Source organism: Mangifera indica, chromosome 9 (assembly GCF_011075055.1).
Source record: "Mangifera indica cultivar Alphonso chromosome 9, CATAS_Mindica_2.1, whole genome shotgun sequence".
Lineage (NCBI taxonomy): Eukaryota > Viridiplantae > Streptophyta > Magnoliopsida > Sapindales > Anacardiaceae > Mangifera > Mangifera indica.
The window spans coordinates 8,932,199-9,076,377 of NC_058145.1; the positions used below are offsets into that span (position 1 = coordinate 8,932,199).

General features: G+C 32.1%; 11 protein-coding genes, 1 long non-coding RNA gene and 2 other non-coding genes across 20 annotated transcripts; 8 read left to right on the forward strand and 6 right to left on the reverse strand.

The window, feature by feature from the left end:
- Positions 1 to 8,566: 8,566 nt before the first annotated feature.
- On the reverse strand, positions 8,567 to 10,598 carry LOC123226505. Its single transcript, XR_006504336.1, has 2 exons — positions 10,174 to 10,598; positions 8,567 to 8,961 (listed from the first exon to the last, which is right to left on the reverse strand). It is a non-coding gene; the product is annotated as an uncharacterized LOC123226505 (long non-coding RNA).
- Positions 10,599 to 13,353: 2,755 nt separating this feature from the next.
- Positions 13,354 to 16,594, reverse strand: LOC123224966. The gene is made up of 9 exons (XM_044648772.1): positions 16,373 to 16,594; positions 16,136 to 16,258; positions 15,923 to 16,016; positions 15,777 to 15,836; positions 15,520 to 15,582; positions 15,229 to 15,429; positions 14,996 to 15,107; positions 14,701 to 14,918; positions 13,354 to 13,648 (listed from the first exon to the last, which is right to left on the reverse strand). Exons 2-9 carry the CDS (start codon positions 16,249 to 16,251, stop codon positions 13,556 to 13,558), a joined length of 957 nt encoding a protein of 318 aa, XP_044504707.1. The 5' UTR covers positions 16,252 to 16,258; positions 16,373 to 16,594; the 3' UTR covers positions 13,354 to 13,555.
- A 5,597-nt stretch (positions 16,595 to 22,191) lies between these two features.
- Positions 22,192 to 36,439, forward strand: LOC123225010 (nuclear pore complex protein NUP214). Of its 3 annotated transcripts, XM_044648837.1 has the most exons (18): positions 22,192 to 22,477; positions 22,560 to 22,777; positions 23,366 to 23,534; positions 23,810 to 23,956; positions 24,193 to 24,317; positions 24,690 to 24,802; positions 28,623 to 28,762; positions 29,330 to 29,495; positions 29,663 to 30,336; positions 30,457 to 30,662; positions 31,300 to 31,452; positions 31,975 to 32,032; positions 32,207 to 32,340; positions 32,420 to 32,544; positions 32,991 to 33,333; positions 33,750 to 33,942; positions 34,045 to 36,012; positions 36,111 to 36,439. In XM_044648837.1, the coding sequence occupies exons 1-18, from the start codon at positions 22,273 to 22,275 to the stop codon at positions 36,215 to 36,217; spliced, it is 5,244 nt and encodes a 1,747-aa protein (XP_044504772.1). In that variant the 5' UTR covers positions 22,192 to 22,272; the 3' UTR covers positions 36,218 to 36,439. The 3 variants fall into 3 exon arrangements, with proteins under 3 accessions (XP_044504772.1, XP_044504771.1, XP_044504773.1); XM_044648836.1 differs by having other exon boundaries at positions 29,663 to 30,662; XM_044648838.1 differs by lacking the exons at positions 22,192 to 22,477; positions 22,560 to 22,777; positions 23,366 to 23,534 and adding an exon at positions 24,504 to 24,549 and having other exon boundaries at positions 23,815 to 23,956; positions 29,663 to 30,662.
- A 174-nt stretch (positions 36,440 to 36,613) lies between these two features.
- LOC123225011 (RGS1-HXK1-interacting protein 1) lies at positions 36,614 to 39,499 on the reverse strand. Its single transcript, XM_044648839.1, has 8 exons — positions 39,239 to 39,499; positions 39,083 to 39,149; positions 38,609 to 38,686; positions 38,085 to 38,137; positions 37,623 to 37,759; positions 37,475 to 37,539; positions 36,995 to 37,053; positions 36,614 to 36,878 (listed from the first exon to the last, which is right to left on the reverse strand). Exons 1-8 carry the CDS (start codon positions 39,395 to 39,397, stop codon positions 36,789 to 36,791), a joined length of 708 nt encoding a protein of 235 aa, XP_044504774.1. The 5' UTR covers positions 39,398 to 39,499; the 3' UTR covers positions 36,614 to 36,788.
- Positions 39,500 to 47,556: 8,057 nt separating this feature from the next.
- On the forward strand, positions 47,557 to 55,608 carry LOC123225505. Of its 4 annotated transcripts, none has more exons than XM_044649476.1 (4): positions 47,557 to 47,871; positions 47,971 to 48,501; positions 49,605 to 49,700; positions 52,673 to 55,134. In XM_044649476.1, exons 1-4 carry the CDS (start codon positions 47,731 to 47,733, stop codon positions 53,084 to 53,086), a joined length of 1,182 nt encoding a protein of 393 aa, XP_044505411.1. In that variant the 5' UTR covers positions 47,557 to 47,730; the 3' UTR covers positions 53,087 to 55,134. The 4 variants fall into 4 exon arrangements, with proteins under 4 accessions (XP_044505411.1, XP_044505412.1, XP_044505414.1 ...); XM_044649477.1 differs by having other exon boundaries at positions 47,560 to 47,871; positions 52,686 to 52,908; XM_044649479.1 differs by lacking the exon at positions 52,673 to 55,134 and adding an exon at positions 55,161 to 55,608 and having other exon boundaries at positions 47,563 to 47,871.
- A 1,132-nt stretch (positions 55,609 to 56,740) lies between these two features.
- Positions 56,741 to 58,433, forward strand: LOC123225506 (E3 ubiquitin-protein ligase SIRP1-like). The gene is made up of 2 exons (XM_044649480.1): positions 56,741 to 56,914; positions 57,106 to 58,433. Exon 2 carries the CDS (start codon positions 57,127 to 57,129, stop codon positions 58,234 to 58,236), a length of 1,110 nt encoding a protein of 369 aa, XP_044505415.1. The 5' UTR covers positions 56,741 to 56,914; positions 57,106 to 57,126; the 3' UTR covers positions 58,237 to 58,433.
- A 1,467-nt stretch (positions 58,434 to 59,900) lies between these two features.
- Positions 59,901 to 63,431, reverse strand: LOC123225921 (pyruvate kinase, cytosolic isozyme). The gene is made up of 3 exons (XM_044650279.1): positions 63,110 to 63,431; positions 61,319 to 61,780; positions 59,901 to 60,908 (listed from the first exon to the last, which is right to left on the reverse strand). Exons 1-3 carry the CDS (start codon positions 63,344 to 63,346, stop codon positions 60,096 to 60,098), a joined length of 1,512 nt encoding a protein of 503 aa, XP_044506214.1. The 5' UTR covers positions 63,347 to 63,431; the 3' UTR covers positions 59,901 to 60,095.
- A 4,371-nt stretch (positions 63,432 to 67,802) lies between these two features.
- On the reverse strand, positions 67,803 to 76,071 carry LOC123226024 (glucosidase 2 subunit beta-like). Its single transcript, XM_044650461.1, has 16 exons — positions 75,837 to 76,071; positions 75,615 to 75,734; positions 75,129 to 75,224; positions 74,764 to 75,003; positions 73,124 to 73,356; positions 72,571 to 72,669; positions 72,350 to 72,469; positions 71,064 to 71,403; positions 70,855 to 70,950; positions 70,670 to 70,771; positions 70,507 to 70,564; positions 70,328 to 70,396; positions 69,758 to 69,845; positions 68,509 to 68,570; positions 68,365 to 68,416; positions 67,803 to 68,268 (listed from the first exon to the last, which is right to left on the reverse strand). Exons 1-16 carry the CDS (start codon positions 75,958 to 75,960, stop codon positions 68,206 to 68,208), a joined length of 1,962 nt encoding a protein of 653 aa, XP_044506396.1. The 5' UTR covers positions 75,961 to 76,071; the 3' UTR covers positions 67,803 to 68,205.
- A 3,823-nt stretch (positions 76,072 to 79,894) lies between these two features.
- LOC123224990 lies at positions 79,895 to 83,035 on the forward strand. The gene is made up of 7 exons (XM_044648805.1): positions 79,895 to 80,243; positions 80,816 to 80,892; positions 81,051 to 81,185; positions 81,545 to 81,599; positions 81,733 to 81,820; positions 82,341 to 82,439; positions 82,520 to 83,035. The coding sequence occupies exons 1-7, from the start codon at positions 79,963 to 79,965 to the stop codon at positions 82,661 to 82,663; spliced, it is 879 nt and encodes a 292-aa protein (XP_044504740.1). The 5' UTR covers positions 79,895 to 79,962; the 3' UTR covers positions 82,664 to 83,035.
- Positions 83,036 to 83,924: 889 nt separating this feature from the next.
- Positions 83,925 to 84,001, forward strand: LOC123226615. Its single transcript, XR_006504364.1, has one exon. It is a non-coding gene; the product is annotated as a small nucleolar RNA R12 (small nucleolar RNA).
- Positions 84,002 to 84,044: 43 nt separating this feature from the next.
- LOC123226624 lies at positions 84,045 to 84,142 on the forward strand. The gene has a single exon (XR_006504373.1). It is a non-coding gene; the product is annotated as a small nucleolar RNA SNORD24 (small nucleolar RNA).
- Positions 84,143 to 85,304: 1,162 nt separating this feature from the next.
- Positions 85,305 to 89,708, reverse strand: LOC123225736 (YTH domain-containing protein ECT4-like). Its single transcript, XM_044649872.1, has 9 exons — positions 89,466 to 89,708; positions 88,870 to 88,946; positions 88,602 to 88,755; positions 88,370 to 88,440; positions 87,670 to 88,263; positions 86,806 to 87,390; positions 86,511 to 86,723; positions 86,256 to 86,402; positions 85,305 to 86,114 (listed from the first exon to the last, which is right to left on the reverse strand). Exons 1-9 carry the CDS (start codon positions 89,494 to 89,496, stop codon positions 85,872 to 85,874), a joined length of 2,115 nt encoding a protein of 704 aa, XP_044505807.1. The 5' UTR covers positions 89,497 to 89,708; the 3' UTR covers positions 85,305 to 85,871.
- An 18,513-nt stretch (positions 89,709 to 108,221) lies between these two features.
- LOC123225379 (probable serine/threonine-protein kinase PBL16) lies at positions 108,222 to 110,797 on the forward strand. The gene is made up of 6 exons (XM_044649317.1): positions 108,222 to 108,555; positions 109,174 to 109,463; positions 109,556 to 109,691; positions 109,795 to 109,931; positions 110,035 to 110,158; positions 110,228 to 110,797. Exons 1-6 carry the CDS (start codon positions 108,492 to 108,494, stop codon positions 110,629 to 110,631), a joined length of 1,155 nt encoding a protein of 384 aa, XP_044505252.1. The 5' UTR covers positions 108,222 to 108,491; the 3' UTR covers positions 110,632 to 110,797.
- Positions 110,798 to 122,185: 11,388 nt separating this feature from the next.
- LOC123226598 (probable WRKY transcription factor 58) lies at positions 122,186 to 123,741 on the forward strand. Of its 2 annotated transcripts, none has more exons than XM_044651148.1 (3): positions 122,186 to 122,531; positions 122,963 to 123,073; positions 123,341 to 123,741. In XM_044651148.1, exons 1-3 carry the CDS (start codon positions 122,497 to 122,499, stop codon positions 123,579 to 123,581), a joined length of 387 nt encoding a protein of 128 aa, XP_044507083.1. In that variant the 5' UTR covers positions 122,186 to 122,496; the 3' UTR covers positions 123,582 to 123,741. The 2 variants fall into 2 exon arrangements, with proteins under 2 accessions (XP_044507083.1, XP_044507084.1); XM_044651149.1 differs by having other exon boundaries at positions 122,966 to 123,073.
- The last annotated feature ends 20,438 nt before the right edge of the window (positions 123,742 to 144,179 follow it).

A 144,179-nucleotide genomic window follows, 5' to 3' on the forward strand; every position in this document is an offset into this window, starting at 1 on the left:
CTGGTGGTATTTATTGATGATATCTTGATATACTCCAGATCAGAAGAAGAACATGTCGAACACTTGAGATTTGTGCTACAAAGATTGAGAGAAAAGAAATTGTATGCCAAATTCTCTAAGTGTGAATTCTGGTTGGATCGAGTAGTATTTTTGGGACACGTGGTTACTAAGGAAGGTATAGCTGTAGACCCCAGTAAAGTGGAAACAATACTTGAATGGGTGAGGCCAAAGACTGTGAAAGAGATCAGAAGCTTTTTAGGGCTAGCCGGCTATTACAGAAGATTTGTTCAAGGTTTTGCTCGGTTGGCCAAACCACTTACAGCTCTTACCAGACAAGGAACTCCTTTTCTATGGACTGAAGCTTGTGAGAAGAGTTTCCAAGAGCTAAAAAGACGGTTGACTACAGCTCCTATTTTAGTATTACCAGAGGAAGGTGTAGATTATGATATTTATTGTGATGCCTCGCACAATGGCTTGGGAGCCGTGCTGATGCAAAAGGGTAAGGTGATAGCGTATGCCTCTCGGCAGTTAAAAGATTATGAAACACGCTACCCTACCCATGATTTAGAGTTAGCAGCAGTGGTTTTTGCTTTAAAAATTTGGAGGCATTATTTATATGGAGTTAAATGTAATATCTACACCGATCATAAAAGTCTAAAATATTTCTTCACTCAGAAAGACTTGAATATGAGACAAAGAAGATGGTTGGAGCTAGTCAAAGATTATGAATGTGATATTAAATATCAGCCGGGTAAAGCAAATGTGGTAGCCGATGCCTTGAGTAGAAAGATTGCCATAGCTCACCTCACCATTCAGGTAGAGTTACAGAAAGAGTTTCAGAGGGAACAAATTGAGGTGATAAGAAGTCAAGTGGCCAGATTGAAAATTCAATCTAATCTCCTCAATGAAATAAAAGAGAAGCAAATAGAAGATTTATGGTGCCAGAAAATAAGTCAACAGATATGTGAAGGGAAAGTAACTGAGTTTCAAATGATAGATGAAGTGCTCAAGTTTAGAAACAGGGTATGCATTCCCCAAGATCTGGAATTGAGAAAGAAAATCCTAAGTGAAGCACATGATACACTTTACACTGCTCATCCTGGGGGAGTAAAGATGTATCAGGATTTAAAGAAAACTTATTGGTGGATAGGTATGAAGAAAGATATTGGTGACTATGTAGCTAAATGCTTGGTATGTCAACAGGTCAAGGCCGAGCATCAGAGACCTTCAGGTTTGCTTCACCCACTTAGTATTCCTGAATGGAAATGGGAAGATATTTCAATGGATTTCATCATTGGCCTACCTCGAGTACAAAAAGGCTATAATGCATTATGGGTGATTGTAGATAGATTGACTAAATCTGCCCATTTTATTCCAGTGAAAGATAGTTTTACTTCAGATCAATTGGCCCAAATTTATATACGGGAGATTGTGAGATTACATGGCGTACCCAAAACTATTGTGTCAGATAGAGACCCCAAATTTGTTTCAGCTTTTTGGGGTAGTTTACAAAGAGCATTGGGTACGAGGTTGGCATTTAGCACAGCATATCATCCTCAAACAGATGGCCAAACAGAGAGGGTGAATCAAATACTAGAGGATATGTTGAGGGCCTGTTGTTTAGATTATAAAATGACCTGGCATGAAATGATTCCATTGATCGAATTTGCATATAATAATAGTTACCAGTCCACCATTAAAATGGCCCCATATGAGGCTCTTTATGGAAGAAAGTGTAGATCCCCATTACATTGGGATGATATTGGAGAGCGAGATGATTTGAGTCAAGTTCTTGGGCCTGAATTAACCCAGAGGATGGTTGACGATATAAAGATTATCAAGACTAGATTGAAGCAAGCTCAAGACAGACAAAAGAGCTATGCAGACTTGAAAAGGAAAAAAGTAGAGTTTCAACCGGGTGATAAAGTTTTTGTGAAAGTAGCCCCTTACAAGCACGTGATGAGATTTGGAAGAAAAGGGAAACTTGCTCCAAGATTTATTGGCCCATTTGAAATTTTAGAAAGAGTGGGCAAGGTGGCTTATAGACTTGCACTTCCACCTAGTATGGAGCGAGTTCATAATGTATTTCATATTTCTTTATTGAGAAAGTACATTAGCGATCTTTCACATGTCTTGAAATCAGATGATGTGGAATTAAAAGAAGATTTAGCTTATGAGGAGCAACCAGTGCAGATACTGGACAGAAAAATAAAAGAGCTCCGAAATAAGACAATTCCATTAGTGAAAGTATTATGGAAGAATCATAAGGCGGAAGAAGCCACATGGGAGGTTGAGCAACAAATGAGAGAGAGATTTCCCAACTTATTTGTTTAAATTTCGAGGACGAAATTCTTTTGAGGGGGGAAGAAATGTAACATCCGAATTCAGGTGTGTCAGTAAACTCCACTTCCAAAATTACCCCTAGAGTTGATTTTATAACTTGTTGTGTAAAGAAATTGCAAAAGAATCATAGAAAACTACTAAATGAGCAATATCTTTCAAAGGGGGTAAAATGGTCATTTTATAAAGATTCAAGGGACAAAGTGGGAATTAAAATTGAAGGGCACACTTGAAATTATATGGTGGTGCTAAGGGTTTTTGGTAATTGACTAAGGATAAAATAGTAATTTATGGAAAAGGTTAAGGGCAAAATGGTCCAAAAGGCTTATAAATTATATAATCTATTCATTCTCTTCAACAATTGCCGAGAGCTCCATTATTTTTTTAGCTAAAACTTCCCTTAACCAAAATTCGTCCAAAAATCTAGCTAAACCACCTAATTTCCAGAGGCCCCAGTTATAAAAAGTGTAGATCTGTCAATTCTGGTCAGTTCTAAGGTAAGAAATTTAATTTTTAAGATATGTGAAATTTGGGAGTTTGATGGATGATCATATTTTTGGTTGATTAAGGTTGCCAGAAAGAAGAAAAGAAGGTGAATAAGCTTAAATCACCAAATCAGCAAAGAAAAGGTAAGAATTTCATACTTTACATACATGAAGTAAATTTGAGTTAGGTTATTTAAATAACCTTTACTTATATCAGTATGTAAGGTATTAGAATTAAGGTGATTTATGCTTAAAAGGATAAAGAAATTCATTATGATTCAGGATGTAATTTTTGGCCATAAGGGTAAAAAGGTAATTTTGGCCATAAGGGCAAAAATGTCATTTTATGCGATATAGGTTAATGTTGTTTAATTATGTGCATGTTATGTGAAATAACCCTTATATTAAGCCTATATTGTATAATTGAAATTAATTTGAGGCATGATATATATATATATATATATATATATAAATGCATGAGAAAATAACATGATGTTTGAGAAGGAATGAAAAGAATAAGGGAAAATAACAAATGCGCATATTTCATAATATGGATATATATGCATACATGAGGAATCATAACATATGCATGATTTAGAAAAAAATAAAGAAAGAGGAAAAATATTTTCTAAGTCATGCATGCTTTCATAATGACTCATATGATACAGGAAAGCAGAAAACATACTTAAAATCCTTACACGCCAGCTGTACTGTGTGGACAGCAAATAAAATAATCGGTTGTACTGTGTGGACAACCAGCTGTACTGTGTGGACAGCAAATAAAATAATCGGTTGTACTGTGTGGACAACCAGCTGTACTGTGTGGACAGCAAATAAAATAATCGGTTGTACTGTGTGGACAACCAGCTGTACTGTGTGGACAGCAAAAGGAAAATATCAGCTGTACTGTGTGGACAGCAAAGAAAAAATATTAGCTGTACTGTGTGGACAGCAAAGAAAAATATTAGCTGTACTGTGTGGACAGCAAAGAAAAAAAAAATGCGTGTAAGAGAGAATTATACTTTGTATGGTGACTGCAAGTACTATCATATGTAGTCTAGATCGATCAATGAGAAAGAGAGAGAAACAAATTAGTAAATATTTTATGAAAGTCATTTGCATTAGAATTATGCATACAAGCCTGTGTGGCTGATAAAGAGTTAAGAAAGATGTACGAACAGAAAATAGAAATGTCATGACACTCATACATGCATAAATCATAATGAGTGATTCATATCTGTATAATAAGGAAATAAATGAATGTGTGAAAGAAAAGAATTATGATATGTGTTAAATGCGGGTTCTGTGTCAATTATTTTGTTGTAAATAGTTCAGACACGCTGAGTATGGAAAAAATTATAAAAGATTAATACTGGTATGAAATACTTTAAGTGTTTAGTATGATTTTCTTACTGAGCCATAGTCGCTCACTCCGTTTAATTTAATATTTTACAGGTAAAGAAATGCAGCAAAGGTTCCCGGGGAGCACTAATGAGACATGAGGCTAAGGCAGGAAGGCACCATAATTTTGTTGACTTAAATGTTATGATGTATATGTAATATATATATATATATATATGACTAGTTTGGAAAATTAGTTATAAAGTTTCTGTGGTGATAATTTTTTTTATGATAGTTATTATTATGTACTTATTTTATTTATTATGATTATGTGATGAAAATCCAGTCGATTGGTAGGACTGGTTTGTGTGAATTACAAATTGGGAGTGTTACAGGGCATAATGAAAAAGAGAAAAATATTCCCCGGGCCCTCTAAAATAGGGGAACTCATGCCGTTTTTCTGTAACACACCCAATGGTTAGGAGAGATTACAACCTATTTCACCTTGTGCATCATCAATAATATCATTAGTGTCGTATGATAATATTCAGATAGATTGAATTTATTTGACATTGGATCTATTTGTAATATTTTGTAATTATAAAATTAAAATGAAAACGAAATTATAAATACAGAAAATTATTATTTATAAATTCAAATAGTTTTTAAAAGAGAGTTGATGAGAGAAAATAAGATTGAGAATATAATGAAAGAATTGAGATTAAGAGATTTGTAAATAAAATTGGAAAATGGAGAAGATTTAGGTTATTATATTGAATAAAAAAATAAAAGGCTAGTAGCTATTAAACGACTTCTGCCACAATTAGAAGGCTTCTCCTCTAGCAGTCTACCAAAGTAGTACCTATTGGCTTTTGCTTGTGGCAGACTATCGAAATTTTTTTTTTATTTCAATAGTAATGGGCCTAACACTTGAGCCCATAGCCCAGCCCAAAAGGCCCATGGATTGGACCCAACATGCTACAATGTTAGGACCAGGCCATTTTAGGCTGGGTCTTATTGTTGGGCTTTAGGTCAGGCCTCCATTTAGCCTGACCTAATTAACATATGTAATCCCATTTGATAATTTTTCAATAAACTCTCTATCTAATTCTTTGATTAGTGAATTTGTTATATCATCTTTTAACTCCACATAATCAACATAGAGTTAGGAATAATCGTCAAATACTATGTTAACAACTAATGTCTAGACTTACCGTTATACATATCGCTATATGTTATTTCAATAAATTGTATATTGATTATCATAATGGATGCAAATTGTTGGTATAGGCTTTGACCACTTTGCAATAGTGTCTAAAAATTAGTAAGGGTCACACGCAATCTCACTTAAAATACAACCTCCTTAGACAAAAATTTCTCTAGATTATATTATTCAAATTTCATTACCACAATTTAATAGTAGCAGATGGACAACACCCTTTGTGAATGGTAAAAATCATTCCACAACAAAATCAATAGTAAATTTATATCGATATAAAATATGATAACTAATAAAATCTAATTTTTAAATATTGTTAACAAAATTTATGTTAGTAACCATAAAAATATCATATATAAACAATATAAATAAAATATAAACATATTAAAAAAATAATCATAACAACTACAAGATTTAGAATTTAAATATGATAAACGAAAGCTAGTAAAGAAATTTTAGTTAAGTATTGTAACTAAATTATCTCTAACAATATTAATTAAGTATTGTAATAAATCCATATTAAGCAATAATTAAAATAGCTTTAAAATTGTATAAGTCACATTTTATAGGAATTTCTGGTGCACCATCATTAAATCACTTTTGGACAAAAAAATAGTATGCTATTAGGACCCCAGACACAATGTTAAAGTTATATAAGGACATTCAAAATGTATGGTTTTCGAAATAAATATCACATTTTGACAAATAAAACTTCCTAGACCATTATTCCTTCTCTATAAGAAAACATATGTCAATTGAATAAGCCTAACCACTTTTAGGTATATTGAGTTCATCATGACCAATGCATTTCCAAAATTAACCTTATGCATTAAAAAACTAAAGAATGTATCATTATCGAATGGAAAATTTTGTAAACTTTAATAATGTACCACTTTATGATTACCTTCATGAAAACTCAAAAAATTATTTTAATGACACTACATATTATTACCTTAATTAAGATTTCATGAGACATAACATTTTTTTGTCTCTAATAATTTTCCTTAAAATTTTTGCATCTAACTCAATAAACAATAATCTTGATTTAATATAGTAATTTAACCACACACTACAGAGTTGACATTATCCTTTATGCCACAATATTTAATCTAAAAAATACAATTCACCTTCAAATGGAAACTTACAAATACCTCATATGTCTTAAAATACCATCACAACCCAATCACGCGCTTCTATTAGACCTTAATCTAAGAATAGATTGTTGCTTATCTTTCACGAGTTCTAATGTACATCTTTAAACCTTTAATGTGATCTTACTTATCGTCAGATGTCTTTATTGTGTTTCATATACTACTATAAACTTTTACACACTCTAATGTGATTAACTAACCTTTATGCTCTCACGTGCACCCTATAAAACTTTTCACGTACACTTGTATGCCCTTGGAAAACTTTAAACCTTATTTTGTGCAATAAGGTGACCTAGAAGAAAAACTTTACAACTTACTAGGAAGTGATTGCACACAATTATGTGTAGCCACTCAATTCTATTCACCATTTACATGCATTAACACACTTTCAGAATACCCTATATGTTAATATTCTATAACCATTACTAGACTAAGTAGTAATAAACTTATTATGCTGAACAACAATAAATAACTATAATATTTGTGTACAGTAATGGGTCAAACAACATTTAATAATGGTCTATAAACAAAACTAGGTGCGATAATGGATAGACAACAGACCCAAAATATTCACCACAATTTGTACGAGCTCAACTATTTCTTCATTTAATTTAGACCCCAACTAGTTAGCCCATCCCAAAGCAAAACCTAACAATTAACAGTGAAATCATCTCATTACAACAGCCCAGCTTAATGCAATGCCCAACAATTAATAGTAAAACCAACCCATTAAAAAACTTAAGTTTGATCGATTTCTTTATCTACGTAATATACATTAATTTTATGCATGGAAGCAGGTAGGATGGCTGGGGCCAAAGTGGGTTACGTGGGCTATGATTGTGGGTCATAGGATGTCTTTTTTTTAAATAAAAAAAACTTAATGTGCACAATAAATTAATGTAATTAATTTATATATATTTATCCATAATAATCCATGATTGATTACTCTTTATGGATAGTTTTTTAATCAAAACTATATCTGATTAAAAGGAATCTTAATAATCAATAATTACTATTTGACCCTATTGTCTTTCTTCCTTCGTCGTTAACAACCCAACCCTCTGAGAATTTTATTGCAAATATTTCTATTACTCTATACGGCAGCAACAAAAAACAAAAGGAGAAAGCACCATAAAGGCCGACAGTTCCACGGTTCAATTGTTGTCAAAAAAAAAAAATTAATAATAATAAATAGACTGCAGCAGAATAAAAAACTGTTAATTATAAATTAACTTTAATTTCACAAGGCTTAAAATTTGATGAATCAATGAAAAAAACCCTAATATCAAGATTCAATCAAATCCTAGTGTAAGTTCCACAATTTCAAATTCTATAGCCTGACATGTATGTTATGATACCATGTAAGATTTATTTTAAATAAACTGAATAAAATAAATTAATCATAAATCTATAGGATTTACACACAGGTTAAAAAAATATTAAATTAAACTTTTAGAATTTTAGGAATATTTAGATCACCGTACAAATTGAACTCATAAAGTTGTTGAAATTATTTGTCGAAATTACCTCTCGATATGATTTGATTTTCTACTCTAGAAATCTCCTAAATAATAGCTTTGAATGGGTAAGCTATACGGTAGGCATATAATATTAGATTTTAGAGCATAGACCTAACCAATATATAATAGGTTAATTGACCTCCATCAAGGTCCAATAAACCTCAATATCTACACTTATGTTGTTTATCCAGATTATAACCTTTAAGTATATTAAGTTTATCCTTATTGATCACTCAAATTCATCTGTAAACTGGTATTTAAGTATTCAATTACCTAGTTTTATTAAACCAAAATCATAATTAATGTTAATCTATATTAGAAAATTTCTAACATCAGAGTTTCATTATGGACATAGAAGATAATGTAAAAGGGTTTCCTCCTAGCACCAATAAGACATCGGAATCCAAACATGATGTTCAATTCACCAGCATTAACTCTTTAAAATAAACACATTAATTCTTTGAATCTTAGTCTATGATTTGCTTCATAGAAAAGAAGAAACAACAAAACTAAGTTGAAGCCATAATATATTAACACATGAGAGAAAAGAATCAGAAATTCTAAGGAAGTCTTTCATATTTACACCATTACTACTATTATCTACTTGTTCCATATGCTCCCAAACCCTGCCAATTCCTTCCTACCTGATAGAGCTCAATGATTCTTCCTTGAGTTAGACATTTCCAGTCATATTTGTTAATGTAGTTGAGTAGTTAAAAGTTTTTTACTTATAGTGCTAACTCAACATCTCTCAACACCATTACATTAAAATGAATGATAGAGAAACTACAGAAGTCATAACTTAAGTTATAGTATCCTTTAGTACTAACATAGTACATATTGACACATTGCGTGAATTCTTGACTACTACCTCAAGAAGAATGGCCAACTTCAGCCGCAACCACCTGCATTAGAAGCTCAATATATACATATCCCACAGGAAGGTTTTATTTTAAAGCTATTGATGCCGATATTTCAGGTCTATCATGAGCCAGGATAGAGCTGGGTTAGCAATTATAAAATTGGAAGAATATGAGCCATGCAAAACTCAGCCTCAAAAAACTTCACCACCCAACTTATTCACCCGATCAAATTTCTCAAACGTACCAACCAACTTCTGCATGATTCCAAGTTACGACCCAACGGACATGCAAATTCTACAAATAGACTTTGCTTCTTTCATTTTAATTATATGATAATGTTCTTGTTAGTGTATGCCTTTGAAGCCAATATTCTTGTCAATTTCAGGGGTATTAAATCTTGTATGCAAAATATATTATTGAATATATTAATGAAAAATGTTCTTAATTCACATGTAGTTTCATTGATTCAAATTTAAATATTTATATTTTTATATTTCATGTGAATTATTAGTATAATACCAGTCTTAGGAAGATCACATCAATACAGCATTCCCTGCATAAGTAATGTCAATTGCGCAATACTATTGCATAACAAGATTGTCTATCATGTGATGATCTTGGTGTGAGGGATGAGAGTCATATCATTACAACATTAGCATGAATAAATGGCTAATGAGCTGTTTATCATATATGACTAATTATGATTAATCACATATGTGGTCAATGATCATATCATGACCTAATCATATCATGGTTACTATTAATCTATAGAGCTAATCATATCATGGTTAACCTTGGCATGAATCCATATGGTTCATACAACTAATAAACTTGAGACTAATCATGTCTTATGTGACAAGGGTAATATGGTCATTTCATGATAATATATTCTATCAATAAAAAATGAGTGTTTTAATGGGTTAAAATGTAAGTGAAGATTAAAGGACATATATAACATATTTAATTATATGCAATTTAAAGGTCTAAAAATGTAAGTGATTGACTGCACACATAAATCTGTGCACACGTGTTGATTTTATAATTTAGATTGATTTAGAAAGGGATCATGAAATTAGTTAACTCAAAATCAAACAGCAAGCAGCATGCAATGATAAAGATCTGCAACAAAACAGCAAAGTATTTTAATTGTTAACTGATCCCCAAGTGTCAACTGGTATAAATGTTGCAGAAGAAATGAGTATTAATATAGCAAATAATGAACCAAAAACCATTCTTTAAACGCTGAAGCATTACCTTCTCATTTTGTCGCAGAAACTCATTCAAGGAATAAGTGAAGTCGTCAGAGGATTCGCATACGGGGTAGAAAGAAACATGTAGCCAAGAACAACTTGCTAACTTCATCTCTCTCAATCTTTTCAATAGAAAAAAGAGTGCAGTGTCGCTGGCAAGTCATCCTTGGCTGCACAATACTTTCTATACCAGCAGGCGACGCCTTAGACAAAACCAACATACTCTAGGAGCACCACTAGATTAATACAAAAGGGGAGATTCATACTAGAAGCAGTGCTTGTTAATTCATAGAGGGAGAGCTCCATGAGTAGAGCTATATACATATATATAGAATGCAATGGAAGGGATGGAAAACTCCAAGAAGGATATGGACCAAAAGGATATGTACAAAATGATGAAGGGATAAGGGCATAGTTCTTCCCCATCCCATTTCCCTTTCCTCTCCTCCTCAGATAATTAAAACTTTCAAATTAAACAAGTGATTTAAAGAAAACAGCTATGATGTATAGGAAGCCAAATTATGCGGTGACGAAGATATATATGTATAAATGTATGCGTTGAAAGGTAATGTCTAGCTTGCCTCCCACACAACCGCATCTACCTAACTCTATTTTGTCAAAAACAATATGTAATTAATAGAATCCAGCAAACGGAGACAAATAGTGGATTCAATCTTCAATGGTGATATTGTGGTACAAACAAACTTCACGTGCAGTGCCGTGTAGATAGCTAGTATCTCTTCAACAACCCGAAAGGGCATGTCCCCATGGACAAAAGCAAATACAAAACGACATAAAATTTAATCAAATACAGATTGTGATGAATAAGGGAATCTTATATGTATTGACACTTCCATTTTCACATATATATATATATATATATAAAAGAAAAAGAGTCACCTTCTATTCTGTTTATCCATATAATATCCACCCAAAAATTAAAAAATTAAATTCTGAATTTGACTGCAGGGCAGAGTATAAAGCTAGGGAACAGATAGTGAATGTTAAAATCTAGGGAAGTGGGTGGACTCGAACATCAATGCCTGCTATGTTGTTGCGTTACTTCAAAAATGGACGTAGGATTTCTCTTTCAGTATATTCCCCCATTTTTATTTCCATTATTCTGTATCCCGCCCACGTATTTGTGTTAAAAGGTCAACATAGTTATTAATATTTTATAATATATAATACGTATTTTATGATATAATATGATACAGATAAAAAATAATATGCATCATAAAATGTATTTAATTAATACAATACAGTGAACATATCATATAATATGATATAGATATGTTTTCTACAATATGATTCGATACACTTTTTAAAAAAAAGAATGATATAATATAAGTATATATAAAATTTTTTTAAATTTTACGGATGTTTATGAAATTTTTTAAAATGATTACGTATTAATTATAATTTTTTATTTTTATTCATATTTTATTATTTAATTTTTTGAAAGACGTATCATATGATATATAATACGAAAATTAAATTTTTAATATACAATTCAACGATCAGGATGACCAATTGAAAATATAGGCTTCTTTGACTGTATACGTGGTGGAATTATGGTAATGAGATTGACATAAACGAGTTGCCCCTTATCTAAGGGCTCCAATATCAACCACAGACGGCTATGAAAGAAGCAGAAGTTAAAAGCCAAAGAAAGCAACATCACAATAAGGTCATGTACCAAAGATGACAAACCGTATGCGGGAAAAACCACTTTTCAAACCCGTAAAGGGCAAGTTTTGGTGATAAAAAGAGGAAAACCAAGCATAATAGAGCAAGAGTGATTTTTTAATAGCTAGTTTACTGATTGTTTAACCAGTCATTAGACCCAAAGCTTTACTTTTTTAGTACTGTAAAAAGATGGTCCAATTCAAATAAGATAACCTAGTCAAAATTTAAAAAAAAAATCACTTTTTACTGTTCAAGCTTGAACATTAACTTACTGCAGTGGAGAGCATTTTATCTTTCAAGTGTTAACTTCCTTTGCTTTCATTTTTAAGCAAAGTCAGTTAAAACTGAAACCCCATCAAACCTTATAATTAATAACCTTTGAAAAATAGGAAACAATGACCTTTGACCATCCGAGTTATCATGAGGGGCTTAATCTCTAAATCTTGTAAGGAAAATACACTTTAGGTTAGGCAAATTCATTGTATTTTTAATTCCCCATTTCTTTGGTCAATTAATTAGATCAAAACTAAAAACTGAAAAGAAAGTGAATGAAGAAGAATAGTTGTAACTAGTGATACTTCAACATCCGCTATCAAGCAGACAGAAAGAACCTTTCACATTTCAAATAAATATGGAAAATACGAAGCAACATAATAAAGGAAGTACATATAATGCGTATTGGCTAGGGAAAGAACACTTCGAGCCTTTATGAATATATAATGCACATAAGGAAAGTACACATAATCCAAGTTTTCTTAGAAATCACTGTCCAGTCTTATTTTACTAGGAGTTTTTCCATTATTTTAATCTTTTTGACTGACTGTTGATTTTATTATTGATTTAGGTCAACATTTAGCATATAAAAGGGGTTTCAACTTTGTAGTACGTTTTCAATTCAGTTCACTTATTAATAGAGTCAATTCTAAAGAACTGCTTTCCTTTTCATCTTAATGGCTAATATCTCTATAAATCCAATACTTACATGAACAATATCATTGACACATCCGACGTTTTTCTTGCGTTACATAACTAACCCTGAAACCAGGCAAGGAAGCGACTGAAAAATGAACATATACAGTAAGAAAACATGCAAAACTAAGAATCATCACATAGCAGTCCCTACATGATAAGCCCTCAGTGCAAAATTTACAGATCTTGTGCAAAACAAAATTGGGAAGGACATTAACAGAAACATCATTAACGAGTGCACAGCAAACAGATATAATTCTGCAGAGCCCAAAAAACTTATTCAAAACATTCGAAAAACACGGAAACCGTGATGACAGAAATAATATAGCATTTCTGCATCACTGCCGAACTCAGCATTGAGTATTTATTTTCATGAAAGAAGGCAAAAAATATGACCTACAGGCAGCCAGAAACAAGTAGAATATTGGAATGAAATCAATCATAATACCAAGGTCAATCAACACACTGTGCTACAAACCCTACACAATGCAAGATATGAATACCCATTTCAGAAACACAACAAGGATAAAGGGATAATGAATATGCCATGTTGATAAAGAGGGTCTCACCGTTATTTACACAGCCAAATGTGAATCGAAATAGGTGAACAAATATTACAATATTGCATCCCTACCGACTGCAACTATATATAACAAATGATTAATAACTTTCAAAGTCTCTGCAAAAGAAGACCTAATATTAAGCTATTATCTTCCACAAACTACTAATTAAGATTCATGAGCCGCCTCAAATCTTGTTGGAGTGTCAATGCCCATCATACAGCAAAGGCCTGATATTAAAATTAGAAGCAGAACAATTGCCTGAAATTCAAGCAAAGACTAATATCAGCACCCTGTAAATGCAAAATTGTACTATAGCGAGTAGCAAAATTATCAGGGCACAGCAAAATTAATACATCATAAATATTATGTTCACACCCATCAATCCAAAATATTCAACCTCCCCTCAAGATAAGAAACATGAGAAGATATACCTACTCTCAATAGTTTCATTGAAAGTTTGAGGAGCAGACATACTGAAAATATTATAATGCAACCTCAACTAATTGCAAATAATTACAAATGGGCAATATCTTACTAAAAGGTTTCATCAATGGCACCCAAGACACAAACAAAATATACACAGTTTAACTAAAATGATATCATAACCACTGTTGTTCATTCTTAATCTTCATAAGGGATGAATGCAGGGCTAGTGAGTGTATGATCAAGGCTGTTTCTAACTCTTCTGTCACCATGAGGTGAGATCAACTCATAGAAGAATGCAGAAGATGGTTTTGCAAAAACACAGAATGACAAAAAGGGGAGAAGCAGGATAAAATGAAAAATGATAGTTCAAACTAAGAGCAACAGCTACAGAAAATACAACAATATAGGTAATGTTGACACTTCAAGCCTCTAAATTCAGAGCACCATTACTAGCTAAGATGTCTGCATCTTCCAAAGCTGAAACTCTTGTCATCCTTTCCTACAAATATTGCATGACTCCCTAGTCAAACAGGGTCATCATCAGTCATGCAAAGAACATCAAACTAGTTCATGGCTGTTCTGAGCTTTCCAAATGTCAAAATAAGATAAAGAAATGAGACTGGTGTATTGGCCCAAGCCTTCCAGCCTTACTTAGAGACACCAAAAAAGAAAAAAAAAAAAAAAAAGTTGGTTCCAGGAGACTAGATAGGCTGCTCAGGAGAACTCTTTGAAAAAATGAAACAAGATGACTGATTGAGCAAATTTCCTTTCATTAGGTAATTATCAAAAGGAGAGAAAGAAATAAGCTCTCAGTATCTATGTTGAAAAGCCAAACCACAACGATTTAAGTTGCAGACATGAGAATGAAAGAGGCAACAACTTACAACTAAAATTCCCTCCAAAAGTGATGATTTAAACTTGCAAACTTCATCACAGCCAGTGGAATTCACTGATCCATTTCCATCAGCACCATCAGCAAGAAACCTTTCTAGCTCCCGATAAGTAGGATATTGAATAGACCTAACAGGATCAGAAACATAAAGAACTGTGTACTTTGCCCCTGACTGCTCCATGGAATTAATAAGCCCCGAGATAACCTCACCTGCGTATGGATTAATAAATTGAATCAGACAATAAAAGATACATCCTCCAGAAATTATTTAAATGAACTTAACATACTTTCAGAACGTTGTTGGTCAAGTTGATTCACAGACTTAGTGCCATCATAGCAGAAGACAACCAAATGAGCTTGCCTATCTGTTTTCTTCTCCATTCTTGAAAGCAGATGATCCTGATCATTATTCAGGAAAATTTTGTTACATAGCAATAACAAGAATGAAAAATTCATTAGAAATTCTCCATTGATAAAAATTTCCGTTATATGGTACAAAACATTGTAAAAGCCAACTTACTTGAACTGAGTGCCAGTCTGCAAGCTTCTGAAAATTACCACCCTCTACAGCGCATGACTCTGAAAATGCAACATTGTTGATTCTCAGATCACCACCACAATCTTCCATAAACTCTGAAACCAACAAATTCTCCATTGTTTCCTCCCCTAACGCAACAATATAAGGGAATGCCACCGAAAAATTGGAACTCATAAAAGAGACCTATTGCCAAAACTTTGATTGGATTAATCCCAAATGATGTATTTAAACCCATGAAACTCATGAAAGACAATGTGGCAAAACTCTATTTACCTTAAGCAAGTCCACCAAGGCTGAGTCAGCATGCTTATTTCCAGAAACATGAGAAGATTCCAACTAAAGATAACAAAAACAAATATCATGAGTCGCCTAACCTAATGACAGTTGCAAAAAGGGTTGCACTGCAGTAAATGGCAATGATTCAACAACCTAAGTGACTGAGTTCACAATGTTAAAAAGCCTAAACTGTTTATGGCTTTGGCGACAAAACTTAAGGCATAAATTGTTAATATTGGGACCCAAAAGCTTACCTCTCTACCAACAAAAACAAGTGCCACATCAACAGATTGAGGAGATTGCTTCCTTGAGCACTGCAAAAGTAATAAAAGTGAAACTTTTTATTAAATATAAAAATATATTTATTCAGAAAGAATGAAAACGAAAACGAACAAAATACCAATAAATCAGACCAGCCCCCTTGAGAAAGAACAGACTTTGCCAGATCCTTTGGAGATATTGTTTGATAATTTAAAACATTATCAGATTGCAACCTGTGAAAAAATTCATTGATTCATTGATCCATCCGTTAATTCAAAATACAAAAATTCAAAACAATAACAACAATAACAAAGATAAAAAATTAGAAAAAAAAAAAAAAGCAGAAGCTCACTGATTGTGATGAGGAGACCAGAGAAAGGCAGGCACAGTGGAGGGTGAAGCAAAAGCATAAACATTTAGAGATTCAAATAACAACAACAACGCTACCAGAAGGTGACTCTTCTTCATTCTCAACCTTCAATCCATGCAATTAATTGGTTAATGTGCTTAATTAAACAGAGAATCAAAATTGAGAAACAAGCGATACGATTACGAATAAAGATTAGATCGAAATAGAAGAGAAACTAACCAGAAAACAAATCAACTCAACAACAGATCTTCCAAATCCTTCAAGGAGCAACGACACAATTCCTTTTGAGTTCCAATCCGGGCCCACCACTGAGTAAGAGAACTTCTAAAATTACAGCCCAGATTATATGAAAACCAGTTTTTCAGTCGTTTTGGGCAGTAGCATATGAGGCCATCTTTAATCTTGTAGGCCAGAGGACAATTTCCCCGAGCAAACCCCCACAACTAAAGTTTGAGTGTATTCTATAATTCTCACCGATAAACTAACTTAGGTTAAAAAAATAAAAATAAAATTATTATTTTATTAATAATATTTAAAAAATATATAAAATTTATTATGTTTTTTCTCTATTGTTTTAAAAGTTAATTACTTCATCTCTATCTAAAGTTTTTTAAGTTTTAAAAGTAATATTTCTCCTCCCAAAACTTAGGGTTTATTTTCAAGAAGCTTTTCGATCACTAGAGAAAATACTTCATCCCATGAATTGCTGGTCATCCTTCATCTCTCTTAAGCTTCCAAATGACTTCTAGAAAAATCGATAAGACTCGTCTTCTTTGGAATCAATGAAAGTGAGAGTCCTCGTCGATTCCAAAAGAATATACGAAGATACTTGTCTTTGTCAATTCAAACAAATCGACATGTTTTTATCGATTCATATGAAATAGACGAAGACACTTCTTTATCGTTTCTTCCTACACTGGAGATGGTGGGTTGAAGCAATGTCACCAATGGTCGGAGAGCGTCTAGAAAATAATCTCTAAGTTTTAGAGGGGGGCAAGAATGTTACTTTTGAAAGTTAGAAAACTTTAAGCAAGAGTGAAGTTATTAGTTTTTAAAATTGTAAGAGAGAACATAATGAATTTTATATTTTTTAATATTATTAATAAAATAATAATTTTATCCTTACCTATTTTAACAGAAATTACCCTATAGGTGAAACTTTTGGTTTTTTAATACCCCGGGTATGATTTTGAGAATGCACTAAAACTTGACGGAAAATAGTCCTTTGTCCAATTTTATACTAGAGGCCGAAAAAGAATATACCAACCCAAGGTTTGTTGAAATAACAAATCTCTACCCATTAAATTTGAAAAGTCAAATACTTTATAAAGTGTTTCCATTATTGAAATTCGTTAAAGATAGAAACACAATAGTCATTGTACTTAATATTTAAAAATCTAGTTTCGAAAATATTTATAAATACACAAGTATTATTTGATAAATCGTATGGGGTCAAAAATAAATGTTTTCTTGGAGAAAAGGCAAAATAATAAATATGGTTTTGCTATCAACCAATTGTATTAAGACATGTGGCTAAACATTATCATGGTTCATTTGTGTCTCATGCAAAAGGAAAAGTACATGCTTATGCATCCCAAGAGATATGTCCGTGTATAAAAAGCAAATTTAAGAAAGAAAAATGGGAACTATGCTAACACTTTAAAAGTTGTCTCAAGAGACAATATAGATCTAGGTACGTAATAGTACCTAATGTACACAAGAGATAAGATTATATAAGAACACGAGTTATGATTAGAGTGAAATCTAAGATGGGTCTGAGGTAATCTAAGGCTTAAATGCATGCACGTTAGATGTCTTAAGATCATTTCAAGAGGGTACCATGAGTACAAACTTTCTATATTATCCATAGTAGGACATAGTACCTATAATAGGGTACTAGCTCGCAATAGAGCTTAGTTATGTTGTTGTTTGACAATTGTATGTGAGTGAATTGCACAATGAGTGCTCATATGGCCAAAATGTTAAATTCTTATATTCAATCTAGTCCAATCAACCTAATATACAACTATGAGATATAACTTTCAAACGATAGTGCTTTCACTTAGAGATGATATGTTCACATGAGTTAAGTATTTAGAGTGTTCCTTAGCAATCGTGTTAGATATAGTTCAATTTGAGAGTAGTGATATGTAGTCTAGATGTTCCCAAGATTAGTATGAGTTACAGATATGAGATATAAAACTCATTATCACCCTAATAGAAGTTTAGTGACAAACTCTATATGACATAGTTAGTGTAGGTTAAGCCAAAGACATTTCGAGGATTATGTAAAAGTTAGTAGTAGAATCTTTTACTTATTGAATGTATTATCATTTACTCCCTTACTTTCATATGTGCAAGTATAGGTGATCATGACAACTATAGAGGGAGTGGCGGTCAGCAACATAGAATAACTTAGGGCATTTTTAGCATGATGTTTTTATTTAGTTTATGTATTTAAATATTATTTTGATGTATATTGCTACACACTCTATGGTATTATGAATAATGTTTATTTATGATTTGGATATTCTTTGAATTGTTTCCACTTGTTGACAATGCAAGGGTATTTTAGTAATTTTGATGTTACAATAAGATTATGTGTTTGAATAATAAAGTTTTTAAGTGATTGCATACTCAGTTTGTCAAAGTAATGACATCTTTCTCTGGAAAGTAGTGTTTATAGAAGAAGGTGTTACACGTAAACAAACTATTACCTAAAAAAAATGTTTTAATTATATTATCATTGATTTCCCTTATCGTACATTTATACATATGTATTTAAATCAATGATCAAAGTTTTGGAACAACTGTATCAAGATAGAATCCAAGTTTATATGAAACAATCATATATAGGAGATACAAGATTTTATTGTAACTTAAAATAATGTTTACAAACATGAAATAAGGCTTTGGCACTCCATTTTGATACAATTGTTATGTTGTCTACTTTCATGGTAGTGATAGTCTCAAATCACTAATATAGGGATTTTATGTCAGTTTTACTTGTGCATATAAGATGCACTGAACTAGACCAACTAAAGTTTATGATTCCATGTAACCACCATAATAGAAACACAAACTTCACATATTAGCTACTTTGGCATAGGTACCTTAATCTTGATTAAGTAGTGTACCTTTGATTTGTGGAGTGAGATCTTTTATTGAAATAAAATGTAAGACTCTGATAGTTAGCAAATCAATACTTTGGCTAGCTGGTATTGTTGTTTTGTGGATCCAAGAATACTATTCCATAATTATGAAATTCATAACTCCAAAATATTTAAGGGACACAACCTTGTGGGTTTTACAGGGTTTTGAATGATGAGACTTGACCAAACATTTCATGATGAATTCATTTAGCATTATCACTCATTAGATGAAAAATTGAAAAAAAAAAAAAAACAAGATGAAATAGGAAGGGTATATCAACCCAACTTCAATTATTGATGTTCTATGAGGGTATATATGTAACTGTCACCAAATAGATCACTTTAATGAGATAATTTAATTGGATTAAATTGTCAAGAGTTTTAATAAATAGTGTTTGATTTAAGAGCTACCTATCTTACATTTATGAAATAAATAGTACAAAAACCAAACATGTTGAAGCTTGTTATTAAATATTTACGTATGGATCCCTTTAGAAGATTATAAAAGTTATCTTATATTATATTATATGTGTTAAAAAATACATTCTAATTTAATTAGAAATAATTAAAATAGTTAGTGAAATTAAAATCAAACAAGTTACAAAGGGTATTTAGTAAGGTGTACCAAACACATTAAATAGTTTAATTATGAGTGGCTAACTAGGGGTGTTCAAAATTATCCGGTAATTGAATCAAACCGATTTTTAAATTGAAAACCGAACTGAAAAATAGATTATTCAAAAAATTGGTTCGGATACCGGTTCAAAAATATATATAAACCGAATTTTCGATTTGGTTACTGGTTTACTTAATTTTCAAAACCGGTTAACCGAACCGAACTGGTTTTTAAAAAATTGAATAAAAATTGAATAAAATATTAATATAATATTGAATATATTTTCAAAAAATTAGAAAAAAATAAAATATGATAATTTTTTCAAATTCAGTTCAAAAATCGGTTAACCAAAATTTCGGTTCGGTTAATTGATATTTTCTATTCAGTTCAAAATCGATTAATCTTTAAATCGATTCGGTTTTGATTCATAATTTTTTTAAATCGAAAATTTGGTTTGGTTCTAAAAATTGGTAAAACGATTTGATTAACTGGTTTTGAACACCCCTATGGCTAACCATAATGTAATATTGGATAATTGATTTAAAAGTCCATGAGAATTGGGTTGGCCTATGAATATCAACAATTGGTTTGCCTTGCTTGATTGTCATGTCATGATTGTCACAATGTTTACAATTATCCCCCATACACCAAATCAATTTTAATTTTGAGATTTTTTTAGGCCAAAGGACTATTTCCCACCCAAGGTATGCTTTTTCTACAAATTCTCATCCTTTAACTTTGAAAAGTCAATTTACCTACCCATAGACAGTTAAAAAAAAAAACGTCAGGTTGATGGATTCAAGGACAAAATCGTTATTTTATCTGTAATATTAAAAATAAACTTAAATTTAACCCACAAACCCTAACAACTAACAATTTTCCCCCAACCCAAGTTTTCAAAAAAACATTTTCCCCCTTAGGGTTTCCAAACTTTTGGATGGAATTTTTTGGCAACGACCGACGATCTTCGGGCGACGTCTCTTCCTCCCCAGCGTCTCCTCTTTTCAACCGTGTGACGTCTCCCCCTCTTAGGTTTCGTCGTCGACGAAGACGATGTCTTTATTGACAATAATGCCATATAACGTCAAAAGTATACGACCGAAAGGAGGGGTCATCGAAGAGGGAGAGTAGGTGCTTGGAGATCGCCGATTGTCGCTGAAAAAATTGGATATGAAGTTTGGAAACCCTAGGGGGAAAATACAGTTTTTGAAAACTTCGGTTGAGGGAAAGTGTTAGTTTTTAGGGTTTGGGGGGAAAATAATATTACCAATGAACTCAGTTAAGTTTGACGGCCCATGGGTGGGTAAATGGAATTTTCAAAGTTAACGGGAGGAACTTAAGAATTCAGCATAGTTTGGGTGAGAAATAGTCCTTTGGCCATTTTTTAATTCACATATCAATGCACCAAAGTGGCTGGTAAATTCATAAAATCTACTTACCCCAATATTTTTAGATCCTTAAATTAACCTCCCAAATTCACTAAATAAGTTCCATAACAATTTGTCTAAACACTTTGTGTTGAGTGCCTAGTAAAAGCATCTAGCAACAATTTTCAATGAGCCCTCATTACTTTAAATTCTTACACTTACCCCTCCAAAGGTAACTTAGGTCAAGTGACAAAACACATCATTATATCACCTATGTTGCCTAAATTTATTCAATCTCATGGAAACAAGTTACTACTATCTTTAATTGTAATCACATTCTTAAGTCAATCACCAAAACAACAACCATATTCAAACCTATACACAATAATTTCATTCTAAAACTCTGAAATAATGAATAATTACATTAATCAAATCTCTACAATGTAGCCAAGGAACATTACTCTAACCTTTTTTCTCCCCATATTATTGAATGAACATCATGTCAAGTTTGATGGCAAGAACAATAATAATCACGAACAACCTCTATTAAGAGCAATAATTATGGAGATCAATTATCAACGGGAAATAAAATGAAGAAAAAAGTCGAGAATAGTTTATAGTATGATTTCAAAATCGACAAACTTTAAGTATTGTGTTATCAATTATTGGTTAACATTTTGTCAAAAATAAAAAGATGAAATTTGAACCTAACCCATGGAAATGGGAAAGTGTAAAGGAAAATTGAATTAATATGATGGGGTATTTCAATGGAACTTTAATCGGAGGATTATGTGGGTACAAAATTGGGAGATTAATTATTTTCGTATTAACCCCTAAAACATGGCCCAAAATATTTTGAATAATTAAATAATTAACAAATAAATATATAAGAGGGTTTATGCCATCTATATGCAGTAACTATTAAACCCCTCAAGGCTCAAACTCAGACTCATCTTCTTCTTCCCGCCCGGTTAGCCTGCGAAAATGGTGACTCCAATTGAAGTAGAAGAAGAAGAGATTGAAGGAGACCACATCGAAACCACCGATTTCTTCTTCGATAAGATTGGCGATTCAATTCCAATCAAATTATCACAACATGAAAATTCCGAATTTGACCTTCAAAACCCTCCATCTCTTCCTCTCGCCGTCTCCGAGCGTTCCCATCTAATCTTCGTTGCCCACTCCTCTGGTCACTACTTCTCCCTTTTTATCTGAAGCTTTTTGTTCTATTAATGATCAGTTTGTTGATTGTGTTTCGAAATTTTGGTTAGGGTTTTGTGTGGCAAAGACCAAAGACGTGATTGACGCGGCCAAGGAGATTAAGTATAAGGGAAATAAAGGCATTTGTATACAGGAGTTGAGTGTTGTGGATGTTTCATTTAAGAATGTTAACGTTTTGGCTTTGTCTATCAATGAGTCCACGCTTGCTGTTTCTCTTTCGCACTCCCCGGATATTCATTTCTTTTCTGTCCCGTCGCTTCTCAATAAGGTAGGCCAACGTCTTCTATGTTTGTGGGATTATCTTGTTTTGGAACCGCGTAAAATTTATAGCTGGAATTGCGCCAAATTTGAATTAATTATCAGTTTTTGTACCATTGATATGCATTCAAGTTAAAAATTGAAAGCAATCCCAGTTAAAAATTGAAAGTAAGTTTGGGAAGCTTCAGGAGTATGAATAACAGGATTCTATGTGCAAAAGAGCCATAATTTTCAGCTACATCAGTAGGAATGATACAACTCTTAAAAAGCCATATTTCTAGTTTTTCATTTGAGGTGATTTTAGGCTATGGACATTTGAATAGCAGGGTAGTTGAAATGTATAAAGTCTCTTAAACTTAAAAGAATTGAAACTGGAAAGAGTAGTATTGCTTTTTCAGTAACTCACCCTGTCAGAAAAAAATCCCCTGTTAAAATTCAGGGTTCTGTTTGTTTGGGGAGGAACCTAATATGCTGACAACTCTTTTCAAGTACCCAGAGAGACAATGATGGCAGCGTGGAATTATTATTATTCGAAAATATTTATGAACTATTAGACTATTTGAGAAATGTCATTTATGGCTTTGCTCTTATTTTGTAGGAAGTGAAACCATCTTTTTCCTGTTCTCTTGATGGATCAAACTATGTAAAGGACATACATTGGTCTAAAAAAGCAGAAAATTCTTTTCTTGTGCTTTCAAATCTTGGGAAGCTCTATAATGGAGTTGTTGATGACCCTCTTCAGCATGTGATGGACAACATCGATGCTGGTATATTTTAAATTTTATTCTTGTTCTCCATTTGGAAATATAGCTATTGACTGTTAGTTTGTTGAATGCTTGTTGATATGATGCTCTTCTCCATTTGTGTTTTATGGCATTTACTGTGTGACTTTCTTTCCCCTAGGAGGTATTACTAGTGATTATTGACTCTTACTGAATTTTTAAGAGTGCCCATTGAAAAGCCCTTAGCATGTAACAAGATGTCAGGGCACTTATACGATTTGTGTTTAACCCTTGTTTTATTGGCTTTTTTTGGGTAATAGTTGAATGGAGTGTAAAAGGGAAATTTGTTGCTGTGGCAAAGGAGAGTACTCTTAGTATTCTGTCATCTAAGTTCAAGGAAAGATTGTGTGTATCACTATCATTCAAGTCATGGGTTGATGATTCTGATGTACAGTGCAGAGTAAAAGGTAAAACTAATTTTATGTGTTCTATATTTCTATTATGTGTCTGATTTTCAGAAAAAAGACTTCCATATTTGTTTTTTTTTTCACATATTTGTTGGCCAAGGGAAAGGCCAACTGCATCTTGTTGATCCTTGAAGAGACATTTGTCTTGTCGAAATAAAATTTTGGATCTTCTTCTATCAAAAGTTTTCTGCATTATCAACTTCTGAAACTAAAATTTTTTTGGATGGTTGCTTCAGTGGATTCTATCAGGTGGGTTCGTCATGATTGTATAATCATAGGATGCTTTCGGTTAACCGAAGATGGGAAGGAAGAAAATTACCTTGTCCAAGTTATCAAAAGCAAAGATGGCAAGATTACTGAAGTTAGTAACTATCCCCATGCTTATAAATTTTGAATGTATAATTGCAACGCTTATGCTTTAATTAGATGATTTAAGAGTTTTAGCAAATGTTGAGTTGGAGTAGTTGTTAGGACACAATACTTTAGATGATTTACTCCAGACACATAATTAAGCTCTTATAATTACTTTTAAATCTACATTCCACAGATGGCCAAATGTATGGACCAATCGTGTGCAAATACCAATTATTAGGGTAGGGGCAATCTACTCCTTTTATTAGTTTATTGATCACTCCATTGGATGCAACCACATATTTTGTAACGTCAATAATAATGATAATAATTTTTATTGATATATTCTTGCATCACATGTTGATTTTTATATTTCTTTCAGGCTTCTTCCAAGCCAGTTGTCTTGTCCTTCTACAATTTGTTTGCAGGTCTCATTGATGACATTGTGCCCTTTGGCAATGGACCTTATTTATTCTTGAGCTACTTAAAACAATGGTATGTTGATGTTGTTCACATTCCTGAATTTTTCTTTGCTTGTTTTAAAGTTCTTTTAATGTCTGCCATTCGTTATCACTAAATGTATCTGAGTTTCATATCTTACTTCTTTTTTAACATTCAATGTGACAATTGCATATGCTAGCATTTTTAGCAATTAAAATTTTGTAGAATTTATTGACTAGTTTATATTATTTAGATATAAAGTCTAACCTGTATTGTTTTGCTTGGAAAATTCACTTATTTCTCAGGGGAAATAATTTAAGAGAATTTGGACTTGATAATGATCACAAATTTACATTGGAAACATAATTTTTCATGGAGACGAAGAATGCAATTTAGATTGTGAAATAAAACTTATTATCAAAAGATAGTGAAATGAAACTTTGTTCCAAAACCTATGAAATAAATTGAGTTGGTTGCATTCAAACATTGGGAAAATACCTTTATACCGAGAATACTTCTTACTGTTTAGACAATTTTTTACTTTTCATTAAAATTTGTTTTTTTCTAATGAAAATAAGCATGATATTTTAGAGGTGATCTCCTTCAAGGTTTTTAATTATATAGGAACAATAAGTTTTAGTCGAACTCACCCAAAGTCAAATGGAAGTATTGCCCTCATTTCATTTCAATTAAACATATTGTACCTTTTATTTACTTGTATTTGAGTTGATTTATGATAAAGCTTGTTGAAATTGTAACTAGGCCAATCATGATAACTTCACTTTTGGTGGTGCTTGTGGAGTATGAATTTCCCTTTGTATTGCCAAAGTAAACCAACAAGAGTGCTGAGCATCATGAACAATCATGATGCTCAACACTTTTGGTGGTGCTTGTGGAGTATGACCATTGGCATTGCGCCACTTTTTTATCCTCAGGTGGTGCATCTACAAGGTCATAACATACAACCCAATATTTTGATTTAGTTGCGGTGTAAGGGGTAGTAACAAATGTCAACTCATTTTCATCTCAAAGTAACTAATCCAACTCGGGCCACAACATTTCTCACCATGCAGAAAAATCATCTTCAATGCGCTGATCTAGTTTTGCTCCCTGCTTCACAAGGATATGATCCACCACCTTGGCAGCCTTATTAAAATGTTCATTTTGCTTGTTACCAAGACCAAACACTCCATACTTACTTAAGTTTCTATAACTGCTTCCCTTTTTCTTTTCCCCCTTGTAAACCATTTATTGAACTTGACCGCAATATTTGTTGGCTCACCCATCTCTGTATGTAACCAAGAAGAAATGCGCCAAACTTTCCTTCAATTTCTCATGGTATTCATCATCATCAATCACATACCATCTAGATCGATGACTTTAAATTTTTCTTTCTCATATCGCGCTTCGTCGTGACTATGAAGGCTTTAGCACAACCTTTAACAGTAACCGTTTAGGTACCTTACAAGATTTTGACCATCGCCTTTTTGTCATCAACTTCAACTTCAACTTCAACTTCTAACTCTTTAACTGTCAACAATTTCAATGACTCATTGGTATTGACCTTTTGTCCTTTAATAATCATGGCCACTAAATCGAACGCTGACATTGAGCTTGACAAGGAGGATGAGGAGGGCAAAGATTGCTTGACAATTGTACAAACAGGGAATTTGATGAGCTTATTCTTTTTGTTAAATTGATGTAATTGGAGAGAGATCTCTCTAAGGTTGTTGTGTTGTTAAGTTGTGATTTGTTTGTTTCGATAGTGGGTATGGTTAAACATCACGTTGTAATTGGGGTTGCAAAGGACAAGGATGTGGCTAGACAAAAGTGAGAATGTGTTGTGGCTGAGAAATTTCGAATGAATGGCTATGGGACCAATTTTTGCAAAGTTGCAACAAAATTGGGGGCTATTTTGTTGGCGGGTGAAGTTGGGGCTGTTGTTTGATTATGGGTTTGATGGTAAGTTGGATTGTGGGTTTGATTGTGTGGTTGAGTGGAGGTCTGATTTAATGCTTGGTTATAGCTTAGCTATGAAATTGACTGGATGAAATTTGGTGAGGTTGAAATTGATGAGTTGGTAGGGTCGTCTTGGTGAAAGGTGTGGTGGTCATAGGGACTGGATTGTGAATTACTTAGGTTGGAATGATGTGAGGCTTGGCTTGAGAAGGTAGGGACAACTATTGGGTGATCGTTAATGTTGGTGTGCAATGAGTTGGATGATGGCAGTGGAATGTTGAATCAGTGTGGGTAGGGTGGTGATTCCGAATAGGGTGCAGTTTGTTCTTGAGCCAAGTAGTCGTATCATGTTTCCCTCCTATTGTAGCCAACATGTCTTTTATCATCAAAATGTCTAAGAATTTGTCTACCAGTTTTTGGAATTGAAATTCCTATGGTTTCTCCACCTTTTGGAACTGCTCCTTTAACACCTCGATTCCTTTTCCACGGATTTCATTCTATTCTCCATTTTTGTATGCACTATAGTAAATGTGTCAGTGGGCTGGGCTGGGCTGAGCCGGTTTTGGCGTGACCCATTTGGTCGGACTGGCCCGACCTAGCCTAACCTTGCTCGAAAAATATATATGGCCCATGGCCTAGCTCTATGTATATAGTTTCAGGGCTTAAATAGACCAGTCCGTTAATTTTAATAAAAAAATAATTTTTATATTATAATTATTATTTAATTATTTAATTTTTTTATGATTATGTAAACAATAGCGGGTTGGGCTAACTTGTAGGCCCGATGCCCAGACCCAAGGCCTAACCCTGAAAGTCTATAGCCCGCTATAGTATTGAGCTGGGCCATTTTTTCTTATTTTGAGCCAACTGACCCCATTTGTCCCACGACCCTACCCATTTGCCATGTCTACACCATAGGTTTGAAATGAGGTTCTGATACCACTTATTGGAAACCTCAGATTGTATGATTGGAATTCTAAATTTTAATATTGAATGTAATGAATTTTTATTAAAGTGAAAAATAAGAATTACAATCATAAGGATAAAATCTCCGACTCTTTGCCAAGAGACTCTGATGGTGCGCCTTCCCCAGAATACAACACCAAGTTGAAAATAGATTCTCAAAATGTTCTCCCTAATCCTCCCCAAAACCTTGCCGTTTATATAATTAAAAATCTAAACTAATTGGACTCTCAGTTTACTAATTCCTAATAAATTAATATTCCTAATTGATAACATATTTCTAATACTATACCTAATAAATCCTAATATCCTAAATCTCTAAATCACCTACTTAGGGGCCTAACAATGCTTTAACTTGTACCTTTTGTTTGCTCTGAAAGTCATAAATCGTACTTTTTCAGACAATGGTTTTCATTTTAAAGGATTCTTGTTACTTGTTTTCTGGTGTACAGAGGTTTGTTGACCTTTCATATCATTTGGTAATCTGTTTCAAAAAATGTTGACCACCCTTTTTTTGGGAGAAATTAAGAGTTTTTATAAAACAAAAATTATCAAATTTTTGTAATTACCTCCCCTACAAAGGAAGCCCTGTATAAAAAATAAACCACCTAGTGCGGTCTGTAATTGGGCTATATCTCTAAAAAAAATAAATGAAAATTACCTTTCTATGTATTTCCTCGACCTTACAGTAATGTCCTAAAATTGTTAGATTTTCTTCAGTAACTCAAAAGGGTCAGAATTTATTATATTCTGAGAATTCTACGCCTTTTATGTTGTATATTTGATTGATTTGATTGAACTCGAATTATTGACAGTGATAAGTCTTGTTTGTTATCCTTCCTTTTAGGAAATCCTGGAAAGTATTATCTTAACATGTTTTTTAATCTTCTGGTTTGGTTTTGAATTTATTGGTAGCATTTAAGTTAACTTTTATTTCTGTTTGTAATTCCAGTGAGCTTGCAATTATTGCTAATAGAAAGAATACAGATGAGCATATTGTGTTACTTGGTTGGTCAGTGGGTAACGAAGGGAGTGATGTTGCAGTTGTTGATATTGACCGAGATAAGTGGCTCCCAAGGATTGAGCTTCAAGGTGCTTAAACTTCTTTTTTTTTTTTTTTTTTTTTGTGGACTTGATACAAATGGCAAAAGTGTTTTTTTATTTGATCACAACATTCTTTGTGCATAGGGGACTATGAGTAATTACTCTGCAAACTTTTGTTTTGTTAATATGTCTTGTTGGAGATGAAACTACGATGGCGTATCGTGTACTAGATCTCTATGAGGTTGAAAACTTCTTGTTATGTTGACCCAAATTTAAAATGATCCAAGTATTGAACATAGTCATCAAATATTAATAATATAAATGATCTTTACTAATGTTGATCTTTATGATATTTACTGTCTCATCTCTCATGTATATCACTTTAATGGCTTTTGGCAGACATCTATTCATACTTTAGTCAACCAAGTTTGTGTCTAACCTAGTTCAGAATATGGATAGCATGTAAAGCATTTATGCTCACTTTTAGCTCTTTGATCCCTCCTGTTAAAATTTATTTGTTAATATTTTTATATTTGTTGGATTTTAGTTTATGCTTTTGTGTGGATGTTCTTATTCTGATGTGATGCGCTCTTGGTTAAATGGCCTTTGCTACAGATAATGGTGATGATAATTTGATCATGGGACTTTGCATTGATAGAGCTTCCCTCTATGGAAAAGTCAAAGTCAAACTTGGAGTTGAAGAAGAGAATGAACTTTCACCATTCTGTATTCTTATGTGTCTTACTCTTGAAGGAAAGCTTAATATGTTCCATGTTGCAAGGTATTTACACTGTTGTTTTGATCTCTTCTTTTGAAGAACAATATGTTTTTCCACTGCTCTAGCACACATCTCATCCATTTTTCAAGGGGCTAAGCAGCCTTGCTTTATTGTTAGCTTGTGTATGCTATATCTCTCTTTAGTTGAGACTGACTTGATTGTAGCTGTAGTCTTTCAGGAACAACAGCTTCGCCTGGTGTTATGTCCACCCTTTCCGATGAGGAAGAGGATACTCCTGGTGTGGTAACTGGGGAATGTGAATTGCCTAAACTTTCATCTGGATTAGGGGAACCAAATGAAGAAGCAGTACCTATTCGTTCAAAGTCGCAGGACTTGTACTTAAAGGAACTTAACATGGCTAGTGGTAGAGAAAATTCTGCCAAAAACAGCCTGAGGCCGTTTGCCAATTATGAGAGTTCTATATCTACCCCTGTCGATCAGATACCCCATAAAGGTACCACAATTGGAAACCAGGATTTGGAAGGTACAGGAGATCAAAAGGTACAGCTCTCTGTGCAGCAAAGCACAGATTTGGGGCAGCCATCTTCTAAGGTTTCTCACTGCAAGGAACCTTCTTATGCAGTTCAGAATTCAGGCGATCATAACACTACAGGGTTTGGATCGGGATTTTCTGTTTTTGCAGGAAAAGTTCCAACTGATGCCCCTAGCATATCAAACCAGAAGGATTTACCAAAAAGCTTTGAGTTTGGTAAGGAGTTGCTTGGAAAAACTGGATCATTTAGCTTACAGAATGCATCATCTCAATCATGGTCAAGTGGGAAAAACATATTTGTGAACGAATCTAAAGTCAAATCACCAGTTATACCTTCAAGTCACATTCAAGGTAAAAATTCTGAAAATTTTGACACTATTGTAAGTGCTGCAAATGTTTCTGCTTGGAAACCTTTCCCCTGGAAGGATGCCACTGGTACAATATCATCAGTCAATTTTTCTACTAGACCAGCCCAGGGTGATGAGCAGAGAGCTTCAACACAGATAGGGAAAATTGAGTCATTACCTTCCATGCGTAGTGTACAATCTTCAACACAGATAAATTTTGCATCAGGAAAGTCTCACAACAATAAGCTTTTTCCTTCCAAAGATGACTACAAAGCTGCTGTCTCAGGAATGCCGAATTCAGAACCAAACTTATCAAAACAGTCTGGCAATGTATGAACATCTTATGTTCTCTTCTCATCTCTTTTCACATTTCCCTGTATCTGGGTGATGAGCAGCTTTATATATGTTCTTTCTTGTTGTTTATATAGTTATTAAACAACATTCTAATCAATTGATCTGAATGTGGAAAGATTTTCCTTTTACCTTGACAACTTTGTGAAAATTTAAAGCCTGTAGTATAGAATGATATCTCTGGGTTTTTTTAGGTAAATATCTGTGCAGCAGTGACTGAGATTAAATTTTCTATACTGTGCTTTAAATTTTAGCAAGCATCATATACTAGCACACAATTGCTAATTATATTTGTAATGTTTGAAAAAAGTGAAAACCATGCTTTAACTCTATTTGTTTCTTCTGATGATTTTGCTCACTGATTAAAAAATGAAAGTCTACCATTCTCATCTTCCTTTCTCCATGTACATTACATGCCCATGCATTCTGGTGATGCATCTTGTTCAGCATCATTTGTGTTTTTCTTTGCATTTGTTTGTTCATGTTGTGTAGTTATCTTTCTCTTTGTTGTTTTTTTTTTTTCTTTTTTTGGGTTGGGTGACTTTTAATTTTGAAAGTTGATTTCTGTTCTTTTTAGTACCTCTTATCATCCTTTTTCTTTCCTTCCATTTAACAGCTTAAAGATATGACAAAGGAGTTGGATGCACTTCTGCAGTCAATAGAAGAGAGAGGTGGCTTTAGGGATGCCTGCACTGTTTCTCAGAAAAGTAAAGTTGAAGAATTGGAGCAGGGTATCGCGACTCTTTCTGAAAAGTGCCAAATGTGGAGGGTGATCTTTCGCACCAATGACTTGTATCTTATTTCTATCATTTTTACAGACATATATATATATCTTCGAATGTGCAAGAATTTGGGGTAGTAAAGGCGATAGATAACTTGCAAAAGTTCTCTTTGTTCTAATAAAACATAAGCATCATTGAACTCAATCATAAGTTCAACTTGAAGGTAGCTTTTTTCCAAGAAAGACCTTGTCCAACTTGATTATTGAGGAGGCTTTGAATAAAAAAAACTAGAAAAATAGCAATCTACTTGTGCTAATTATTGGAAATAATTATGAAAATCTGAATTTATCTAGATTATCTTGATAAATAAAACTCAGATAACCTAGAAAAATATAGATTAGGAGGGCTCGCCCCTAGCTCATTAGTATCATTGTGCACTATTCCTTGTATTTGTGATGAGGTACTACATTAATGTGTCCTAAACATGTTGATGAGTTCATGCTTTTTCATAAAGTAACTTGTTTAGTGTTTTACCCAGCTCTTATCTTGATTGCCTTGCAAATTTGTAGAGCATAATGGACAAACAGCTTGAAGAGATCCAGAATCTTCTTGATAAAACTGTTCAAGGTACTCTCTAATCTTTAAACATTGACGTGTGCAGAGGAATCAACACCTTGTTAAGCAGATATTAAGAATATTGGAAGGAACTGTAAATTTTGTTAAGAAAGATCTCAAAAAGAAACAGAAATTGAAGTTAACATATCAAATGTTTTACCAAATGGGTGTAAAACTGGTTTTCAGTTTTGGCAAGGAAAATATACGTGGAAGGCATTGTTAAGCAAGCTTCTGATGGCCGATATTGGGACCTCTGGAATCGCCAGAAGTTGAGTCCTGAACTTGAGCTGAAGAGGCGACATATGTTACAATTAAATCAGGTATATCATCAAAAGATTTCACAAGTGGCTGATGTGTCCAACACCAGATTGAATTGTGTTAATGTTTTCTGCCTTACAGGATTTGACCAATGAATTAATTGAGTTGGAGAATCATTTTAACACCCTTGAGCTCAATAAATTTGGTGAAAATGATGGCCTTCATGTGGGTTGGAGAGCTCCACTGAGCAAAGTTGGGCTTTCAAGGTATGGTTATTATTGATCAATCTATGTGCCACATTGGTATAAATGCTTCCAACTGATAATACTTGAATATAAATGTTGGGCTGTAACTAAATAGTTTAAGCTTTTGAGTCAAATGGTAGCACAGTATCAAAACAGAGGGTTTGAGATTCAGTTCTCCATGTATAGATGTACTTACATTTGTATTTCTGTTGGTGTGATCCATCATATGTCCACTATTTATATGAATCAATTATTAATTTTTTGGTCTTGATAACTAGCTTAAGCATTTGATTTAAGTTTTTTTTTTTACACCAGCCAACCTAAAAGGAAAGTGCTTAGCTTTTATGATATTGATTGATAAAATGTTATGATTCTTGTGAACTTGTATGAAGTAGATGGAAGAGCGGATTATTTGAGCTTTATAAATTTATCAATCATGATTCTCTTATTTCTGTGCATCTCTGCAGGTGTATTCAATCACTGCATAGCTTGCATACCACAATGAGTTCACAATTAGCAGCTGCAGAGCTACTCTCTGAACGCCTTTCCAAACAAATGGGTGTTCTGAGTATAGAGTCTCCTGCAAAACAACAAAATGTAAAAAAGGAGTTATTTGAAATAATTGGAATCCCATATGATGCCTCTTTTAGCTCTCCTGATGCAAAAGTTAGTGATCCCTCTTCAATGAAAAGACTTCTACTTTCTTCTGGTTCTGCTGCTACAGAAGATCGTTCCAGGAGACGCCAATCAAGTGCTATGAAAAGCTATGATCCAGAAACTGCTAGGAGGAGGAGAGACTCACTTGACAGGGTATTTTTTTCTTGGATTGTGTTTTTTGGTTTTTTACCTGGTACATTGAAATCCTTTTCCATGTATTTATCTTCATGCTAGTCATAGGTTGATGCTCTGTCCAACACTGCAAATTGTAAGTAAAAGTAGTAATATAACTTTTACAACTTGAACCATCTGAATTTTACAGTTCGTCCTACCAGAGTTTTTCTGTCTAAGTGTGGTTATACTACTTGTTGCACCCAATTTGCTCTTCTTTTGTCCCCCTTCCACGTCTTCTGTTTGGCTGAGAAATGTAGGAAATCTTCACTGAGACAAAAAATCATATACCACCAATCTTTGGCATATATAACATATCTTTGTTTAACAGGAAGCCTGTTTTCTCTCTTTGTGATATTGATGGATTTTGTACATTTATTCGCATGTTCATGTTTCAGAGTTGGGCTAGCTTTGAGCCACCTAAAACAACTGTGAAAAGGATGCTTTTGCAAGAACGTCAGAAAGGTATTCCAAATAAATTATCCTTGACTGACAAGAAAATTAGTCCTCACATGTCAGACGGGGCATCTATTGTACGTCCAAAGGATCGAACAACACCTTCATCATCGTTATTCCAATCTGGAAACAAAGGTTAGACATTCAAAATTTCCGGCCATGTTTGTTACATGTTTACCAATACTTTTTTAGTAACAGTAATTGGGTGTTTTCTCTGTGTATTTTTATCCTTGCCAGGTATTCAGGAAACTTCCCTACAACAGACTTCTGAAAACAAGTCAACATTGTTCAGATGGGCTAATGATCCAGTAGAACCATCACAATCTACTGGGCCAAAGTTTCCTGTGTTCCAAATTAACACTGCTTCTGCAGTATCATCACATACGGCTCCGCAATTGCCCCTTACAGGAGAGCAAAATTATGCTAGAGATGATATCACTGCAGACAAATCAAGCTGTGTTGATAAGTCTGTTTCAGTTTTGATTGGTGAGGCCAGGCCAATTTTGCAATCTGGGACTAGTGTGAATCAAAAGCCATCAACCCCTATGGTGTTGCCTACATTTGCTCCATCGATGTCAAAAAAAACCAGTGAAACAGCAAACTTAAACATTAAAGGGAGTGTGCCAACAAATTCAAAAACTGAAAGTGAGAGACCCCTGCCAACACCTATGAAAACTGGCACTCTTCAATCTAGAAAAAATCGTGATGCTCAATTATCAACATCGGCAGCCACTGCTTCTGCCTTTCCTGGAAAAGTTGCACAGTTTGATGTTGCAACTAAAAGCAATCCTGGTGAAAAAGAATCAAGCTCTTCTGCATTCTCAATGCTACCTGCTTCATCATCTCCAATGTTTAGTTTTTCAACTGCTTCCCCATCCACATTATCCACCTTATCTTCAACTTTCTCATCATCTGTAATGCCATTTGGTGAGTCATTGACTACTTCTAAAGCCTCTATAGATGTTAAGCCAATAGTTTCTTCAACATCCATGACCTTACCTTCTACCTTATCAATTGTTTCCCCATCCTCAGTATCAGCTTCTTCCTCTACGACTTTTTCCTCTTCTAGTTTCTTCCCTGTTCAGGCTCCCAAAACACCAGTGCCCTTATCTGATACCCCCCCTGTGAATTTGACATCAGAGTCTCCTAAACAAGAGTCTCAACTCTCTACAGATAAACTTATTTCAAAAGCAGAAGGGAGTACTACTATGCAAACAAGGCCATTGCAGTCAGGTCCTTGTGTGGTTGTATCTGGTTCAAAGCCTGAAACTTCTGTGTCATCTGCCACTGCAGTTGAAACTCCAACTTCAGTGTCATCTGCCTCTTCAGTTGAAACTCCAACTTCATTGGCATCTGGAAGCAAGCCTAATTTTACAAGTGCAGCTGGTAATGTATTTAGTGTGACGTCAAATGCTCAACGAGAACAGTCACATACTTCAAACACTCTATTTGCATCATCGATCCCAACTTCTGCTAGTACCACTGGTGCCAAGAATGAAAGCTTGGACATTGCAGTTTCACAGGAGGATGAGATGGAGGAGGAAGCTCCTGAGACTAGCCAGATGACTGAGCTTAGCTTGGGAAGCCTTGGTGGTTTTGGAATTGGCTCAAGTCCCAATCCAGATCCTCCCAAATCTAATCCATTTGGTGGTGCTTTTGGTAATGCTGCAACAAGTCCAGTAAGTTCACCTTTCAGTATGACAGTTCCTAGTGGACAGCTGTTTAGGCCTGCATCAATTAGCTTTCAATCTCCACATTCTTCCCAACCATCTCAGCCAACAGCATTCAGTTCTTTCTCTGGAGGCCTTGGGACTGGATCAACTCCTCAAGCTCCTGCCCAAACTGGATTTGGCCAGCCAGCCCAGATTGGGTCTGGCCAGCAAGCATTGGGGTCGGTTCTTGGGTCATTTGGGCAGTCAAGACAAATTGGTGCTGGTCTACCGGGAGTGGGTTTTGCTTCTGCAAGTAGTTTTGGTGGTGGTTTTGCTGCTCCAAGCCCCACTGGTGGCTTTGCTGCTGTTGCTTCAGGTAGTGGTGGATTTGCTAATTTGGCCTCAGGTGGTGGGGGATTTGGTGGTGTGGCATCAGGTGGTGGTGGATTTTCAGGTGTGGCTTCTGGAGGAGGATTTGGTGGCATGGCTGCTGCTAGTGGAGGTGGAGGCTTTGCAGCTGCTGCCTCAGGTCGAGGTGGATTTGCTGCGGCAGGTAACAGTTTTAGTTGATCTTTCCTTTTTTTGGTTTAGATGGTCGTGGATTTGACTTAGTTTTGCTTACCATTTTGATACTGAATCATTTATTTACAGGTGGTGGTGGATTCGGGGGATTTGGTGGGCAACAAGGATCAGCTTTTGGTGGGGGCAGCGCAGGAACTGGAAAACCTCCTGAACTCTTCACACAGATGAGGAAATAGATGTGGCTGTGTTTTGTTGATCAGAAGAGGAAGTCCTTTTTTATTAAGTTTTGAAAAATAACTGATTTTAAGATTGTTTGTAGAAGAAACGGATCTGGGTTCCAGACTCTGATATTAATGAGTATGTTTTAGTTAGCTTCAAATTTGTTAGCTACTGGGCTTTAAACTCGTCCTGAAGGCATATACCAAGAATGATATAAATGGGAATGTTAATTAAATTAACCAAATTTTTTGGGGTTGAACATTCAACCAAATTAGCCAATCTCTGACTTTCTAGCACGCCTTGTGCTTCTTCAATGAATTTGTCTTTAATGTCATGAAAACAATTAAACAACACTTCAATTTATCAAGAATTTAAGACAGCTCAAATTATAATATGAAGTGAAACAAGGGTAATTTATGAAAATATAGTTCAAATTTGTTTAATCTCCCTCCAGTTTTGGTAATTTATTAATATCCCCAAAAGAATTCCAGCATTCCCTCTTATTTCAATCAAAACGGAACAACCATAAAGTTGCTAACACAATTCATAATCAAAATTATGACTACTTGGTAATAATTCTACATGTAATCAAACAGGAACTCCTAACTCAGAGATCTTCATTATCCGTTTATCAAGCACAACCCTCTGCCTCTTCAGAAGTGAAGCCATAGAAGCAACCTAATTCAAACATAAGAGAGATAAAAAGTGCCCTCAAGATTAATCGAGACTCAAAACTCTTGCTTTCGGTATTTATGGATACATCTATGTAAGCATGAAGAAGATGTTGAATTTACCTCAGCTCTAAGTTTCAATGCCTTCCTACCAGGGATTTCTCTCAGGCCTTCCATCAAATCTACACCAAGCATATATTATAAGCGGTCACATTCTTCCATTGTTAACAGAAAATTCATCCCAAGATTTTTTTTGTTCAAAACACCTTTTTTAGTAAAAAGTAGGTGTCTAAGTGAGCCAAACCGTGACAAATATTTGGCTTATCAAGCTCTGCTAAATATTCTAGAAAAAAAAAAAGGTTAAATCAACTGAAGTTACAAGTTTATATTTCAACTTCAGGTTATTTCAAGGGAAGGAGGAAAAAAAGGTAACAGCATTGTGTGTGAAATGCCGTAATTCATATCCTTTTGGAAAGAGAATTCTTTTCTATAATCAAGACAATTTTATGGGAATTTTAAAAATATGAAACCAAGACTCTAACAGTCCTCCCACTGTACCATCATAATAAAGGAAAAGAAAAAGCAAACAAGAATGTGTACTACCTGCAGCTTGGGCTTCAACTTTGTAAGCTTGTTTCGCAAGATGCTGAACTTGACTTCCAGCATTCCTACAAAAATATAACCTGAAGCGATCAGGACGGATAGTTAATGAGAGTTTTGCAACAGAGAATAGTTGTGAAGATCACTTTACATGAGCTCTGTTTCTCCATGCTTCATATCCTTTTCAGCAAGACTTGCCCTTTCAAGCAGTTTTTTGCTCTCCTTCTTCATTAAATCAACAGAAAGGTGTAACTCATTGACATGCTTCTCAGCCTTGACAAACTTTGCCTGCATAACCAATTGTGGCAGAAGAATAAAGAGAATGATGTACTGAATTATATGAAGCCTGGGGGGCCTGAGGCTTAGTTCAAAAGTACTAATCATGTTTGTTTTTTTACTTTCCATTTTCAATTATTTTCAAGCCTACAAATTAAAACAAACCTCTCTTCACCTTACTATGAGCAGAATTCAATCCCAAGATCCAACCAACTGAACTAGCTAGTACCCATACTAAATTACTAACAAATTGTGCAGACAGATACATATACTTAACCTTCCACTCATAGTTTCAATAGGGAGAACGGAGTTTCTATAGAACAAAGAAGATAAATACCTCCTCACTTTGAAGTCGACCCAACGTCTGACGAAACAAAAATCTTCTCGGGCCTGCAGAGAAATCCTTTATAGAGATAAATTCAAATAGGATTGAGAATAAACATATGCACAAAAATATACTGAAAGTAGTCACAAGGTATGAAATGCAAGAAAAGCATATAGCCATACATGCATATACAGGGAGGGTCAATTGAAAGGTCAAAGCCTAAGAATTAAAAAATCCCTCCATTGACATTATTCAAAGGAAAAGTAAATGTAATTTTCTGTAGTATTCAACATTATAAAGCATAAACATACGTTTAGTGAGTCAAGTCATCAAATGAAACTGAAGTCAAGTATAATAAACTGTGTTAGGCAGTAATGCCGGGGGCTCATAAATACGTTCAACTGAATAGCTGTTCATCATGACCACCATAACCAAATTGGCAAAATAAAAAATCATTACATTGAGTATGTAAAAGAACCAAGAATTTTCAATTTCTTTCTTCAGAAAAAGCCAGCGTCAAATTTGCATCTTGATACCTCGCAAAAGAAGGAAAGCAGCAGAAAGACCTATCCCAATAGCAGCACCAGGGTGTTCCCGTGCACTCTTTAACTCCTCTGTAAAAAATACCAAAGAATCAGCTGGTCAAAATATCATCAATTTAAATTAAAACATATTAATATAATGAAGCAACCAAGATAAAAAATAATAATAAATTCCCAAATGAATATCCTGTAAGCCATGTTTCTGAAAAACCCTTTAGCTGGCAAGCAAAAACAAGCAGTGAAAATTAAGCCCACATAGCATGGCCTCCCACATGTAAAGGGCAGGGCATGAATAGCTTAGAGTTGACTAGCGATATACCACGATAAATCACTCTTCCCTTGGTACAGTTCGGGCGGGTCCCCGTTCACAAAAAAAAAAAATTATGCCCACATAGATTTCAACCGAGTGTCGATAAAATTACTAGGAAAACGCAAAATAAACAGACGAAAGCGAAGCAAAGAAGTGACCTTTAACTTTGTTGAGGAAAGCTTGTTCGTAAGCTGTGTACTTTGCTATAGCATGGGGAACAGAATCCTAGAAAAACAAAGCAATGAGTAATAAAGGAAAAATGTATTTAAATTTCAATTAGAAAATTATAAATGGAAGAAGGATAAATTGAAAACCTGCAAGGAACGAAAATGGGTGGAAGAGTTTTGTTGAAGTGAACGAGCAGAGAGAAGAGCAGAGTCTTTAGATTGAATGAAAGAGCGTTGCAGATCCTCCACCCATTCTTTGGCATCTTTAGCTTTAGATGGCGCTGCCGATTCCCCTTCTGAAACCATGTTCTCCTCTTCCTTCTTCTTCGACTTCACTTTGCTCTTATTTTATTTTGCCCACCACAAGAACAGGACCACTTCGTCATGTTTCTTATGATCCCAGGTTTTTAAAGAGTTTTATATTTGTAGGGTGTTTTTCTGAGATATGCCATATTTCCTTAAATTTATTTCCCAAATCACCCCATGAGACGAGTCAGGTTAGGTCAACTTGCTAGGACTGAAGAGCCTGTAGCATGGGTCATGACCCTTTGGTCCTACCTTCGTGAGCTTGTAGTTAGCGGGCCTATTTGTTTTTACGAGTTAACCTATTAAATTATAATATTTTAATATTTTTAAATTTTTAATAATATTTTATAAATTATGTCAGGTCGACTTATGGGTTTACCCCAAGGCTCATGCACGACTCAATTATAATATTATTATTGAATTTGAACTTGCCTTTAAACCATAGCTCAAGCTTGACTTTGAAATGATTCAAAGTGTTATTGAATTTGTTCCAAAGTAAATAGTATTATCGAAAAAATAAATAATATTATTATAAAGGAAACAATATTATTAAAATAAATAAATAAGTTAAATTTAAGTCAAGTTAAAATTTTAATTCGAATTTAATTTTTTGAAACTGAATGTAAATTCAATAAGCTAAGTTTGAATGCATCCTTATGCAAAATGGGGACATATTAAGCTCTAATAAGCACTCAACTATAATAGATAAGGCTAGTACGCATATAGGTGTATCACTTATAATGGGTAGGGTTTGGCAAATAAGTATCATACATAATAATATTGTCGAAACAATAAAATTAGATGTACGTACTAATTTGTAAATTAATAGCAATATATTATTGTATTACTAAGTGATTTGAAATTAAAAATAAAATAAAATTTTTTATATATAGACAACCAAGTAAATTGTTTACGTTAAAATGCAATCCACGGATTGAGTTGATCAGAATTGAGAAATTGCAATTTGGTTTGGTTCTTCAACCAAATTTATTTTCAAGTGAAAAAATCTAATTCAATGCAACTCAATTCTTCCAAAAATCAAATTGAACCAATTTCGCTTGCCACTAGGTGTCAAATGACAAATTGTCATTCTTAAAATAAAAATGACATTTTTTTCATCTTTCATCAAAAATCACATGCTTCTTTTAATGATGGGTACTTTTGTTAGTTCATAATATATTAACACATTTACACCCTTAAATTATGATCCTTTTTCACCCAATTAATAATTTATCACTTAGAGTTCAAATATTCAATTTTAAAAAAAAATCAAAACTTTAACTAACTCCTATCAATCTCAAACTCATAATTGCATCAATTACGGTTGAAATTAGGGTTAAAAATTGTATTATCTTAGCATGAATAAAGAAAGTAGTTAATGGTAAATGTATCGGCAATTGTTTTAAATTTTATTTTATTTTTAAATTTGGAGGAGAAAATGTTTTTAAGAAAGTTTAGGGGTAAAAGTTTTATTTACCCTTAGAAAACAGTAAAAGTAATAAAAGGTATTTTTGTCTTTTAAGCGTGTCTATTTTTAAAATTTACAAATTTCACTAAATACACTTGACAAAAGTTGAGAAAAGTATCATATTTTATCTTAAAGGTGACAATTTGTCCTATTGATATTGTCCGAGTAAGAATTAGTCATTTTTCTTTTGTTTGAGGAACCCTTATTTAAGTTAAGAGTTATTTTTTTGATCTGATCAGGCTAAACCCACTATACTAAATAGGTGAAAACCTCATATATAGTGATTGGTCCATAAACACTATTTGAAGTAAGTCAAATATTTAATTTTTATATGTCTCTCATAAAATTTGAATAGATAATTTTGAAAATCTATCAAATTTGCAAGGACAATATTATTTTATAACTATATAATTGTTAGACTACTTCCTATTTTAAATAATAGATTAGCATTAATTATGGTTAAAAGTAATTTATTAACAAAAAAGTCATTTTTTATATGGCCATAAGATTATTACCCAACCAAGTTTTTCTAATTCCCACCTTTAAGGTCTAAATTCGTACTTATCCCCAAGTATCCAGTTCTATTGATGAAGAGCTTTCACTCATTTTTTCTCTTCTTATGCAACTCATCCATGTCTCCTTTTTCAATTTAACAGTCTAAATATATAAAGCAAAAACGACTCACATTGTAGAATGTTGATGTAAGTAGGTTGAATCCAAATCAAATTAATTCAGTTTCGAAAACTAATCCAACCTTGAAAACCAGTTCAACTTGATTTAGATTGATTCAAATTCATTTAATTCAAATTTAAACTAAATTCAAACTAAAAAATTCAACTCATTTTTTAAAACATGTCAAATTAAAATTATGAGGTGTTCAATTTGAATTCATAACTCAAATAAGTAATTCAAATTTATGGTACAGTTTGAATCAAATTCATAACTTAAACTTATAACTCGAATCAATGGTTCAAATTTATGATTTGTTGGGTTTAAATTCATAGCTCGAATTAGTGGTATGAATTTGTGGCTCAATTCGATTTGAACTCATAACTTAAATAAGTGGTTTTGCCTATTATTTCAGTAAAACGATATCATTTTGTTAGTGAAACTCGAACCACTAATTTAAGTCACAAATTTAAATTATTGATTTAATTGATGAATTCAAGTCAAATCGAGCTACGAATTTAAACCACCAATTCAAGCTTAACAAGAATCGCCAAAGGACTATTTCCTACCCAAAGTATTCTCTTATCTCAAATTTTCATTCCTTAACTTTGAAAATTCCATTTACCCATCTATAAGTTGTTAAAATTAATGAAACTCTAACTCCTTAAAATTTTACTTTTTTTCCCCCTTAAACCGTAAAACCTAACAATTTCCCCTATAGGTCAAGTTTTAAAAAATGACATTTCCCCCCAAGGGTTTAGTTTTCAAATGCTAACGTCATCTCCAGCAGTCGCTCCCTTACTATCTTCGCCTCCGACTGACAGTCCTAATCCCAATAGAAGACTCCATGATGAAAGCGAGATCTCTTGTCTTCCTTGACGAAGACAAAATCTCTCATCTTCATCGGACTCCTTTTCATTTTTCTTGACAAAGATGAGAGTCTCATCTTTGTTGGGGAAGATGAATAGCTTGGTCTTCTCGATGAAGTTGAGGTTTAGTTCTGACATTAATTGATGTCGTACAAGCTTCCAAATGAGAGAAGCTTGGCCGTCAGAGGGGAGGAGACATTGAGAGATATTCATCAACAGAGATGTCGTTGGATTTAAAGTCAGAGATATGAAAACTAAACCTTAAAGAGAAACTATCATTTTTTTAAAACTTGTGTTAAAGGAAAACTTTTAGTTTTTAAGGTTTAGGGGAGGAAAATGAGATTAAAATTTAGTTTATTTTTAATATTACAGATAAAATGATGATTTTATCCTTAAAGCCGTTAATTTTAATCACTTATAAATGGGTGTTTGAGATTTTCAAAGTTAAGAGGTGGAAACTTAAGATTAGAGGATACTTTGGGTGGGAAATAGTCTTTTGGCCCTAACTTGAACCACCATTAATTTTGGCTTGAAAAACTTGATCTAAACTTAAGCAAAACTACTTTTATACAAGTTGAACTTGAACCAAGGGTGTTTAGGCTTAATTCAATTCGTATCCACCTCTAGGCAAGGTCATACCTAAATATATCATGAGCTATGGCTACAAAAAAGGGTTTTCTATTTGTCTCGCTTGAAGTGTAAGGTGTGGGAGTTCTTGCTTTGTTTCCTTTCTTCCTTATATAGTGAGATTGAGCAAATAGTTTGATGCTTCACAAATGGGATTTGATCCATTTCCCTTTACAATCAAGAGGTCTTTTTCTAGTCTAACACAAGATAGTACTTTGTTCTTGTGGTCAAATAAGAAGAATAAGTGAACACATGAGTATAGTTAATCTTAACATCCCAATTTTAAAGAGTTGAAAAGAATAAATTTTGTATAAATTATAATGAGGAATTGTACATTAATATATACATGTCTTAAATCTTATACAAGGAAAGAAAATCAATCTTATTCAATATACAATCAATACATAATAATATATAACAAGAAATTAAATATTTAGAATATATTCTCATATATAAAACCAAATATACAGAATATATTCTAACATCCCCTCTCAAAATCAAGTAGACAAATAATTTGCTATCTTGAGTTTGTGATGTAAACCATGAAAGCGTCCTGGAGGATGGACTTTAGTGAAGACATCAATTATTTGATTAATAGAAGGTATAAAAGTGAGATAAAGGGTCTCTTTTATAAGATGATGACGAATAAATTGACAATCAATCTCAATGTTGATATGCTCATGAAAAACATTATTATGAGCAATATAAATGGCACTATGATAATTATAGTAGATGTTTGTAGCATTTGTTTGAAAGACTCACATATCTTGTAACAACCATCATAACTAAATAAGTTTAGAAGTAGTGTCTACAAGTGTTTTATACTCTGTTTCTGTACTTGAATGAAAAACAACCATTTACTTATTACTATGCCATGAGATGAGAGAATCTCCTAGAAAGAAACAATAACTAGTACTGAAATGTCTATTTGTAGGATCACCCACCCAATCAGTATCAAAATATGCACATAGTAAAACAAAGACTTAACAAAAAAATAATGACCATGGAATAAGGTACATTTGTTATATCAGAGGATATGAAGTATTGTCGCAGAGTAATACGATGAGCATCCATAAATTAATTAACAATATGAATGTCATAGGCTATGTTTGGTCGAGTGGTAGTTAGGTAGATAAGACTTCGAATCAATTGTCTATAGAGAGTGCGATCATTCAACACTATTCCTTTTATAGGAGAAAACTTGACATTGGCTTCAAGTGGAGTCGAGATAGTTATATTATTTGACAAACTAACATGAGATAAAAGATTAGTAGCGTATTTGGCTTACGATTAGTAATAAACAGTGTCATCAAAGAAAACTTCTAACCCAAGATCCTTCATTTCAAATTATATGTTGAGAAATTACTTCAACTCTATTATACCTTGTACATCGTCTCCAGTAATAATCATATCATCGACACATAACAAAAACATAGTACATCCCCTCTTAGTTTTGTAGATGAATAGAACATTATCATAAGAACTAAAGAAGAATCCAAACTAACTAATGGTAGAGTTGAATTAGTCAAACCATGCTCTCAGAGCTTATTTAAGTCTATATAAGTCTTTACGAAGACAACAAACCTTTTTAGGTGAATGAGGATATTTAGGTGGAGGTTTCATATAAACTTCTTCAATAAGATCTCCATTTAAAAAGACATTCTTTACATCCATCCAAAAAAGTTACCATTTTTGAACAATTGTAATAGCTATAAGATTGCAAACAGAAGTGATTCACACCATTGGAGCAAATGTTTTCTCATAATCAATCTCATCCTCTTAAGTAAATCCCTTTGCCACTAATCGAGTATTACAATGCTCCACTAAGCCACTGACACAGGTTTTAATTTTGTAAACTTATTTGCATCCCACAATAGATTTACCAAGTGGTAAGTCAACTAAATCCCAACTATGAGTTTTTGTTAAGGCCTACAATTATTTTTGCATTACTTGCTGCCAAAGAGAATTATCACTAGCTTCTGTGTAAGATAAAGGTTCATGCACAAAGACAATACTAGAGTAACAATGATAATCATGTAAATAAGTAGGTGGTCGACGTACTCTAGTGAGTTTGTTATTTTGAGGTAATGGAGAACTTTGTGGAGACTTAAAATCTACAGATGAGTTGGATGCTTCATGATCGGTTACAATACTTTCATTTGTATGACCTACATTAAAAATATTAGGAGAAGGTGGAGTAGTGCCATTGTGATCAATAGAGGACAAAACCTCAAAAAATAATTCAACAGATGGATTTGTGAGGAAAGGTGAGTTGTGTTCAAACAAATGAAACTCAGACATAGAAGAGAACATTTTATGTTCCCAAAAGGTAACACGACGATAGATACGAAGATGTTTAGAAATAGGATCCCAACAATGATATCCTTTATATTCACAAAAATAGGATATTTTCGCTTAATCCTTATAGTTTTGGGCAATTTTTTTAGCCCCCCTTAGTTTTAGACATTTAATTTAATTTTCCTTAAAAATATAATATTAAAATAAGTTGATTATATTTGTTAATTACTAATTATTTCAATAATCTACTAGACTTAGTTAATACATTATAACCAAGGTGTCCATGTTAATTCAATAGAAATAAAAATGGCCAAATGATTATATCTCACCCAAGATTTGATGAAACAAAATTGTTATCCATTAAGTTTGAAAAAAACAAAATTTCATTATTTATTAAAAAAGTAAAGTATTTAATAAAAAGAGTAATTTATTTGTACTCTAAAGATATAAGTAATATTAATACTCCCATAATATTTACACAAAATGACGTATTAGATTTGTACTATTAAAATCAATATTTTTAAAATCTGATTGATAATTGAATAAGTTATTTCATTAGTTCATGATTTGATATGACAACCAACAGGTTTAATTTATTATTTTTTGAACGTTTATCATATTTTTTAAACATAAAATATATGAAACATATATAACATAATTTCAAATATGTTAATTAAATAATTGTCACTTCATTACATAGACAAATAAAAAAAATTAATTATAAATGTTATCATTAATTCAATTAAGATCTTACAAATTATTACTTTTTTAAGTTTTAATAAGATCAAAATTGTGTCATAATATGTAAGTCCGAATTTGTTGGTTTTAAATAGTTTTTTCTAATTTAATAGGGTTTAACTGATTTTTAAATAAATTAATATTTATATATCGGTTCACAGTATAATCGATCAAACCGATCAATCTGATCTGACCTGATTTTAAAACCACAAATTAAAAATAATAATAATGATAAACCCAAAAAGGTAAAAAATGCTCAACTACCTTCATTGAATCTGAAAATTTATCAATTTATATATATATAATATCAATATAACCTAAAAAAAAATTTCATTTATTAGTTTTATATTTTATTATTTTAATTAATTTTTATGTTATATTTTTATTCAATTTGATCATCTTAAATTTTACAATAAAACTATGTATACCCACTTTGGGTATATAAATATATACACATTTATATGTATCATCATATGATTGGATGATTTTGAATTAAGAATAAAACAATAATCAATCATATGATAACACATATGAGTGTGTATATATTTGTGTATCTAAAATAGGTACACATAGTATTGCTCTAAATTTTATTTTTAGAGTTGTCATTAATTAATGATTAATTTTGATAAACTAATAAAAAAAAAATTTTTTTTTCAAACCCAAAGGGGAATTGTCGTTTCATGAAACCTTGAAAGGGACATAGTCATTTGGCCAAATATAAATGTAAGAACAAAAAATTAAGTTATTTACAGAAAATATAATAAGGGAAATTATATTAAATACCTTTTTTACCCCTTCATTAAGCGAAAATGTCTAATTTTCCTATTCTTAAGCAACGATATCTAATTTTTCTATTCCTAAGTAAAAATATTCTAAATTTTTTTTAAATTACTAAAATTATCCTTCATCACATCAAAACCTATGAAAATAAGATAAAATTTCTTCGTTTATATATAGGAATTTTGCAAGCGATTTACGCGGTGTAAACAGTGTTTGCGTGATGTGAACAGTGTTTACGCGGTGTAAACAGTGTTTGTGCGATTTGCGTAATTTGTGCGGCACTGTACATTTACGCAGTTTGTACGACACTGTAAATTTGTGCACTTTTATCTCTAAACAGATACACTTCCAGACATCTATTAATATCAAAACTACATCATTTTAAGCGTTCGAAACATTCAAAAACATTCATATACATAATTCGACATATTTAGAATTTCATTGTAAAATCCCTAACCACCATCGTAACCACCATAAACTGACGCACATTCTTAGAAAAAATATTTTTACTTGGTTTTTCAACATAAAGGTAAAAAAGGTAAAAAAAATACGATTTGCTTATTTTGGTAAAACTTTTCTAGAGTGACATAAAAACGTATAAACGCTTAAAATTTTGTTTATTTTAATTAATTACCCTAAGATATATCATTATTATTAAAAATTAGAATTTAAAGAGAAGTGAAGTATACTCTTAGTTTGATCCAGCTCCAAAGAATTACCTTACAGTCAAGTCAAGAATTCACACGTGACTCTCTCTCCGTACATCACAGCAGACTGTTGTTTCCCTTGTAAACCAGTTTTTAATTTTCTTTTTTTTCTTCTTCTTCTTGAAATCAATCTCAACATTCAAACAAACAATCAACAAATGAATCGAATCCAATCATATGATGGTCTGTAATTGGTGTAGTTGTTGCTGCTCCTGTTCCTGCTCCTCCTTCACTCTCCTCCTCCGGAATGAATTCCGCTTCTTCCTCCGTGACTATGATCGCCTCCAATACATCGCCGTCATTCTCATCTACATTCAGGTACTCTCTCAATCTTTATCTCTTGCCTTTTACATCATTTCATATTTTAATTCTTTTTATTTCTTGTTTGATTTTATTTTTTATTTGTTAATTAATTAGATAGGTTGTGCGTTGATCGGATCCCTGGCCGCATCATACAATGGAGTTCTGTTAATAAATTTAGGGATAGCGTTGTTCGCGCTTGTGGCAATTGAGAGTAGCAGTCAGAGTCTTGGAAGGACTTACGCCGTGCTTTTATTTTGCGCCATTTTGCTTGATATTTTTTGGTTCATTCTTTTTTCGCATGAAGTTTGGAATATGTCGTCCAAGGATTATGGAGTTTATTTTATATTTTCGGTCAAATTAGCGCTGGCAATGCAAATTGTTGGGTTTACGGTGAGGTTATCGTCGTCTTTCTTGTGGATTCAGATGTACAGATTGGGAGTTTCGTATGTGGATCGTGGTGGTGGTGCCAGAGAGCCTGATTTTGATTTGAGGAATAGTTTTTTGAGTCCTGTTACTCCAGCTGGTGTTGCTGCTGTGAATAGACAGCATTCTGTGAGTGATGATGTTTTGGGAGGATCAATTTATGACCCTGCTTATTATTCTTCGCTCTTTGAAGATTCTCAACAGAGCAAAAACCTATTTGCGGTAAGATATAGAGCCCTTCTTCAACATATTATGATTGTCTTATCAACAAATGTTTTAATTAACGTGTTTTTTCGATAGGAAGTTGATTGGTGTTTGAAGTTTGGATTATAGAGTTGCTTGACAACCCATTTAGTGGGTGATTGTCATATGATTCAGTATACTTGTAAAGGAAGATGAGCATGAACATGAAAACTGGGGTAGAATGATTTTAAAAGCTTGACAAAGATGAGGAACATGTCTTATTGAATTATATATGTATCTGATTAACTGAATTGATAATGCAATCTTCCACTTACTGCTTACAAGTATTTCATTAATTTCTAAAATGATAAACATACTGCTCAATAAATTGATGTTGTTACTATACTCATGTTGGTAATTGTACACAAATTAATTGGACGCTCTAAATAAATCAGAATAATAATGCTGCAATATGCAAGTATTTCAAGTACACTGTTGCACAAAATTATATAACTGCTATCTAGGGCCCTATTGTTGTCCATCACTATTTAAATAACGGCTTAAATTTGTTTGATTAATTGCTGGCCATTCCTTTTTGGATTTGCTAATTATACTAATTCTAGGTTGATCTCTATGAAGCCATGTAACTGCTTCTTATGGCTTTAATATTCTCCATTGCCCTTAAATTTCTAGTCTTGAAGTTGTTTGATTACTTCAGGATGGAGATGGATACATTTTTTTTTTACACCGATGACTGAAAGAAATTTTCTGAAATTAATACACTTCAGATTTTTCAAGTTAAGCAGATCTTCCAAGTCATTTCCATTTTACAGTCTAAATTTTTTGTTTTGGAATTAAAGTCGGAAGATAAATTAATGAATATCTATTAGAAAGGCATGGATTGTGTTTGTGTTTGGGCTTGTTTGTTGCTGCCTTAGAAAAAGTGTTGCCATCAATCAGATGTTTAGAGCTAACATTAATTTCATTATTGACTTCTTTGTGAGAGTATGTCCTCCCATAGTATCTGACCTCTACTCATTCCTAAAGCTTGTTCTTTATGTTCAGTTCATTTTTTTTTTTTTGTGTTATATAAAATCAATGATGGTTATCGATTTTTTTCCACTCTTCATACCTTTTTGTAGGGCAACAATGATGGTACTGGTGACCAAGAGTCTACGTCTAGTACTGATGCCTCTCAAACTAAGGGATCCATGGGAAGATCTTTTCAGACTATAGATGTAAGTACACATGTAACCATGTTGTTCCTCGTTTATTAATGATTTATTAGCAACTTCAGTTTGTTGAGTGCATTTTGATCTGTCTCCATCCATTTAAATCTTGCTGTCAAAACCTATGGATTAGGACAACCTTGAATTTTATTTTTAGGGTTATCCATCTATTGAGATATTGACTGTTTGGAAGATTGGAATTGTGAATCTCTTCATTCCTGAAGTTTCACTGTTTATAGAAAAGAAATTGATTCTTCTTTCTTTGTTTGCTTCATCTCACTTCATGTCTGTATAATAAGATGGCCAGTTCTATAAATTATTTCCTCCACAAATTTAAGTTTTATCTTAAGAAGCAAAATTATACGGTTTTTGTTATTTGATGCCAATTTAATTGATCTTCCTTCACCACAAGCCCATGAATGAATCCTTTTGATTTTATTTTTATGAATGCCATCAACTTTAAGGCACAGTTTCTTTGTCATATTGTTGATGTTCCTCACATAGTTTGTTGTGGCCAATAGATTGTCACTATGATAACTTTTGCATTTCTTGCCATTGGTCATTTCCCTTAATAATTTTCTCTAATAATCTCATAAAATCTTCTCATCTTCTCCTATCTCATAGTCTTCTCATAGTCAAAATTTCTTCCATCATATTGAAGTTGACATTTTCATTGGATGTATTAATACAAATTAGGAATTTGGGTCTGATATTGATAGTGGGTTAACAATATAAAGGTTATCACTTGAGTATAGATAGTGCACTTAAATGAGGGTATTGAGTTTGTCAAATTAGAATATCAATATGGAATCTAATGTAATTAAAGCCAGCGTGCAATCGTAGATAGTACCGATAATGATGAGGATAGAGAGTGAGAAAGGTATGAAACATGTTGAGTTGTACATATTAGGTTAGGATTTCTCTAAAATAGGATTAGGTAATTGTATCATATACAATAGAAATGTATTGATAGTCCTTCCTAAATTAAGTTTTTAATCCCTTATATAATGATTGTAATTCCTTCTTATGAAATATTGAGAATTACACAATTATTCTTGTGTTTTACATGGTATTAGAGCTAATATTAGGCTTCTAAAAATTTTCCAATGATCCTGATTCATTCTCTGGTGAAGGCCATGTCATTTTTTGGCTGTCTTCTCTGACCACCGCGTTTTTGTCCTTTTTCGATGGTCATGCCTACGCCATTTTGATCAGAACGACTTCGCTGACAAACCCCTGGAAAGAGAGTCACCATTCAGCACCGCACGCGCCTCCATGTGTCATTAGTATTCTTGGTAGCCTCTGTTGCCAATCTGCTTCTCCGATGAGCGTGCGATGACACCATCTCTCCCAATCAACACAGAAGACACTGGCGAGTTGATCTATGGTGACCCCACCGTCATCGATCATCGGTCATTGAAATCGTTTGCACGCCTCGGTTGTTTCCTTCTCGGATTGTTTTTTTCGATCTACTTTTCCGATGCTTGTGAGCCTACATTGTCGGCACCATCATTTTCAGCCAGCATTAGCACATCTTCTTCGATCATCCACTCTCCTGTTCATCATCGGCCGTCTTCGTCATTGTCAAAAAAACAATTTTTGTCAGATTTTTCCTTCTCTCCTAGTTGTGTTCCCTCTTCCAACCTTGTCTTTAGGTGCTCTTCACCAACGTTCCTCAATTTCTGATTGATTTCTCCATCTTGTATGGTTAATATGGCTATCGAGAGTTCCGAATCCAAATCCTTCTCATTTCTCTCTCTTCCCGTTATTACAATTGAAAAATTAATAAGAAGTGCCAACTATACCTTCTGGGCTGCCTTAGTTGAATTATGGTGCATAGGGTAAGGTCTCGAGGATCATTTAACTACCTAGACTGACAATATCGAAGCGGATAAGTCGACATGGAAGAAAACAAATGCTTTGATGTGTAGTTTGCACCAAAATACGATCGATCCTCAATTCTATCCTATCTATAAGGCTTACAGAACCTGTTTTAAGATTTGGACTTAGGCCAAACGCCTTTACACTAATGACATCCAGAGACTTTATTGGGTGGTGTCCTCCCTTGTTAATCTAAAACAACAAGAAATGGGCATGTCTAAGTTTCTCAATCGAATAGCCTCCCTGAAGGTAGAATTCAATTCATTGATACCTACTGGCAAAACTGTCACCGAAGAGCTAGCTTAACGAGATAAATTTTTATGGTATTCACCCTTATTGCTATTAATCTGGATCTTGCCTCAATTTGTGATCAGATTCTATCCAGTGCTATTTTTCCACTCTGGATTATATGTTTGCTCGGTTGCTTCAAGTCTATTCCAATAGCACAGGATCTAGGTCCATAGCTCCCGATTCCTCTGTTTTGACTTCTAATTCTCAACATAGTCCAGGTGCTCGAGGAAACAAAGGGGGTCAGCCTAGATGTAGTTATTGTGACCGGTAAGGGCGTACTAAGAAGAAGTGTTATAAATTATATGGGCGACTCACTTAGAATGCAAATATTGCATAGACCTAGTTAAGTCATCCTGCAAGTTAATTCGAAATGTCTACAGACCAATCTTCTTAGCCCTCCTTGACTCTTACAAGTGTTAATTATCAAAAATATCTACAATTTCTAACTATCAAACAGTCATCTCAATCTTTGGTTGCCTTTTCGCTCATTTTGGTAATTTAGTTGCCTATCTCCCTCAGTTTTTTAACTTGGGACCCTAGGTCCTAGATTCTGGTGCTTCTGATCACATATCTAGTAACTCTAAATTATTTTCTCATTTATCTCATTCTACATCTTTACCCTCTATTACTCTAGCTGATGGTACACAAGTCTTGGCTAAAGTTGTGGGCTCTGCCCAACCACTACGTTCTTTACCTTTAAGATTTGTTCTTTATCTTCTTCACCATCCTTTTAATCGTGTGTCTATTGGCAAACTTACATGCACCTTAAATTGTTCAGTTACTTTTACTAAAACTTTGTTGTTATACAGGACCGCGATTCAAGACAAACGATTGGCACAGAACTTGAGTCACGGGGACTTTATCACCTCTATTTGCCTTCTTCTATTGCCTATACTGCCACTGAGTCTCCAACCATGCTTCACAACTGTTTGGGACATCTAAGTTTACCCAAGCTTCAGAAAATGGTTCCTGGTCTATCGAGTTTATTGTGTTTTCAATGTAAATCCTATCAACTTGGGAAGCAGTCTCGTTCTTCATTCCCAAAGCGTGTCAATAATAGAGTTAAGTCTCAATTTGAGTTAGTTCTTTCTGATATGTGGGAACCTAGCCGAGTCAAGTCTGTTTTAGGTTTTTGTTATTTTGTGACTTTCATTGATGATTTTTCAAGGTGCACTTGGTTATATTTAATGAAAGACCGGTCTGAGTTATTTTTTATATTTTAATCATTTTGTGTTGAAATTAAAACTCAGTTTAATACATCTATTCATAGTTTGCATAGTGATAATGCTCGTGAATATTTGTCTACTTCTTTTGCCAACTTTATGTCTTCACATGGTATTATCCACCAAACATCATGTGTCTACACTCCCTAACAAAACGAGGTTGTTAAGTGCAAGAATAGACATCTTCTTAAGACTGCCCGCACTATGATTCTACATGCCCATGTTCTTTTACACTTTGGGCAGATGTAGTTCTCACAACTTGTTTCCTTATCAATCGAATGTCTTCCTCAGTTTTACAAAATTAGGTTCCTCACTTTATCCTTTTTCCTAATTTCATGTTGTTTCCTCTTTCTCTACAAGTCTTCGGTTGCACCTATTTCGTTCATAATCTATCTCCTAGCCATGATAAATTATCTGCTCGGTCTATTAAATGTATCTTCTTAGATTACTCTTGGCTTCAGAAGGATTACAAATGTTGTTGTCCCTTTACACGTCATTACCTTGTTTCTGCCGATGTTACATTTTTTTGAGTCGTCTCTTTACTTCTCTTCTCCATTTGAACCGTCTTCTGTCACAGACATCTTACCCATACCTACTTTGATCCCTTCTCTTGAGCCAAGACCAGATATCTCCTTCTCAATTAGCGTTGTCAATTAGTTCTTGCAATCTCCGTGTGACTCTCATTGGGATGTAACTATTCAAATTCTAAAGTATATTAAGAGGGCACCAGGCAAAGGGTTGTTGTATGAAGATAGAGGTCGTACAAATATTGTCGGATATTCCAATGCAGATTGGGCAGGTTCTCCATCTGATAGGTGTTCAACTTTAGGATACTATATCCTTATTAATGGCAATTTAGTCTCATGGAAAAGTAAAAAGCAAAAAACAAAATGTTGTTACTAGATCGAGTGTAAAAGCAGAATATCGTGTTGACATTGACTATCTTTGAGCTTATTTGGTTAAAACAATTTATTCAAGAGTTAAAATTTATAGAGATATCTCAGATGAAGCTTCTTTGTGACAATCAGACAACGTTTCATATTTTTTCAAATCCAGTTTTTCATGAAATGATTAAACATATAGAAATTGATTGCCACTTCATTTGGGAAAAGATCTTGTCTAGATGTATCACTACCAATCATGTCAACTCCAACGATCAACTTGTAGATATTCTCACTAAGTCTCTTCAGGGTACCCCGTATTGAGTTCATTTGTAACAAGCTTGGTGTATATGATTTATATGCTCTAACTTGAGCGAAAGTGTTGAGTTGTACATATTAGGTTAGGATTTCTCTAGAATAGGATTAGGTAATTGTATCATGTAAAAATAGGAATGTATTGATAGTCCTTCTAAATTAGGTTTTTAATCCCCCTATATAATGATTGTAATTCCTTATGAAATATTGAAAATTGCATAATTATTCTTGTGTTTTACAAAACTGTAGAACATTTATTGTGAATTATTTTGGCCAGAATTTTTAGCAGAAGGCCTACTTATATTATAGTCATAAACTCCCATTCTATTAAGGAAACGAAAGATTTTCTTTTTGCATCAAACTGTCCATAAGGGACTTTTAAATAGGTATATATTAACATGCAATCCTCTAGCGGTATTAATACGCACACACACACACATTGTGGAGAGATCCTGTGCATTGGGGCTGGATTTGTGAACTTTAAGTACTTTTATATCTACTGCACTGAAAAGATTGCAAAAAGAGAAGAGAGAGAAATGAAGCACAGTATTTTGTTATAAATTGTGATCTTTCTTCACATAGTAATACATTTTTTGCATGAAAACAGCTGAGTGCTTCTATATATTAGTTTTTGCAGCCACAATGTGCACATTTTCTCCCCCCTTTCAACATGGTGTTGCCATTGTTTTTTAATTCTCCGCTTTGTATTTTACCAGTGCTACATGCTAAAAGTTGAGGAGAGTCAGCTGGGTGTATATACTATTTTGTTTTTTATATAGCTTTCATAATTTAGCTCTTCCCTTGTTTCAGTTCTTATTAAATTCCTTCTCATGTGCTTCATCATATAGTTGTGTCTGACCAGATTTGAGTTCTTGCAGGAGGAGAATGCTTTAGACAAGTAGCTCAGAATTTGATTAGATCATCTATGAACAGATTAGCGTGGATTACAATCCATATATTGGTTTGAGGATTATTTCATTGACTTGATCAAGTTCTGCATAGAGGTAGCATTTGTACAGTCACCTACTGTTAGCAATTTTTTCATTAGACGATCATTGAAACAAAGAATTAGAAGAACCCCATTTTTTTTTTTTTATTGTGAATAGTGAAATCAAAAGATTTTGCTGTCTGAAAACTGGGCCATTATGTGATATTAACACAGGATGCCATCTTTGGTGCGATCTATGCCATATACAAAGGTTAGCCACACATATATGCATTGGTTGCAGTAGAATTGCAAATGCATTGGCACTTTGGATGTAGGTAAAGATTGGAATTTGGCATGCAATGCAATGCAATGGGTTTTTTAATTCCATTTTCATTTAAGATCCCTGGGTGCAATGTTCCAAAAGCGGATTAATTAGAGTTTTCTTTCTTTCTTTCCTGAGTTGATATTCTATTTTATTATTATTTCATTTATAGTTGTTATTAGAATGAGAATATATGCTCTCATTTTGTTATGGGTTATTCATCTGTGGCATGTGAAGGAGGACAATATAATTTTGATTTCCATTTTTGCCTGCTTCCCTACGAATTAAAGGTCTCCATTAATCATATTATTACACGACACTTGAGAGATAGTGAAATGTGTTGTACACTCTATTAGGGTGGTTTTTGTACCTTTCAAGGGTAAAAATGACATTTTTGGGATGCCTCAAAACAAGCTTTATCATACTTTGAATGAAAAAGTTTTTAAGTTGATAAACTGAAATTGAAATTGCAGTTGCATCAATAATCTGATAGTCATCGATAACGTTAGTGAAGTGAAGCGTTTTAACGTGAAAGGCAAGGCAAGGCAAGGCAAGGCAAGCATCTTCCTTTTTAAAAGCTCAAATTGAATTATTTCTTTCTTTATTTCCGGCTGTCACTTTTCTTGCTTTCCTGTCAACATTATTTGTTATTATTTTATAATTTCGCCCGTAGACTGATTCATTTCATGACATGATAGTGACCAATCACAGACTCCCACCTCATCTCCCACCGCGGACGTCCTAAAATTAATAACCATTTGTTTATTTATATTCTCGAAAGTAATTAAACCAGACCAGATAGACCAAGACTTATTATTCCCAGCCAAGGCACAGTAAAAATCTTAACTTTTACTCATTATCTTTTTAAAATTTAAATTTCTATTCAAAAGTGGTAAAAGTAAAATTATTATTTATTAAAAAATTTTAAAAAATTAAAATTTTATTATATTTTTTTCAAGGTGGGAACAAGTCTTTTGGCCAACCAAAAGAAGAAGCCCAGGCTAGTTGGCGTTTAGTTTTCTTTTTATCGAGAATATTTGATTTGCCGTAATTGACGAAATTCAAAAGAAGGGTACTGGCTGGCGCTCGACTTAATTAGATATTTTACTTTATTATGATTTAATGCGTGTCAATTTTTTTTTGTGATATTTCCAGATCTTTCTGTTGTGTTAATTTCTATTCTTTTACTGATTTAAATCACTCACCTACTCTTCTTTTCTCCCAATTATTTAAAAAAAAAAAAAAAACTCTCATCAAGAGTGCCCATATATACAATTAAAGGTGTTTTGATTAGATTTGTGGTTGTGCTCTCTGGATCTTTGAAGAGGAGGTTAAAAAAGAAGATCAAACTCGAAGCTGTTGTTTCTCTTTCTGGGTTTCTGGTAAGATTTTTTTTGGGTTAATTTTCTGTTTTTTCATACGGGTTTTGTTTCTTATTTGGAATCTTTTAATGGCTATTCTTTTTCATTGGTTAGATCTATTTTATTCTGCTTTTTTTTTTTTAAATTGTTGATGGTGTTGATTATGATTTTGATGATTTGTTTTGACTGTGTTCTGTTTAAATTTGTGGTAGAAGTAGAGTCAGAAAGAGAAAATGGATGAAGGAATTGGGGAATCGGGGTATTGGTGTCATCTGTGTTTACAAAGGGTCAATCCCATCATGGAAGTTGAGATCAAATGCCCATTTTGTCAAAGTGGGTTTGTTGAAGAAATGGGGACTACAACTAATACCAACAATCAAGATCACAACATCCCAGATACTGACTTTGGATCTCACCGTGCCCTCTCGCTTTGGGCACCGATCTTGTTTGGTATGATCGGGCATTCACGTCCACACCATAGGCGATTCAGGAGATCTGAACTTGAAGAGGATGATAATGATGGTGTTAATAATTATAATGATCATGATGAGTTGGATAGCGAACCTGATTCCATTTTGACTAGGAGAGGAATGAGAAGAAATTCTGCTAGATTTATGCAGTTTTTTCCAGGAATTCGAGCTGAATTCGAGTCTGAAAGTAATGTATATGATAGGGATAGAGTTAGGGATAGGGACAGGGATAGGAATAGGGGAAGGGAAAGAGAGCGCTTGATTATGATTAATCCGTTTGATCAGACCATCATCGTTCAGGGTTCTTATGATGGTCATAACCAGAATCATAATCATGCCACCATTGGATCTCTGGGTGATTACTTCATTGGTCCTGGCTTGGATTTGTTGTTGCAGCATTTGGCCGAAAATGATCCAAATAGATATGGGACACCACCAGCACAAAAGGAGGCTGTCCAAGCAATGCCTAGTGTGAAAATTATAGAGACATTGCAGTGTTCAGTGTGTTTGGATGACTTTGAGATTGGTACTAAAGCCAAGGAAATGCCTTGTAAGCATAAGTTTCATAGTGAGTGTATATTGCCATGGTTGGAGCTTCATAGTTCTTGTCCAGTTTGTCGGTATCAAATGCCTGCCGATGAATCCAAGCTTGATTCTGAAAGGTCAAGGGTTAGCAGTAACCAAAGGGAAACCGAGCGTAGCAGTAATAGTGGTCATGGTACCAGTGAAGAGGCAGATGGGGAAGGGAGAAATGAGAGTGGCCGAAGGTTTTCTATCCCATGGCCTTTTAATGGTATGTTCTCTTCCTCAAGTTCACGTTCTGAGGGGAACAATTCAACCTCAAGCTCAGGTTCTGAAACAAATGAGAATTGAGTAAGTTTCACAAAGTTGTTGTATAAGCTGGTTGTTGTGTATGTTGCTTGAACGTTGTTATGCCTGTGTCTATGTACACATACGTGCCAAATTCGAAATTTGGAAGAAGATATGTTGTTGTTGTTGTCATCTGCTTATGCCTTTGTACATATTTGTTGGCTTAGAGAGGAAATTATGATGCCACTATTTCATTTCCATTTCCATTTTCGTGCAATTAATTATGTTTTGTAGGTATATTCTTTTCAATATGCTTGGAAAGATTTAACAATATTTTGTGGCTGATGAATGGTGCGGTTTGTGCTTATTTGATTTGATATTAATAATATTTGGACTCTTAATATAAAGAGTTGGGAAATAATGTCAGCCTATTGATGTTAACGAAATAAACAATGGTTTGTTTCTTTTTCATGTGGTTTGGTGTGTGATATGGAAAATGTCTAATATATTGTATATCTTTCCTTTTGCATACCTAATTTATTTAGCAAGTAAAATAAAGGGAGATTGAAATTATCTTTGCTGATATAACTACTACTCTCAGGTATGTCTAGCGCGTAGAATTTTCAATACGATCTGTTAATTTGATATGATATGATATAAAAAATTAGATTAGAGTTAAATTTCTTAGATACAAAATTTATTTTGGATCAATTTGAGACGATTTAAAATTAAATTGGATAATATTAGGATTACATAAAAATAACTTGATACGATCTGAATTGATTCGAATATTTTATAGAAATATTACTTTAATATAATTTGTTAAAGATAAATTATAGAAATGTGGAAAGACAATGTCGATAACATTAAAATCTTTACAAATTACATATAGTTATATTTTTATATAATTATAATTACTCATAATGTTTTTTATTTTTGTTTAAATATTTTATATTATTATTAAATAGTAAAAATGTGTTTTGATTAGTCGGATTATTAATGTGTTTTAAAGGTTTTAATATATAATTTTTAAACTATTTGTAAATAAGAGAAAATATTATATTGTTTTTTATTAATAGTAGGTTAGAGTAATTTGACGAAGAAATTGAAACAGTAAAAACATTTAAGAAAATGAAAACAATAACAATTTTAAGCCAATTTAGATAGATCAAGTCAATTCTAATATTTGAACGTTAGAATAAGGTTAAAAAATTTTATTACAATTTCAATTTAAATCAAATTAAAATTGAAGGTTTTTTATATAAAACTTAAATTGATACCATATGAACATGATCTTTGATAGTGGATCATACGTTTTCCTTACAATAAAATTATAGTACTTACTTTAAATACATAAATAAATATACATTTGATATATATTATCATATGATTAGATTATTTTTAAATTAATTATACATTTGATATATATCATCATATGATTAGATAATTTTAAATTAAGAATAAAATAATATTTAATAATATAATAACACACGTAAATATCTTAAAATAAGTGCACATTATATTGTTTTTTATCTTAGTGTTCAATAATATATATACATATTTTTTTTATATAACTTGATATACAAATGATATATCATCATGTAATTAAATATTAATTTATTTTTAATTAAAAATCACTCAATCATATGATGATATATTCTCTGTATTCTCAGTTATATACATATAGTTCTATGGATAAACATAACTCTATTTGGACAAAATTGCACTTCAAAAATGGATGTTTCTGTAACATTTTTATCATATCTGAGTTTCTCTCAGACAAAAAGTAATAACCGAAACAAGCTGCAGCCGAAATCGGGAAGCGGCATTACCAATGCAATGAGATCATCTCCCACCAAAAAGAAAAAGGGATAAAAACAGATGAGCTGACAAAAAATGAAAAACAAAAGCTGTGAAAATCATCAATTCGCAGTCAAAATCTTGATTATGGATGCAGTTCCAATGCGGTGAAGAGCCACAACTGAATCTCCTTTCTTGCACAATCCCTTTGCCTTGGCATGGTCAATGGCAAACTCAATTGCTTCCTCTGTTGTTTCTGCGTGAGAGGCCCTAGCAGATCCTGCGTATAAAACTGGAACCAACCCTCGGACGATTAGGCTGTGTCTTGCTGGAGATTCATCGCTACATGACCAATCAAAGGAATCGGTCTTAATCTCAGGGACAACCACAGACAAAATAGGCATGCCAGGCCTATACTTAGCCACCAGCTTTGCGGTACTCCCTCCTCTGGTTAGGACCAATATAAGGGCTGCTTTTGCGGAATTAGCTGTTTTAACAGCAGAAGAAGCCAGACTCTCCAATGGGCTCATGGGCACAGGTGAGTGTTCCATAATCCTTTTGAAAACATCTCCATAATCAAGGGTGCTTTCTGCTTCTACGCATATTTTGGCCATGGTAGACACAGCAAGATCTGGATAAGCTCCAGCAGCGGTCTCACCACTAAGCATCACACAGTCCGTGCCATCAAGAACTGCATTGGCAACATCAGTGGCCTCAGCTCTAGTTGGCCGGGGAGACTTGATCATGGACTCCAACATTTGGGTTGCTGTGACAACAGGTTTTCCTTGAATGTTGCACTTGTAGATCATCACTTTCTGAGCAAGAAATATCTTTTCAATAGGAATCTCCATTCCAAGGTCACCTCGAGCAACCATGAATGCATCTGAATTTGCAAGGATGTCATCAAAATTTGCCACCCCTTCCTGATTTTCAACCTATCAAATAAATTCAAAGGAGACACCAGCACACATAAATGAGTTATTGTTTTTAATTAATAATAATGATAATGACCATAAACATAGTTGACAGATACATTACATTTTGCATAAAGTTTCAATATTGTAAGTGCATATCAGAACTCTTTCAAAAAAAAAAAAAAATCATCAGTACTAATTTTTCCTTGTCAACAAGAACGTGAGTCTCTAGAAATGATTGTCTTAAAATGTCAACAATTGTCATAAGTGTTTCTTTTCATATTACCTCCATTAACGAGTTTGTGGCTATGAACCATTGACTGTGTCAAGCTTTAGATTAAGATTTCTCAAAACAAGCAAAAACATCCATAAAAACCAGATTTACAGAGTTTCATACCTTTGATAAGTACATTTTAACAACAATAACATACCTTTGACATGAGCATGATATTCTTAGCATGCTCTCCTAGTACCTTCCGGACCTCCACAAGATCTGACCCTTTACGCACAAAAGACAGAGCAATCATGTCAATTTGATTGGGAACTCCCCATTTCAAGATATCTTCCTTGTCTTTCTCTGTCAAGGTCGGGAGATCCACTATAACCCCTGGCAGATTAACATTCTTCCTCTCACCAAGCATGGCAGAGTTCTCACAACGGCATTTAACCAACCCTGCTTCCACGTCACAAGATAAAACAGTGAATGAGATTGTGCCGTCAGCACAAAGTATAACCATCCCTGGCTTGACATCCTGAACCAACTTTTTGTAGCTCATGCAAATCATTTTGTCATCACCCTTAATGCTGTAGTCAGTGGATATAGTGATTTCTTGACCTTGTTTCAATTGGATAGGTTTTCCATCTTTCAAGAATCCAGTTCGAATCTCTGGACCCTGTAACATTGTGTGCGAAATGAAGAATTAGTTAGCTTCTAAAATCTACCATAGATCCAACCACAACAAATGTATTGATACTTAGCTATTTTGCAGGTAACCAAAAATAGTTGCTCTTTACAAAGAAAATGAAAACAAAAAAAATACCCGACCAAATCTCCATTCCGAAAGTACAAAGAAAAACTGAAAACTAACATAAGCAATGCCTAGAAAGCGGGGACAAAAAGAGCAACAAACAGCCATTTTGTGTTTTCTGAGTGACTTAGAGGTATGGTCTTTGAACAAGCTATTACTTGTAACAACTGCCAAAGTAATTATTGACATCATCATGGACTCCAAAACAAGTTAGAAGCTTGAAACAGAAAAATTATTGAGAAGGCATTCAGTAAATAAATCAATACTGGGAATGGAAACAGTTTATGGTAAGGCTTTCAACAACTAACTAAGTGGAAACCGAACAATATAGATTCTATTCGCAAAGCGATAATTCAAGTCATATGTTACAGTGCTTCATTCTTAAAACAGCAATTCTCACTGATTCAGCACCAATAATAAAATAATAGATATGTACGGATGTGAAATGAATTTTGGCCGATTGTCTAGAGAAATTAGGGAGGAGATTATAGTCCAAGGAAGCCTGTGCAGCTGGTTTAAGGATATTATTCCAAAAAAATGTTTGAAAAAGAACAGAATATTTCATGCTTTGTTGTTTTATACATGAGTCTAAGCTGTGAATATTTATTCATGAATTGGGATGTCAAACGAGAGAAAGAACATAATTTTTAAGTCTTTCCAATATGAAATAACATCCACAGGAGAAACAGATCTTTTATCAAAGCAACATATGTTTGTTCCAAGCTGCATGTGTTTAAACATAAATCTTGGTCAAAGAAACACAAGCTAACATTTTTTTTTCTGATTAATTAAATTCTACTAGCATATCAGCGTTTAGTAAAGCATCAAAGTGTATTTACTTAGAAAAATCAGCTCAAATAAAATGAAGAATAAAATCAAAAAACCATCAACAAATAGCAAAGCAATAAAAAAGCTAACACCTTTATCATGAGGATTTTCTTTCAAAAATCAAAAACAACCGATGTAAAAACTTGGGAAACAGAAGACAAAAAAAACAAAAGACAAAAACCTCATCAGAAAATGAAAAATCACATGACAAAATGGTCCTAGATAGTCACAACAGACCAGCAAAACACACAAGATAGCCTCTAAAAAGTCGGATCAACGATCATTAAAGACCAAATCAATCAAAGACAAGCCAGTCCCAGATGCAAATATCACCGTAAAAAGCCATCTTGAAGAAAGGAATTATACCTTGGTGTCAAGCATGACAGCACAAATAATACCAGTGTTGACCATGGCGGTTCTGAGATTATCAAGGGTTTCTTGATGGTACTCATGAGATCCATGAGAGAAGTTGAAACGAGCAACGTTCATGCCAGCTTTCAACAGCTTCTCCACCATGGGAACCGATCTTGAAGCCGGTCCCAAGGTGCAAACGATCTTAGTCTTGGGCTTCTTGAAAAGTGGGTTGACTCCACCGTTGTCCATTTTTCAGAGAAAAAGAGAAGGACCCAGATGAGAGTTTTGACAGGGTTTCAAAAGGAATATAGGAAGAGAGATGGCAAAAGCAAGCGTAAACGGGCGTGGGTGGCTTTCGCTATCAAGGTTTGCATACTTGTTCAAACCGTAAAATTGAATTTGAATAATTTAAAAATTAAAAAATACAGTTTAATTAATTTATGGTAGATTAAAAATTTTTTAAATCTTTTTCTTTTAAGTTTAAATTATGAGTTAGATAATTTTTAAATTAAATCAAATTATAAATTATATGTTTTTAATATATATATATTTTTTAATTTTTTAATAAATAATTAACTATACAATTTATTTTTATTATTTTATTTAAAAGTATATAAATGTATATATATATTTTATATATTTATATTATATTTTAGAAATTTATAATTCAATTAATTATTTACATATATATATATATATATATATATATATATATATATATATATAATTTTAAAATATTTAAACTATGATAGTAATATCGTATATTAAAAATCTAATTTTTTATATTATATAATATGTATCGTATCATATGATAAACTTTTAAAAAAATGAAATAATAAAAATAATAATTGATACATCATCATTTTAAAAAATATTACAAATACCATTAACATTTGAACATTTTTCATAAATACCTATTTTGCATTATTATTTTTCTATAAAAGTCTATTGATTCGTATCAATAATATATATCGTATTGTAAAATACATTTACTATATTGTATTAATTCAATACATCTTATGATACGTATAATTTTTTGCCTATATTATATCATATCATAAGATACATATCATGTATTATGTAATATTAATAACTATGATTTAAACTGTAATCCAAACTAAATTAAACCGTACTTTTTTTGTTTGATTTGTTTGATTTAAAATCTAAAATAATTTGATTTTGCTTGAAAAGTTTTCAAACAATTTTTTCTAGATTGGATTGAAAAACTCTTAGATCTCATTAAATCAGACTGTACACACCCTTATTGGTTGTGATAGAGTAATGAAATGAAAAAGGTTCATTTATCGGACAGCAAGGTTTATACTAGAATATGCAAAAAAGTTATGTCTTGTTTTGGAAGAGTTACATTACAATACATACATGTGCAAGGTGTCTTCTTTCCAAGGATCCCCCCTAAATTGGTCACATCTTGTAAATCTTATTTGGTATGTTTGCTTTTGGTCAAATCCTTGATATTAGTTTTGTTAGGATTATTCTTAGATATTATTGAATTTAATCTAAATATAACATAACATGAATTCAAAGATATCCCTAACTAATCCTTTCCTTAGGCCAAAAGCATTGAAAAGTCCTTGGTTCAATTTTTTGAAATTTGTGTGGTGTGGTAATAGCATGCATTAGAAGACATTATTTAATGTAACAAGTTAATTGAAACTTATATACATAATTTGACTAGTCATATAATATTTTTCATTGATTATCCTTTTCAAAATATATCCTTTCCTTAACATGACTTGACAATGGAGTAGAGGAAAACTTTATATTTATATAAGAAAACAAATTCATATCTTTTTTTATTATAAAAAAGGGTGTGATGATAAGGGGTTAGCTAAGAAGAGTGTACAAATAAAGTAGATGTACATGTATGGCCTTTTAGAAGAAGTAGGTATAGAACAGGCTGAAAAGCCTGAATCCAACACCTTTATAGCTTTCTTTCTGTAATTTGAAGAAACAGTCAAATTAGTATTTGTAAACAAACAAATCCATGGGCTTTTCTTTTGAAATCGCAGTGGGTCAAAGCAGAAGGCAAATGCAAGTTCTGCTTGTCACAAGTGCCTACATTTTTGAGGTGGGAAAATGATTTTTCTTACAATTGGCTGTACGAAGAATTTGACCGCAGAAGCTTCCCTGTTATGGCTCAGGCAGGTCATGAACTTCTTGGAATTCTTCTCTATATCTGACATTTTTGAAGTAGAAGGATTTGAACGCAGAATTTGACCGCATATCACTTACATTTCACAATAAAATCACATCATACGTATTTAATTTTTCTACAACAACTCTCATCTTTTGAGGCGATACAAACCCAAGGGAACATCAACTTTCCTTAATTTAGGTTTTGTTTGAATGAAAAATAAGATCGTTTAAATATGACCCAAGTTTGTCAAGTTAAATTTAAAAATAGTTTAAATTTATTTTAATTCTTAAGTTTGAAATTCAAAATTTGATTCGAATTTATAACTCGAACTCACAGTTCATTAACAAAATAATATTATTTTATCTAATAAAAAATAAAATAATATTATTTTGACAATTATTTAAAATAATTCAAATCAAACTCAAACTAGATTGAGTCATTACTTAATTTGAGAATTAAACTGAGTTAACTCAACTTATTTTAGGTCTAACCCTTCCATAAATTTACATACACAAATATATTTGTATATTTATTTCATTCATAGGTATCAATTATAATAAACTCTTATTATAATTACAAATAGGCCAAAAGATATATTTTTTTTTAAAACCTAAAGTCTCACTTATAAGTTAAAATCAGTTAAAACTTTTAATTATATATAAGGGTATAATTGTCATTTCAACAATAGTATTAAAAATAATAATTATTATTTTTTCTTTTTAAATTTTAAAAACTAACTACTTTATCCCTACCTGGAGTTTCTAAATTTTACAAACTCACATTTTTCTTCCCTCCCAATGTTAGATTTTCTTTTCTTCCTTGTCCAGCACCATCTTTGGCAATGACACCTGTCAAATCCACCCTAAACCATCGTCGTCAAAGTCTTTTGGTCAAGATCTTCGTTTGAATTTGACTATCTCATCTCACTATCGATAGAGTCAAACTGTCTTTGTCGCATCTCTATCGCTCTAGTTTTCAGATTTCTCTGTCTCTCATACTCTTCTATCTCTTTTACTCGAATCTTCGTCTCCTCATTGACAAAGAGAGACAATGACAATTCGTCTCTTCGTCAGTAGACAAAGAGGTAGACTTCGTCTCATTTGTTCGTTAACGTCTCTTTGTTAGTCGATGGAGAGAGAGAGCCGACTAAGGGTGAGGATGGGAAAAGGAGGTCATCATTGTTAAAAATAGTGGTTGAAGAGGAAAGAAAAAAAAAACCCTAAGTTTGGGGGTGGGGGCAATGTAAGATTTTAAAATTTTAAAACTTTAAGTAAAAATGGAGTTATTAGCTTTTAAAACCTAAGAAAAAATATAATAAATCATATATATTTTTTAATAATATTATTAAAATAACGATTTTACTTTTTATATTTAATCAAGAATTTTAATAAAAATTAGCTTATAAGTGAAATTTTATACTTTTAAAATTGACAGATGAAAGTTTGAAATTAAATCAAATCTTAGGAGGAGAGAACAAGTCTTTTGGCCTTACAAATGAAATGATCTTTAAACACATCAAACGAATCAGCATATACTTGGGTTCCAACTCATTAGTTGATGAACAAATAATGACAGAAATAAATAAACAATCAATGAAATAGATACAAGATTAGGAATAAAATAACCTTTTGATTAACTTTATTGTAATTAACAAAGTCAGTAATCAAAGTTTAGATATTTTTCTAAGCTAAACAATCATTTAAATAAAATTATAAACAAATAATATGTTAATATTAATTAATTTCCTACACTTCATTGATTCACACACTAATACTCGATTAAATTTTGTAGTATTCAAATCACAAAATAATATATTAATAGTTATAATATTAAAATTAAGTTTCGTTTCAATCTTCTTCATTATAGTCATCTTCGTCCTTAGATTCATTTATTTATTATCCTTTTCATTATAACCTATAAGCCTAACATGCAATCTTATTATTCTAATGTTACATTGCATAGACTTTTACACTAGAAAACAATAGAGGTCTAGAAGTGTATAATATCCTTCACTAAATAAGAAAGTAGATGATTTACTAGTTATTTTCTAGACTAAGAACGAGAGTCATAATAGAGAGTGAGGATTTTCTAGTCAGTGATTGGCCAAATAGAAAATTTGAGATGAATTTTTGTAATCATGTGTTTAATGGGTCAAAATTCAATTTATACAAGAGTAATCTCATCAAACTTTAATCTTTGGACAACAATTTTATAGCCCTTAAGCAGTTAACTAAGTTTATAGACACCCCTTAAAATGGTTCATTACCCATCAAACAAACCTTTTATATATTGATTAAAAAGTCATCATCACACAAAGTCCATCACTACTATTTTTAGGGTTAATAATCAGAGCCTTCACAGAAGGTATAATATAGCAATTGGGTGAATTTTGATTACACTAAGATGACAAGAAGAAGAATGAGAAATGGAATGGAAGAAAGCCAAGCCAAGCCAATATGCTATTCAGACTCTTTTAAACTTTCTTTTTTATATCCCTCCATCTGTCTTCCTGGTGAGACTGGAAATTCAAGCCCAGCAAAGGAAAAATTTTCCAAGAAAGAAAATATATAATAACATGGCAATATGGAAGTTCTGTTTGCAGTCTGTTCAAAGATTACTCTTTTAAGGTCTAAGCTCATTTCAAAAGTGTCGCATGAAGAATGATATCAAAGTCAGTTTAAGCTAAGCCGAATTTGTGAAATTTGTGCCCTCAAATCCACATATTGCAAACGACTACAATTTCAATATGAAGTGCACTCAAGTTGTTAAAGTTTCGGGAGCCTGCTTCACATATTGCCTGAGATTTCTGTAAACTACTTGTGGCCTTAGAGGCTGCAGTACACCACCTCTTCATCTTTGAAGATTGAACATATGTTTGTTTGATAGCATGATTATTAGTTCAAGAGTCAGCAGCCTCTAGAGCATGTTGGGTAAATTCTTTTGGAATAATTTATAGTTCATCGTGCTGCTGAGGTTGATCTTTGTTCATCAAGTCTAGTTTATGTTGTAGTTCCTATCATATTTCACCATAGAGCCAAGTTTATTATTAAAATCAATGCTTGAAGAAGAGCTTAACCCTGCAATCTTTGAGAAATAACTAACACATTACCTGAAGCTTTTCTTCAAAGCATACTGCCGGAGTAGACAGCAATGCTACATATCTGCAATAGTGAACAGAAAGTTAGAGAGCAAAACAACTTGCAGACAGGGTGAGAAAGAGAGAGAGAGAGAGAGAGAGATGCAAAATTCTTACTCGCAGCGGCTTGGTTCATCAACATCTGTAATCTCCTCCGATAGTCCACATCTCAGCTTAACCTGTAAAACATTATACATAGAATTGAAGATATAAAATATTTTTTCCGTCCAAACTCATTTTCATGAGTCTTACTTTTTTTCACTCATTTCCTTTCAGGGCCTAAATGAAGACTGAACACTGGACCTACTCCCCATTATAATGGGATGCAAAAATTTAAAAAAAAAAAAAACAGTTCAAACTGTAAAACTGGGTCAAAATGTTTAAAGGAAAAATTTTTGAAAAATGGCTTGAATACTGGAAATACAAAAAAATAATAATAATAAAAAGGAAGCCACTGGCATAGAAGAATACATGGATGGATTAGGATGAATGAGTTTTAGTTCAGATCTAAAAAGCCAAAAACAAGCATATGATATGAATTAGAATTAGATATAAAATGATGTATATGACAATACTATAATGTTTACAAACTTGATGTAATATTATTCCAAATATATATTTAGAAAATAAAAAATCTATATGTCCTAAATTAGACAAATTTAAAGATCAATTAATAAAACTAAATTTCAAACATAATTCTCTTATATAAACACTACATTAACCTCATATGCAGCAAGTCTTTTATTTGTGAATGTGACTGAAGATATTAATACGACTATGGACACTTAATAAGTACCTTAACTGTATTATGCTTTCTGCACAGCAAATTCTTAAATATTAGAATTGCACGAGAAATATCAAGCTAAAAGATTTTGACAAAGTGTTAGATAATTAGTCTATACAAAATTCAGTTGACAAGTTTTGTCCTCGGATTGATAAAAGTGAAATGATTGAATGTTACACGATCTATATCTAAATCTCTTTATAATTTAAACTATAATACAAATCGAAGCAAACTGCAATTTTTAAATTCAGTTTGGTTTGGCTGAAACACAAAATGTTATGATTTGGTTTGGGATTTTGCTAAACTTTTTTTTTTTTTTTTCAGTTTGGTTAGAAAAAAATTTTTCAAACCAGACCAAGCACACCCCTACCCTTTTATACAGTAACATTTGTAAATCATGCACTCATCAGATGCCAAATCCAGAATATGCTTTATGTGTATCCATTGAATAAGAATGATTTATTTGCCATTATTTAATCCAACAATTTTAACCATTTCACTAAAAACATAGAAGAAAAGGAGTTCCTCCATTATGACAAATTAAAACATTATTTAAAATAAAAAAAGCATGATAATAGTTACCTTCAAAGTTCTATCAGGTCCATTCCAGCACTTATCACCATTTGAAAATAGCATGATGCGGAAAGAGTCCTCAAATTTGTCCCAGCTCCTATTATGAAAAAAAGTTGGACGGGAAAAAAATACCACATAAGCCAAACCACCAAACTGAGAATGGATTGTGGCAACAGAGGATAACAACAACAATATTAACAGTTAACTATAAAAAAGGGCATATGTACTGCAACTAAAATTGGATCATAGATGTTGAAGCCTAAACTAGTTGATCTATCTGGCTGATAGCATCTTTTTGCCCGTGTCATTCTCTCATCTTTATGCTTAGCTATGTGATGATGCATTTAGATGGAGATGCAAAAAACAGCAATATGGTAAAACAAAAAATGGAAAGGCCAAAATCACAACGTTTCTTTATGACATAGCTCTTGAGTGAAAGAAGAAAAAATATATGAATGGAGAAAACAGATAGCTCCAACATAACTTCCTATTAGTTTGCTAAATGTTAGCTTGGTTCTCCTTGATGTATAATAATAATCTTGGAATCAGATATGCAAGGAAAAATGTGGCAATACACACCCCAATCTAGTCGAAGAGTGGCCTTCTTCTTGGGTAGCTTGTTTGTATGGGCAGACTTTGTACAGATACCTGAAGAACATTCACCAAAAGTAAGATAACTGAAATTTAAGGCAATTCCCTGAGAGGACTACAATAAAAACTGCCTGACAAGAAAAGCAGGAGAAGACAAAGATAGTAACTTGTTCTGCTTGCTCTCGAAACAACGACCATAGAATGAGTAGAACTCTTTTTCAGGCCCTGCAGCATTAAAGTTCAAGTTCAGTTTAGGGAAGCCAAATTTACCTCAAAAAAATAAATAAATAAACAAAGCTTTAATATAATACAAATTCTTCTTATACCAACCAAAATCATGTTTTAGCTTTTTTGTCAAACTCGATATCCTCGACTGTAATTTAGACAACTTAGCACTGGATTCTTCATAATCCTTGCGGACACGATCAGCATCTAAAGAAGCAAAACACCACAGATGAGAACATTACCAAACATAAATTTTCACTTTGATTATAAAATAACATAAAGCTTAGTACCAGATTTGTCCACTGGAGTTTGGAACAAATTAACAGCCTTCAGAAGATTCTGTACAGTTTGTTGTATCTTTTCCAACCAAGATGGGCTTGTCGTCTCTAATAGCAAGTGGTAAGATAACAGAAACTATGGACATCAGCCTAACTTAAAAACAGCAGCAGTACCAAAAAAATTGACAAAAATAAAATTAATGGAGACAAAAACTTCAAACCTGCCAAGTCCAAATCATCATCAGTGTCGGATTTGTCTGAACTACTAGTATCATCATGATCCGTATCTTCATAACTTTCATCTAAATCAGTATCTGCATGGTCATCATATTTTCCAGCATCATCATATCTTTCAGTGTCATCATCACTATCAGGAGCATAGCCATCATCCTCGTCATCATGTGTACTGTCCGGCAGCTCTTCATGGACTTCATAAGCTTTTTCTTTTGCATCATCTTCCTTAGATACCTTCTCAGAGTTTTCTCCTGTCCAACGAGAAGCAACAAGACGACCCAACTCTTCTCTTGACAACTCCCCAGTCTGTTCAGACGCATCATTCCCCTGCACAAATTACATGCTTTGCAATCACTAAAAACAAACCAGAAATGACTGAGCTTTGCCAGGATATAGGCATGCAACAGGTTCCAACCAAAAAATCCCAGAAATGTTGCAAACGCTTAAAATATATCTCTAGCAGACACCAATACCTACACAAAGAAAGTGATTAAAAAAAAATAAAAATTTTGGATCTATATTATACAACCAATATATTCTTTGCTTGGTCAAAGTTCCATGTCATATCACCTTCTCCTAGAAAAAGAAACAAAATATGTTTCAAAGCTTTCATCAACAAATGTTTAAACGTTTACAAAAAATTAAGATCAATGTGTTGTTGATTAGATAATAAGTTATAAGTAACATAAAAAATTCTTCATATTAAGATTCTAAAGATTAAGAGATATCAAAATGATCGTAAAAAAACACCACAAAGTTACTCTTTCACTCTTCCCTGCCAGTCTTCTTCTCTAAATATCAAAGAATACATATGATTCAACCAGGAATTTATAAAAAACTGTTCCAACTTCACCAATATACTGTTTAGTAGTGAAAACCTACAAACTTCAAGTATTGCAATAAGAGCTTGCCAAAGTACCAACTTCACAGGCATAAACCTTTGTTGATACTTAAAAGAAACATAATTAAAGTACTCAATAAAAGGGGTGAGAAATTATTTAGTTTCTAAAAGAATATATCTTATGCATATAGCTTGCTAAATAACTTTTGAAAGCTCAATGCAGTTTTTTCTTGGCTCATTATTGACCATATAATAAAGTAATGGTGAGAACCAAATATATATCATATCTGCATGTCATCAGATATTCTACGGTTTTGTCTCTATATGAATGTATCACTATCCTGAACTGGAACTTTAAATGCAATTTTAAAATTCAATAAGGTCAATATTTCTCTCCCCAAAAGACGTCAAAGTTGTATTGAGAAAATTTACCACTTCTTTGGCTTCCTCATGAGATAGCTCACTTCCAGCAACATGACCAGTGTCAGGTACAACTGCAGATCTGTCTTCGCTTTTTGGTGAGACAAATTGTTCACTCTTTTCATCTGCATTCTATATTGAGATGCAAGACTATTCAACAGTTTTTGCTAAGATGGCAAGACTCAAGTGGAACTCTGTAAAAAAATATATAAAAGTCAAATGGTTGCAAGTACCTGCTCTGCTTCATTTGATGGTTTTTCCACATTATAGGAAGTGACAACATGTTCAGCTTCAGCTGCTTTATCATCTTCACCCTTGCCCTTGGAAAAATCCTTTAACAAAACTAGGCATGTGAGAACTTAAAGAAAATAATTTTTATTATGCAAGGACAGGGCAGAGTCACCAAGATATTAAATTAGTTAGGGCAGAAAAACATCCATAAATAAGCTTATACATATAAACATGATCCAAAGTGTGCCCATAAATAGGAACCAGTAGGTGACAATTAAACATTACTTAAAAGCATTAACAACATTGTCATAAACAAAACACAACATCCATTACAATGCAACAATGACTGTAAATAAATCATGTCAAATCAGTTGTTATATAGAGAAAAAAGGCAAGTTGCAATCACCAGAGCATTGGTAAGCTATTGCAAAACTCAAAATTCAAAAGCTACTGCAAAACTCAAAATTCAAATGAGAGAGTGACAAAATTGCATGCAGTCACATTCATTCTTACAGAATGATGACATTTAAGCATAAAACTAAAGAGCAGTCTAACCTGATCTTTAGAAGCATGCTCCAAAACTCTAACTTTATCATCATGTGCACTATCATCAGGCTTCTTCTCAGAGCTAGTATGTTCCTGGACATCATTATTTTCCTGCTTAGGTTCATCACTAGATTCACTTTTCACTCTTAGAGCCTTTTCCTCAGCTTCTTTCTTCTCCCTCTCTTCCTTTTCTCTTTGTAAACGCTCTTTCTCCTCAGCCTTTTCTATTTGTTCTTTTTGCTCTGCATGGGAATTAAAGAAAAAGACTTATATGACAGTGAACTCTATTCACCCAATGGAAAAGATACAATTTCATTGACAACGACGCAAAAAGTATAAGGATATGATCTAGCAGTAGAAGAAATGATCAAACACCACTACAAGCTATATGCAACAAAAGGTAATTTGACAACATGCATACTAACCAAATTTTGAGGGACGAAGCTCTTCTCAGTCCATGAGGGAAAAGGGCATGCAGAGTCAACAATATAAAATGAAGAGCAAAGAGTTTTATAGTTTTTAAAATTAGAAACTTTGAGCAGGATATGGGAAAAAAGGGGCAAAATAATAAATTGGGGTTGCCTCACTTCATTTACAATATGGTAGGTTCAGTAATTACATACTTTTTTTCCACATTAGAAACAGACATTGCCTATAGAATTACAGTAAAAATTATGTAATCAAGGAGTGGTACATAAGTATCATACAACCATAAAATAGCTCTCAAGTTTAAGATTTCCCAATTGATGCTGAAAGGAGCAGAAATACTTTCTCTGTAAAAGTATGATGCTGGAAATAAAGGAATGTAAGTACAAGACAAAAGAAAAAAATCTTATCATAAATGGACTGTTAAGGTAAACATGTATCAACACATTGGCCGAAAAAAAAATGTAACAGTAACCAGGTCAAGGTAAAAATAGATCAAGATAAGATTAGGGAAAATCTTCACACTAGAGTAGGCTACATTTATCCAAGGCCTGGATTATTGCAGCAATGAGGTAAGAGTGATTAAATACAAGATTAAAAGGTCAATTAATTGCAAAAAAGGAAAGGTGAAAAATTATAAATGTACAGACTCAATGAAGTGCATAATAAAAGCATTTATGATACCAACCCCAATTAGAGCTTTGTTAAGTAGAATAAATGGAGAGCCGCCTATAGAAGGATAAATAGCAAAACCAATAATTCTAAAGAATCCTCCTAATGAAATGCTAAGTCACCTTTGACTTTGTACTATCAAACTTAAAGGACTAAAAGAATTTTTTAACCATGGATTATGATGAGACATGCACATCATGTTCTTCCCACTAGATTTTTGTAGTCCATTCATCTAGTTCAGTTAATATATGTCCAACCAGTTCATCTGCAAAGTTAGAAGCTTATTACAAATTAAGGATGCAACCTAACTCATTTAAACTTTTAACCTCTTTTTCTCCTAGGGTGACTTTTGAACAATATCAAATGTTGGCATTCTTCCATAACATAAACTACAACTTAAATGTACATACATTGAGTGAAAATTGAGAGTGTTCTGTGGAAATCAATTATGCATACAACTCTTATAAGTAGGCTACAACCTCGGAATAATCAATGATTGAATATAGTTGAAGACTGGAGAGATTTACAAAGACCAAACTACAATGCCATACCTTTCAGCTGTTGTACGAGCCCTTTCAGTGTCTTTTCTTCAATTTGCAACTTTGATAACTCTTTCTCATCTTTGTCCAGGCTAAATTTTGCTTTTTCAATCTCCTGGTTTCGTATGGTAACACCTTCCTGATATGTAGCTATCTTTTTCTTCAACTTATCTCTAGCCACCTTGCCAGCCTCCCAGCAAGTATTTGGGCACTTTGCGATACCACTATACTCATCACTCCCATCACAGCAATCTGCAGAGTGTTAAACAAACCCCTAAGAGCAATTTCTCAAATCCTTAAAAATGAACAATTTCAACATCAATCTTTCAGAATATTCACAGGATATACACAAGTATTTCAAGTCACAACAAACTTACCACAAATACCATCATTCACTCTGGAAGAAAATATCTTAAGAGGAGCATGTCCTGCATTGTGACAATAGAATTTTCCATTTGGACATGCTGACGTTCCTGTAATTCACAACATATAGCGTAAACATAAACAAAGAGATAACTATAAAACAACAATATATAAACTCTATAGAAGTAAAATTGACTAGTACAATAAGAAACAGTAAGTGGTTTAAGAAAACAAACGAAAACCTAACCACAAAACTACCTCCATCTCCAAGTGAACTAAGACTCACAGTAAAGTCAAATGAGTTTCTGTTTTCTCTTAAAAAGTAAGTGCAATAGAGTTCGTAATTGTAAAAAGATAGGAACTTTATAGACCATCTTTCACATCTAATAAGATCGAACCTTTTTTAGGTAAAACAACAGAAAATCCAATGACATTGCTAATAAATATGCAAATCTGATTAACAATCAGCTTATAAATAATAGGAAAATTGATACAAGAACCTGGCTCATCAGTGCCATCAGGACAGTCACAAAAGTCGTCATTGAGCTGAGTTTTAGTGAATTTGTTGGATCCATCTTTGCATTTGATAGTATCAGACGAAGTCTTGTAATAATTCTCATCTGGGTGGGTATCAAAAAAAACAAAAGCCAAAAAAAATCAAAATCCCACATCTCAAAAACCATAATTTGGAACTAACAGTAAAAAAAAAAAAAGGTACCGACCCTGAGGAGAAATTCCATAATAAGGGTCACTGAGAAGAGAAGAGGAAGCTGTTGATCCGCCCAAAATTGAACCTAAAAAGCCCAAAATTATTCCAATGGCGAATAAATTATCAACAACTCTCATCTTTTCTTCAAAATCAATTTTTTCCTACTGCCCAGTTCGCACACAGGGACAGACAGAGAGACTCAAAGAGTGGTTGGGGTTTTAGGTGTGCCAATAAATGAAAAACACATAAAAAGTGACAAGTTGAAATTTTTCGGGGTACTTAAAAATACTATTTTCTGAGGGTTAATATTAAAATAATTACTATTAATAATAATATAATAATAAAATTATACATAATTTTTTAAATATATAAATAATATTTTATCATATAATTAAATAATTTTAAATTAAAAATAAAATAATATTCAATTACATAATAAAATATCATCTAAATATTTTAATTATATAAAAAAAATACAAATAATATTATTTATAATATAATAGTCAATTTATTTCAATACTAAAATTAAATACTATCTGTATTTTTTTTTAACAATTTCATCTAAAATTCACTTAAAAACCAATAAAATCTAACAACAAATTTATTTTAATACAAGTACTTAAGCATTTGCTTACATTATTTCTTATATTTTTTAAGAATTAAATGTAAAATTTTAATATATTTAGGGTAGACATGAATTGTTTCTAATTTGAATAACTCATTTTAATCACTTTTTTTTAATCAATTCTTCAAAAAAAAATGTGAATTTGAGATAAAAGTATAATTTGTTCAGAAATCAAAGAAATAAGAGGTATGAGCGATTATTTATATCTTTTTTTTAAAAGTAAATTTTCCATTGTTACTATAAATTTAAGTTACAAGTATAATTATTAAGTTAATTAATTTTAGATAAAAGTAAGTTATGAGTAAATGTTTCCGTTGTTTATGAGGTATTAGTAATTTCTAATACCCATTATTTTGAAAATCAGATTGGATTGACTGGTTCAATTTAAGAATTGACTTTAAGTTTGATCTGGTTAATATTCAAAAGCGATTCATTTATTGACTCGGTCAAATTTGATCAAAATCAACAAAACTAGATTTAACCAAATTTTAGGACATTTTTGAAAAATTTAATTGTTTTTGAGTAATTTGATTATTTTATATTAGATTTGATGAATTTTTAAAGGTTTGTAAAGAAAAATAAGGCCAAAAATAAAATGAAAAAGAAAAAAAATCTCATATCTATTGAAATGTCTTCTATAGACAATAACTTATAGAATTATATTTTTTTTTTTATATCATGAGATTAAGATATTTTTTTATTTTAATTGTTTCATTAAAATCAAATGAATAATTATTACTCCTTAAAAATGATATGTTTTAATCATCATAGATATAAATATTCTAATTGATTTTATTTTTTTACAAATTTTAAATAAAATTTATTCATTATAATTTGATAATAAATTGAATTGACTGATTTTCGATCAAACATAAACCAATAAAACAACTAAATTGATTACCAGTTTGATTTTAAAAACATTGCTTATACCTTGTTCTTTTTTTTTTCCCCCTCTGAATTTTGTAGTAAATCTTATTTATAAGTATATGATACTTTACCTTTGATCAATTTCATTTCTAAATTTGTATGAAAAAATTGATGTGAATTTCAGTTAGAATATGTATAAAACTAGATAAACCCGGTAGATGTAATATGGGCAAAGCAGGAGTGGCGACTAGAGTTCAAGTATTAACCTTTCGGGATGATTCAAAATTTTTGAAAATACAGGGTTTCTTTGATAGTTTACAAATTGTGTTGTGATATATAGTTTAGCACTTGAAATTTTATAGGATATATTCATAATTATTTATTAAATATCATTTTATATTCATGTATTCCTTGCCGTTATCAGAACCAATTTTATCCTAGTCATTGCAACTATATTCCTTTCTGATAATATTTAAATTAGTATTTATGGTTAGATACAGAGGACAATAACTATCCGTTCTTATGTGTTTTGATAATTACATAATTAAGTGAAAAATTTTAATTTGTCCAAGACATAAATTAATTTATGACCAAATTGGAAAAAAATTGAAATTATAGGTTATGTATAACCGTGCATCAAAGATGTATGCATGTACATATTTTAGATTGAAATCATACAAGACAAAGAACAGAACCATGCATATACATATACGTACAAGTCACTAGAATTTGATTTCAATAAGTTAGGGCGTATACATCAATACATCTCAAGACTCACGCCTTATACATAGCTGAATCACGAACACCCTCTTCTTGTACACATCAACTCGTGCACTTGCATCCCAAGTCAACACGAGCCTTGGTCAAACTGTAATGTATGCCTGTACACTCCAAATATGAACGAGTATACATAAGCATATTGAAGAGCCATGAGCAAGTTGTCTCATACGTGAAGAAGTTGTACATCATCAAAGTCAAGTCAAGCATCAAAAGTTAATGTATGCTCATGCATTTGCAACATGCACATTTGTGTGTCTTTATAAATATGGAGTTTCTTCTCCTATACACAAGAAATCATGCATCAAAGATCAAGTCAAACCAAGGCAATGCATGATTAAACACTTGTACAAAAGCTATGCAAGCATGTATATAGGCCAAATTTTAGTTGTGCATATTTCCATACATGGAAGGTGTACATGGCTCTAGAATTCTTCTAAAGGTTATTCAATAAAGCCATGTACAACCATATATAATATTTGTACATTTGTACAAACGTGTGGCACGAGGAGAAATTTGACCATTGGGGATTTTTTAACAAGGTTAACCTCACTTGAAAAGTTGATTTTATGGTGAGAAACAGTCGTACATATTTGTATTTTAATATACAGAAGTCATTTTTAAATGTTAACAAATATTTCTTCAAATTCAACGGTCATTTCAATCTTTCTAACGATCCAAACATATATATAAAAGTCATTCTAAATTAGAAAAATTAGAGATTGTATATCTAAATTTATATTCTTCTTCTGCACCGTAGTATTCGTATATATCTCAACTAATTAAATTATGTGTATCTATTTTGAATATATAAGTAAGTATATAAATAAACACACACTTAAGTATGTTATTATATGATTGAGTAAGATAAAATAACACCCAATCACGTGATGATACATATAAATATATACCTAATTATATTATTAATCATTGTACAAGACGTTCTAGTGCCTTTAAATTGAATGATCCCATGTATCTTTGTTTACTAAAAGAATGCATTCCACAAACACTAAAATACCTATCTATATAAAATCCTCTTTGAAGGGCTGTTTAGTAGACACGTCTATAATATACACCTATATGTTATATCAAACTATCAATAAATAATTTTAATACATGAAATTTGTTACCACATTTTGATGAAATTATTTAATATTATGATAGTTCTTATTATATCATATGTGTCTTTAATTAAGATAATATTTGAATTATAGATGTTTTAAGAATGACTACCTTAGATGAACATAGGTTCTCATGAATAGTTAACACGTACTAATTCTTTTATTACGGTTCAACAATTTCAAAGTCATTTATCTATATTATACACAAAATGTAAGATAATAATTGTCAATTTATTAATTTAAAATATAATTACATAAATTATACACTAGTGACGATAAACTTTAGAGTATTACCTTAACATTGGACAAAGGAATCATAAACAAGAGGGTGTTAACAAAATTAATAATAAAAATGTTTTATTTTAAATTTTTTTAATTTGAATTGATATTGTGATTCCGGAAAGGAAAATAATTAAATAAAAGTATTAATTTAAATGATATGTTACTATATATTTACAGTTACCTTATTTGATATTTAAAATATTTCAGAGATATGTCATTATTATTAGGATACAAATTAATAGCTTTTTTATTAATTTTTTATCTATTTATGCTTGTCGTAGGCATTATTATTTGTTACCTTCATCTTAAAGGATTTCTGTTTTTGTATTTTAACAGGGTTGGCGAATTATCGACCAAATATTTAAAACGATGCCGTAGGGAAGATATTTTATTTACATTTTCCCAGAGCATTATCCACAAGTTCGAGAACTAAAACAGAAAACTTTGCAGAGGTAAGAGCCATTCCAATGGAGGCAACATCACTTTTAAGCTCTTCCTCAAAAACTAATTTCAGATTCCAACTCAAAACTTCATCTTCCCTCAAAAAGTACTCCCAATTTGTCAACTTTGGCCCCCCAAACTATCATGGTTCAAGCTCTCTTGTCACTTGCCCAGCATTTGCAGTACATAAAACTTTGGAGAAATCGAGAGACGCTGTCACCACAAGTTCGTCTAAGAACAACATAATGCCAAAGATTGATAAAAGTGGCCGGTTTTGCAGCCCCAGAGCCGCCCGTGAGCTCGCTCTGTATGTCTTTTTTTTTTTGCTCTATGTTATTCCCTTTTGTGTTTAATCACTGTGAAAACAGCTGAAGAGTGTATGGAAACTTCTTTAGTTTAGAATTTTTTTATTACTTTCTAGTGTTGGTTGTGGCATTGTAATGTGAAGTTTGAGAATCGTAGATTATGTTCTATGACTTTGAAGCCAAACTGATATAACCCGAGTTCATTTTGGAGTGCAGGATAAGATTTAGTCACTGTAAAGTAACTGAAAGCTGTACAAAAAACTTCTGTGCTTTTAGACTTTTGTCCTTTTTTAACTATAGTTATGAGGGATTAGTATGAAGTTTGAGAATTCTTAATGCATCAAAGTTCATTCAGTTATTTTATCAAGCAAGTGGAGGATAATATTAGACTATCATAAGCTTCCGGAGAAACTGAAACCATTATCTTCTCTTTCTTGGTTTCTTTTTTCAAATAATTCAACTAAACAATTTGAAGGATTTCTTGTCCATCGCTTAGTAGTAATAGCTATGTTTTCCTTTTTTGGTTTAATCAATACTGATATTATGACATGAATATTTCTTGGTTTATTGGCAGATTAATAGTTTATGCTGCATGTTTAGAAGGGTCAGATCCTATTCGGCTTTTTGAGAAGAGAGTAAATTTTAGAAGAGGTGATGCTCATTCTTATGTTCTTGGCCAGCTTTATACTAGGAATTTGTAGCACAAACAAGTGTGAATTGCTTGAAACAAATTTTGGGTGTTGGTGAATACTTGCTCTTTTTTGATATACTTGGCTATCTAATCAACTTCTTTGAAATTTAAACTTCAGAACCTGGTTATGAATTCGACAAGGCCTTGTTGTTAGAATTTAATCATATGAGCTTTGGAGGCCCCCCTGTGACAACGGAAACAATTGAAGAAGCAGATGAACTTCTACACAATGATGAGAAAGAGTCTGTAATTGGTAATAAAGCATTTGAAAAGAAAATTCTGAGATGTTAATGCTTTTTGTCATGTAAATTGTTATATTGTTATTTGTTAGAAGGTGCAAGGAATTTTGAAAAAAAAAAAATTCTGGTAATCTTAATTTGCATGACAAATTTAGCAGCTTCGTGTTTAATGCTTTACGTGCTACTCTAGCTGTAAATGTTAGCCTACTCATATATGCCAATAAAATGTCATGTTTTGTTTTATACGATATTTCAATTATTTGCATAGCAAATCATTGTGTTGAAATTTTTATGCACAAATTAAGTTTCATTTCCTTTTTATCACTTTATTCTCTTCTATAAGCCTGAATCCATTTGTATTTCTGTATCTCAGAAGAAGAAGTCCTTTCAGCTCCTCCAAAGTTGGTGTACAACAAACTGCTTTTGCGGTAAGCCATCTAATGGAATAAACTACAGGATTCTCACTATATGAATTTCAAGTTCTAGCTTCCTATCATTCTTTGTGAGAGGAAGAGATATGATATTGATCCAGGTGTCTAATTTCTTTATGCATTATTGCAGTTTCACGAGAAAGCTTTTGGTTGCAGTTGTGGATAAATGGGATGGTCATGTTCGTATTATTGACAAAGTTGTCCCACCAAATTGGAAGGTCTGGATTGCATTACCTAATTCAAACCTTTGCTCATGCTTTAAGGTTTTTAGGACAGTGATGGTTATAATCTTGTAAAAATTTTGTACTGTTAAATATGTTCAAATCCAAGTTTATATTTTCTTGACTTTTACCGGCTTAATTTTGTTTGGTCATCCTTTGAGCCAGTTTAATCTTATTTGCTCTCTCTTTCAACTCTTCTATTTCACCTGAGTTTTAGAAATTAGGGGAATATCCTTTAGAAACATTTTCTGCCATCAATTACCCCGAGTGTTTTGTATCTTCTACTTTTGATAACGTTATTAGGTTGTTGGTTTTGCATGCACCTAATGATGATATGTTCTGTCTTCAGAAGTTATCCCGTAGTAGATTATTCTAACAAGTTTGGACCCATTAACAATCTTTTTCACCTTAAGTCTCTTGATTCTCATTACATTTTCATCTGGAGACTTTGTAGTTGTTTTTTTCTAAGCTATGGTACACAGAAGTATTTTACAAATTCTTTGTTGATGTACTTCAGGATCAGCCATCCGGAAGAATTTTGGAGCTTAGCATTCTCCACTTGGCCATGTCTGAGATGGCTGTTCTAGGAACGCGGCACCAAATTGTTATTAATGAAGTAAGTCTCATTGCTTCTGTTTTCTCCATTTCTTCATTGTCTCTTTTTGCTTCTCCTTGACATAATGTCTCTTCTTGAAGGCTGTTGATCTTGCAAAACGGTTCTGTGATGGAGCAGCACCACGCATAATCAATGGATGTCTTAGGACCTTTCTGAAGGATCTTGAAGGAACCAACATGACTGAGGCCAAAGAGGTTAAGCAGGAAATGCCAGTTGAAGTATGAAGTGATACAGTTTTTGGCAATTCTCTGCTCAGATTGTAAGAATACCCCACAACCAAAATGGTAAAAGAACCTCAGTTTTATGACTTTGAAACCTGACGAGCTTAATTTATCTGGGTATGTCATTTTGGTGGGGCAATGTCTAACTAGCAGTAGATGAGTACTGGTGAATAACAATGCTTGAGAGCAGCCAAAAGAGCAGATAATATGTATATGATTATGTTGTGGTTTTAAGTCCAATATTTTTGTATAATGTTAATCATGAATATTTCGCTATTAGGATAAGACATTGAAAGTCCTGTTCTCTATTCTTCTTGTACTTGAATGCTACATTTGAGACATAAACAAGAGAATGAAATTACATTGTTGAGAAAATATGTTTTCATAATTCTGAACTCCATTTGCTAGCCTAGCGTAATTTCAGTGAATAATTTCACTCCATCCAAGTATGGTTATCTTTATCTTTTAATAAATACGAAATGAAAAATAATATATACTATAAGGTGTATTGAATTAATATGATATAATTAATGTATTCTACGATATGATATATATTATAGATCAATACATTTTTTAAAAGAAAATGATAATTTAGTAAGAATATATATGAAAAATTTTAATTTTTAAAGAGTGTTTGTGATATTTTTTAAAATGATGATATATCAATTAAAAATTTTTATTATTTTATTTTTAAAAAATTATATTATATAAATTTTCGATATTCTATGATTTCAACTGGTACCTCTATGTCTTCGTCCATATCAAGATTCATCCTATGAGAAACCAAATGAAATGGCCTGATAAATGGCAATGGCAACCGGGCCTTATTCCTGGGCCTTAGCTGCTGGTTCTAGGGTTTCTCCTTCATTCTCTATATATGCCACGAAACCAATAACTATCATTCATCAATCACTAAACTTCTAACTTCTCCTCAGCCGAGCAGCCAAACGGCCTCTGTGTTATTGTTTTTTGGGTATCAAAATTTCAATGGTAGGCATATGATTAATGGCCTAACATTGCAATTGTTTGATGCAAGTTTAATGCATCAAAGAATCTATCCTTAGGCTATAGTGAAGTCGTGTGTATGTACTTCAACTCGTGTATGTATACTCTACCTTTAGCTCCGTTCTTCTTCTTTAGGAATTTACGGTGACAAGGTAGATACAGAATACATTTTTTCATTGTAGAGTTTCAATTTTCGTTTGGATTTTGGGTTAGAGTTTGAATTTTTGTAATGATTTAAGCACAAAGATTTGTTTTTGGAAGGTGGGTGATGAAAGAAATCAGACGGATTCCCACTGATTATTCCATGATAATGATAACCAGCTACTTCTGACACCTTCTATTCATTATTAAATCTCTTTTTGGTTTTAAAAATTATGAAGGCCTGTGATGTCAGAAAAATATTTGCTACTCTTGATGTGGGGTGTTTTCCTTCATCCTCCATCTGATGATTTTTTATCCACCAAGATCTCTGAGGCCTCTTTTTCTTCTTGTTTTCTTCTGGCAATAGTTTTTAGGTTGCTAGAATTCTGTGTTGACGAAAGTGTTTGAAACATGCCAAAATGACCCTTTCAACAAAATGGGCTTTCTCAGTCATCTGTATTCTTTTTTCACCATTAGATTTAGGTATTCTTCATTGACTGATTTGATGAGTTGGCCTTTGATTAGTAAATTACTATTGAAGAATTGCAAACATATGCCATAATGACCATTCTAATGTATTCAAGTAATAAAAGGCCTATTACATGTGAAAGCAGCCATTGCAGTATAAAGATGGGCAGGCAATTCATCACTTTACAGGGAGGGTGTTGAACCAACATTCCTTTTAGGAAAGCTTTTTTTATTGATAAGAAGTTAAGAAGAAGCAGAAAATTAATTGTGCCCAAATGCTTAGGAAGCTACCATCGAGGATGAAGCAGCAATTTCAGTGTCACCGGAACTTGATGGCTTACCTGCATGGAAAGCAACAAACATGATCATCTGTTATTGCTTTAACCACGTTATTTAATTACAAACTAATAACAGCATGATGTTGAACTTTTTGGACAAACAAAAAACTGAATTTCTTGACTCTTTGTTTCATCTTCTAGTCATGCCTTCTTCCTGTGCTAACACGGACCAAAATGTGGTTCGGAAAAACATCATTGACTTGAATAAACAACTGTGATTTTTTTTTCTTTTTTATGCATAAATTTTCTTGTAATTTATATACACATTTTTTGTCAAAGCATTCTTCTAGAATCGTTAATCATATAATCACAGACATAAACTCTTGAATATTGGATTGAATCTTGTTAAAAAAAACTATTTAAAGTATAGTTCTTTAATTATATTTATCCTACACTGAAGTAGATATTAGGATCCACTCACATATTCTCTATATGGCTATCATAGACTATTTTGTATAAAACTTTTAATTGTGTAAACCATTTGGTCAAAAAAAAAAAAATCTTATTAACACACACACAGATTTTTATATTCGAAAGTAACAATAATGCCCATTACTGAAAAAATACATATAAAAGAAAAAATCTGTAGTTACAATACAATAAATAAAATGTACATGCAGCTGCCTCCAAACCCTACAATAAATGTAGGGAATAACTTTGACACCTCTATAATAATACGATGATAAACCAAATGGTAAAATGTTACTCTATTTCTTTGATTACTTGAAAAAGCTCTGTTTTACATTGCAGTATTTTTCCACCTTGCCTCTCTCTCTCTCTCACAAAAACCACAAAAAAGGCAAGCTGCACCACATCTAGACTTACAAGATCGAAAATTACCAAACACGTAAGGCAGGAGAAATACTAAGAGAAATACAAAATGGAAACATAAACAAACCACTAAAATAGAATTACTAAACCCAAAACCCTAGATGAAAACTTGTTAGAAGATAACCCACTACTTAGAAAAGGAAAAAGAAAATTAAAAATATAAAAATCAGCCCACCATTAAAAGATGGGGCATACTACTTGGATTCTGCCGAGCCTAGCCCTGCCACACCATTCTATAAAAATTCCAAAGTGAAATTCCACCCCTCAATGAAATATTGACTCTTTTAAGCAGCAAGATCAAATATAGCGGCCCCGTGTTATACAGAAAACTGTTGAGAAGTTGGATTCTGTACTATGCTCAAAAATTTGTCAGAACTCCTCCAGTAAAGGCTCCAGTTAACAAGACCGCCTTCCAGCACCAGCTGGGACTAGCAACCATTTGCAACTCCATTTGTCAAAATCACCTTCTCTGTTACAACTGGTTTGCCACCCTTATGGGCATCTCCAGTTTTCACAACTGATCCATTCTCTGAAATCTTCACATTCCCGTTTGCCTGAGCTGTGGAAGTAGGTTCTTTGCTCAAGTCTGTGGCAACACCAAATGATTTCTGCAACTTTGTATCACCATTCCAAGATTCCTTCTTTTCCTCAGTGGGCTTTCCTTCCCACACCTGCGTATTGCAAAGATAAGGAAAATACAAACAAAATTTAGCCTCAATGACAACAGATATTGTCCAAAAAATTCTAAGTAGAAGGCGATATATAGAAAAACTGGATATCAAATTGGTATTCTGGAAAAGGGCATATCTTGCCTGCTTTTGAAATTGCTGTTGTTTCGCCTTCTTTTCCAGAATGGACTTCTGCCGAGCTTCATAAAACCCAAAGTCATCCAGAATACAAGCTTTACTAGAATGATCCTTGAATATTTTGATCATTTTGACTCCCTGCTCTAACTTGACCTGCATAACCCATTAAAGCTGGCAATTAGTATGGAGAAACAAGAAGATGATACAAATAAAGGTTCATTTTTAGTGTTACTGATTAGATATGCATATAACTATAACCACCTCTTGGGTGTCCCTGCTGTTAGTGACAGGCTTGTTCTCATTGTTCTCAAGAGTAATGTGCTTCAACAAACTATTGGGTACATCCTTCACTAGATGCCATGTCACTGGGAAACAGCCAGTCCATTTATCTTGTTGCCAATACTCCACATTCTTGTTAAAATCAACAGGGCCTGCCATCTCAGCAAGGCCAATAAATTGCCCACTTGTGTTGACCTGTCAAAAATTCAAACTGATATCAAAATGCAATGGAAATGGTAATAACAAATAATTTAGATTGGTTTCACCAAATCCTTACCGAGAAGAAAAGAAATACAGGGCAGCTACCAGACTTTTGCTGAGCTTCCTGGTATGCAGTATCAAGTTTCTTGTTTCCATTTGGGGTGCTAGCCCAGACATTATACTTGATGCTCTTGTGGACATCATCCTCACTGTATGACTTAATAACAAAAAATTTAGCATCACTATAATCCTCTGGGAAATCAGCTTTATTGTATTGTTCTCTGCCTGGAATCGCAGTAGTTGCCTTCTCTTCATCAGTAGTCCCATTTGACTGCACATTTTGCTCTTTAAGTGCTAATGCAACAGGTGTTGAGCCCTTTTGGTTCTTAGAACCCTTGGCTCTTGGTCCTCTGTTAAGCTCATTCATACCATCCATGTTCTCATTACCATAACTAAAATAGCCACGTCCCCGGGTTTTATACTTTCCATCAACAGCCAACCATCCACCACGTCCACTTGTTCGTAAATCATAGCCGTCAGAGCCAAAGCCCATACCAGATCTAAAAGTGTTACCATACTGACCATATAACTTGTTTGGATACATCCTATTAACATTCATAAAACCCTGTGCAGTACCCATTGGTCGTGGTTGGTGCAAACCCTGTAAAGTAAATTAAAAATATATTTCAGTCTCATTAAAATGATACTGCAAAAAATTGAAGATTTTATACATACACAAGTAACAAAGAAAATAATTAACAGCATACCGTCAAACTCAAAAATATCCATTTCATCAAATTGAATTTGAATAACAAAAGAATTCAGAGATGTTATCTTCCACAATTTTCCCATAAAATTGGTTCACAGTATTAATTTCCTCTTATGATCCATCGTTATCCAAACCAAAAAAATGAGACAGGTAAAGGTTGATAAAACATACCATGTAATGAGAATTTGGACGGTAATTTTGATTTCTTGAAGAAGTTATGTTGTTGCCATTTGAAATTGTAGTATTGTTTGCATTATTAACTGGCCTATGCTGTGAATCTGAAATCATTGAGCCATCCAACCATCGGTTAGGAGACCGTATCCCATCAAAGCTAAACCTTGGATCTTGATAGCCAGATGTAGGAATACAGCCAGGCAATGAACCCCTTCCATATGTATTATTAGAATTAAATGAAGAGGTTTGATACGATGGTTTGAATGGAGCAGCACCATTACTCCCCTTCCCTCCTCCATTTGCAACAGTACCCGTTTTCCCATTAGCTGCTTCTACAGGCAAAGGCTTCTGGTCCGGAGCTGCAGAGGTGGTGGCATCTGATGGAGGTGGAGCAACAGGATTAGGGGAGTATGGACCACTGGTTGGAGTAAGTGGGTGGAAGTAATGTGGATACTGGTAGTGCTGAGGTCCATATAGCTGACCATCAGTTCCTATGGTTGGAACAGGTGAAGTTGCTGGTGAATATGGCCCATATGGTGCATATCCATAACCATGGTGATACATAAGTGACCCATTATCCCCATACAATCCCTATAATATTATCATATGCAAAAATAAGAATTTGTCAAAAATCTAAATAAACTGTGCAAAAATGATCCCAGACACATCAAATCATTTTGAAATAATGATAACTTACAGATGCCACCTCAACTCCATCTTGACCAACATATCTGCAGTCCTCCCACTCGGTCACATTCCCCTCATACCCTACAAAAATTAATAAGATGGTAAATGCTACATGTAGATATACTCAAATCAACATGATGACATACACTATATAGCACCATACAAGCAATCCAGAATTCTAATACAATTGAAAAACTCAACACAATAAATCCCATTGACCGAGGTTAAAAGCTAGTCCTTACCTCCATAATAGAAAGTAGAAGGATAACCATTAGGGACAAAGTACGCATTGGGATCCACAAAATCATTCAGAAAAGGGGTTCCAGACCGCTCTGTTGGGATCTGACCCAATGCAACATTGCCCGAGTCAACAGACCCAGGTTGATTGGCTGGAGGCTGTGTGGAAAATCAAACCAGGAAGGAACCATTAGTTTTCATTCATCATAAAATATTACCACTAAAATTGCCTCCAAGGAAAACGCAACAATTGCTAAAGCAAGCATATTCTACCTTGTTGGTGGGTTCAGGAATTTCAAGAGTCTTGGCCTGTGAATCTAACGACAACTTCTGAAGCAAATCTGAAGCTTCTAAAGAGAGCATAGTAAAGGATAACATATTCTTTTCGACGAATCATCCAAAAATCAATTACTAGAATTATAATTCATCAAACAAACAACCCATGACCTAGAAAAAACAGCATTCAAATTGTAACAAAACCGCAATCAGTGAACAATAAAATTCAGATCCTTGGCCACAAAAAATCTTACCAGCATACCAAAAACAATAAATATTACAAAAGTACAAAAATTTCAGCAATTGAATCAATACAGACCAAAACTAAACAAACCGACATACTAGCACAAACAATATTTCAACAAATCTAAGCTTATTAAACCTAATAAAAACTCCAACTTTGAAACACTAGCAAAAGAGAAATCACCAAATAAACCTCAATAATTACGCGCAAGTCTCGAAATGAAACCGGATCGACACAACATACAATTAAAATACATTGAAAAACAGAAAATTAACCAGAACCCAGATAGATCCAGACGCAAAACAAGGAAATTAAAACATAGCCAAATGGTTATTTTGAAAAAGGATACGATCTACAGGAGAAGCAACTGTAGTAGCCATGAATAACACAACAACAAAACTACAACGACAACAATGAACGGATCTTGATGCTTTGTAACCTTATAAAACCCTAAAAAAAAAAAAATTGGGGGAAAAAAGGAGTTTTAGAAACCTAAAAGACAAGTAACTGGAAAAGGATAAACTCTTCTCACACAGCCGCCAAGGGTTTGGGTTTAGCGAAGGAAAGAGGGTTTTGACAGTCCAAAAGCGGTGATTCAAATACCACCACGGACGCCTTCTTCTGGATCTCACCTGGGGGTTATTTTATGATCTCATTTCTGTTTTTTTATTGGGTAGATTTATCACGTGGCGAGCTTTGATTGGGTATATTGTCCAACTGTTTTTTATTTATCAGGGGGTGAGATGGGTTTGGGTGCCGTTGCGGGTGATGGAGTTTGAGAAATAAAGGTTTGCAAGTCTTGCTTGGGGTGGTAGTGTTTGAAACCCTAATTGGACAGCATACGTTGAGATCTGCTATTGGTTATCTTTTTGGGCCTTCATGAGCCTTGTTTCGTCTGAACAAGGGTGGGCAATCAAAAGCAATAACTTAACCCTTAAGTACGAGGGCAAGGATTTTTGTGCTTTCTAGACTTTTTTTTTTTTTTTAATGCAATTTTTAAATTTCAGACCGATTTTTTTGTTTTTATCATTATAAATTATTTTAATATTTAGATTTTGAATTTTATGTTTATTTTTCCTGTTTTAAGGTTTTTCAATGTGTAGTTTTCAAATTTTAGGTTTGTTTCTTGATTTATGTGTTTTTTAGATTTGTTTTTAGATGTGATTTTCAAATTTCATATCGATTTTTTGATTTTTACCATTTTAAGCTATTTTAACGTTTAGTTTTCGAAATTCAAGTCCTTTTTGTCATTTTAGGATATTTTGATTTGTATTTTTTGATCAATTTTTTATTTTTTATCATTTTAGGGTATTTCAATGTGTAATTTTCAAATTTTAAGTCTGTTTTTTAATAATTATCATTTTAAGATTTTTGAACGTGTAGTTTTCAAATTTCTATTAAGTTTTTTTGATTTATATTATTCTAAGATATTTTAACATATAATTTTCAAATTTCAGATTGATTTATTGGTTTTTGTCATTCTAGAGTATTTTAAAGTTTAGTTTTTGAAATTTAGGTCTATTTTTTATTTTTGTCATTTTAGGATATTTCGACTTATAATTTTGAAATTTCGGATCGATTTTTTAGTTTTTATCATTTTTGAGTATTTCAACGTATAGTTTTCAAATTTCAGATCTGTTTTTCGTTATTTGTCATTTTAAGGTTTTTAGATGTGTGGTTTTCAAATTTTAGTTAAGTTTTTTTATTTTTGTTACTCTAGGGTATTTTGATATGTAATTTTTGAATTTCAGATCGATTTATTGGGTTTTGCCATTCCAAGGTATTTCAACCTTTAGTTTTCAAAATTCAAGTCCCTTTTTTTATTTTTGTCATTTTAAAATATTTCAACTTGTTATTTTCAAATTTTTGATTGATTTTTCTGTTTTTGTTATTCTAGGGTATTTTAATGTGTAGTTTTCAAATTTTAGATCTGTTTTTTGATATCTGTCATTTTAAAATTTTTAGATGTGTAATTTTTAAACTTTATTTCAGTTTTTCAATTTTTTTGAATTCTAAGGTATTTCAATATGTAATTTTTGGATTTTAGATGGATTTTTTTGTTTTATCATTCTATGATATTTCAACATGTAGTTTTCGAATTTAAGGTTTGTTATTTGATAATTATCATTTTATGGTTTTTAGATATATAGTTTTCAAATTTTAGTTCAATTATTCAATTTTTGTCATTCTAGGGTATTTTAATAAGTAGTTTTTGAATTTTAGATCGATTTATTATTTTTTGTCATTCTAGGATATTTCAACGGTTAGTTTTCGAAATTTAGGTCCCTTTTTTTATTTTTGTCATTTTAGAGTATTTTGAATAGTAATTTTTGAATTTTTAATGGATTTTTTTTATTTTTGTTATTCTAGGATATTTCAATGTGTAGTTTTCGATTTTTATATTCGTTTTTCGATATCTATCATTTTAAGATTTTTGGACATATAGTTTTTAAATTTTAATTCATTTTTTTGAATTCTAGGGTATTTTACCATGTAATTTTTTAATTTTAGATAGATTTTTTTATTTTTTTGATTATAGGGTATTTCAACATGTAGTTTTTAAATTTCATGTACCTTTTTTTATCTCTGATTTTATATCTGTTTTTCATGAAATTCTTATAAACTTTAAATTTTTTTTACATGATATTTCTCATAAAAGAAAATGTGACGATAGTGAATTAAGAATATCGGATGAGGCACGACACTTTCGAACAAAGGTTACATGTCATGTCTAGCAAACCGCAATATCGAAGATTAGATCTATATTGACACTGGAGCAGTTGCGATTGTTTGAGAGGAGATACTTTTAGACATCTCCTTCGATTACTAGTATGGGTGTTCAAAACCAGTTAACCAACTAGTTTGTTTATTTTTTGAATTGAATTAAATTTTTGGTTTAGAAAAGTCATGAATTAAAATCGAACCGATTTTAAATCGAACAAAAAATACCAATTAATTGAATCGAATTTTTAGTTAACCAATTTTTAAAACGAATTTTAAAAAATTATCAAAAATTATTATTTTTTCCATTTTTTGAAAATATTTTCACTATTTTATTAATATTTTATTCAATTTTTTAAAAATTAAACAAACCGATAATTGAATCAAAAACTAATCTTTCTATATTTTTGAACTGGTATCTAAATTAATTTTTTAAATAACCTATTTTTTGGTTTGATTTTCAGTTCAAAAATTAATTTGATTCAGTTATCAAATAATTTTGAACACCTCTAATTACCAGATATCAAGTTCAGTGGACTATTAGTATACTTATTTCTGCTACGATAGTTATATCGGGACTTAGGTAGAAATGAGTTTTCATTCAAGATTAATGGGGTTGATGTGAGATTCAACTCATTCGAGTTTGCTCTCATGACTGGTTAACCATTCAGTCAGATCATTACACTTTCATCATATATTCCACGCAGATCCAAAGATAGGATTCGAGATACTACTTTCAAGGATGTCAAAAGGTATAGTATCATAATTTAGAGCGTGTTTTCCCGACTAGACCATAGGAGGATGACGATATCAATGTCGTCAAAATGGCCTTGTTGTATTGTTTGAATATGATGTTACTAGGGACTGAGCAATGAAAGAAGGTAGTTGTAAAGTATCTATAGTTGGTTGATCACTTGGATAAGTTTAATTCCTACCCGTGAGCTGTTTCGGAATGAAAAATAACAGTCGAATCAATATCCCAAGCGAGTAACAAGATCTGGTCTGGTTAAATGCTTGACAAGCATAAATATGACATCTATGGATTCCCTCTTGCATTCTAGGTAAGTGAATATTTATTGATTATATATATTGATTGACAAGGAAAAAAATTAATTGAATTTAACTATTAATGTTCATATTGCAGTATTGGATATATGAGACGATTAACACCTTGTACAATTAGGTGGATTTGGTTGTTGTCCATACGTCTCCATCGATATTTAGGTGGCATATGTGAGATGCTCTTGGTTAGAGTCATATGGAAACTATATTCATCAGTGATAAGATATGTAATTATTAATTGATTAGTTAATTGATTTTTTAATTAATGCAAATATGTTTAATTATATATCCGAATGAGTAAGATGATGTTACTTTCCCACTCCAACCATCACTAATTGAGGAGACTACACCATGGTATGCTGATATTGTTGCATACATAAGTATGTTGGATCCCTAGTCCTCCTTATTCTTTTTAGGAGATGAAACATCTCTGACAATGTCACCTATTGACATACAGACTGCTAGTCTTAAAACATTTGACAATGTTCAAACCCTATTATAGAACATACTACATGTCCTATCATTAAAACCCCAGTCATCGAGACCACACATCTTCATGGGTTTAAGAACCCTGCTACTGATCACCCCACACATGAGTATCTATTGACTGCATCACCCATTTTATCCCCCTTAGATGTTACATTGGTCTACTGGGGCAATATGATATTACATGAGATTTCCTATTTACGGAACGAGATGTCTATCATGCGAGAATAGATGTCTTCTCGGATGTCTTGATTAGAGGATTGTGTGGCTCGTTTAAAGGATATCGTCACACATACATGACCAACTACAGTCGATCATGTGACAAAGCCACATCTAATTTATTTCTTTTATAAATTGTATTTACCCATTTCTTTAACATGTATATTAACTTTGTGCAAAGTACTCACGACGGTGTTGGGAAGGCGTCACCTGTTGGCCTTTCGATTTCATCACATCCCTCACATGAGGTTTGTAATTAATTGTTGTTACTATATTTTATATGAAATGTTATTACTATATTTTATATGAAATATTATTGATCAATTTGTTATTATTATTAGTACAGGGTATTGGCTATGAGGGGGTATCGATTAGCCCTTCGGTTGCATCACCTCCCCTACCCCAAGTTTGTCATTAATTGTTGTTACTATTTTTTTTGAATTGTTATTGATCAATTTATTTTATATATTTGATTATGGTATTGGCCATGAGAGGGTCTCGTTTGGCCTTTCAATTGCATCATTTCCCCCACCTGAGGTTTGTTATTATTATTTTTTTATAAAATGTCATTGATTATTTTGTTATTAATATTCGTACAGGATACAGGCCATGAGGGTGTATCGATTAAGAGTTTTCTATAGACACCTCCCCCGATTGTGGAAGTATCATAATTTTTATGAAATGCTATTGATCAATTTGTTAACCATTTGTTATTAATATTATTATGTATATTTAAATTGTTTTTCCTTCTTTTCAAGATGAATGATTGTGGTTAATTGTTGAGATCCCCAACTCGAGTAAAAGGGTCATTGAAATTAGTTTACAAGGGGACATGTTACTAGAGGTTATTTCACAAAGAGAGCAAGATGAGGCATCATTTCCAATGGGAAGATCCATTAACCTAATTTGAGGAAGAAACGAACTATTTCTATTTCATTTTTTAGGGCGACATTAGAATTTGTATATTTTCAGATATATTGATCACTTATACTATTAAATTACTTCTTCAATCTATCTTGGGGGTACAAATGGTTGACTTGATAACAATGGAGGATTCCCCTGCCAAACCTCCCCATTTGTATGTCGATAAGGTAACATTAACTAATTTCAACATATTTGTTAATTAAGGTGAAATATTGAATTAACAATTTTATGTTATTTTTCAATTGGTGTGGACTGCTCATGGTAAGATCATCTGAAAGGGTTTGCTCGTTCTCACTCTATATACAAATCCAATCAAACCGAGGGTGAAACGATAGATTTGGACCATTTCATCCTCAACTACATAGTGTGAGGAATCTTTCAAAATACATATACATAAAAAAAATAGATGTACAAATGATGTATCTATTTTGTTATACAAAATGTGTACATATAATTTAATTGTTGTAAAACTCAAGTGGCTACTTCTAGATCAATTCTGATTCTACAAATGAAAAAAATGCAAACTAGAGTATGGATATGTTTACCCTATCTGTCAAATTTTTCTAAAATGTTGCTTGAATTGATTGATTATTTTTTGTAACCATAAGTTCAAAAATAAAAGAATTAGATTATACAAAATACATTTTAAAACCCGTGTTATTAACTAAAAGAACCATCTTTTAAGGTGTTATAAGAAAAAGACTAACTATTTAAAGATCACCAATTTGCATTCTAACATATTTGCCCCTCATAGATAAACCTTTTTCTCTTTTATTTCCCAAAATCTCTCAATCACACTTACCAAAATCCAACCAAAAACCCATCGATCTCAGCCACTCTATTATCCCTTGTCAACATAGAATTCATAATTGTTGTCAAATTGTTGAATAAAGTTGTTATTCAAAGTCGTAGATAGTATAAATCGATTTCACATATATGTCATTGACATCCTTATGAATTCCAATGCATTTCAATTTTCAACCAAATGTCGTCTTTTTATAGTTTGCAAAAACCTTTATGAATTCTGATTTTCAGACCTTTGTGTTGAGGCCTAAAAATTGATTTCACATAAATGTTATAGACATTAAACTTTCAAACCCAAAAGTTTTGTTTACTATTTAGGCCAAATTTTGAAGATTGGGGGAGGAGGGAAGGTAAATGATGAAAATGGAAGCTAAGGGTTTTTCTAGTAATTTTCCTTGATAGTGTTAGAAAGGTAAATTTTGGGCAGTGCATGTCCAAATTTTTAAAATTGGAATCTAGTGCTATTTAAAAAAACTACAATAAAATCTCGTAGGTTATATATTTATCAATTATTTTTATATTTAAACTTTGACAAAAAAGTGTATATGCAAAAGTTACAAGTTGAGGGGTGACTAAAATTTGTCATATTAAGATATATGTCACCCCAATAAAGTGAAATCTTGGGTTTTTTTCAAAAAAGTTTAGCATGAGGGTAAATATAAGAATTTTATGAGTGTGATTGCTAGATTTCAAACTTTTATAAGTTTCTAGATATATTAGCGTTAATTTCTTGATAATAAAGTGCAATTAAGGAAAACTTTTTTATTTTTTACTTTTAATATTTATTTATAAGTGTTTGGATAAGTCAGAAGGTTTTCAACGTAAATCATAAAATTTACCATACTATGTCTTTTGTGTAATTAATTTCATAAAATGCTAAGGATATAATCATGTTTCTTTTGATCATCCATGTAGGAATAGGTAAAAAAATTACATCTAACCACGTTTCTTATTTTGTTGAGCACATAATCGTGTTCAAATTTAGTGTGTACAAGTGCCGATAAATTTCTTTTGAAAACATTATGTGCACAAATCCATCCGCTCATGCATGAGACAATCACCTCGTAAGTCTTTTGATCAATACTAGGTGAGTAGGAGAATTCCACCCTACACACCTAAGATAGTAGCTAGTGTAGTTTTAGCCAGATCAAATCAACTTGGTTAAATAAAAGGGCAATGTCTTATTGCGTGTGAGCTAAGCTTGTGCATCATGTTTCTTTATATCATGTTGAACACTCATATGCTTGTTATTAGAAAACACTCATGATGTATCCCCAACTTATTATGACCTTGATTTACTTGACAAAAAAATTTGTCTCTAAATGTGATCTTTTTGTGATGAAATAGAGTTATTTCGGATGAAATCTACTTTATTTATGAAAAAAATATTTCGTCCACAATGACTAGTTATTAATGACCCGTTTTTTCATAGGTTTTAGCAATTGTTAAAGCATACTTTTGACAATTTCATTTTTCATTTCGAATGACTTTTTAAGACGAATTTTTGATTTTTTGGGACAAAAATTTTTGTCCCTAAATTAAATATTTGTTGTAATGTTGGATTGCCCACTTACTAGTATAGTGAATTTATGATATATTTGAATTTGTTGAAAAACTTTCTATCAACACTGGTTGATTTAACAAAGTAGGGGCGTTAGCTAAACCTTGTAGAAATGGAGCCCCACCCTTAAGTTAAATCTAATATGCATGCAATAAAAAAATTCAGATTAGTCAAAGAAAATGACAAAATCAATAGCTAAACAAATTGCTAAAAAAAATGAAGATCGACATGAAAATGTAATGACTCCCTTAGATATCTCACACAATACTAACTAAAGATTGATCCATCATAATCGACCTTGTCAATTTATATTGAAAACCATTGATTAATTACTTTGCTTATATTTTTCATGACATATAAGTTGATCAATTATTGGTAGTAAAATTGCTCATAACTTGACAATGGGTTAGAGTGGTCGTAGTTCCAATGTAAGGCAATAGTTATGGAAACTTCTCCCTAATAAGGTGGCTTTGAGGGGGCTTCGCTCTAAAGAATACCACTTATCTTGATAGGCTTTGATGAGGTGGAGAGTCTACCGGTTTGCCTGTGGTATTGGTTAAGGTTTCTTCATTGGTAGTGGTGATGATGAAATTGCATGTTTAACTATTCTTAACACAAATCAATTTCAAATACTAGATGGATTAGGTTTAAGTTTCTTTTTTCTTTCTTCTACTATGTTACTATTACTGGGTGAGTTAGGTTGTTTCTGTTAGAAATTCCTGATATGGGTTAATGATAACGCCATTAATTGTTATTATTTTAATTTATAAGTCCTTTATGTTATGTGAAAATTTAATTCAATCTAATGAAATTACTTATCTTTTTGCATTTAGGAAGCTTTGAGCATTTTTGGAGTAAGTTGGGCCAAAAAGATAAAAAACTGGAGTAGATCTATTAATCTGGAAATTCCGTAATGCAGACTAGGCGTGGGCACGTGAAAGATGAGAGCAGAATTCGGAAAACAGATCTGAACGCCTAGATCAACTGCAAGAGTCCACAAAATATTAAAATTTGCTTCTAAGAAAGGGATAATTACCAGCTGGAAAAGAGGATTAATTGAGCTAGATAAGGAAGAATATTTTTGGAGGAAGGATATACATTAAAGATACATATATTTTCCTTTCTTTTTGGGAAGATATGTATTACTTTGCTTGATTGGATTAGGAGAATAAGATTGACTTTCAATTTCCAGATTTTTAGTAGGGAGATAATATAGATACTTTTATTTTTATTAGAGAATCATCAACCATTGTACTTATAAAATTAGAGATAAAAACATGGTCTACAGTGGCTGAATAATTTTTTTTGGTTGAAGGGATCTGAAACCATGGAACTACAATGATTGTGAGATTTATTCTGTTCTTTAATGCATCTTTTTATTTATTCGAGTATTGATTATCTTTCTGAATTATTTGTTTATGATTGTATTGATCGATTTCTAAGGCACACGATTAGTTTATCAATTAATATAATCTATGGTTAGTTTAGGTGCTGAATCCGTAATTGTTCAATCCATCTAATCGAAGTGGCAACTAGGTTTATCGTTTGCTGCGTCAGAAACTATAAATCATAGGAAAATAATCAATTAGATTAAATGCAACGTCGTACGTTTGAGTTGTCTTGCTTCGTTGGTCTTTCTAAATCGTAATGCTATTGTTTAATTAAATTTGAGATTGTATCCCAATTTTTAATCAATAAGGGTTAATTGGAGTACATGTTTTTGGTTAACTAATCGTAAGGAATGAGAGGTAAATTTAATACCACAACGAATATTTGAATAATTAATTTGATATTTTGTTTCGATGATCAATCGTAGTTCCAATGGTGGATGTGACCGAAGACCAAGGTTTGTTAAATTGATTTATTCCTTTTAGATTATTTTACTGAATTTTTATTTATTGTTTTTCATTATAATTTGCATTCACTTCAAAACCCCTCTTTATTTCTTTGTTTTGATTTATTTGTGACGACATACTAATCAAAGCTCTTCGAGGGAACGATCCCTACTTTCCTTTACTACATTTTTGTTGCAGGAATTTAGGATTTTAATTTGGGTGTCAACGACAACACGTACCAGTTAACATTAACTATGGTTTTGGTTTAATAAAATCGGATAATTGAATAGTCCAATACCAGTTTATAGATGAACTTGAGTGATCAGTAAAGATAAACCCAATACACTTTAAAATTATGATTTGGGTGGACAACAGGAGTGTGGGTCTTAAAGTTTATTGGACTTTAATGGGGGGTCAATTAATCTACTATAAATTGGTTAAGTCCCTACTCCAAAACCTAATATAGTATAGTTTACCTATTCAAAGTTATCATTGAGGAAAGTTTCTGAAGTAAAAAATCAAGTCACATTGAGAGGTGATTTTGACAAGGTAATTTTAGGTGATTTTTAAATGTTTTTCGAATTCAAATTGTGTGACAATCTAGATATTTCTAAAACCCTAATATTTAATTCAATATTTTATAATCTATGCATAGATTCTTGCAGATTTAGGATTGCATATTTTATGTTTATTTATGCAAAATTATGTTACATGTGGTATTAGAGTGAACACATTAGGTTATAGAATCTAAATTAAGGAATTGAAATCAGGATAAATTTTATAAAACTAGGGTTTCACTGAAAATCCAAATTAAGGTATATTTCTATTAGGGTTTGGAATTTAATTTCTAATTTAGAATTGAGAAATCAAGTTCTAGAATTAAGAACAAACATATTAAAATTAATTCTGGCAAATTGAATTTTGTAATGGCTATGAAATTTTAGTGAATTATTGAAATTAAAATAAGAATTCCTTCTTTTTGAATTAGGGTTTAAAATTTTAAGAAAATTGAAATTAGGGTTTATTCAATTTGAAATTAGGGATTCAAATCGATTAATTGAACTCTGAAATTAGATTTTGAAAACCCTAAATCTAGTGTTTTAAGGATTGAATTTTAGTTTGAAAAAATTAATTTTGCAATTCAAATCATTTTTTGACTGAAACTGGATGTGAAACACCACTACATGCGACTATCTTCTAGCCATGATTTGAGGCAAAATCTATCTTTTCATTGACGTTTCTAGTGCGATCCATGTGTTCAGGCAGTATCATCATCGATTAGAGATGATTTTAGACTCTATTAAGTTTCGGAAAGTTGTCACCAATGATCTCTATTGCCAGGAATTGTGGCATTGATTTGTCGTGCTTTTTTTTTCACAAAATCCAGCGATTTGATTTGTCAAAAATAAACTAGTGTAAGTCGATGTCATATCTTATATTCCTATAAATTGATTGGATGACGGAGGCTGGCGTTTGAATTGTTAGAGCGGTGAGGAATCTGTGATTTAAGGTTTATTTTTCTTGGGTAAGATATGGGTTAGGAAAACCTAAAAGACCGACTTACAAAGCCAACCAAATCATGTTGACTAGGTCAAGGTCAAATAGTGTCGAATGCAACACAAAATCGCTCGAGTCCAATTAGCTTAACCCATTCACATGTGCTTGCAATACACGTGCTATGGCAAAACCGTGTGAGCAAAGTGACACACATGCATACCAAATTAGATATGTGAACACGCATGGCCCTTTTTCAAAGGTGCATGACCATGCGTGAAGGACATAAGTGGCATATGGAAGCATGTGATGGATCTTAAAGCGATTGATGTTGAGTGGGTTTGATTTTGAGGCCCGTGCAGCGAGTAGACTTCTTCATTTAACGCGTTTATAGTCCTTAGAGATACATGTAAGCTTAAGATAAGTGTGAATAAAATGTAAGATCTTCCAAAAGTGTGCTAATGCTTGTAAATAGTGTAATTAGTTCCTAGCAAGTGTATATACATGCATGAATGATCATTTGGATATATTAGTGTGTGTGATTGTCTTGTGAGAGCATTTAAAAAGGTTTTAAGTTTTCTAGGGCATACAAGTGTATGTGAAAGATTTTATAGGATGCATGTAAAGGGCAACCCATGAAGCATATTGAGGGCTTATGGTAGCAATTATGAGGGGATAAAGGTTAGTTTAAGCATACATTGGTGAGTAAAGACATGTAGGAAGTGCAAATGAGTATATTAGCCTGTTATAATGTTTCAAGATAACATGTGAAGCATAATAAGAACATATGATCATTGCAAGTGAGATCACACTAAAGGTTTAAGGATACACTTTACAACATATGAAAGACAAACAACAATCCATGACATGCATTAAGAACTTATGATTTGTTTGTGAATAACTTGAGGTGGCATATAAAGATATATCAGACACCTTATAAGTCTCCATCTGAAGGTGAATTGAATTTTTGGTTAAATATTATGGCATAAAGTACTCTCCTATTGTTAAGATTAATGAATTCAAATATTAACTTTGTAGTGTGTGGTTAGGTTACCTTATTAGATCAAAATTATTATTTACTGGGTTAGATGCAATAATTTAAGAAAGATTGTTAAAGAAAATAATGTATCGTATCTTATGAAATCTTATTAAAGGTAATAATATTTAGTATCAATGGAATTTTTTTGTGAGTTTTCATGATGTTAATCACCAAAGTGGTATATTATTGAGACTTATAAAATTTTCCCTTTGGTAATGATACACTAGTAAAATTTTAATGTATAAGGTTAATTTTGAAAATACATTAGTCATGAAGAACTCAGTACACTCAAAGGTGGTTGATTTTATTCAATTAACATGTGATTTCATATTAGATAGAGAAGGAAAAATGGTCTAAAAAGTTTTATTTATCCAAAGGTGATATTTCTTTCGAAAACCATATATTCTAAAAGTTCTTATATGGCTTTTAACCTTGTGTCTGGGGTCTTAATAACATGCCATTTTTTCTGCCTAAAGGTAATTAAATGATGATTATTGAGAATTTTTATAAGGTGTGGTTTATATGATTTCAAAGCTACTTCGATTATTGCCTAATACATTTTGTTGTAATACTTAGTTAAGATTGTCAGAGATAATTTGGTGTTATATCTCATGAAATTTTAATTTTGGCAATATTATTTGGTCTTAGTAAAAATTATTGTAAGTTGTTAGAATGTTTAATCGCCAAAGTGATACATTCATTAAAGCTTGTGAAATTTCTACATTAAGTGAGAGAGACATTCTTTAATTTGATACATATAATTTCCTGCCCAAAGGTGGTTATTTGTATGTAAAAAAAATTGATGGTTGCATAAGGTGATTGTGGAATAACATTGGCGGTGAATTCATTGAAACTTGTGAAATTTCTACATTAAGTAAGAGAGACATTCTTCAATTTGATACATATAATTTCCTGCCCAAAAGTGGTTATTATGTGTAAAAAAAAATGATAGTTGCATAAGGTGATTGTGGAATAACATTGGTCGTGAAAGTTTCAATTAACCCAAAGGTGGTTGTGATTTTTCAATTAACATATGTTTTTCCTTATAGTGTGAAATAGAGTAGTAATCTAGTGGGTTTATCTGTCCAAAGGTAATAGACTTTCTAAAAGTTATTTGTTCTTTTTATTTGTAACCTTATACTTGAAGGCCCTAATTATATGTCATATTCTTTGTCCAAAGGTGATTATATGATGATATGCCTGAAACCCTCGTGGATAATAGCTTATAAGGTTTTAAGCTATTTATTGCCAATGATATTGCTTATTGCATCTCATTTCTAATAGAATCCATTATTGTAAACAATAATAATAATTGCATAATGGAGGTCTTGAATAACTTTAACTCTAGAGAGTCAAAGACAAGTTTTGAATTTGCACTGTTAGTTAAGGATAAAGATTTGGCCCACGAGTTGATGAACTACCTAAGCCAAAGATAACAACTTTATGAATAATAGGATTTTTATGGTGAGTGGGAGAAATCCATTAAGTTAAATTGTTTGCTATAAAGGGTCCATTATCGATTATCGCATTAAAGGTTTATCTTAAACCATAAGTCTTAAGAAGTTCGTCATTAAGGTTACTCGAACATCTTACAAATTACAGATAATGGTTTAGTGAGTTATAAGACTTGGATAAGGTATGGTAGTCATAAAGGAGTCAAAGATCAATGAGTATATGTTGGGTTTTCAAAGGCACCATAAGACTTATTTGACTTTAGTCAAATCAAGATTAGTATATGTTTTAGAATCAAATTTGGGGTATATTATTAATCTGACTTTTAAATGCTCTTGAATAAAGGAAGCATAAAGTGAAAGAGTCTTTAACAGTAGGTTTGGTTGTTCAATTGATGCCCAATTATAAAGAAAAAAAGGCAATAATAAAAAATATTGGTTTTTCATTGCCTGAATTAGGTTAAGAGTTTTGGATGTGAAATTGATTAGTAGATAAAAGCTAAGTAAATGAGACCACATATATATGATTGAAAGTTGTGTGGACATTAAAGTTATCAATATAGGCATAATGGATATTTAGCCAAGATTGTAGGACTCTAAAATGACGTTGTCGTAAAACTCAATCATGACCATAAAGTTATGATGATAAGAAATCGTGACTAAGTATCTATAGGGTAAAGTAGTCAAGGTGGCGTAGTATGTTCTCAATAAATTCATTTGTGAATCTACGCTAAAAATTTGTTTTGAGTTTTGAATATGTTGAGAACATAAGCTGAAGTTTTGGTTGAGTTGAAGATAGTTCACTAGAGTAAAAATTTATTATCTTATTAAGAAGAGATTAGATTAAAGATAAATTTGTTGTTACGTCATTGATCATATAATAAATGAGTCAAATCCGATTGATATAGTTATGAGAACTTTGATGAGAAAGTCTACTATAAAAAGATGATTTGCTATCATTAAGAATTTTTTTTTGTGTATCCCAGTAAGAGAGATTTTGTCATTAGTGAAACTATTGTTTAGAAGTCTTTGTGAATTATCAATTTGAAAGGTAGTTTTAAAGTTATGAGAAAAGATAAAGTTTGTGATTGATAATAAAGTATGAGACCCTATGACATTAGAAACTCATTTGGATTAGAGCTATAAAATATAAATGTCAAAGTTGTCTTTTTGAATGAAAGCTTTAGTAAGGGAGTCTATATGGTGCAATAAGTTTTTATCAAAAGTATAAGGGATGAAGCTTTTGGTATGTGGTCTTAAAAAGTCTATCTATGACTGAAATAGACTTCTTGATAGTGTCGTCTTAATTTCAATAAAATCTACTTCTCATGACAATAAATTGGACCAATATAAAAATATGAAGATTAGTGGGCGCGAATTTGTCTTTATGGTATGGTTCAATATATTAGTAATAGTGATATTAACATCAAGTTGGTTTTTTCAAGACCTATGATGTGAAGGATTTTAAAGACACATCATTTGCTCTTGGTATTACGATTCACTATGAAAGGACTTGTGGAGTTAGTGGCTTATCTCAAATGCATACTTGAAGTGTGTGCTTAAAATGCTTAACATGAAGAAATGTAGGGCAAGCAATGTGCCTATTGTGAAATTAGATAAACTCGACATCAAACATTAAGTAAATAATGAGGTTGAAAGGGAATCCATGTGAAATGTCCCTTATGATGATGTTAGTTAAAACTTGATGAATGCACGGATAATTTATGCATTGAAAGTTATCAATTTATACCTCTCAAATCTAAGTTTTGATTATTGAGTTATGGTTTAAGAGGTAATGAAATGCTTGCAAAAGATTAAGATTTTGGTGGTTGTAAAGATAAACTAAAGTTTATTTTTGGATATAGTATTATACTTGTTGGATGGGCAATATTTGGAAAAGTATTAAGTAGTCGTTAGTAATAGCCTCAACCATAGACATCAAAATTATAGTTTGCCATAAAATAACTTCTCTAGCTGTGTGTGCATAAGATCACATAATAGACTATTTGGTGTTGACTTTAATTACTATGATAGCAATGCAATAAGGTAAAAGGCCACCAGTAAATTGAGACATATAAAATAAAATATCTTACAGTCATGAACCTTATAAAAAAAAGAAACATGACGATAAAGTACAAAAATATAAAGTTGATAAAGTTTAAGCCCCTAACCAAAGGAATAAGACTTGTAACTCATAAAGTCATGTTGAAAACATGAAGATGTTTATGTTCTATTGATATCTAGGGTTAATGAGAGTTTTTATTATTATTATGTTGTTGATATATTTATTTATTGATCATAATCATATTGACATACTTGTTTGTTTATGGATGCACACACATATATATATGGTTAGGGTACAATATATATCTCGAGATAAATTTTCTTTTGAGTATGACAGTTGTATGTGTATGTTTCACGAATCTTGAGCAAGGTTGAAAGGCGTCGTTGGAAGCAAAAAGATTTCTCTTGTTCTTTTGAAATATAAGGTTAAAAAGAAATCATAAAGATGAATGACAAAGACATAATATATGTTATAATCACTTTATTGGGAGTTATTTTTGCTACACTCTCAGATTTAATTCGTGTTAATTTGATTATTAGTAATTATGATAAAGGACAGTCTTATATTGATAAAAGACATAAATAATATCTTGATTCGTTATTGATAGTCATATTAATTGAATTGTTTATTAAAATATAATTTATCTTTAGACTATTTTGTTTTCTAAAATAGTAGCTACTTAAAATTAAAAATATTGATTATCTGGAGTTAAAAATTGTTTTTTTAAATAAAATAAAAATAATTAATGTTGCCTAAATGGGAGAATGTTAGAAATTTCCTAATATAGACTAATATTAATTATGGTTTTCATTTAATAAAACCGGATAATTGAATAGTTCAATACTGATTTACAGATGAGTTTGAGTGATCAATAAGGATAAGTTTAATACACTTAAAAGTTATGATCTGGGTGGACAACATAAGTGTGGGCTTTGAAGTTTATTAGATTTTAATGGGGTCAATCAACATACTATAAATAGGCTAAGTCTTTGTTTTAAAACCTAATGTAGTATAGTTTCCCATTTAAAACTATTATTGAGGGAGGTTTCTAAAGTAGAATCAAATCACGTCGAGAGGTGATCTTGACAAGTAATTTCAAGGGATTTTCAAAGGTTTTTCATATTCAAATTGTATGACTATCCACGTATTTCTAAAATCTTAATATTTAATTCAGTATTTTATAAGGGAAAAAGACTATTTCCCACCCAATTTTTAGCCCAATCTCAAAAGTGTACTCACCCTTGATGAAAAACTTAAATACCCATCCAAAGTTTAATCTGTTAGAACCCACCCACATATTTTATGTTAAGGTTAAGGGGCAAATATGTTATTTTATCAATAATATTAAATAATTAAAGTTTTATCTCATTTCCCCCATTTAATTTGAAAAACTAAGATTTGTCCCATGAATTAAGTTTTAAAAAATTCACTCTTTCTCGCTGAAATGCAGCCATTTTCTCCGACAACGATAGAGAAGCTTTCTTTTAAAGGTCGACCTCTAGACGATGATCGTTGTCCAGGAAGGACGACCGTGGTCTAGATCTGGATGACGAGCATCGTCTAGATCTGGACGACAAGCGTCGTCCTTACTAGACGATGAGGGTTATCCAGAATGGACGACGAGCATCCTCCAGAGAATAGACGAGGTTCCGTCATCTAGTGAAGGTCGACGAGCATTGTCCAACCTCCAAAGAATGGACAACGCTTCGTCATCCAGTGAAGGTCGACGAGCGTCATCCAAATTTGGAAAACGCTTGTCACTCTCCCTCCAGTCATGTCATCGTTGGTGGTCAGAGGGAAAGTGAAAAAAAAGTTAGGGATTTGGGGGGTTGAAAGTCACTTTTCAAAGTTTAGGTATGAGGGAAAAGTTAATTTTTAAAATCGGAGGGGAAAATGCGATAAAATTATATAAATTGAATATAAACAGTAAAATAACGGTTTTACCCCTATATTTAACAAAAAACTTAACGACGGTTTAAAAATAGGTGAGTATTTGGGTTTTCATCAGACGTGAGTATACTTTTGAGATTGGGTTAAAACTTGGGTAGAGAATAGTCCTTTTCCCATTTTATAATCTATGCGTATATTCTATGAATTTAGAATTATATATTTTATGTTTATTAATGCAAAATTATCTTACAGTTCCTAAAAGGAGGAGCTCAAGAAGGTGGAATTTTTAGGTGGTGGGAAATTTCCAGTGGGTTAGAAATTATTTTCTACCATCTTCAATTTCACTTTTTAATAAAAGAATTTTTATCTTTTTATTGTTTTTGTCTTAAAATATAGGGATATATTGACACCAGCACAAGGAATAGATTATATCTATATATTATTCAAATTGGTATATATACTTCAACTCTGTTTCTAATAAAATATAACAATAGTTGAAAGGTTTTTCTCTATTTTAATCATTTCATCGCTATCAATCAAATTCCTTGGAAAATTGAAATATGCTCAAAAAAATAAAAGAAAGAAATTCTAATCTGTCTATGTCTATATAAATGTATTCGAAGGTATAATCATACAGATAAGGTAACAATACAAGACAAATAATAGTTTACATGTGTCTTCTTCAATCTTGACTTAAACCTTTCTTAGCCATTGAAATTGTAAAGATGCATCTTCATCATCATTAACCATCACTGTAGTTGCCACAGGTCGAACCGCCATCACCATGCCTACATTCATCACTTCTCCAATTTGAATTGCTCTTTGCCCATCAACCCCACAAGGTTTAAGATTCAACTCATCCATCTATTTTTGTATTGGAATAGTTAAAAACCACTTACTCTTTCAACTTATTAGTGAGGGCATGTCTCTATGCTACATGTGTTGATTTGCATCGATTGTATAAAAGACTTTCTCATCATAGATAAGATCAACTTTAGATAATGGCCATTTTTATTTGTGGAAAAAGAAGGTTGTTAGCCTTCAACGGGTAGTTTGAGTGGTTAAGCATATAAAATCTTCCAATAGAATGGCTTGGGTTTAAGACTAAACGACACAATATTAATAGTAGATTTTTAACTTATTTGATATAATTGTTGTTGTTGTAGTCAATCTTAACTTATTTAGTATAATTGTTATTGTTGTGGCCAGTCATGAATATAGCTCAAGAATATTACTAAAACTATAAAAAGTAAAAAGTTTGGAAAGGTGGTTACAAGCTTCTTGCAATTGGGTTTGAGTTGTAGTGAATAATAGAATATAGAGAGTACTGGTGTGTGAACAAAGAAGAGGCTGCAGCCTAAGGGAATGATAGTGAAAGGAAGAAAGATTTGAGAGCATTAACATGCGCACTAAATATTATGAAAGTAAACTCCACAAAAGCTACAAATTTTTTTCTGGAATCAAAAATAAAAAAAATAAAAACAATTTAAACAAATCCTCTGCCTCCTTGTGGACCCATAATCACCATAGCCAAGCATTAGCCCCCACTTCAACATTCACCCCATTACTTTTTCAACAAGCAACCATTCTCTCTCTCACTTTCTTTCTTTCTCATTACCGTGTTCATGACAGTACATTTCTGTCTTTCTACCAGAAACTAGTTTCTGGAAACAGAGTAGAATTGTGTGTGTTTTGCTTTATAGAAGTGCTTTATTTTGTTTTTAAAATGAGAAAATTTTGGCCTTGGTGATGAGTTTTTATTGAGGGAATTGATTTTTTGTTGGTTTTTCTTTTTTTTTTTTTTAAGTTTTAAGTTTAAACATAATGGGAAATTGTTGTTGTAGATGGGAGCCTTCTGTATATATAGACTCATCTAATGCAAAATCAGGTTTGTTTTCATTTTCTCTAAGTTGATTTATCTAATCAGTTCAAAATTTCATTTTCTTGTACATTTTGAAGTAGGGTTCTTGTCATTATGCCTTTTACCTGCTGAATTCAGTTTGATTTGATGTAAAATTTAATTCAAGAATGCACTCTGTTTTCCTCTGCTTTTGAGTTAATCTTTGTCTAATTTTTTTTTCCTTTTTCTTTTGATTTCTTGAATTCTAACTTACCATTTTCTTTGAATTTTTGTTTGATTATCCTTTAATTTCTTTTCTTTTATTTTAATTTGAATGTTTGGAATATAATTTTTGATGCCATGTTACTTTGCCGTTTACTTAAAAAAAAAAAAATCTTATGTTGTCTCACATGAATCTTTTCAAGTATTTACTTTGTAAGCCAGTTAAATCTGCTGTCCTTTTTCACATTGCGGTCAAAATAGAAAAATCAAAGCATATTCCCAATTTTTGCTTAGTTTTTGCCATTTCAGAATGCTTCCTTTGGTTCTTAAAGCTAAGATTTTCTAACTAAGATGAAGAAGTTGTGGATTTATGCTTCAATTTTAGTATACAAGAAGAATACTAATGAATTCGCTATGCTATGTTTTGTTTTTTTAATTCAAAAGATGAGAGTCTGAAACCAAAGAAGAATGACAGTAAGTTACCGTCAAACCCCAAAGAAGTAGAAGACTTGCGCCGCGATTCTGCTGCAAATCCATTGATTGCTTTCACATATAATGAGCTCAGAATAATCACTGGAAACTTCAGGCAAGATCGCGTTCTGGGTGAAGGAGGCTTTGGAAGCGTTTATAAAGGGTTCATTTCCGAGGACATGAGGGAAGGGCTTCAGTCCATTCCGGTCGCTGTTAAGGTTCATGATAGTGATAACAGTTTTCAAGGCCATAGAGAATGGCTGGTAATTAATCTTCAAGTCCTTTGTTACCATTAAATGAAATGAAGAATAGTTTCTTTTGATTTTAAGAGGTATGATGTGTTGCATTTTTCCAGGCAGAAGTCATATTTTTGGGGCAGCTTTCTCATCCAAATTTGGTTAAATTGATCGGTTATTGTTGCGAAGATGAACAGCGTGTACTAATATACGAGTACATGGCTCGTGGTAGTGTTGAGGACAACCTATTTTCCAGTAAGTATATTACTTTGATTTCTCTATTTCCATATAGAGATGAAAGCTTAAATGAACAGTGGAACATGCTGATCCTTGCTGGTACATCATTTCATTTGTGCAGAAGTATTGCTCCCTCTTCCATGGTCTATCAGAATGAAGATTGCATTTGGATCTGCAAAAGGGCTTGCCTTTCTCCATGAAGCAGCAAAACCTGTAATCTATCGCGACTTCAAGACATCAAATATCCTGTTAGACGCAGTTAATACATTTGAAACCTTCAGTTGTCTCTTAGAAATGAGATCACATGCTTAAGCATTCCTTCTTTATAGTCAAAGTTCATCTTGTGTTACATGCAATGCAGGATTATAATGCAAAGCTTTCTGATTTTGGCCTTGCAAAGGATGGACCGGAGGGAGACAAGTCTCATGTCTCGACTCGCATAATGGGAACATACGGATATGCAGCACCTGAGTATATAATGACAGGTTACATTCTTGACATGTCACATCTCTAGTTGCTAGCTCTTGAAATGTGATACATATTCTTGTGTGCAGGTCATTTGACTCCAAGAAGTGATGTGTATAGCTTTGGAGTAGTTCTTCTCGAGCTTCTTACGGGAAGAAAATCTCTAGACAAGTTGAGGCCAGCGAGAGAGCAAAACCTAGCGGATTGGGCACTTCCTTTGCTGAAAGAAAAGAAAAAATTGCTCAGCATTGTAGATCCAAGATTAGAAGGAGATTATCCAATCAAAGGAGTTCACAAGGCAGCCATGCTAGCTTATCATTGCTTGAACCACAATCCAAAAGCAAGGCCTCTAATGAGAGATATTGTAGATTCCTTGGAGCCTTTGCAACTTCTTGAGGAAGTTCCCACTCAAAATAGAAGTATTGTAACAGTGATTAGCGAGGAACCAAATTCTGAGCTTAAAAGAAAAGAAGATCATTGTTTCACAGTGTAATTAATTGTTAATTAGCATTTAACATATGGGTGGTCCATGTCTTTTATATTTGGTTTTTATGTGTGTATGTGTGTATGCGTATATGCATTTGCTTCTTCTTTAGAGATCAGATGGAGAATATTTGTACCAAATTGATTATTATTGTTATAATATAGTAAATATAGAAATATCAATGTAGTTTTATGTATTTACTATTTAGAAAGTTGGGGTAATATTATTTGTACAAAAAAATTGTATAAATTTATTCGTACAATCTGATATGTTATCCTTTAATTAAAAAATTTTAAAGTGAGAGAAAAAATAAACCATTATATTATTTAATCACAAACTATTATTTTAATTTAAATAATTTTATAAGATTTATTTGTATATATAATTTTATTCACAAAATATTAGCATTTTTAGCCCTAGAAAATTTAAAGATATCAGAAACAGAAATCTATGAAGGACTGCATCAACTGAAGATTTAAAAAAAAAATGTTACTATTTCAGCTACGTCGCCCTTTTTAATAGAAAAGGTTTCGGCTGCTTGCACTAATTTTGGAGAAAGGATGTCTACTTTTAACTTATGCATGTCCGAGAGGAGTATAGAATTCAACAAATTAGTGGGAATTAAGTATAAAATATATAAAAGGCCAAACGACTATTTCGCACCCAAGGTTTGGTGCAGACTCACTTTTTCATATGCTAATTTTCAAAAATCTAAATACTCGTCTTTCTATTAAATTTCATTGTTACTATCTAAGGTGAAATCATCGTTTAATAAAAATGTTCTAAAAACTATAAATTTATCATATTTTACCCCACCTTCCCCCACCAAAGGATTAAAAAATCAACATTTTCTCTTAGGATTTTTGTAGCAATTGTTAGTGATTAGAGATGATGACGATGACGACATTCTCTCTCTCTCTTGACTTCTCTCTTAACCATCATTCATTTTCGACCATCATCGATTGTCATTGACCAATGCACGAAGAGACCCAGATCTGGGTCTCTTTGTCAAGCGACGAAGAGATGTTGATCTCTTCGTCGTGTCATCGTGCGACAAATGTCTTTTCGTGCGTCGACCGATGATGGCTAATGACAGTAAAAAATGGATGGTGGTTGAGAAGTCGAGACGGAGGGAGAATGTCGCTGTCGCCATAGTCTCTAGTCGTCGACGGCTACTGCAAAAACCCTAGGGGAAATTTTGATTTTTTAAACTTGGGTGGGGAAAAATAGGGTTAAATTGTTAGTTTTTAATCCTGGTGAGGTAAAAGTTAGTTTTTAAACCTAGTGGGGTAAAATGTGATGCATTTATAGTTTTTTTAAATATTTTTATTAAATAATAATTTTACCTTTAACAGTAACAGTGAAATTTAACAGAAATGTGAGTATTTAAATTTTCTAAAATTACAGTGTGGGAAATGAGTTTGCACCAAACCTTGGGTGGGAATAGTGATTTGGCCTATATAAAATTAAATAAAGTTTTTGTGGAGTGGTAGCTTGTGTCACTTTGATATGGAAACCATTGGAGGAATTAAACAAATATGTCAATCAAAGCATCTCTAGAATTAAGCTCAAGCAGTTAGTGAAATTGGTACAACATTATAATTTTTAGACTTGAATTTGTATCGCGTTTATAAAATTTTTATTTATTACACAATTAAATATCTAATAAACTCCAATTTTGACAAAAATTTAAAAGATTCCCTAAAATGCATAAATGACACCAAAGCCACAAAATTGGCTAAGAAGAACTGCAAATACATAGAACCGAAATGTTAGGCAAGGGAGCACCTTTACATTGGATAAGACAAGGGAAAAATAAGAGATAAGCAAAAATGAGAGGGAATGGAAGAGAAATCAACCATTGGTTTAACAGTGCAAATCAATCGGGCTTATGAATTCTTTAAAACTAGAAATTCCATTTGAGAACGAGGATTGTCAATACCCCGTATGTTCTAGTAGATTGCTTTCATCGCGGGCACTATGAAGATTGTATTGGAGGAAGAGGAGATTGGAAGAGAAAATTTTTTGTCTGTTTGAGTTTGTGTTTTTGCTTGATTGGGAGATGAGATTGGACCGGAGAAAAGATGTTGTTGAGATTCTGTTCTTGTTACCTAACAAGAAGGCGACCCTAAGAGGAGCAAAGGCAAGATCGAAGTTTGTGAGGAAGACGAAGGTGATTTTGGTCTGGGGGTTACAAGTGGGAGATTTTGGCGGAGATGTAGGGGCGTGCAGGGGTTTGTTGTTAGGTGGCGTTAACATTGGTGTTGTGTAAGAGGGAGAGATCATCCAACAGGCTTTTCATGGAGTGGGATATGAATATGCAACTTAAACAAATAAGATGGCCATAAAAATGACGATTCAATTCAAATGAGATTTCTGTTATAAAAAAAATAGAAGAAAAAATCTTAAACAAACCAATTTATAAAAGTTTTACTCGTATCCTGGAACTGAATGCCATGCACTCTCAAGGTACATATATCCTCAAAATTTTCTAGAAAAACATAATATAAGTTTATAATCTTAGAACCATCCTACCACTGCCTTATCTTTTGAGAGGCATCCTGCTAAACCCAACTAGTCAATCAAGAAAAAAAAACAAAAATAAAGAACATTTGCTCTCAACACATTCTTCTCCCCCTGAGTTACTGCTGCCCTACTCCCTTTCTTTGACAGCAGGTTTGTTGAAGGATCACTTGTTTCTGTTTGATCTTTAGATAGGTGTTGAGTTAATTGAGTGCTTCTTTGAGGAGTACCTCTTTGCAGACAACTTAGGTGTGATTCTAGCTACAAGTTGTGCGAGAACAATTAGAATAGGCTCTGTATTTGAGGAAGAAGAAGAATAAAAATGGGAAATTGTGCAGACTCATCTTCCTACATATGTTCTATGGGTTAGATGTCTTTTGGTGGTTCTTCACTCTTTTCTTTTTCTGTTGGAGAATTTTCTAGACTATCTTATCTGTATTAATGCTAGCGCTAGAAGAGTAAAGAAGAAAATTAGCAACAAAAAGCAAAACAAGGCTACTATGTAAAACGCAAAACCTGAGAAGAAAACCAGAAAATTTTATGAAAAAAAGATGGTAATCAGGTTTGCAAAATGATAACAAAGGGGTAGTTTATACACTAACCAGGACGCATTTGATTATTGACACTTATAATATCATATTATGATCCACTTGTCCTATTTGTAACATAATCTAAAAAAGTGCAAAACAAGCTTGGTGTAAATCATAACTAATTAGACTTCAAAAGTTAGCAAAACTAGTAAAGTATTATGATTTCCATGGTAAAGGTCTAGGTTCGAATCTTTGCCATCCTTATGAAACCTTAACTTATTTGGTGAAGTGATTGTAGATTCGATTATTATGTTTCAGATTTATTTCTCCAATAAATACAGTGGAGTCCTCGGTTATTAAAAACAAAAAAAATCATAACTAATTGTTGCCATGCATATAAGAGACAATATATCAGAAAAATGAACACAAAATTTCTTTTATATGAAACAACATTTATTAGCATAAACCATAAAGTTTGTGATTCACAATTGTTCATAGTTTGCCAAACATTTCTATATCTCCCTTTATGGCAAGCCAATGATTAAAGCCTGTAAGTAACAGCAACATGTAACCAAGAAACAGTATAAATATTAACAAACAAACTTAAGTCTAAAGATATGAAGTCATCCAGATTCAAACAAACAAAATGATTCCTAAAAAGAATAATCCAAAAACGTTCCCTCATCACTTTTAGAGTCAATTTTTTCTAAGTGCTCTATATGATTAAGCACATGGCATTTATAACCAAAGATATGAAAAGAAGATAGATTAGGTTTCTCCGTTTTAAAAGTTCATATGGTGTTGGTTTTATACATGGTCTTTTGTAAACCCTTTTACTGATATGGCATGTTGTATTCATTGTCCGAACCTAAAACTTTTTTGAAGTCCTTGTGCTAAGCATTGCTCTTGCCATCTCTTGAAGAAAACCTGATTTTTCATTCAACCACACTATTCTGTTAAGGCCTTTTTAAGGTTGAAAATTGATGTTTAGTACTTCGTGTAAAAAAATGTTAGAAAAACTTGAATCCTCAAACTCTTTTTCATATCACTTTGGATTCTCAAAATACTTCTTAATTTATTATAATTTTCCTGTACTTATAATCTACCCACAAGATTTGTGAAAGCGCTAAAAGTATCAATTTTTTCTTTAAAGAAATCTATCATGTTAGCGGAAACTAAAATGGTCCAAGATCATAGAAAAACATGCCCGAATTCGATATTTGGAATTCTGATGATGATTGATGATCCAATGCGCTTCAATTAACAACCACAATACACTTTGCTTGATTTGCTTTTTTGTTTTCTGTAAAGATTTTACAGATGAAGAGAAGTAGTATCTTGAGAGAGTTTGTGAGAGTTATGAACGCTAGTATTCAACCTCAATGGAAGTTACGCAATTTTATTAAAATGGGAGTGTGATAGTTCACTTCAATAACTACTAAGGGCAAATGAGTCATTTTCACTTATAAAAGTTGATAATATTATCTTTTAACCCTAATAGATGAAGTTAACCCATTATGGATAGACCATATCTAATATATCATGTGTTTCTTGATGTATTATCAACACATACAAAACATAACTCTGTCCATCAATACTTTGTGTTCAATAAGACTCATGAGGTCCATTTGTAGAAGTTCGGTTAGTAGACCTCTCACAACCATTTTTTTTTATATAATTTTATAAGAACTCTAAAATTCATGTGACCCCAATTATAATGCCAAAATTCAATTGATCTATTTTAGTATTATGATAGACAAACTTATTTGTTAAGGAATAATAATTGTTATTAGTATTAAGGGATTAGTTTTATTGTTGTATTAATCTCTTATCTTTATTTTATCTCCTATCTCTCTCTTATGTCTATCTCTATCTCTTGTATCTCTCTAATCTCTTATCTCTTTGTTATCTTTATTTGTATGTTTGTATAGATAACATTGTATCTCTTTGTATTAATCATTCAATACAGTAAATATTTTTTCCACAAATTATATTATAGTTTGAACAATTAGATCTCAAACCTTTGAGCAACAATTTACCATTCCTATCAAGAACTTTACATAAGGTCTTGGAAAATTGAATTGTATGATTATTGTAACAAATATGACTGATGCTAATGAAATTTAACTTTCAATCCGACTGCAAACAAAACAACATACAAATGAATGCAGTCCAAGAATATTAATTAATCTTTTAACTGATGCTTTTAAAACTAGGCCTAATTGATTAGTTCAATTGTAAATCGATCTACAATTTATCTAGTTTATATATAAATATTGACTAATTTAAAATTAAATCAGATTAAAATTGTTGAACCTAAAAGAAAGGGTAAAACCAAGAAAACCGGGTTTGACAAAATTTATAACTAGTCAATGTTACTTATTAATTATTACACAGTTTTGTGACTTTTGTCTTGTATAGTTATATTAAAATATTATACTATACAGTTTTGTTTTGTCTTATAGCAAAGTTAAAAGTTAAAATTACAATCTAAAATGAATAAAACTTAAAGCCTTAATACATTATCTTCAGTTCTATAGCAGAAGGCAAAACAAACTTTAATCTTTTTCTCATTCTACTGCAAAGCACAACTCACCTTTACATTGATTGAAAATGGCAAAGCTCAACTCAGTATTCTCTTCATTTCTTGCTCAATCCTTCTCTTTCAATTGGTAAGTCTCTTTATCACAGTTTTTTCTTCTTTGTAAGTTCATCAAAAATCTAAAGCAAAATGTTGTTTGATTCATGAACAAATAATAAAACTATGTCCCTTTGATTGTTTGTTTGAAATTTACATGTTTGACTTTTTTTTTAAAAATGTTTTAATTTGTTAACTGTTCTTTGGCTATACTGTTTGTTTTGTGTTTTGTTTGATTGATAGGTTTATGAATTGATCTTAATTGTTAGGTGTTGTTGAAATTGTAAACTATGGTGAAAAGATCGGTTATTTGCATTTGAATTTGTTGACCAAATGGATTTGATAGATGATGTTTGTGAGAGTTAGAATGTGTAATGATGGTCAAAGGATAGAGGGTAAAATTTGACAAATTTTAGGAACTAAAGACCAGTTGAATCCAATTTACTCCATAAAAATCTATGCTTGCATGTCTTTCAAATAATCATATTCTCAAATTGAAATTTCAAGTTTTGTGCTAGATGTAATGTAACAGTGTCTTTGGTTTGGTCACAACTTTTGGAGGTTTTGCATGTATCTAATTACCTGTTACATGGGGTAAGATTTGAATGCTTAAGTGAAAATTGAATAGTTTTTTTATTATTTATTCGTGATCTTGTCCGTGCTATCATTAAGGTGGGTTTGGTCTTGTAATGGATTCCATTCTGGGAATTTATTAAGTTATAAATTGTAATGCTATATATCCTTAATATAAAATCATAGTTTGCCATCAAGAGTTCTAGTTTCTAGTTATCTTCTCCAATCTCCATTGAAGCTTTGGTTCTTATTTCTTGAACCATTTTTTATGTTATCCAAATTCTAATTACAAAATTTGTTTATTTTAGACCAAAAGAACATGATGAATTTGTGATTATACTTAAGCTATATTATAGTTATGCATAATAGTATTTTGGGAATCTCTTTTTAATCTAAATATGCACAATGATTCTAATAAGTAAAAATTTATTAATACTTCTTTTTTTTTAAGTGAAATGGAAAATATATCATCAAGGTCAATACCATCTTTTGAAGCAAAATTTAGAGAGTAAACATCTTCTAAATGCTCAATACAAGAAAAAAAAAGGATGTAGCATGAAAGTATATTAGTGAGAGAACTAATGCTAATGGAAAGAAGGTACTAATAAGTGGATTTTGTCAAAAACAAATAGCAAGTGGAGGTGTTAATAGAAGGAACAACACCTAGGTGGAGCAAGGGGTAATCTTGATCATTTTAAGAAGGTTACTAGAGATGTTCGAATTTAAATAAAAAAGTTATTATAAGAAAATATTAAAAAAGCCAGAGAAAAAAGAGGATCATATAATGATAATGATGAAATTCAAGAAATTCCTCCTTAGTAGTCTACAAGTTCCTTTAAAGGAAAGAGAAAAACAAATTCTGGAATTGAAGCATATTTCAAAATGCCTTGTGATCCTTTTGAACTCAGTAACAAGACTTGCGTGCAAAGTTAAGAAAGATAACATGATATAGACATGACAATTGCCTTATGGTTTTACGATGCAAGTATCCTTATGGATGCAATAAATTCTCCATTTCACCAAATTGCAATATGTAAGACAACAAATATGGGTTATGGATATAAGGGTCATTCTTATCATGTTTTACATGTGAATTTGTTGAAAGATGCTAGCAACATGTAAAGTTGATTCTTGACTCTCATCGTAACACTTGGATTGAAACAAGTTGTTCCATAATGAGTGATAAGTGGACATATACTAGACAAAAGTCTTTAATTAATTTTTTAGTGTATTTTTTTAAAAGGATTACATTTGTCAAATCAGTTAATGTTTTATATTTTTCCACAAATGCATATACTTTGTGAAAATTTTTAGCAAAAATTGTTGAATGGATTGGTCCTCAAAATGTAGTTCATATGGTGACTGATAATAAAGCAAAATAAAAAATTCTAGGAAATGAACTTACCAAAAGATTTCCTCACATTAGTTGGTCACCATGCACATCTCATTGTATTAATTTAACCATGAAGGACATAAGAGAAATATCTCAAGTATAGAGTTTGGTCAATCTTGCTTCGAAAGTAATAGTTTTTTGTTTATAATCATAAATGGGCTTTTAGGTTAACAAAAAGGTCTAATTGAAGAGAAATTATTTGTCTCAAAGCCATTTGCTTTGCCACTAGTTTTGTTTCTTTGAAAAGTTTACATGATCATAAAGATGATTTGCAAGCTCTAGTTATTTATATGTATTATAAATTTCTTGAAAATGCAAAAGGGTAAAGAAGTTGAAAAAAATGTTTATGACAAAAAATTTTGGAATAATTACTTGATCATAATAAGGATTGTGACTCTATAGCTTTGTGCCTTTGTGATTTTGATGAGAAACTTGCTTTAAGTAATGTTTACAAAGTGATGCATAGGACACGTTTGGGTATTAATAAGTTGTTAAAAAATAGGAAGCATTTGTACAAGCCTTACACAAATATTGTAAATGATAAATGGGATAGAATATTGTGTCAAAATCTTTATGCTGCAGCGTATTAGTTGAATCCAACTTTTCAATATAATCAAGACAATTTTTGCAAAAAATCGAAGGTTATGCGTGAGTTGATAGATGTTAGATCATCATACTCTTCTCATAACCTAACATCATCTGAATCAACAAATGCAAAAACATGTTCAACTGACATTAATTCCTCAAATTCATTTGTATCTTTGATAGTCCCACTATCACTAAGAGATACAACCATTATTTTTCTATTGTTTTTTATTTTAAGTTTTGTTATAAATCCTCAAAGTCTTGTTTTCTTAACACTCTCAGTTGCTTTGTTTTTTATTCCACGTTTTTCCTATGCATCATTAACTATATCACAATTAGCTATAACTTTTATTTCGTGAATTAATTAGTATTAGAAATGACATGAATTTCGAATTCCAATTTGAAATTTTGAGTTCAACGTTATTCCATTGTTCTAGAGTTTTGGTTGATTATTCATTTTTCATCAATTTCGGGGTGCTTCCATCCAATAACAACTAAAATCATACCTTTTCATCAACTAAATTTAAGAAAGCTCTCATCCTTGCCTTTAAATATGGATAATCACTTCCATCCAACATAGGTAGTCTAGTGGTTAAACCATCTTCACAAAACATATCCATTATGAGAATAGATAAGTTTGCAACAAAAGAAACCAAATAGACACAAACCAACCCTAAGTGGATACACTGAACATTAGAGATTTAGAATCCTTTTTTATACCACTTGTGACTTCCCATGATATAGGTTGGTTCTGAATACACTTAGTGAGCACGATTAATAAGAAATTAATTCAACCATAATTTCATGTAGACATGCAACGAAAAATAAAATAGGGAACAAAGTAAAGGAGACATAGTCATAGCCATATGCATAGGATCAAGTCCAACATATTCAATTCGATTATAAAACAATCAAATACAGTAAAATATTAGCTCAAATACAACAACTCTCGAGCTTGCTTAGCTGAAACTTAAACCTTAATGATAGAAGTTATACAAATCTAAGTTAGACACAAGCATCCCATTCATTTCTTCCAAGCATCCAGTTTAGACCGAGAATTTCAAGATCTACTTGAACTATTAAGCTAAAATCCTTTCAGCTTTAGAGATCAAAATCTTTTTGACCATATCTTAAGCCATGAACTCTCTGATCTGTATTAAAGCTACCTACCTGAAGAATCTGAAAAGAAAATTAGCGAGGAAAAGTAGAATAAGGCTATAATGGAAAACTTGCAGAACCTGAAAAAGAAAACCAGAAAAAATTTCATGAATAAAAGATAGTAGTTAGGTTTATAAACTAACCCAGATGTATTTGATTGTTCAAACTTGTAAAATTAAATTATGACGTACCTAACCAATTGTAGCAATTAATGTCATTTGTCAAAAAAAAAAAAAAAAACATACCAGGCAAATGATAATAGATTGGCTTTTACGTGCGCACAGCAAGCATAATTAGCATAAACCATAAAGTCTATGATAACAAATATATTGTTCATGGTTAGTCAAATATATCTACATATCCTTTGTTAATATAATGGCAAAAAAGTCATCACTCTCTAATATAAATTTCAGTCCTCAATGATCAAAATTACGAAAATAACCCTATCTAAAATAGAAATTTAATAGACAATTTATCATCCAATAATATTTGATAGACCAAATTATCCTCTAATTATGATTATAATGTAATTTATTAATTTTTTAAAAATAATTTTTCCTTTTTTTAATTCATCCTCCTTTGTCATCTTTAGTTCTTCACCATTAATATCATGGTCGTCATCTTTCTACTCTCTTCATTTTTACCAGCAACATCATTATTCTCCTTCCATCATTTTCACCATCAATATCATATTCGATCTCCTTCACCTTTAGTCATCTTCATCACCAACACCAACAATAATTTTTTTTTTCTGGTTATCCTTACCACTAACACCAATGATAATCCTTCTTTTCTATTCATCTTTATCATTGACCATCCTTGTTCTTTTGTTGTCTTCACAACTATTTTTTTACTTTTCAATTTTCTTGAAAAATCTCACAATAACTTTAGATTTATATATAGGTATAATTAAGTGTTATTTTGTTCCAAAGTTTTACAATATTATAATAATAACCCTATCAAATTGAACTCTGAATAATATTAGAAAAGTGTAAATGTATTTTCTCTTGTTATCTTCACAACCACTTTTCATTTTTCAATTTTCTTGAAAAATCTCACAATACTTTGGATTTATATAGAGGAATAATTAAGTGTGATTTTGTTCCAAAGGTTTAAAATATTATAATAATAGCCTTATCAAGTTGAATTGTGAATTTTTTTAAATTTATTATGGGCAAATAATATATTTCCAATCCTGTTTAAAAAATTATCACAATTGCCTCTATTTATTTTGAAAATATTTCTATAGTCCAAACAATGTATATTACATGTATACTCTTAATTTATTGTGTTGTTTAATTCTTTTAAGGTGTAACTGTCATTTTAAAAATTATTAATAGACATAATGAATTTAAAAATATCAAAAACACCTCAATCTTTGTCAATTTTCAAAAACCCTTTACTTGAATTGAATAGAAATAAGTAAGAGAAAGAGGTAGAAGGGATAAATTAACATTTCTTGAAAAGACACGAGTGCAAGGAGAAAAGGGAAGAGTCAATAATGGGAAAATGAGTGGAAAAGAGATATTGATATTTATTGAAAAGAAATGAGCGGGAGAAGAAGAGGGAAGAAATGATAATGGGAAAATGACTAGGAGAAGAAGAGAAAGAGACAATAATGCAAAAAATGAGAAAATGAAGACGGATAAATGAGTAGATATTGTAGATACTAGAAAATTATACATTTTAAATACATTTTAAATTTCTTAGTTTGTATTAAAATTCCTTTTAACCCTTCCACATAATATAATTCACTAATTAAAAGTGGATAACGGGTGAAAAATTAAAATTTTCAAGCTTCAAGAGTGATAATTTAATTAACCAAACTTTGGGAAGAAGATAGTGAGTTGATCTTATTATTAAAAAAATATTTTTTTTATAAGAAATTAAAAACCGAACCCTAGGTAGGGGCGGTGGGGCAAATTGAAAGATAAGACAAGCGAAGTGATGTCATGAAGACTACGTCAGCTAAAGGAGTCAAGATCTAGTCTTTGTCACTGCACTTCTATCTAGCACACAGCCTTTAACCTTGGTCCCACTCTGGACCATTTTCTTTTTCACACACACTCTCTCTCTCTCATTCACCCGTTTCCCGTCATCCAATTTATATGTTCTTTCTTCAATATTTCATTTCCCTGAGGGAGACTTCCATTTTACTTTTTCCATGGCTTTGCCAATCATCTTCCACCACGTGCTGCCCTTCCCATTCCTTCCTCTTAACCCCACCACATCTTCTTGGAAAAACTAGCCACGTATATGCAGCCTTGACCTTCCTATCTTTCCTTCAACTAATTCTTCTCGATGTTAGTTGTATAAATTAATAACACTCCAAACATTTTTCTTTCTTCCTTGCCGTCTAGGGTTTTCACAAAGAGGGTTAAATTCTTTGTTGTCCTTCTTGCTATTTTCGGGGTTCATATATGCTCATAATATTGTTTAGTTTTAGAAGCCTGCAGCTATAGCTAACTCTTGCCATGAGTAACAATGAAGCTAATTCTCCCTTCGTAGAGTATGCTTTAACTTCTCTATTTATATTCTTTCTTTCTATATTTCAAATAGATCTCTAGCTAGTAATAAGTTTTGCATATATCAAATAGACCTGATCTTTATTTTTTTTGGAACATAACATTTGATCTCGTAGATTCTGTTGGTAGGTAAAAATATATCTTTATATGCAAGATTTTGGAGTTTTATAGTGCATCGAGCTGGATACTTCTGTAAAGCTGTCATCTCTATCATTTAACTTTGCTCATTTATTCATAAATTTAGTCATAGGAGAAGGTTGGAAGATTTTAGGATTTATATATTATATATGCGGGTTGATAGTTAGTAAAATTCCAATACAATTCGATTCCCCTATTTTAACCATTTTCATGTCTCAATTTTAAGGAGGCAACTTTTAGGGTACCAACTAATTCTTTAATTATTTGTATGTCGTAGTAGGGATCAAAATGAGGGGCAAAGAGGCAATATTAGATTGGATTTACCGGAAGATGGGTATGAGTGGAAAAAATATGGCCAAAAGTTCATCAAAGGCATTGGAAAATTCAGGTACATCTCTCTATATATTAATGATGAAGCCTTTAATTTCCGTTCATGTCAATAATCTCAACAGGTGTTTGTGTTGTGTAACTCGCATGTGTTAAGATCATTATATAAAGTTACGATAAGAGATGAAAAATGACCCCATGAATTGATACGAATGTATTTATTGCTTCCAAATATTTCTCAATCATGCATAATGTTAAATTTTAATGGTTTGACAAATGACTGATAATTGTACATTTTGGTATGTTGAATTAATCAATTACTATGGAGGAGCTATTTCAAGTGTCAGAAAGCAAATTGTATGGCCAAGAAGAGAGCTGACTGGTCTCCTTCTGAGCCAGGCAGTGTTAGAATTGCGTACGAGAATGAGCATTCTCATGGCTCAAATAACACAACCGGGGCTGCTGGCTCCTCTCAATCTTCCAACAATGCCAACCAATATAATTTGTTAACTCAATTTCTAGAAGATCAACCAACTAATTCTCAAAGGCCAGAATCACAATCAAATTGATTTGAAGTAAATCTAATTAATTGTCACGGCTCAAGGTTGGAGAGTGTGACATGGCTTATATAGACACAGTAATTGACGTGAAAAACAGTAAGTGCGCACTCGAACAGGTCAGAAAATTTAACTCGTGACATAATGCACTCCAAACTTCTCTCTCTCTCAATTTTACTTCTTTAGAAGCTTTCAATTGAAGGTCCAATAATTTTCAACTGTTAATAATATTTGTATCTTCAAGAGCCAGTCCACTGCGAGACTGGTCAAGTACTAATTTTTATTTAGATGGCTTTATATATTATCTGATTATGTGTGAATAAAATGCAAACTAAAAATCCATATCTTAACTTTTGAAAGTCGAGCTTAAGGTTTTGATTTAAAGAAAACCAGCTTATTTTTATGCATGATAGGCTGATAGTAAAGTCCTAAGATTATTGTAGTTGGTGGTTCATAAGGGAGAAAATATATATTATCTCCACCTTGAATACAATGTTAATCCACGTGATGATATTTGGTGCTTAATAAGAGAATGCAATTCAAGGAAGGAGTATATATTCTACATAAACTATATATATAGGTTGAAATAATAATAGTAAGGTACGATTGATAACTTCCAATTTTTCTTTGAGAACTAAAAGTTCAGTATTTCAATTGATAATCCCAAAGTCAATCATTGAAGTATAATAAGATGTGATGATTAGCGAACAATAACTAAGTAATTTTCTAATTCGAAACTCGTAGCTCAATGGAATACAATCCAAGGCCTAGATATCCCAATAAACAACTATTGACTAGATAAGTTCAACTCTATAGTTCATGAGAAAGAGAGTTCTCTTTTGGTTGTAATTTCATTAAAGAATATGACACAATACATTAACAATACTCATCCATTAAGATGTTAACTTTTTTATAAACAGTATAGTCATTGACATAGTTATAGCTCCCTCCCATTTAAATTTAAATAATGGATTAAAGTGCTAAATTATGAGAACTTCAAATATACTATTCCCTGCAAATAACTGCTGAAAAATTAATATTAGGATATAAAATCTGCCAAAAAAAAAAATTGAGAGAAAATACAACACCAAGAATTTTTAACGTGGAAACCTTATAAAAGGAAAAACCACGAGAGTAAATCCAGTCAAAATAATTCTCCACTATAAAATAATTGGATCACAATTATACTCTCAATTTGTGGCTCACTCCTTCACAAATTGGCTCTCAAAATACACAATTTCTCTCACTCTTTCTTTTCTTCTACAGAGTAGAGAAAAACCCACTAATTTCCTTTTCTCATACACATACAGAGAAGTTCCCCTTACCAAAAATTGCTCTATCTCCATCCGTGCATGAAATGGCTATTTATAACCATTTTTGGAGATGCAAGCTGGCAATTGCATGAGCAATTATAGTGCAAGTTGACTACAGATTATCCATTGTAGTTATAGCACCCGATTTGGTGCTGATCTTTTTTTTTTTTTTTAATTTTAATTATTATAAATCTTGTGGGTCCACTTGAGGCTGGACTTACCTATCAAATCTCCCTCTCACGCCTCAAGTGGGGTATGAAAACAAGTCTGCTTCCTCTCGACAGAATATTAACTTCTCCGTAGGTAAAGCTTTAGTCATCATGTCTGACCCATTTTGGTCAGTGTGGATTTTCTCCAATGAAAACATCTTCATTTTTAGTGCATCCCGAATCCAGTGGTAACGCACGTCAATGTGCTTTGACCTTGAGTGAAATGTTGAGTTCTTACTGAGATGGATTGCACTTTGACTGTCACAATATAGAACAATCTCTTCTTGCTTAAGGTCCAATTCTTTTAGGAATTCCTTCATCCACAAGAGTTCTTTTGCAGCTTCTGTAATGGCAATGTACTCAGCTTTAGTGGAGGATAAAGCAACACATTTTTGCAGTCTTGATTGCCAAGCCATTGCACTGCCTGCAAATGTTATCATATACCCAGAGGTGGACTTTCTAGTGTCGACGTCACCGGCCATGTCTGCATCCGTATATCCATACAATATAGGTTTACCATCACCAAAGCATAGACAAACTTTGGAAGTACCTCTGAGATATTTGAGAATCCATTTGACTGCATGCCAATGCTCTTTTCCAGGGTTAGAGAGAAATCTGCTAACAACTCCAACTGCATGGGCAATATCTGGCCTTGTGCACACTATTAAATACATTAAGCTACCAACGGCTGATGTATAAGGCACTTTCTTCATTTCTTCTTTTTCTTTCTCACTTGTTGGACATTGCTGAGAACTTAGCTTGAAATGTCCTACAAGTGGAGTGCTCACTGGTTTTGAATTGCCCATGTTAAATCTCTCCAGCACCTTTTCAATGTACCTTTCTTGGGACAACCACAGCCTTTTATTCTTTTGGTCACGAAGGATTCTCATGCCAAGGATTTGTTTTGCTGCTCCTAAATCTTTCATGGCAAAAGTTTTGCCCAGCTCCCTTTTAAGATCCTCTATCTTTGTAATATTCTGGCCAATAATTAACATATCATCCACATACAACAAGAGAATGATAAAATTATTATTAGAGAATTTCTAGAAAAAAACACAGTGATCAGAGTTTGTCTTCTTGTAACTGTGATTCACTATAAATGACTCAAACTTTCTGTACCACTGTCTTGGAGCCTGCTTCAGTCTATAAAAACTCTTCTTCAACTTACATATGAGATGCTCCTTGCCTTTGACTTTAAATCCTTTTGGTTGTTCCATGTAATTTTCCTCCTCCAGATCTCCATGAAGGAATGTTGTCTTCACATCAAGTTGTTCAATCTCTAGGTTCATGTTAGCTGCTAACCCAAGTGTAACTCGAATTGAAGACATTTTCATAACTGGTGAAAATATTTCTTTAAAATCAATGCCCTTTTCTGTCTGAAACCTTTCACAACCAGCCTTGCCTTGTACCTTGGCTGTGAGTTGCTTTCTTCGTGCTTTAGTTTGAACACCCATTTATTCTTGAGTGCCCTTTTTCCTTTAGGAAGTGTCACTAGTTCAAAAGTTTTGTTGTCTTGTAAAGATTTTATTTCTTCTTTCATAGCTTCCAACCATTTTTCTTTGTGTCTATCTAACACAGCTTATTCATAGCATTCTGGTTCTCTTCCTTCAGTAAGTGTCACATACTCACTTGAAAGGTATCTTCGACTTTCGACTCGATTTCTAATTGATCTTCTTAAATTAGATTCTTGTATAACAGGAGGTTCATCAACATCTTCCTCACCAACTCCTCTTTTGTCACCTTTTTGTAAGACTCCCCCTTCATTACTGTCTTGTAAAGCTCCTCCTTTATTACAATCAGCAGGTAGAGAAATTGGTTCCAGATTTACTGGATATTCTTCTATTTGCTTGGGTTTCACTTTTTTCTTGATATCTTCAATGGTTTCATCTTTAAAGAAGATAACATCTCTGCTTCTAATAATCTTCTTATTAACTGGATCCCAAAATCTGTAACCAAATTCCTTATGAGCATAACCTAAAAATATACATTCCTTGGATTTTCCATCAAGCTTGGTTTTCTCATCTTGCGAAATATGAACAAAAGTTCTACAACCAAACACTTTCAAATGCCTGTAAGATATATCCTTTCCAGTCCACACCCTTTGTGGTATGTCACCATTAAGTGGAACTGAAGGTGACAAGTTAATTAGATCAACTGCAGTTCTCATTGCCTCCCCTCAAAAGGAGTTTGGCAATTTTGCATTCGAAAGCATACATCTGATTCTTTCACAAATTGTTCTATTCATCTTTTCTGTAACACTATTATGTTGTGGTGTTTTTGGTACTGACTCTTCAAGCCTGATGCCGAATTTTCTATAGTATTCTTTAAACGGACCTCTGTATTCACCCCCATTATCTACACGAACACACTTCAATTGTCTTCCAGTTTCTCTTTCCACCTTTGTGTGAAGTTCCTTGAAAACTTCTAACACTTGGTATTTGGATTTTAGGACAAAAGCCTATAGTTTTCTATAATGATTGTCGATAAACGTCATAAAATATGAAGCACCACTAAGACTTCTAGTTTGCATTGTGCATACATCAATATGTATTAAATCAAGAATATTTGGTTTTCTTGATGCTATGGAACTTTGGAATGTAACTTTGTGTTGTTTTCCGTGGATGCAATAGACACAAGTCTGTAGAGGTACACCTTTGATTCCAGGCAAAAACTCTTTTCTTGCAAGCCTCTAGAGCCCTTTCTCACTCATATGATCGAGTCGTTTGTGCCATAACTCGATTGAGACTTCTTTCTCTATCATATTCATCTAGTTTTTCAACAGCTTTGCTTTAATTGTGTAAAAGGAGTTTATTTTGTTTCCTCTAGCCATCACTAGCGTACCTTTAGTGAGCTTCCACTTCTGTCTGCCAAAATAATTTTCATAGCCTTCGTCGTTGAGCTTTCCAGTGGAGATTAAATTTAACCTGATGTCTGGAACATGTTGTACATCTTTGAGAAGTAATTTGCATCCAGTATTGGTTTCCAAATGAACATCTCCTATGCCTATAATTTTGGAGGCTCTATCATTTCCTATCCACACAAAACCAAAATCTCTAACAATATAGGATGAGAAGACATCCTTCCTTGAAGTGACATAGAAAGAAGTACCTGAGTCAACCACCCAGGTTTGATCTTAACATGTGAGATTGATCATATTATCATCTAGGACAATTTCAACTTCATCTCCAGCTGCTGCAGTGTTTGCTTGTGAGGCTTCTGTAAGTTGATTTTTTGATTGCTCGGCTTTCCATTTCCTACACTCCTTTTTGAAATGTCTAGGCTTACCACAATGATAACAAGTAATGTCCTTTCTCGGTTGAGATTTTGATCGACCCCTTTGTTGATTTTGTTGAAATCTGCTTCTGTTTCTACTACGCCATTCTTGCTTTTCTGAAACAAAAGCTTCAGATGTTTCACCATCTTGCTTTTGTCTGGATTCTTCATTCAGTAATCTGTCCTTCACCATCTCCAAGGTCACCTTTCCATTAGGAGCTGAATTTGTCACAGACACAAAAAGTGTATCCCAACTTTTTGGCAATGAAATCAGTAGAAATTTTACTAATTGATTGTCATCAAATCTACAGTTCATCATTGTGAGTTGATCTGCAACACCTTCAAATTCGTTGATGTGTTCTGACATGCTACTGCCATCTCTATATTTCAAGGTGATAAGACGACGTATTAAATTGGCCACATTTTGTGCACTTGGTTGCGCATATGTCTTTTCCAATTTTTCCCACAGCCTGTAAGCATCAGTTTCTTTAGCAACACTCTGCATAATGCTTCTTTCAATCCATTGTCTAATCTGAGCGGCACACTTTCTGTTGAGCACTTCCCAGTCTTTATCTCTCATATCTGTCGGCTTGCCAACTGCTACACCGTTGACAGACTTGATAGGCTTCCACAGATCTTTCATGTACAAGAGATCCTCCATCATTGACCTCCAAGCTATGTAATTTGTTGAAGTCAATTTGAACATATTACCTGTATTCTCCATTTTTATCTAGATAAACTCTTAACGAACCTGGCGCTCTGATACCACTTTGCTGAAAAATTAATATTAAGATATAAAATCTGCCGAAAAGAAAAATTGAGAGAAAATACAACACCAAGAATTTTTAACGTGGAAACCTTATAAAAGGAAAAACCACGGGATTAAATCCAGTCAAAATAATTCTCCACTATAAAATAATTGGATCACAATTATACTCTCAATTTGTGGCTCACTCCTTCACAAATTGGCTCTCAAAATACACAATTTCTTTCACTCTTTCTTTTTTTCTACAAAGTTGAGAAAAACCTACTAATTTCCTTTTCTCATACACATACAGAAAAGTTACCCTTACCAAAAATTGCTCTATCTCCATCCGTGCATGAAATGGCTATTTATAACCATTTTTGGAGATGCAAGCTGGCAATTGCATGAGCAATTATAGTGCAAGTTGACTACAGATTATCCATTGTAGTTATAGCACCCGATTTGGTGCTGATCTTTTCCTTTTTTTTTTTAATTTTAATTATTATAAATCTTGTGGGTCCACTTGAGGCTGGACTTACCTATCAATAACTTGTATCTAAATAGGGAAAGGGGAAAGGAAAGGAAATGAGGAGACAACACAGAACATAATGCTATAATTTTGTGTTATTCTTGTATTATACTAAGACTAGTGATAACGCCATAAACGTAGGTATTTTGATTATCATACCAAAACACATAAAAAATCCCATCTCTAATATTTTCTTTTACCTATCTCTATATGTCTTCTCACCCATAGCAGACTTACTTGATTCTTCTCAAATTATAATCGTTGCTACCATGATCTATCTTATGCAAAACTTTGAATTGTATATATTAATTGGTGACAAGAAATTACATAACAATTTGGCACTAAAAGAAAGACATAGACACATCTCAAAATTCTAAAGAAGGCTTGTGAAAAATAACACTGAAAAACATGAGACAACTGACCTTCAAATAGTTCAAAGAGTAGTCCAAAACCTTTCTCTCAAAGCCAGTTCATTTTCAAAGTTGGCATTCTAGAGTTCGAGCAAAGTACTACTCCTATACCTCAAATTGATCTCCTTGATACTACTAAAGTATCACAAAATATTATTCATTTGCCACCATGACAAAAAAGCCCAGTTCCAAGAGGGGAAACAGTTGTATACATATTTGTACCTTATAAGAAGACTACTAATGTTTTATTTTACCGAGTTCGAATATTAATCAGAGATTTAGATCGATTTTCAATCAAGAATTGCACAAGAACCATATAATAAACCATACACAAATCAACACACTAAATTTACTTGGTTCGGGTTCAAAAGATTAGAACCCTACATCCAAGGTAGAGGAATCCTCTAGCAAATCCACTAATTAGTAAGAAAAATAGCACAACTTACAGATTCAAAAGCTAATCTAGCATTACAGACATAAACGAAAATGAATCCAACCTTGCCAACTCGAATCCTTTCTAAACCCGAGCACCACAATGACCTTGTACACTAACTCAAGTGTTTAAACAACTAGATCTAAGAAAAATTAGTGGATTTATGCATTTCTTATAAACCCTAGCAGAAAGAACAAAGGGAAATAGAAGATAAGATCTTCTCGATTCATCTAAAGCCAAAATATACAGGTTTTATAATCTGTTTTAATTAAAACAAATTTCTAGAAAATGACTCTACTACTTCAGTTAATGCTATATATTCAACCTCAGTTGTTGAAAGTGTGACAATGTGTTGCAAATTACACTTCCAGCTTACAACATTTCCACCAAAGATGAAAATATTACCAGTGAGGGATCTCCTTTTATCAAGATCAGCTGCAAAATCTAAATCACAAAATCCTTTCATAGAAAATAGGTTAGTAGCATCAATAGTATAACACAAGCTATAATCAAATGTACCCTTTAAATACCTCAATAACCATTTTGTTGCATTCCAATATTCTTTACCTAGATTACTCATAAATCTGCTAACAAGACTAACTGCATATGTTATATCAGGTCTAGTACCGATCATTGCATGCATTAGACTTCCTACCACATTAGAATATGGTATATTCTTCATGAAATCAGATTCATCAGAAGACAACAATCCAACAGATTTTAATTTAAAATGAGCACCCATAGGAACATTCACACACTTTGCATTGATCATATGATATAGTTCAAGTACTTTTCTAATATAAGCAGATTGAGACAAAGTCAAACATTGCTTCAATCTATTCCTATTTATATCCATACCTCGTATTCTCTTCGCAGGACCCAAGTCTTTCATTTCAAATTCAAAATTCAGCATACATTTCAAATCAAGTAAATCATTCATATCCTTAGAAGCTATAAGCATGTCATCCATATAAATCAACAAATATACAAAACTAACATTTTCAATTTTCTTAAAATAAATACAATAATCATAATTGTATCTGGAAAATCCAATTAAAAGAACAAAATCATCAAATCTTTTGTACCATTGTCTAGGTGACTGTTTAAGACCATACAAATATTTATAAAGTAAACAAACTTTATTTTCATTACCAGGTTTCACAAACCCTTCAGGCTGTTCCGTGTATATTTGTTCTTTTAATTTTTCATGCAAAAAGGCAGTAGTAACATCCATTTGTTCTAATTTTAAATCAAAGAGAACAACAGTAGATAACATTAGTCTAATAGATGTATGTTTTACCACAGGAGAGACTACCTCATTATAATGAATGTCTCCTCTTTGTGAAAAGCCTTTAGCAATAATTCTTGCTTTAAATCTTACTTGTTCAACACCAAGTATACCGGGTTTTCTTTTGAAACCCATTTACATCCAATTACCTTTTTACCCTTGGGTCTATCTATAAGTGACCATGTGTGATTTTTCTGTAGAGAAGCCATCTCAGTCTTCATAGCTTTTATCCAATCATCCCTGTATTTACTTTTACACACTTGCTTGGAATTAATAGGTTCATCCATTTCTATCACATCACCTATTTGTAATGCATATGAAATGAGATCTGCATTTGCATACCTAGAAGGTAATCTAATTTCCTTTCTAACCCTATCTTTAGCAAGTTGATAATTAGACAAATTAGGACTACTATTAGATTGAGGACTTTCTTCTTGACTCAGTAGTGGTGGTTGTTGATTCAAGTCTAAGATTTCGTACTTTAAAGCATGAATTAAATCCAAACCCAATTCAGGTCCACCACTAGATTCTTGAGACTGCCTATGAAAACTAGACTGTGGTGTCTCCACCTCAATTTGAACCTGTCCTGACTGACTACTAACAGACAAGTCTTTATAAAATTTTGATTCATTAAAGACTACATCCCTACTTATCACACATTTGTTATCATCAATCAACCATAATTTATAGCATTAAGGACCCTCTCATTACGTTAAGAACACCATTTTCAGATTTAAAAGCATATCCATTTGAGTCTAAAGCACCTAAAGAGATTAAATTCCTCTTTAGTTTAGGCACCAACCTCACATTTTCAAGAATTTTAATAGAACCATCATGCATTTTAAATTTGACACTACCAACAGTAATAACATCATATGATTCATCATTTCCTATTAATACTTTACCTCCATTCAAGTATTTAATGTCAGTTAGCCAATCTTTCCTAGGTGTCATGTGAAAAGTGCAACCTGAATCCATAACCCATTCCTCACTAAACATTCTCTCTGTTAATGTAAGAACCTCAACACTCTCATACCCTTCTAGAAAATTTACTGTGTCATGGTTTTCATAATTGTTATTATTATTATACAGTTTCTTTTTCTCTAGGCAATTCTTCTTAAAATGATCCTCTTTATAAAATTGCCAACAAGTTTTCTTATTTTTTTTTTTTATTATTTCTCTTTTCAGTCATACCTCTAACCTGAAGCCCTTTATTGATTGCCTTCTTTTCAAATTTAATTTCTAAATCTTTTGATTTTAAGGCACCCAATACATAATCTAAAGACAAAGACTCCCTACCATATTTTATTGCAACTTTAACATCTTTAAAAGAATCAGGTAAAGAGTTCAAGATGATTATTGTTTGGTTTTCATCAGATATCTTCTCTTCTATATTAGCCAAACTAATGACAATTTTATTAAATTCATCTAGATTATCATCAAGAGATTTAGTAGAATCCATTTTAAAACCAAACAATTGTTCCTTTAGGTAGATTTTATTAGTTAGGGATTTAGTCATATATAGTGACTCTAATTTTAACCAAATCTTTATAGCAGTGCTTTCATTATGAACTTAGATAAATGCAAGATAAGAAGACTATATGCAGTTTCTAAAATTTCAGATTTCATATCAGGGTCTATATTTTCAAAGAGAGTAGATTCACCACCTAATGTCTTAGCATATTTTTGATGAACAAGAACAACATACATTTTCTTTCTTCACATATTAAAATCACCTTTTCCATCAAATCTCTCAACATCAATTTTTGTTTGAGCCATTGTTATTCAAGTGTTTACTAATCCAGTTCTTTATAAGCCACAATAACAGAAAGAGAACAAAGCAAACTATTTATTTATTTTTAATTTATTTAAGCCACAGTGACAAAATATCAAACACATGAATAGTATAGTCACAATCAGCAAACAGAGAACAAATAACAAGCCAAATAATTTCAACTCTTTCAAAACGGCAATAACAGAATGTAAAGAACAATAAGATAAACAAATCCTGAACCAAGAAAACACTCCAAACAATTTTCCTCAAACAAGAATAGTAATATCCAACTCAAGAGGGCTCTGATACCACTTGTTAATGTTTTATTTTATCGAGTTCAAATATTAATAAGAGATTCGGATCAATTTTCAGTCCAGAATTACAGAAGAACCATATAATAAACCATATACAGATCAACACACCAAATTTATTTGGTTCAGGTTCAAAACATTAGAACCCTACATCCAAGGTAGAGGAATCCTCTAGCAAATCCACTAATTAGTAAGAAAAATAGTACAACTTACTAATTCAAAAGCTAATCTAGCATTACAAACACAAAAGAAAGCGAATCCAGCCTTGCCGACTTTAATCCTTCCTAAACCTGAGCACCACAACGACCTTGTACACTGACTCAAGTGTTTAGACAACTAGATCTAAGAAAAATTAGTGGATTTATCTAAAGCCAAAAAATACAAGTTTTATAATCTGTTTTAATTAAAACAGATTTCCAGAAAATGACTCTACTGCCTTTGTCATGCAAAATGTCTAAAATCTCCCCAAAACTTTGCTAAATTACTAAAAACCCAATAAGTTTAAGTCAACAACTCACAAAGACTCATATTCCTTGTCCTCAATAGTAATGGATCGATCGTTAACACATTAACCTTGGTAGCTCTTAGACCTTCTTGTTAGGTGTTGATTGAAAACATTTTAGAGCACCAAACACTACATGAAGCTCCATCTAGGTGAAACACTAAGAAACACATATAATCCTTAGGGCTTACAAAACTAACTTTGTTTTAACATAGACTAATGATGGGATAATTAGCAAGCCTGCCCAACCTCGAGTTGGTGATGCACAATCACTTAAATGCCCTTAGGCCTCTCTAGAGAAGATGGTCAACTGTGCCCTCATTACAAGAAAATAAGAATTTAATTTTTAAACAAATAGTTGCTAAAAACTTGGATTTACTAGTAGATTATATTTAGCATTTATTAAAAATTAGTCACACGTGATATAGAATCACTATCGAGAAAAAGATACAACAACTAATTTAAAATAGTTACTAAAAATTGTTTTTAACAACTAATATGTTAGTTACTAATTATAATTTAATTAGTTGTAAATTAGTTTAGATAGTCATTCATTCTAGCCCAAATGCACGTTAACAACTAAAAAAATGGATGCAAATGAATGTTATTAACAACAAAAGATATTAGACACAAATGCATGTGTTTAGCAAAAAAAAAGAAAAAAGGATGCAACTAAATGTTGTTAATAACTAAAAAATTAAATGTAAATGAATGTAGTTAATAACTAAAAAAATTAAATGCAAAGAATTTTGTTTGCAACTAAATTAATTTGGATATAAAATATAATTTTATTTGCATGAAAATGATTAGTTGTAAAGTGTATTCTATGATGTTTTGTTGGTATTTGGTTTTAATATTTCATAACCATTTATATAGTTATTAAAATGATTTTTTTTCAACTAAAAATATTAGACATCAATGGTTTTGTTCTGACATTATTTTTTCAAATTTTTTAATTTTAGATATACTTATAAAAAATGATACAATATCACAATTATTTGAATAATATCATAATACATATCTCTTTTGCTATATATAAGAAATAAATTCATATGTGCATAAGAAAATATATTTTTTCATTACTACACAACCATATAAACATATGTCCCTATAAAATCAACACTTTCATATGTGCATAAACAAAAAGTCAAAAAGTTTTCCTAGATATTCAACCTAAGATACCTAAACAATTTATATATTTCCAAAAAGAATATGTTCATAACCAAAAAATAAGCTTAAATATTTATAAATAGTCAACTAAAAAGAACACATGCAGGTGTCAATCCTTAAAAACTAGAAATTTAAGTTTCATAAAGACATCAACTAAATGGAGAGTGATGAGGTTAAGATATACATACTACGCTCGATGTTAAGTTTTTCAATAAATTCATCATGTTATTTTGTTGTTATTCAAATTCTTTTTTTTTTAACCTCTTAAAGCTGAAGAACTTCTTGTTGCCCTAGTAATTACTTAATTTTTGCTTCTTATTCTTCAACTTTACATCTTAACTCTATTGTTTTTTCTACTATGACATTTGAAGCATGACGATGAGATGGACAAAATGCATAAATTTTGTTAAATCTTGAAGCTTTACCAAAAATTTCTTCATGACTTTATTCTTCACTTCTTTCAAATCTTGTAGTTATAGATTTTTCCTGCAACTCAAGCATTTTCTCTTAACATAGGAATATGGATAATTACCAGTTATTTCTTTAACATATAAATGACTTAAATTTTAGATAAACTATTGACTATATTATTAGATTTTTATATTCTTTTATATATACCTTCATATCATATGATCTTATAATATGGTTATTTATTCAACAAAAAAGTAAATAAAAATATAATTTACATATGGCACTCTAGTTTCATCATTAGCTCACCCTTTCTTGGTACTCCAATGAATGTTATGAAACAATTGAATCAATCTAACAATTTGCCCAATTTGCTTAACCTAATTAAAAAGAAACAAATAAAGATATTAGAAATTATAATATTAAATGAGAAACCAAAATTGTAAAGCATATAAATACTTTCTTCATTTTATATTGAACAAAGTTCTTAGATCCATCACGATAGTTACATCTTAATTTTTATGATTAGTAACATATGTTTGTGATCATTCTATATCTTACTAGCAAAAAGATCACAAAGATATATTAAGTCCTCTTAATCTTTAATTTCTTTTGGTCAATTTTGTAATGTTTTTACTTAGATGTTTCTTGAATTTCTAGTGCATTTCTAAAACCATTGAATTTTTTTGACATTGCATGATTTAGATATATTATTTCGTGTGGTTGATTGATGTTGATGTCAAATTTGCTTTGAAATCATATATAATATAAATAAATTCCTATAAGTTTATGATATATTATTTTTATGTTCACCAAATGAGAATAAGAATAAAATTATAAAGATAATTATCATAATACGTGTAATCATCTGGTTAACAACACATTTGTTAGTTTTTTTCAAAGTCAGAACCCGTACTGGTGCAAAGTTCCTCACCACAATATCTATTTCAATTGTCAATTTAGATGCATTAATTCTAGTAGGTACTCCTTTAATGATCAAGTCAACATGTAACTTGGTTTTTGTTGCTTCTAGGAGTCTTTTACATCCAACTCTTTAGGTCTTTCCTTGTAGAGTCTCTGTCAAAATAGTCTCTACTAATGGTGCCTATGCATATTCAATAATATTTGAAATGAACTATATATCACACTATTTAAATTTTCTATCATTTGATCATTGAGATCTCTTGAATTTTTAAATTATGAAAGAAATTTTAAACTTAACAAGCTTTTCAAATTAAAATATTGAATATGCAACATTACATGCTAAAAGGGCTTGATGGACCCAACTTCCCAGAACCAACAAGAAAATTAGGACAAATGAATGTTCGAGCAATTGCTCCATCAACTAAAACATGTATGAAAATATGTTTTTGCTATCTTAAAAAATGCATGATTTACATAAATAAAAAAAACACGTGAATATATAAATGCATTTTATATCTTTACCTATGTTTTCATCTTATTGAGGAGATGGTAATGAAGTCTCAATCCTTATAACTTGATTTTTACTTTTTGCAAAGTTTTTTCTTATACCAGACTCATAATCAAAATCTATAAAATATACATTAGAAATAGAAACATCAAGAACAATTACTTTTTTCTTTAATAGTAAAGGAAACAATGTTTTAAATTTGAAGATGATATAATCATACAATTATTGTAAAAGAAAACTAATTTTTTTATTTCTTTTTTACTATTTTTCATTCACTTTCAGTATCACAAATTAAGTGTTCTTCAATATCACTATAATAATCAATTATTGTTTCATCTTCTTCCTCAATATTAACATCATCTTCTATTACTTCAATATCATCATGTAAATTACTAGAACTAACTAAGTCTGGATTAATATCAATTATATGGAATTGTCTACTACTAAATGTTCTAAAGATTCATTTTTTGGGTTCATTGGAATAACATTCTAAACATTTAGTTGTCAAAATATAATTAATTTCAACTAAAAATTAGTTGTAGAAAATTAATTTTAGTTACACATTTCGTGACTAACGTTATAGTTGTCAAACAAATTTATTTACAACTAAAATTTTAGTTGCTAAAATAACAATTTAGGGATTAATTTTTTTTCAAAACTAATTACTTCTCAAAACAAAATTATTTGCAAAATATTAGTTTTACTTCTATTTTGCGACTACACACTTAGTTGCCAAAACATAATTAATTGCAATTAAATAATTAGTTACATAAAATTAATTTTGGTAGCCTATTGTTTCCTTTAGTCAGAAAAATGAGGGTTCAAAAAATAGAATTAATTTTTGACAACTATATTTATTTTAGTTGCTATAGGTCCGTATTTGCAACTATTTTTAACTAATAATAAAAAAGTGAGTTGCTATTTGTTTTTTTTTTTTTCGTAGTGTCTCTTTTTCTTCATTTGTGTTATTCATTGTATATCACATAAGTTTTTTTGTTGAGCTTTTTGAACCACTTTCCAATAAGCCTCATATTTGTAATTATCAATGTAGAATACTCAATTGCAAGTATAAAAGGGGTCATCTTCATACTAAAACTTGCCAATATTAATGCACATGAGATGACAATCCTTTTGTATCCATGTTTTTTTGCATCTGTGTCAAACCAATCACACTTGAATAATATAGCATGAAATCCATATGTTATTTTGTGGTTTAAACTTGAACTAGGGGCATTTGCATCATTTGACAAGGGTAAGTAAGGGTTGATTTGTCATTTGAGCAAGAGAGGGGCAGTATGGTAATTCTACTAGCTTTAATCCCTAATATCTATTCTTCTTCTCTTCTCCAGAACGCATATTGCGTTCTTGTGCTTTAAATAAACCCAATTCTTTCTTTCGGCTTACTCCCTCTATGTGTCCAAGTTGTTGTACATTGGTGAGAATTCTTGGTTCTAGTATCATCGGCTCATCGTTTGTAGTCCGATGAGTTTGTCTGCCATTGGTGTGTCGTTGGTTTGTGTAGAATTGGTAATTTTGTTCTTGTTCTTGATTAGTGGGTGTATATTGTAACTTGTAAACTCTAATTGATTAATTAGTAGACTGACTAGAGGATTATCCTTTGCCTTGCATGAAGGATTTTCAGTTTGAAACCTGAACCAAGTATATTGCTCTTGTGTTGCATTATTTCTTTGTCATTCGTTAATTAATTGCATGTTTGGCTAGTGACTCGTGATAAAGATCTTGTAATTGAACATTAACACCATATATATATTTTAGTTCCAAGACACAAGATAAAACACCAAAAAGCTCAACTGGTTCACCATCATACTCCCTTGCTACCATCACTCCACTATTTTGAGTTACTCGACAAATTTCTTTATTTTTGTTATGAAAACACAACCCACTAATGATACAATTGTTGTGCAAATAAATCTAAAAATCAGGGCCACAAGATAATGAATAGAGTTGTTTAGTTCTTTCATTAGATCTTCGAGCGTGCAAGGTGTTTATTTACACAAAAAATATTACCTATGATATAAATAAAACAAATAATTGACATTTAAAATATTTTGTCTATTTTTTAAGATATGTTTACTTACACGATCTACAAACCATTTTGGGAATAATTGTTCATGTATTTGGTACATGTTATCACAATACGGTGCCTTCAACTCCCTTGAAGTGTTCACTGTTTATTAAAGGACCATAAGAAAAAAAAAAAACTTTTTATGGTCATTAACATGAAAAAAAAAAACCTACCAAATTTATCAAACAAATTAAAATTAAAAGTGATTTACTTTAGAAAAGGTTAGAGCTCTTCATAATTGTTCAAGATATACCGATGAGCCTTTTTCGCTTCTTCAAAGGAAAGTTGAATTTTTTGCATTGACCTCCATGGAAAAGCCTTTTGTGAAAATAGTGAGAGGTTTCCATGTGATTGGTCAAGCCAACCACCATCATTTCAATCTACTTGATTAAATTTAGTTTCAATTCCTTAAAGATACATTTAACAAAAATTTAATGTTTCATTCACCATATATGCTTTTGCAATAGAAACTTCCGGTCTAGCTTTGCTTTTAACATAATATTTTAATTTTCTCAAATACCTTTCTATGACAAGAATTTCTCATAAGATATTGCATTAGTTGCCATTGAAACATAGATTGTAGAGGTTGTTTATGTCAATACACACGACTTTTGATATGAGGTGGCATGAGGAAAAACGACTTTATACAAAAGATGTGTTGATGCATCTAACTAATTCTAAAGCTTGATAGGATTTTAATAAAATAAACCCTAGTTTCACACTTAATCCACATTATGTAAGGCTAAGTCTTGCAATTGATGATTTTAATCCATTTGGAAACATGAATAATTCTTATAGTATATGGCCAATGATACTTGTCTCATACAATTTGCCTCCGTGGAAGTGTATGAAAGAGTCATATTTTATGATGTCACTATTAATTCTAGGATTCATAGCACCTAGAAGAGATATTAATGTATACCTACACCCATTAATTGATAAATTAAAAGATTTATGAGATGATGGTGTACAAACTTATGATACGTTTAGTGTAAAACATTTTTGTTTACATTTTGTTGTCATGTGGACAATAAACAATTTTCTTGCCTTAGGAAATTTGATGGTCAGAGAACAAAGGTATAAGACATGTCTAGTTTGTAATGAAAATACTTTATCACAATTGTTAAGAAGTAAAAAATGCTTCATAGGCCATCAATGGTTCTTGTCTATATATCATCCTTGGAGGAAAAGTTAACAATTTGAAGAGAAAAAAGAAAGTAGACATTCAGTGAAGATATTCTCGAGATATGAAATTCTTTAATAACAAGGTATTATTAAAAATATGTGTTTCGAGAAAAATCCAAATAATGTTAACAAAGTTAGAAAAAGAAAACGTACTTCTGGTTAATCCAGTTAGACAAAGAAAAGTATGTTCTTTGAGTTGGAATATTGGTCTAAACTTAAAATTAGACATTGTCTTGATGTTATGCATATTGAAAAAAATGTATGTGATAACATTATTTGTATATTGTTGAATATTGAAGGGAAAGCAAAAGACACTGGTAAAGCACGACTAGATTTGATAGTTATGAAAATACGTAAAAAAATTACATTTACAACCTCATAGTGATATATATTTGAAACTAATAAACCCATCGATATCCAGTAGGTTGACCAAGTTTAGCTTTAAGTGCAAGATGTACAACCAAGTGGATCATAATATTAAAAAAATAAAAAGCAGGAGGAAATATCATTTCAAGCTTACAAAGAATTAGGGCTACATCTTTCTCCAATCTATTTAGATCTTTTATAGACAAAGTTGTAACACATATTTGTTGAAAGAAACGAGATAACTCAACAAGTGGACGATGTACAATACAAGTATTGATGTATTGCCACTAGCAAGAGTTGTTGCAACAACACGAGAATCATGACTCGTTAATCCAAATACCTTACCAATTTTGACATTGACATTTCGGGAAATATTAGCCACATATTTATACCTAGACTCATCACAAGCGACACATTTATCAACATTTTTCATGCTCCTTCCAAAATAAAGTACAATCAAATTTACACACATGAATTAATTTATATTCTAATCCTAATTCTTACAACATCTTTTTAGCTTCATAATATGACAATAGAAGATTTGATCATCTGGGAAAAACACTTTTCAATAATTGGAGAAATGTTACATGATTTATCAATCATATGACTGATGATTTTTGTGTGCATCAGTTTCATTATAAATTCAAGTATTGAAAAGTTTTTGTCAAGCTTTAGCAAATAAACTATCAAACTTCTCAAAATTTATATTGTTAACATTTTTGTATGTATTATTACCCACATTTGTTGATTCTTCAAGGCTAAAATCCATATGCATGTGTATTGGATCATATGCATCATTCAACATTTCAATGCATTCATCGCCATCATCACATTTGTCATTCATTTCATCGATAAACATGTCATGTAGATTGTTTCCTTCATATGTGTTTTCCCCACAAAATATCCATTCTAGAAAAACCATACCAATACAAATGTCCTTGAATGGTAATTAGATCCTGCAACCTTGTATTCAAACAATCTCTATACAGGCAACGAGTCTTACTCTCACTATCTAAGTGATGTTTTGCAATGCCAATGATGGAGTCAATTCGTTCAACATATTCTTTGCACAACCTATCAAACAAATAAATTCAACTTTTATCCTTTGTCAAGTTAATTGAATAATGTAGCTAATCCTATGTTACATCTATAAGAATGGAAAAGACAAAATTTTGAATAATGTAGATGCCCCATGATTGCTAGTTAATTATACAAGAGTAGAAAATTTTAAATTCCCATATAAATTAGAATTTTCCCAAATGCTTCTCACTATGCCTATCACCCACCTACCATTAATTTTTTGGAAACACAACATAATCAAAACCATACTTAGTTTGAATTTCTAATATAACTTCACCAAATATGGAAAAATGTAAGGGTGTGTATGATCTAATTTGATATGGTTTGAGAAATGTTTCAAACCAAAGTAAAAGAAAAAATGGTTTGGCTAAATCTCAAACCAAACCAAACCATTAATTTAAGCTTCAAGTCAAGCCAAATTGAATAAAAAAAATTATAATTTGGTTTGATTTAAATTATGGTTTAAACAATATACATTTTTGAAAACCTGACTCTTTCACATATAAACCACCATTGATAAAGCAATGCACACAACAACTAACTATCCAAGTAAGTACAAGAGGAACACCTCGCTCATAATGAAAATAGTTGGTCATTCGTTTATAAAATTTACTAATTTGAAGTATATTTTTCATCTATCATGCAAGGCCATACTATGGCATTCTCCAAAGCTTCTTTATATTCAATATAATTCATCAAAGAATCAATCAATTACACAATAATATAACTAACTCCTTGCTATCACCAAAATATAGACAAGGAAAATTTCTGTAATTAAAAAAATACATATTTAAAGAGAACATATCCTTTAATAAAGAAAATTACAAGAGAGAGTTTAATTTTATTGCCAAAAAAAATTTCAATGACAAAAAAGTGAGGGTAATTAATTAAAATAAGCAAAATTTTAAGCATTTATACATTTTTAGGCCACCCTAGAAAAGTTTTACCAAAATAAGCAAACCGTATTTTTTTTACCCTTTTTACCCTTATGTTGAAAAACCAAGTAAAAATATTTTTTCTGAGAATATGCGTCGATTTATGACGGTAACGATGGTAGCTAGGGATTTTACAGTGAAACCCTAAATATGTCGAATGTATATGAATGTTTTTGAATGTTTTGAACGCTTAAAATGATGTAGTTTCGATGTTAATGGATGCCTAGAAGTGTAGCCGTTGAGAGACAAAAGCGCAAAAAGTGAATAGTGTCACGCAAACTGTGAACAGTGTCACGCAAACTGTGAACAGCTGCGCAAACCGCGCAAATACTACTCACATCGCGCAAACTGCTTGCAAAATTGCGCAAAAAATACTGTTCACAGACTATGATATCTACTTTTGCGCGATGTAATCAGTGTTTGCGCGATGTGAACAGGTTTGCGCAGTGTAAACAGTGTTTGCGCGATTTGCGCAGTTTACGCAGCACTGTAAATTTGCGCAGTTTACGTGACACTGTAAATTTGTGCGCTTTTGTCTCTCAACGGCTACACTTCCAGACATCCTTAACATTGAAACTACATCATTTTAAGCGTTCGAAACATTCAAAAGCATCCATATACATAATTCGACATATTTAGGGTTTCAGTGTAAAATCCCTAACCACCATCGTAACTACCATAAACCGACGCACATTCTCAGAAAAAATATTTTTATTTGGTTTTTCAACATAAGGGTAAAAAGGGTAAAAAAAATACAGTTTGCTTATTTTGGTAAAACTTTTCTAGGGTGGCCTAAAAACGTATAAACGTTTAAAATTTTGCTTATTTTAATTAATTACCCAACAAGTGATGTAGATGCACATTAACAAACCAATATCAAGTGCACTAATTACCTTATTTGAGGCTGAAGATCCACAAACAATTAAAATGTGGAGCCTTCCTTTATTTTTGTTAAGGGTACTTGTGCAAATGCTTCTACAAACTTTAATACACAGTCCTATATTCAAACTCAAAACCAAAATTTTGCTCATCAACTCATTGTTGCCCTCAAATATATAATTTTACAATACAACTTGAGATGCACCATTAATAATAGTAAACATGTTATGTTACAGACAATACAGTTCTTTTATTTTGGTAACCTAAAATTCTCCCAATCCC

Bases quoted from the DNA above. Each gene is read 5' to 3' on its own strand.
- LOC123224966 (XM_044648772.1), bottom strand. From the start codon at position 16,251: ATGAAGAAGAGTCACCTTCTGGTAGCGTTGTTGTTGTTATTTGAATCT. The intron at 15,583-15,776 runs GTAAGCTTTTGG...TGTTATCTTTAG, and splicing joins TTGTTTTTGTTGGTAGAGAG to TTGGAATCTTCTCATGTTTC. The intron at 15,108-15,228 runs GTAAGTTGGCTT...AATAATGATCAG, and splicing joins CAGACTGGCACTCAGTTCAA to GATCATCTGCTTTCAAGAAT.
- LOC123225010 (XM_044648836.1), top strand. From the start codon at position 22,273: ATGGTGACTCCAATTGAAGTAGAAGAAGAAGAGATTGAAGGAGACCAC. The intron at 32,545-32,990 runs GTATGGTTATTA...GCATCTCTGCAG, and splicing joins AGCAAAGTTGGGCTTTCAAG to GTGTATTCAATCACTGCATA. The intron at 33,943-34,044 runs GTTAGACATTCA...TATCCTTGCCAG, and splicing joins ATTCCAATCTGGAAACAAAG to GTATTCAGGAAACTTCCCTA.
- LOC123225011 (XM_044648839.1), bottom strand. From the start codon at position 39,397: ATGGTTTCAGAAGGGGAATCGGCAGCGCCATCTAAAGCTAAAGATGCC. The intron at 38,687-39,082 runs GTCACTTCTTTG...TATTTTTTACAG, and splicing joins TTTCCTCAACAAAGTTAAAG to AGGAGTTAAAGAGTGCACGG. The intron at 37,054-37,474 runs GTAGTACACATT...TGCTTGGTGTAG, and splicing joins AGTTGAAGCCCAAGCTGCAG to ATTTGATGGAAGGCCTGAGA.
- LOC123225505 (XM_044649476.1), top strand. From the start codon at position 47,731: ATGATGGTCTGTAATTGGTGTAGTTGTTGCTGCTCCTGTTCCTGCTCC. The intron at 47,872-47,970 runs GTACTCTCTCAA...TTAATTAATTAG, and splicing joins TCATTCTCATCTACATTCAG to ATAGGTTGTGCGTTGATCGG. The intron at 49,701-52,672 runs GTAAGTACACAT...GTTGTTATACAG, and splicing joins GATCTTTTCAGACTATAGAT to GACCGCGATTCAAGACAAAC.
- LOC123225506 (XM_044649480.1), top strand. From the start codon at position 57,127: ATGGATGAAGGAATTGGGGAATCGGGGTATTGGTGTCATCTGTGTTTA.
- LOC123225921 (XM_044650279.1), bottom strand. From the start codon at position 63,346: ATGGACAACGGTGGAGTCAACCCACTTTTCAAGAAGCCCAAGACTAAG. The intron at 61,781-63,109 runs GTATAATTCCTT...ACAATGTTACAG, and splicing joins CTGTCATGCTTGACACCAAG to GGTCCAGAGATTCGAACTGG. The intron at 60,909-61,318 runs GTATGTTATTGT...TTTATTTGATAG, and splicing joins ATATCATGCTCATGTCAAAG to GTTGAAAATCAGGAAGGGGT.
- LOC123226024 (XM_044650461.1), bottom strand. From the start codon at position 75,960: ATGAGAGTTGTTGATAATTTATTCGCCATTGGAATAATTTTGGGCTTT. The intron at 75,004-75,128 runs GTAAGTTTGTTG...AACACTCTGCAG, and splicing joins AGTGAATGATGGTATTTGTG to ATTGCTGTGATGGGAGTGAT. The intron at 72,470-72,570 runs GTACTTGCAACC...ATCTCAATATAG, and splicing joins CATCAAATGAAGCAGAGCAG to AATGCAGATGAAAAGAGTGA.
- LOC123224990 (XM_044648805.1), top strand. From the start codon at position 79,963: ATGGAGGCAACATCACTTTTAAGCTCTTCCTCAAAAACTAATTTCAGA. The intron at 80,244-80,815 runs GTATGTCTTTTT...GTTTATTGGCAG, and splicing joins GCCGCCCGTGAGCTCGCTCT to ATTAATAGTTTATGCTGCAT. The intron at 81,821-82,340 runs GTCTGGATTGCA...GATGTACTTCAG, and splicing joins TTGTCCCACCAAATTGGAAG to GATCAGCCATCCGGAAGAAT.
- LOC123225736 (XM_044649872.1), bottom strand. From the start codon at position 89,496: ATGGCTACTACAGTTGCTTCTCCTGTAGATC. The intron at 88,441-88,601 runs GTAAGGACTAGC...TAATTTTTGTAG, and splicing joins TTCTACTTTCTATTATGGAG to GGTATGAGGGGAATGTGACC. The intron at 88,264-88,369 runs GTAAGTTATCAT...ATAATATTATAG, and splicing joins ATGGAGTTGAGGTGGCATCT to GGATTGTATGGGGATAATGG.
- LOC123225379 (XM_044649317.1), top strand. From the start codon at position 108,492: ATGGGAAATTGTTGTTGTAGATGGGAGCCTTCTGTATATATAGACTCA. The intron at 108,556-109,173 runs GTTTGTTTTCAT...TTAATTCAAAAG, and splicing joins CTCATCTAATGCAAAATCAG to ATGAGAGTCTGAAACCAAAG. The intron at 110,159-110,227 runs GTTACATTCTTG...TCTTGTGTGCAG, and splicing joins ACCTGAGTATATAATGACAG to GTCATTTGACTCCAAGAAGT.
- LOC123226598 (XM_044651148.1), top strand. From the start codon at position 122,497: ATGAGTAACAATGAAGCTAATTCTCCCTTCGTAGA. The intron at 122,532-122,962 runs GTATGCTTTAAC...TGTATGTCGTAG, and splicing joins GCTAATTCTCCCTTCGTAGA to TAGGGATCAAAATGAGGGGC. The intron at 123,074-123,340 runs GTACATCTCTCT...ATTACTATGGAG, and splicing joins AAAGGCATTGGAAAATTCAG to GAGCTATTTCAAGTGTCAGA.